This window comes from Aplidium turbinatum, chromosome 18 (genome assembly GCF_918807975.1).
Source record: "Aplidium turbinatum chromosome 18, kaAplTurb1.1, whole genome shotgun sequence".
NCBI classification, from domain to species: Eukaryota; Metazoa; Chordata; class Ascidiacea; order Aplousobranchia; family Polyclinidae; genus Aplidium; species Aplidium turbinatum.
In genome coordinates this window covers 4,353,473-4,497,651 of record NC_137489.1, presented here as the reverse complement: position 1 = coordinate 4,497,651, position 144,179 = coordinate 4,353,473, and the positions used below count along the sequence as shown (strand labels likewise).

At 37.6% G+C, this 144,179-nt stretch overlaps 8 protein-coding genes across 9 annotated transcripts in view; 6 read left to right on the top strand and 2 right to left on the bottom strand.

The window, feature by feature from the left end:
• The window catches only part of LOC145787586 (pancreatic secretory granule membrane major glycoprotein GP2-like), a 12,299-nt gene extending 11,257 nt beyond the window's left edge, over positions 1–1,042 (bottom strand). Inside the window, exons 1-2 of the mRNA XM_082599356.1 lie at positions 879–1,042; positions 55–186 (exon numbers count right to left, since the gene is read on the bottom strand). Coding sequence (XP_082455482.1) covers positions 55–186; positions 879–945 — 199 coding nt within the window. The 5' untranslated portion in view covers positions 946–1,042. The remainder of the gene's footprint in view (positions 1–54; positions 187–878) is intronic.
• Positions 1,043–12,465: 11,423 nt separating this feature from the next.
• On the top strand, positions 12,466–35,760 carry LOC145787102 (ubiquitin carboxyl-terminal hydrolase 5-like). The gene is made up of 22 exons (XM_082598827.1): positions 12,466–12,505; positions 12,777–12,877; positions 22,335–22,448; positions 23,043–23,168; positions 23,805–23,868; positions 24,143–24,267; positions 25,664–25,758; positions 26,201–26,436; positions 26,722–26,816; positions 27,423–27,501; positions 28,115–28,232; positions 28,553–28,679; positions 28,857–29,015; positions 29,264–29,458; positions 30,076–30,181; positions 30,388–30,545; positions 31,329–31,437; positions 31,938–32,198; positions 33,095–33,207; positions 33,638–33,782; positions 34,586–34,670; positions 35,080–35,760. Exons 2-22 carry the CDS (start codon positions 12,812–12,814, stop codon positions 35,171–35,173), a joined length of 2,670 nt encoding a protein of 889 aa, XP_082454953.1. The 5' UTR covers positions 12,466–12,505; positions 12,777–12,811; the 3' UTR covers positions 35,174–35,760.
• LOC145787104 (small ribosomal subunit protein uS10m-like) lies at positions 19,632–22,311 on the top strand. Its single transcript, XM_082598828.1, has one exon. The coding sequence runs from the start codon at positions 19,689–19,691 to the stop codon at positions 20,427–20,429; it is 741 nt and encodes a 246-aa protein (XP_082454954.1). The 5' UTR covers positions 19,632–19,688; the 3' UTR covers positions 20,430–22,311.
• A 1,530-nt stretch (positions 35,761–37,290) lies between the features above and the next one.
• LOC145787903 (52 kDa repressor of the inhibitor of the protein kinase-like) lies at positions 37,291–38,121 on the top strand. Its single transcript, XM_082599740.1, has one exon. It carries the CDS (start codon positions 37,291–37,293, stop codon positions 38,119–38,121), a length of 831 nt encoding a protein of 276 aa, XP_082455866.1.
• Positions 38,122–55,767: 17,646 nt separating this feature from the next.
• On the bottom strand, positions 55,768–58,018 carry LOC145787902 (uncharacterized). Its single transcript, XM_082599739.1, has 2 exons — positions 57,420–58,018; positions 55,768–56,875 (listed from the first exon to the last, which is right to left on the bottom strand). The coding sequence occupies exons 1-2, from the start codon at positions 58,016–58,018 to the stop codon at positions 55,768–55,770; spliced, it is 1,707 nt and encodes a 568-aa protein (XP_082455865.1).
• Positions 58,019–71,945: 13,927 nt separating this feature from the next.
• On the top strand, positions 71,946–73,436 carry LOC145787965 (semaphorin-5A-like). Its single transcript, XM_082599803.1, has 2 exons — positions 71,946–72,085; positions 72,745–73,436. The coding sequence occupies exons 1-2, from the start codon at positions 72,006–72,008 to the stop codon at positions 73,100–73,102; spliced, it is 438 nt and encodes a 145-aa protein (XP_082455929.1). The 5' UTR covers positions 71,946–72,005; the 3' UTR covers positions 73,103–73,436.
• Positions 73,437–80,606: 7,170 nt separating this feature from the next.
• LOC145787657 (P-selectin-like) lies at positions 80,607–89,831 on the top strand. 2 transcript variants are annotated; one of them, XM_082599449.1, is made up of 8 exons: positions 80,607–80,775; positions 81,049–81,131; positions 82,326–82,412; positions 84,921–84,996; positions 86,115–86,237; positions 87,463–87,564; positions 88,271–88,459; positions 89,421–89,831. In XM_082599449.1, the coding sequence occupies exons 1-8, from the start codon at positions 80,724–80,726 to the stop codon at positions 89,549–89,551; spliced, it is 843 nt and encodes a 280-aa protein (XP_082455575.1). In that variant the 5' UTR covers positions 80,607–80,723; the 3' UTR covers positions 89,552–89,831. The 2 variants fall into 2 exon arrangements, with proteins under 2 accessions (XP_082455575.1, XP_082455576.1); XM_082599450.1 differs by lacking the exon at positions 81,049–81,131.
• Positions 89,832–113,478: 23,647 nt separating this feature from the next.
• LOC145787899 (uncharacterized) lies at positions 113,479–125,355 on the top strand. Its single transcript, XM_082599737.1, has 3 exons — positions 113,479–114,208; positions 124,497–124,675; positions 125,047–125,355. Exons 1-3 carry the CDS (start codon positions 113,479–113,481, stop codon positions 125,353–125,355), a joined length of 1,218 nt encoding a protein of 405 aa, XP_082455863.1.
• Positions 125,356–144,179: the final 18,824 nt, after the last annotated feature.

The window sequence follows — 144,179 nt, the reverse complement described above, 5'->3', positions numbered from 1 at the left end:
AGCGTCATACAAAACAATAAGCAGTATTACCGAGGAATTTCTTCACAAACTTACGCAAGTTACAATGAATTCCGGTGAACTCTTTTGGGCAGATGCAGCTGTAGGACCTCGAGTTTTGTGAAGTAAACGAAGAAGTTTCCAAGCACTCCCCGCCGTTTTCGCATGGATTAACTGCACACGGAGATTCTGAAACAAGTTTTGCTTGTGACTAAGCCAGAACTGATAACTTAATCTACAAAAGTTGACCTTTAATTTACCGTAATCTCGATACTCCGCCGTTACTCCAAATTAAGTCTACAAATTAAAACTCAGTTCTTTCAGACATAAAATGCCTTAATTTAATTCCAGCTATATACTACAACCAGGGACGTTCAAGGTTCATTCTTAAGGGTTCCGATAAGTGTAAACGCTAAGAATAATTATGCTTTCTTCCCATCTTAAACGCTGAGGCACAACAAACAATATCTATATATGATGCCGAGTAAAAAATCGTAGCGCTGTTTATTCTATAATCATTTAAAAAAGGGCCAAATTTCGATTCTATTTTGACATCTTTACATCTTTAATAAAACAGTTGTTAATACATATTTTTTAACAATTTCAGAATATACATTAATATCGATTTCTAAATAGCAATTTACAGTACTGCGATAAAGTTCGAAACTAGTTTATTTTCAACAGCTCTATTTTTAAGTCTTCCTGATCCTCTAAGCAAGTTCTCTTGATAATCGTGATAATTCGAGCGGACTGAGGTAAAAAAGAACTTTAAAGTTTCTTCGTTCAATCTATTGGAAGGTAAAATGTTTGAATTTAAAACAGGTTGAAATTATGCTGATATATCTCTTTTCATATCAAACTGTTTAAAAACACAATCTTACCTTCTTGTGCTGCAGAAAGAGCAAAGAGCGAGAGGAAAAGTCCGACGAGTGCAGTTGTCCGAAACATTGTCTTGGAGTCCTTGATTGTGACAGCACTCAAAGATTAAAAGTAGACTAGCCTGATAAATAATACTTAAGCTATGTCCTTTAAATCATTGCTGTGTTGTTTACCTGTTAACATATTTTCATAGCTTTCTTTTTTCTTTTCTTTTTTATAGCAGGCTATGTTGGATAATTTGTAATGATTTTCCCTGTTTCTTTATAGAAAGATAAATCCTAGGTTGTAGATCATGGTCATCAACTTATCATACAAACTGTGTGTTTTTATAGTTTCTAACTTACCTAGTCAAGTATGCTTTTCTCGTTGCTTGTGTACCTACCCCTGTTTTACTTTAAAGTATAAAAAGTTCTGCAAACTTAAACCCATAATCGTTGACTTTGAGCACGTTTTACCACCGTTGTTAACTCTTAAATTAAAGAGAATTATTAAAGAGTTATAATTTATATTCATAGTCGGTCTACGAAAATCTGGACAAAAACTTTCAGCAGCTGAATCATTACAAACATATAAGAAGTAGGGAATGATGTTGATTTTCCTTTAAGATTTCAAAACGTCATCAAAACATATTTATGGTATAAAAGATTAGTGAAAATGTGTTGCTCAAGTACATATCCCAAGAGTCGAACCACCGTGGCTAAATATTGCTGGTTTTTAATAGAGTATAGATAAGGGACAAATTCGACACTGGTTCAACTGGTAATCCTGGTTTGACACACAGCTATGCTCGATCACCGCACTCTTTTACGCAAAGGGATTATAGATCTGTTGAGAAACCCGCTACAACGCCCTCAAAGGTTTATATCCCATGCTCACTAACTTCGTTTTCTATTTAGATCATCATCATCATAGCAAGTCTTCCTCTCGTCGAGGGTTGGTGGCAATAAGGCGCCAAGTTTCTCTGTTGTGAGATTTTTCTATTGCAGTTTTGTAATGAAGTCCTGACCAGTATTCAATATCATTAGTCCAAACTTCCAAACTTCTTGTTTAGATAGACAGATATAAAGTTAAGCAATTCACCATCATAGGTTTAAAAGTAAAGAACTTTTGTTGCATGAGAAGCTCTGTAACTTATCAGCAATGTCACTGCTATTGTGAAACAGCTTTTGTCTTGAGATATTGTCATCGCCTTAGGCATTATTTCTCTTCGAACTGAACCAGCCCTAGCCTGTTTCTTTTTCCAGCAACTTATGGAACGCAATTACATTTAAAAAACGTAGATATACGTTTTTATAAATTGTTGAAATTCGTTAGAGAGTTGTCTTGTTGTACCATAACCACACAAAGTCGAGTAACATAGCCGAACATAATTATTGACTTTATGTTTAACACTTAGAGAATTTCATAAATGACCCGTCTATTCTCGGATATTATGGACTACGGTAGCCTGTTTAGTATTTATCACTGTTTGGATAATGCTTGGCTGTTGACTGAGCTTACTCGGAATATAATCAGTTGTTTACACAACAAAAGTGTTTATGACTCAAACATTTGACTTTAAACGTGTCTACTTGTTGAATTGATTAAACTTCAGCAGCATGCTTGAAATGCAAAAGCAGAAAGGAGATTAATAACGACAGTTAGAAGGCGTCAGATGCAATTTGTAGGTCATATTCACAGACATGGAGATTTGGAAAAATTAGCTCTATTGGGGATGATACAGGGAAAAAGAAGCAGAGGTCGACAAAGATTAACTTATTTAAACAGCTTGAATCAATGGGCCACAGACACAACAGTTAAAACGAACGATTTTATACGAATGGCAAATGACAGAGAAGTTTGGAAGACCATGATCGCCAACGTCTGTATCAGATCAGGCACATAATCATCATCATGCTTGAAATAACCGCCACATTTGTGACGCTTTGTTCAACCACGGGTTCTCTGGGTTCAACGCGGTACGTAGACTATGCATTTGAGCCTCGTACTTTCAACAAAAGCTCTTCAAACTTTCATACACAGTGGGTGGAATACTAGGCCTATATAAGAGGCAACAATTCAAGCGCTGAAATGACACATTGCCAACTTTGGTGATTGTTGGTTCTGCTTAAGTAGGCTACCTGAAAGCGTTTGAGCATGCAAAGCAGCCCGTATAAAGCATGCGAAAGATTACAATATAAACCGTATTCAAGGACTAGGCTATTGCTGTAGTATGTCATAACCTGCTCCGGCGAAATGTCACACTTTAGAAACTATTTTTTTACACAGAAGTAATTTGGTTTAAATCTATATTTCTACTTCATAACCGTCTCAACAGCTACAGTTTTTCCTAATTAGCCATTAAACTGGCACCCCGCATAACTTAACCTATAACTTAGCCAAACATTCTGACAATACCGGAGAAAGCCTCCAGCTTATAAAGTGGTGTAACCGGTTTTTTGTTTCCAACACTTTCGGCGATAGAGGTGGGCTGCAGCAAAACTGTAAAAGCTCACATGTTAATAATGGGTAGGCACTTTAACATTACCCACTGGTCGAAGAGGTACGCAATCATGCGTGATATGTTCAATCAATATTTGTGTTTTAGTCACAATTTCGACTTGTTAAAGTGGCTACCATTAAGATCCTTCTTGCACTCAGTTCAGTTGCAGAAGAAAAAATAGTATTAGCAGAGGGTGGGAATCGAACCCACGAAATCGAAATTACTATACTCCTCTGCCCTAACCATTAGGCAACGGTGGTTGTGGTGAAGCATTCAGTTAAATTTATTTTTATCAAAATTTTTCGATCAGAATATCACGTCACGAGTCATATGACTGAAATCAGCTGAATCGCGAATGAACATGTCACGCATGATTGCGTACCTCTTCGACCAGTGGGTAATGTTAAAGTGCCTACCTTAATAATGCACAAAGACTGAGAGTAACCTTTTTGTTTTTTCATATAAAATACGCTGATACAGTAGAGGCAATATATGTTTTTCGGTTGGCCGAACAAAATTTTCAGTCTAAGTTTCTTGAAAAAATTGTTTTTATTTTCCTTTTGCTCAATAACTCAAAAAATACCAAATAAAATGTTTGAATTTCATAATCGAAATACATTTTGCAAAATACTTTGGAATTTTTGGACGCTGTTGACAGCACTGATAAACAAACTCTGCCAAATAATGTTGTAGCAGAAGGTGAAATTTTATTTTAGTCAAGCCTACTGTATATAAAACCAAAAAAGCTGTAAAATTAAATGGAGTGGTAGGCTTGTAGCCTAATAGTAGGTTCAATGGTAGGTTTCAGTTTGTCAATAAAGATCTTCCGCACAAAATACAGCACATCACTTGTCTAATGTTCATATTAGATCTGAGGTGTAGCCTACGTCATACTTAAAAATAAACATTTGAAATTAGGCCTACAGTTTTGGCAATGGCTGATCCTTTCCCCCCTTACTACTTTCCTGTCGGTTACAAATAACTTAGAAGACGTAGCCTGATAAAAAAATATTTTTTTTTAAATATTGCGTGTTTTATTTTTTCTTGCCTTCAATCGCACTGCAGTAAGTTATATAACCTAGTGAAATTTTATTTTGTATGTTATCCGCTCTGAGGATGCGCATTGTCATGGTGCGCGAAACGTCAGTGAAGCAATAAGCCATCTTGTTTGTTGTTAATTTTACTTTCAATTTCATCAGATGAACGTAGCAACTAGTGCTAGAAACGATAATTGTCCTGATGAACACCCAAACTTTTCAGTAGGCTATTCATTACACATGTCCATAGAATTAACAAGGAAGGGAAGCATAGGCTAAGCTGTGAGAAAGAAAACTGTGGGTTTCGAAAACGAAAAATTAAAATTTCCCTCTTATTAATTCGATGGTCATGTGTAGCCTACGTGTAGGTTAATAATTTAGACTACCGTACCTAATAAAAAATCAATTCACTATTAGCTCTAGGCTGCATGGTTGTGTAAATCTGCATTTTTGATCACTAGTTAATGTGAAGTCTAAGCTGGATAGCCTTCATAAAGTTGGGTAAGTTAATGGCTTTTCTTTGTCTGTTATCAACAAAGCCAAGAGTTTTGAATCTTGAAGCCAATATAGACGTATAGTCACCGTTTCTGGTTGTCAATATTCAACATATTTTCTATTTCACAAACGTTTTATTGTTGCAGAAGATAGCTATAACAGCCACTGTGAGTAGGCTAACTAATAGCCTACAATTTTTTTTTTTAAAAGCGAATTATTCTGATATATTCACGAAACTGTAAAGGTAAGGTGAGTCCCATAGGCTACTTGATCCAAGCATTGGGAGATTAACCTATAGGATAGTCTGTGGCAGAATGGATGGTGTGATATAGCCTACCTACTGACGAGCCCAGCCTAAAAACTCACACTAATCATAATTGAATTAAAAAGAGGGGGGTTTGCGACACTTTTTAACCTTGAATGGGCGTAAACGTAGGCTACTTTAAAGGATAGGCTACTGTAGACGTTAATATCTTAAAATTGATTCAAATATTTTTTTCACTAATCATTATTGCCTTGTAGTTTTAGGCAAATGCGTGATTTGGGCTTTTATGTTATTTCAGAAAACGATTTCTCTTCTCTTCACTCCTGTTCTGGTCACTCAGAATTGTGGTTTGAGAGTTTGGTGACAAAAATATCAAGTACGGTATCGTTGTAATTTCGTTCCAATTCAATAAACCATAGCCTAATGTCCGCCACGTTAGCTCAGTGGTTACGCACTCGGCTCAAGATCACGCGGCGCTGGTTCCAGGCATGGAGGAACCATTTTAAAAGCAGGTGGGCCCAGAGGCGCAGCAGTCAAAGTCAATCCAACGCAAAGTCAATCCAACGCAAATTGTGCAAATAGGCCTACCGTACGGTACGTGTATAATAAGTAATGCTATCATTGTTTTAATCATAGAGAATAATTACCGTACCGTATATTAATTGATAGATTGCTTCACCAATCACATGCAACCACACCCATAGGCCTACGTGCTGCCCATCAATAGCGGGCTCAACAGAAAAGTTTGAAGATTGGATTTCATCATTGAGTTATATAAAAGATAATCAAACTAGTGTGCATCAAATGAGTGAAGACCTTTTTTGGAACTTCGTTTTTGATTTGGCATTCTCGCTACCCATTCAAAAAAAATTGGCTTTCAAAAGTAGGTGGGCCAGGCTCACCCAGAAAATAAAGTAGGTAGTCCCAGGCCCACGTGGTTTCTCCATGTCTGGCTGGTTCGATTCTCGGGGTAATACCGGTAGGCCTACACTATTTTATTTCAATTGTGTTTGTTGGACTTGGCCTTGATCCACTCCAGGAAAACTAGGATGCCAAAGAAGTGGAAAGCAGGATATGAGAGCGGTAGGAAATACAATAGTAATTGGGGAAAAAACTTTCCATGGGTCAAAAGAGCTCCAGGTGCAACAGAAGAATGTTTCTATAAATTATGCCATTGCACTATTCTTCCAAAAGTCACCAATTTGTCGATTTTCCTTATTTTTGTGTAAACAGTAGCCGAACTATTAACTCAGGTATACCTATTAGGCTACCTTAGTTATTTTTTTAAAAGTCAAATAGCCTATGCAACTATATTGCTAAGAATGTGTTGATAATTCAGTGAAATTGCTTCTTAGTAGGTAAAAATTGGAGTTGTCCGTATTTTTGGCCCCTTGTTTTAGAAGTTGGCTCTTTTTTAGCCCTTTTTGAAAGTGCAGTTGGCTCCTTGCTAAATTTACATCTGGCAACCCTGCATGTGAGCAATGAGCAAGAAGGCCTACACAGAAAAACCGATTTTACAATTTATGAATGAGGATTCAAGAAATTTGTGAAGAAAATTATCAAAAAGCTGAAGAACTCAGTGAGGAGAGTCCTAGTGTGATGCTCGAAACAGCTGGATCCTGCTCAAGAGTATATATTGATTCGGTGTTTTTTGATTTGTACCTCGCAATACGAGGAAAGGAACAAGCGACATTAAATCGTAGCCTAGCTAGATAGACATTACAGTAGGGCAGTAGTTCTCAAACTGTGCGTCGCGACGCCCTGGTGCGTCGTTTCACTTTTCCAAGGGCGTCGCAGAATAATTCCGTTTCTTGGCTAAACTCAGTTTAAGATTATAAAAATTAGGTTAACCCTTTGAGGACCGCTAGGACAGATGTGTCCCATGCATTTAGCTGATTACACCGCAGTCAACTAAATATTTGCCACTGCTGATACCCTAACGTAGTATCGGATGTCTATCCTTCAAAAAAAAAATTAAAAGCTCTGAATCATTTTTCGGTGCTCTTCCACAAGACGCCCTGTTAATCAACCGGAAAAAATAATGACGTCAGACACATTGGAATGGACTATTATGAAGGAGGAAGTGCGGGGTGGAAATGCAATGAAACACACCAGAAGGAAATTGTCTCCCATTTATTGATTTGTTGTTCAATTTAAACAAATTTGCGATCGTTGAAAAGCACAAGCATAGATCTAACCAACTAAATTAATACCAAGTCCCAAACTACTACTAGCTCCATCTGGTGGCCACTCAAACTTGATCAAATTCAAACCATTATCAAAAGTTTATTTGCAATAATAAAAACATTAAACGACAACCAATTAAAAGAACATGTTATTGTTTATTGAAGGGCTAACTTTCATTTTTATATTTTATTTAATATGCGCGCAATCGTTGTTCGAAGACAGCCCCCCAACGAAGCTTTTGCCCAATGCATTTCAATGGCGAATCGATCGTTTTCCAGTTCACGCCCTGCATGTTCACGATAATTAATTGTCTCCCATTTATTCATTTTTTGCTCAAATTCAACAGATTTGCTATCGTTGAAAAGCACAAGCATAGATCTAACCAACTAAGTTAATACCAAGTCCCAAAATACTACTAGCTCCATCTGGTGGCCACCTAAATTTGACCAAATTCAAACCATTATCAAAAGTTTATTTGCAATGATAAAAACATTAAATGACAGCCAATTAAAAGAACATGTTACTGTTAATTGAAGGGCTAACTTTCATTTTTATACCTTATTTAATATATGAGCAATCGTTGTTCGAAGACAGCCCCCCAACGAAGCTTTTGCCCAATGCATTTCAATGGCGAATCGATCGTCTTCAAGTTCACGCCCTGCGTGATCACGATAATTAATTGTCTCCCATTTATTCATTTCTTGCTCAATTTCAACAGATTTGCTATCGTTGAAAAGCACAAGCATAGATCTAACCAACTAAGTTAATACCAAGTCCAAAAATACTACTAGCTCCATCTGGTGGCCACTTAAACTTGACCGAATTCAAACCATCATCAAAAGTTTATTTGCAATGATAAAAACATCAAACGACAACCAATTAAAAGAACATGTTGCTGTTTATTGAAGGGCTAACTTTCATTTTTATACCTTATTTAATATATGAGCAATCGTTGTTCGAAGACAGCCCCCCAACGAAGCTTTTGCCCAATGCATTTCAATGGCGAATCGATCGTCTTCCAGTTCACGCCCTGCATGATCACGATAATCAATTGTCTCCCATTTAAACATTTCTTTTTCAATTTCAACAAATTTGCTATCGTTGAAAAGCACAAGCATAGATCTAACCAACTAAATTAATACCAAGTCCCAAAATACTACTAGCTCCATCTGGTGGCTACCTAAACTTGATCAAATTCGAACCATTGTCAAAAGTTTATTTGCAATGATAAAAACATTAAACGACAGCCAATTAAAAGAACATGTTGCTGTTTATTGAAGGGCTAACTTTCATTTTTATACCTTATTTAATATATGAGCAATCGTTGTTCGAAGACAGCCCCCCAACGAAGCTTTTGCCCAATGCATTTCAGTGGCGAATCGATTGTCTTCCAGTTCACGCCCTGCCTGATCAATGGCGAATCGATCGTTTTCCAGTTCACGCCCTGCATGTTCACGATAATTAACTGTCTCCCATTTATTCATTTCTTGCTCAATTTCAACATATTTGCTATCGTTGAAAAGGACAAGCATAGATCTAACCAACTAAATTAATACCAAGTCCCAAAATACTACTAGCTCCATCTGGTGGCCACCTAAACTTGACCGAATTCCAACCATTATCAAAAGTTTATTTGCAATGATAAAAACATTAAACGACAGCCAATTAAAAGAACATGTTGCTGTTTATTGAAGTGCTAACTTTCATTTTTATACTTTATTTAATATATGAGCAATCGTTGTTCGAAGACAGCCCTCCAACGAAGCTTTTGCCCAATGCATTTCAATGGCGAATCGATCGTCTTCCAGTTCACGCCCTGCATGTTCACGATAATTAATTGTCTCCCATTTATTCATTTCTTGCTCAATTTCAACAGATTTGCTATCGTTGAAAAGCACAAGCATAGATCTAACCAACTAAGTTAATACCAAGTCCAAAAATACTACTAGCTCCATCTGGTGGCCACTTAAACTTGATCAAATTCAAACCATTATCAAAAGTTTATTTGCAATGATGATAACATTAAACGACAGCCAATTAAAAGAACATGTTATTGTTTATAGAAGTGCTAACTTTCTATTTTATATCTTATTCAATATGCGCGCAATCGTTGTTCGAAGACAGCCCCCCAACGAAGCTTTTGCCCAATGCATTTCAATGGCGAATCGATCGTTTTCCAGTTCACGCCCTGCGTGATCACGATAATTAATTGTCTCCCATTTATTCATTTCTTGCTCAATTTCAACACATTTGCTATCGTTGAAAAGCACAAGCATAGATCTAACCAACTAAGTTAACTTGTAACTAAGCAAATCTGTTGAAATTGAGCAAGAAATGAATAAATGGGAGACAATTGATTATCGTGATCATGCAGGGCGTGAACTGGAAGACGATCGATTCGCCACTGAAATGCATTGGGCAAAAGCTTCGTTGGGGGGCTGTCTTCGAACAACGATTGCTCATATATTAAATAAGGTATAAAAATGAAAGTTAGCCCTTCAATAAACAGTAACATGTTCTTTTAATTGGTTGTCGTTTAATGTTTTTATCATTGCAAATAAATATTTGATGATGGTTTGAATTTGGTCAAGTTTAGGTGGCCACCAGATGGAGCTAGTAGTATTTTGGGACTTGGTATTAACTTAGTTGGTTAGATCTATGCTTGTGCTTTTCAACGATAGCAAATCTGTTGAAATTGAGCAAGAAATGAATAAATGGGAGACAATTAATTATCGTGAACACGCAGGGCGTGAACTGGAAGACGATCGATTCGCCATTGAAATGCATTGGGCAAAAGCTTCGTTGGGGGGCTGTCTTCGAACAACGATTGCTCATATATTAAATAAGGTATAAAAATGAAAGTTAGCCCTTCAATTAACAGTATTATGTTCTTATAATTGGTTGTCGTTTAATGTTTTTATCATTGCAAATAAACTTTTGATAATGGTTTAAATTTGATCAAGTTTAGGTGGCCACCAGATGGAGCTAGTAGTATTTTGGGACTTGGTATTAACTTAGTTGGTTAGATCTATGCTTGTGCTTTTCAACGATAGCAAATCTGTTGAAATTGAGCAAGAAATCAATAAATGGGAGACAATTAATTATCGTGATCACGCAGGGCGTGAACTGGAAGACGATCGATTCGCCATTGAAATGCATTGGGCAAAAGCTTCGTTGGGGGGCTGTCTTCGAACAACGATTGCTCATATATTAAATAAGGTATAAAAATGAAAGTTAGCACTTCAATTAACAGTAACATGTTCTTTTAATTGGTTGTCGTTTAATGTTATTATCATTGCAAATAAACTTTTGATAATGGTTTGAATTTGATCAAGTTTAAGTGGCCACCAGATAGAGCTGGTAGTATTTTGGGACTTGGTAGTAACTTAGTTGGTTAGATCTATGCTTGTGCTTTTCAACGATAGCAAATCTGTTGAAATTGAGCAAAAAATGAAAAAATGGAAGACAATTAATTATCGTGAACATGCAGGGCGTGAACTGGAAAACGATCGATTCGCCATTGATCACGCAGGGCGTGAACTGGAAGACAATCGATTCGCCATTGAAATGCATTGGGCAAAAGCTTCGTTGGGGGGCTGTCTTCGAACAACGATTGCTCAAATATTAAATAAAGTATAAAAATGAAAGTTAGCCCTTCAATAAACAGCAACATGTTCTTTTAATTGGCTGTCGTTTAATGTTTTTATCATTGCAAATAAACTTTTGATAATGGTTTGAATTCGGTCAAGTTTAGGTGGCCACCAGACAGAGCTAGTAGTATTTTGGGACTTGGTCTTAATTTAGTTGGTTAGATCTATGCTTGTCCTTTTCAACAATAGCAAATCTGTTGAAATTGAGCAAGAAATGAATAAATGGGAGACAATTAATTATCGTGAACATGCAGGGCGTGAACTGGAAGACGATCGATTCGCCATTGATCACGCAGGGCGTGAACTGGAAGACAATCGATTCGCCACTAAAATGCATTGGGCAAAAGCTTCGTTGGGGGGCTGTCTTCGAACAACGATTGCTCATATATTAAATAAGGTATAAAAATGAAAGTTAGCTCTTCAATAAACAGTAACATGTTCTTTTAATTAGTTGTCGTTTAATGTTTTTATCATTGCAAATAAACTTTTGATGATGGTTTGAATTTGGTCAAGTTTAGGTGGCCACCAGATGGAGCTAGTAGTATTTTGGGACTTGGTATTAACTTAGTTGGTTAGATCTATGCTTGTGCTTTTTAACGATAGCAAATCTGTTGAAATTGAGCAAGAAATCAATAAATGGGAGACAATTAATTATCGTGAACACGCAGGGCGTGAACTGGAAGACGATCGATTCGCCATTGAAATGCATTGGGCAAACGCTTCGTTGGGGGGCTGTCTTCGAACAACGATTGCTCATATATTAAATAAGGTATAAAAATGAAAGTTAGCCCTTCAATTAACAGTAACATGTTCTTATAATTGGTTGTCGTTTAATGTTTTTATCATTGCAAATAAACTTTTGATAATGGTTTGAATTTGATCAAGTTTAGGTGGCCACCAGATGGAGCTAATAGTATTTTGGGACTTGGTATTAACTTAGTTGGTTAGATCTATGCTTGTGCTTTTCAACGATAGCAAATCTATTGAAATTGAGCAAGAAATGAATAAATGGGAGACAATTGATTATCGTGATCATGCAGGGCGTGAACTGGAAGACGATCGATTCGCCACTGAAATGCATTGGGCAAAAGCTTCGTTGGGGGGCTGTCTTCGAACAACGATTGCTCATATATTAAACAAGGTATAAAAATGAAAGTTAGCTCTTCAATAAACAGTAACATGTTCTTTTAATTGGTTGTCGTTTAATGTTTTTATCATTGCAAATAAACTTTTGATGATGGTTTGAATTTGGTCAAGTTTAGGTGGCCACCAGATGGAGCTAGTAGTATTTTGGGACTTGGTATTAACTTAGTTGGTTAGATCTATGCTTGTGCTTTTTAACGATAGTAAATCTGTTGAAATTGAGCAAGAAATCAATAAATGGGAGACAATTAATTATCGTGAACACGCAGGGCGTGAACTGGAAGACGATCGATTCGCCATTGAAATGCATTGGGCAAAAGCTTCGTTGGGGGGCTGTCTTCGAACAACGATTGCTCATATATTAAATAAGGTATAAAAATGAAAGTTAGCCCTTCAATAAACAGCAACATGTTCTTTTAATTGGCTGTCGTTTAATGTTTTTATCATTGCAATTAAACTTTTGATAATGGTTCGAATTTGGTCAAGTTTAGGTGGCCACCAGATGGAGCTAGTAGTATTTTGGGACTTGGTATTAATTTAGTTGGTTTGATCTATGCTTGTGCTTTTCAACGATAACAAATCTGTTGAAATTGAGCAAGAAATCAATAAATGGGAGACAATTGATTATCGTGATCATGCAGGGCGTGAACTGGAAGACGATCGATTCGCCATTGAAATGCATTGGGCAAAAGCTTCGTTGGGGAACTGTCTTCGAACAACGATTGCTCATATATTAAACAAGGTATAAAAATGAAAGTTAGCCCTTCAATAAACAGTAACATGTTCTTATAATTGGTTGTCGTTTAATGTTTTTATCATTGCAAATAAACTTTTGATAATGGTTTGAATTTGGTCAAGTTTAGGTGGCCACCAGATGGAGCTAGTAGTATTTTAGGACTTGGTATTAATTTAGTTGGTTAGATCTATGCTTGTGCTTTTCAACGATAGCAAATGTGTTGAAATTGAGCAAGAAATGAAAAAATGGGAGACACTTAATTATCGTGATCACGCAGGGCGTGAACTGGAAAACGATCGATTCGCCATTGAAATGCATTGGGCAAAAGCTTCGTTGGGGGGCTGTCTTCGAACAACGATTGCGCGCATATTGAATAAGATATAAAAATGAAAGTTAACACTTCAATAAACAATAACATGTTCTTTTAATTGGCTGTCGTTTATTGTTATTATCATTGCAAATAAACTTTTGATAATGGTTTGAATTTGATCAAGTTTAAGTGGCCACCAGATAAAGCTAGTAGTATTTTTGGACTTGGTATTAACTTAGTTGGTTAGATCTATGCTTGTGCTTTTTAACGATAGCAAATCTGTTGAAATTGAGCAAGAAATGAATAAATGGGAGACAATTAATTATCGTGAACATGTAGGGCGTGAACTGGAAAACGATCGATTCGCCATTGAAATGCATTGGGCAAAAGCTTCGTTGGGGGGCTGTCTTCGAACAACGATTGCGCGCATATTGAATAAGATATAAAAATGAAAGTTAGCACTTCAATAAACAATAACCTGTTCTTTTAATTGGCTGTCGTTTAATGTTTTTATTATTGCAAATAAACTTTTGATAATGGTTTAAATTTGATCAAGTTTATGTGGCCACCAGATGGAGCTAGTAGTATTTTGGGACTTGGTATTAACTTAGTTGGTTAGATCTATGCTTGTGCTTTTCAACGATCGCAAATTTGTTGAAATTGAGCAAGAAATCAATAAATGGGAGACAATTTCCTTCTGTTGTGTTTCATTGCATTTCCACCCCGCAGTTCCTCCTTCATAATAGTCCATTCCATTGTGTCTGACGTCATTATTTTTTCCTGTTGACCAACAGGGCGTCTTGTGGAAGAGCACCCATTTTTCTTGGTGTAATTTCATTTTGAAAACAGTGAAGAGTTGAGGTTGCAAGTGCATTTTTTCCCTTCAAATTTGCGAAGCAGAGGCTTATTTATTTATTTACATTTGTCCAAGCTCGAGTCGAAATTTGCAAAATACTTCCAGGAAAATTTTTCAAACTACGAATGGACTCGCAATCCTTTCGTAGTAGGAAATCCGGCAAATTTTTGGATTCAATGAATGACGATTATGCAGGTTTGGTGAAACAAAGCACTACGAATTATTATCCCATTCGCTACGTTGTATTTATGTGAAGCAAAATTTTCTGCCTTGGTGGTGATAAAAACCAAATATCGATCACGAATAAACACCGAAAGAGTAATGCGAATGGCAATTTCAAAAATTCTCCCAAGATTCAATGAACTTTGTGAAAACAAACAAGCCCACATGTCACATTAAATAACATGCATTGCCTTTTGTTGTCGTATCAATAAACAAAACTTTAATCATAAGTTTATTCATTTACTTTTATTTGCTGGTGCGTCGCAAGTCCAGAAAACTTTTCCAGAGGCGTCGCAACAAAAAAAAGTTTGAGAACCACTGCAGTAGGGTAAGGGTACCATACCTCTAATTATCCATTATCAGGAACTGTTATTAGTTATAAAAGTATAAGTGTTAAGTTAACCCAATTTGACAGATGAAAAGCATCTCGGTGCATACAAGTCTGATAGTACCGGTATAGCCTACTGGTATCCTAGCCTATATTATTACTGTCGAATTTTGTTTATTGTTGTCAAAGTTGCCAGTTCCAAGGTTCAGATTACAAGTGTGAGTTAGGTTCAGTGGCGGCTGGTGAGCTGTGAAAGTGGTGGTGCTGCGGACGGGCGCAGCCCGGCCCCGTTTTTGCCGAAGGCGAGTGAAATGGCGGGGAGTCTGGGAGTCCTCCCCCAGAAAATTTTGAAAAATGACACTTAATTTGGTGCATTCTGTGCGCATCTTCAGCTCTAAATTGTAATGAAAAGTTAAGATAAAACTTTCGCGGTTTGAACTTTATCATGCAGATGCAAATGTAAAAAATTAAATTTTTGCACTTTGCATATCTATAATTGGCTAAATTTATCGCTGAGCACTAGGCTATTAAAAATTACACACATACAGCTCTGAAAAAGTTAATGACTGAGATATTTATGGGCAACACTAAAAGGCGGAATTGCGGAAGGCGGAAATAAGCCGGGCGTGAAATGGCGTATTGTCCGCAGAAGTAGCGATTTAATGCCGATGTAGCAAATGCGGAAATACGATCTTGGCGTCCATATTGATTAACATAGCGATAACTTCATCATGAAAGAATGAAATGTTGCAACATGGAAAAAGGCGGAAATGCGATTTTTAACAACAACTCACCACCGAACCTACTTTTATGTTGAAATATCATTGAAAGATATTGTTTACAAGCAATTGTGAGGTCATTAAATACTTTGACTGTTTTACTTCCACAGTTATTGGAGTAAATTTCAAAAATTGAAAGGAATTTATTTAAACAGAAAAAGGCGGAAATGCGATTTTTAACAACCACTCACCACCGAACCTACTTTTATGTTGAAATATCATTGAAAGATATTGTTTAGAAGCAGTTGTGAGGTCATTAAATACTTTGACTGTTTTAATTCCACAGTTATTGGAGTAAATTTCAAAATTTAATGGAGTTTATTGAAATAGAAAAAAGGCGGAAATGTGATTTTTAGCCACAACTCAATACCGAACATTTTCTTATGTTGAAATATCATTGAAAGATATTATTTAGAAGCAATTGTGAGATCATTAAATACTATGACTGTTTTAAATTCTAAAGTTATTTCCGTGTTTCCGCATTTCCGTCTTTTAGTGTTGCCTGATATTTATTAACATATTTCCTGGCTAACTTCCGTTTCTCTTCCATTAAACCTTGAGGTATGTTGCGTATACTGTAGCACTATATTAAACAGAACGCCAAAAAAGAAAAAGCAGAACATATGAAGAAAAACATAAAATTATTGTTGCAGATCTTCTAATTGTGACAGCACTCATTTTCACAGTAAAATACAGTGTTGTTTATGTCTTAAAAACGTCTTGTAATTAACTCTGGAGACGTAATGAACAGGACGTAGCAACTCTGTGCGGTGTGCCGAGAGTCAATTTCGTATACAGCATAACGGATGAGTATCGCTGCTTCGCTGGGCCTGACTTGTCCATTACTTATATATTTGCTTCAGATATATATACAATTATACATGTTACACATCCATGTGGAGATATAAGAAAAAAAGAAAAGAAAAATACACGTTCAGGGGAGAAAACTACAAACATAACCAATTAACCATAGGTGAAGCAAGAGAATATCGCTGGACAACGACACTTTACCACTACTATGAGTAGGCTGCATGTCAGTCTTCCTTGTACAACAAATTACAAGCAACATCACAAAACTTCGATTTTTATATGAACATCAGCATTTAGCACGGTACAAATCAGGTTATTTTCAGAGTCTGGGCAGCGTTACAAAAAATTATATTCATTTTTTCTCAATAGAGCGTCAATCGTTAGAACATTACAGCATACTTGGTGAGTGCTCACACTTTCAAATCCACATAAACCAAATACACCTCTATACAACTTGTTGTAAGCACCTTTAAACTTTCTTTTCCATTTAACAGAGACATTGGTCCATAGGTGTGAGTTATGAAGAAGCATGCAATAAGCTTGAAATATAACTTGTTTTACGTCCAAACTGCAATGTTTGACAAACGAAAGCACATTATTAGCGGCACAATACAAAGCTCTGATTTGTCTTTTTACATCACTATGGTCACACAACATGTAATCAATAAGCACACCCAGACATTTGGTTGACTGCACAAACTCAATGTGTTGACCTTGAAGGGTCACAACAGAATCACATTGTAAGTACATGCGTTTGTTACTAAAGCAAATGCAATGTGTCTTTGATGCATTAAATATAATATCATGAGATTTGGCATATTCAGAGCAAAGTGACAAAATAGCTTGGAGACCTTTCAAACTCTGGGCAAAACAACACATATCGTTAGCAAACATAAGATGGTTTAAACATGCATGACCATGTAGCAGCCCATCGATAATGAATTTAGTCGCTTTGTTAAGTCTACATAAACAGCAAAAAGATAAGGGCTTAGGATTCCACCCTGTCTGACGCCGTGAGTAACTGTACATGAATCAGGGAAGGTAGATCCCCATTGTTGTATTTGCATGTGCAGGTTGCGGAACCAGTAACTTACATGTGAGTTCTACTGTACAGTACAAGGTATGGTTTGTGAAGGTGAGTGCATTACATAGGTACAGATACATTCACACACTACGTCCTCAACATCAAGTCGATATCTTTTCTTGAGCTTTCAGTTTGTAATAGAGAAGGAAATCCTGATACGCACAGTCGCACACTCACTCAAATGCGAAAAGAAATACGAATGCGAAGAGCTTTTCTGTTGTTGCTGAAAAGAATCTTTCTTTCTAGTCCAGAATTGTGGAAATATAAATTCCTCCCATAAACTTTTTAAATTCCTCCTTGGTTACGTTTAAGTATCACAGTGGTATTTGGATACTGTATTCATGATTCCGATATTCATCCAACTTCCAAAGTTCTTGAATTCACTCCAAATCCAGAAAATTTAGTATGATGGCATGCGTGTCAAGTTATTACCATGTAGGCCTACAAACTACATATATGAAAAAAATAGAGAAAATGTTAATGCATATTGAAATTGTACAGCAGAACAAAAAGGAACCAAAGTTTTATCAAAATTCACTGCACAAAACTATTGTTTCTTTTGTAATTCCTGTACGTTTTGTTTATTGGAGCAGCCCCTATTGCCTAGCTTACAATTATGAACAAGTGAACAGCTTTGTGACCTGCATACATTAATTTGACAAACAATAAGAATTAAGAAATTTACTTGCCACATAGCCTATAGCCTACTGTACAAAAAACTGTATAATAATAGCTTCATCTGCTATTCAGCTTTTGTATCAACTCTAGCTAATTAGGCTGATCAACCTTAAAATTTACAGGTAATCAACAATGTTTTAGCAGCCTAATGTTTTATATTAAGCTAAATTGTTAGTGCTGAATGCAAATACTGGTAAATATTAAACTGCTACAATACTTGCTTGTTTTTATTTATACAGAGTCCTAGCAATCACATGGCACCAACCCTTCAGCTCATCGAGTCAGGGTTTCACCTACTCTGCAGCAAAAATTACAAGCCCTTAGCCCCTTAAGTCTAAACAGTCAGAGCTTCACCAATTTTATCGAAATACAAGTTTGTCTATCTTTGTAAATAAACAAAATAGCAAGTTCTGTGAGATTTCTCCAAGTGAACTGGTTAGATTATCAAAGCAATCCAATGCAAATCCACGAGCCTATTAAGTTTGGAATATGCGCCTATGCCCATTGCCGGACTATCCACAGTAAGCCATACATTATGATACATACTTTTAATTTTATACATTTTTTCCAAAAAGCTGCAGGCAACTGTAGCCAACCGGTATTCTACCTCGAAGTGTTGGTTTGGTGCTGAACCAAGGTTGCCAGATGTTTTAAAAATTCCCAGTCTAATTGCTACTGAAAAGTAGACCTCACAGGAGATGAAACAAGCCCAAAAGTAGCCCCACATATGACAAATTTGCGCAAAATGTAGCCAAATGAAGAAAAAATTGGTGAAAATGAAATGAAACCAAAAAAAAACGCAACTGCTAAAATCTTCCCGTGACTCCAAAACAAATCTAATCCAATTTCGCGGGAAAACCGTGGAACTGGCAACCCCAGGAGCTGTGCCAGCACAGCTCCAGGATCATCCCATCTTATCATTATAAGACAGCCAAGCTACTTCATTGTCACATGACTTTCATTTTGTTTGTTTGCTTTTATGACGTCCGGGCCTTGGAGCTTTTTCCTATCTTAGAAAGAGTTTCCAGTTAACAGAGCAAAAAATTTGGAAATGTCAACAAATAAAAATAATAAAAAATCACAACGTTTCTTATCACGGGAAGAACGAGGGAAAAATTTGGTGGTGCTGTAGCGCCACAGCACCATTACACGAGCTGCCACTGGTTAGGTTTAAAATTAGGGTTCGACAACTTTTCAAAATGTCTGCCAAGTCATGACATGCCTGATTATTTTCAAGGGTTGCCAAATCCACGAGTTTTGATTGCCAAACTGGACTAGTTTTGCTTCCCAGTTGTATGAAATTTTTTTGCAGCTCCAGTTTGATTTCCTATTATTTCAAATTGACTTCAATATATAGAATATGTTACTCGAAAACATTCTGCATCTCTGACAATGCCTGATAAAGCTTGACAGTTGGGTATATAGAGGTACTGTACGGTATACGGTACCTATTACAGCATGTATATAGATTTACGATAAGAGTGAAACAAACCAAAAAATTCAAGTTAGAAACTACACAATCATCAATCCATCATCTGGGTGTGTTTAGGACAAAACTTTTTAAAGTGACTTTAGTCCATTTTTGCTAGCCTAATCAAGTGGCCATGTAGCCTGAATACTACAGCTCCTTGTCATGTGTTGTTAAATATCAAAAATCATAACAATTATGTTTTATCATTTGGTTTGCAGACTTTGCAGTAAAGAAAGTAACTAGGTTTTTATGTAACTTTTATTATAGTTTGTTAAAATTATGCTTAGTGGACTTCGATGTACTAGACTGGGTTTTATTAATCAATACATTATTCACAATTTCCAAAAGCAGTTGAAAAATGAATCAAGACTCTTAAAATCTATCACCAAGCGTGGTGTGAATTCCGCCTGTATATCCCTGTTCAATCAAAAATGTTACTCTAGTTCAATCTTCAATCAAAATAAAAATATACTTTTTGGAAAAACTAATCTTCCAGAAGAAACAAAAGAAAACGAAGTGTTATATCGAGCTATTGATATTTTAATCAAAGGTCATGAGTCATCAGTCCTGTCTAGCTACATGGCATTTATGAGTTCTGCTGCTGAACATTTAGACATTACCGTTGCTGGTCGACTTGTTCCGAAGTTTATTGCTGATCGATCAACATTTTTGAAGTCCATTCATATTTTTAAAAAACACAGAGTACAATATGAAACCAGAACACATCGTCAAGTTCTGCAACTGAAATATTTAACAGGATCTACTGCAAAAGTGTATTTAGAATATGTGCAACGAAATATTCCAGCTGGTGTTGCAATGCATGTGCATAAGTGGCAACTGCAAAGAATTCCTGAACACATCAATAAAGAAATGAAGAAGAATATGGCAGAAATGACTGAAGAAGATTGGAAACTTTGCGCAGAGTTTATTCCTAAAATGAAGAGTGAAAGAAAAACGGTTGAAGCTGATTATGAAGAGTACCACACAACCAAACGATTTCTTCTGGGCACCGTCATGTAGTGTAGTCATGTAGTGCCGGTTTCTAAAACATTTTTTGGCAACCCCATTTCAAACAATAAATTTGTATGCTACCCCATGATGGTAGCCTGCATGCAATATTAAAACAATGAATGTTCAATTACAAATCTCAAGTGGTGTTTTTGTGTATGTCAACATCGTACATATGCTTACAATCCATAAAAGGATCAACAAAATAGTAACTGAACCGTCTAATGGAAATATAACAAAAAACACTGCAATTCAAATATGAAAACAGTGATGTCCTGTCATCATATCTAGGATAAATGTAGCAATATTGCAAGTGCAACAATAAGCAAACATAGCAAACCAAACAAAATTTGAAATTGCAAATATCCACTGGGGTCGCAACTCACAGTTTGAAAAGCCTTGATGTGGAGTTACTTAACTGCATTGATTTATATGTATATCCGACTTAAACATTTTTGACTGGGTATTCTGAAAACAAAATAGTGAAAACTTTGAAATTGTGTTATATTGTCATCCTACTGTTGGTCATTCTATTTTGTTGTAAACAAGTCAAGCAATTTTTTTTATTGAAATGGTCGTTCAATATGTGTTGCATGTATATGCATTACACCTCAGTATATTAGTTGAGATAAAATTTTCGAACTGTCTCAAGTTTCCTAGCTATCTTGTGATGTTACTGTCAAAGCGAAGTACAACATAAGGTTTGGTTTATATATATATCAGAATTGCTTGTTTTTTATGTGAAGAATCAAGGCAGGCCTCGAAATTCACGGCAGACATGTCCGCCGTCACAGCATGTGATGTCCGCGGGAAGTACCCTCTAGATCGGTCATATTTGTCAGCCAAGAAATAACACAGAAACTAGCGATACAAATCGTCATTGCATAGCATGAACAATTGTTGTGAGAATATAATTTCCCGCGCGTTCTAGCGCGCATCTAGAAAATGTGAATACTGTATCCCTTAGCTTTCATTCAAGCTGAAAATCTTTCAATTTTTACGTTGCTTCAACAATTGATGACATTGAATCAGCGTAACAAAGGTGAATTCTTCGCTAAGAATCGATGGGAGCACGCGCAAGTTCAAGTCTTACGTCACAATATCTGCCTTTGATCTCCGAGTAATATTGATAAGGCAAGGTTGGTTACAAAATTAGATTATACGAGTAGGCTATTACAGCAAGTAGAAAAAAAATTTGTCGAGTTTTGGTATTACAGTAACAAAAAAAAGGTCCATAGAAAATTCACTTTCGCTCACATACCACGCAAAAATAAACCTAAAGAAAAATGCCTAGTGAAACTTTGCACAGCAGAAAATAGTGGCGTTAGCGTAGAAGTTTTCCGACTCGTGCCCAGAGCATTGTGACGCAAAAATCCACACGACCTCGTTCGGTGGAAGTTAATCAGTTATGCGGCGTATTAAGCAGCTACACCGCGCTTTGACTCTTCAAGCGCACCTCGTTGGTCTGATGAAAGCCTTTGCTGAAATTTTAAAAAGCCTTCTAAACCGTAGCTATGGCTCTCAAATAATGAAGAATTATCAAGTGATCAAGCATGACGATCGACGCTAAAACTGGTGTGACCGCCGTGAGACTTAAATTGTCCGCCGAGATAGCTGCTCAAACCGGACACGTTTGTCCGCCGTCAACAAAAAGGAATTTCGAGGCCTGCAAGGATATCAATAATGTGTCATGTGATGGTGGCAATATTTTTGTCCAAAAACATGCAACTTTGTTAGGTTTGCATGGTTCCTCATCAATAAATATTTCATTCTTGACTTCATTTTTTTTTTCATCTATATAATATGTACTTTCAATGTATTTCTGCAAAGTATGAATCTCTTTTTTTTAAATAATAGTTTCATCATGTCAATGGATATTTGTTGTTTTCTTTAGTTGTTATTTTAGTTTGTTTGTAGACGATACAAATGAATGCAGTTGAAGTTCTATCAGCTTGCCTACCCAAGATTAGAATACCTAGCCTTGGTGACAATGTTTACAAAGAAGAATGCTGCTTTTCTTTTGACACTCCGGTAAGCATTGGAGAAATGTGTTTAAAACTCCTGAGTCAAGTCACAGTTCATTCAGTGAGGTCATTTGTCCAGCCTATTGTTTTTTCAAATTGGAAACATTCACTTTTTTAAATTGCAAAACCATTTCATTTTTAAAGATATTAGTTAACAGTTTACGATTTTTAAAGTCAAAACATATCTGTTTCTCGACAGCCGATTGTGACAAGAATCAACAGCAGTAGACACCGTGTTTCGTCTATGAGGCTGGGCTCGTCAGTATCGCAACTGCTCGCTGTACTAGTGAGTGCTCAGCTTTGTGCTGATAGCCGGGAAGAAGGCCCCTTCTCAAAATGTATCTGTTAATTTTATGTTTTTTGTAACTGCATGAATATGAAATGACCAGTCGATTACAATGAGAAACCACATCATTGTACTGGTATAACTCACTTTAGTCATGAGTTCTCAGCCCAGTGCTGGTGGTCACAAACAACCCCCTCTTTCTGCTATTTCTTGGTATTTCTTCAACTCATGACAATAATTGTGATGTAGCTTTGCATTTTTGTTACGCTATGTCAGATATACTGGTAGGCCTACTCATGCACTTGTACTCTGCAGGAGTCAGAAACTGGATTATACATCTGCATGACAACATTTCTGGCTTTCAGTCATAAATATGTGCAATTGTACCACGCAATCACCAGCAATCGAGTATTTCTTCACATCAAGAAAACTAAGAAACAGGTAACTACTATGCTTGGGGGTTAATGTCACCTTTTCGCAACCTTCAACTGTACTACATTATTGCAATAATCACTCTTTTTGCAAAGCTACTTTTGAAAATAGGCTATATTGTACTTTTTGTTAGAATATTTTAAAGGAAAACAGCCTATTCTGTCAAAATATAAAGTTTTTCCCAACTCTTTTCATGATCGAATAGTATGAGCATCTGTACAATGCTTGAAGAAGTTTGGTTTGACATCTATGAAAAACACATGGCTGTGCTGCGCCAGGGTCTGCTACTATTCGGTGAGTCCGATTTGGTGAGTTCCTAACCCCTAACCCTAAAACGGCAATGATAATTAGGCTACAGTACCCAATAATTTAAAAAAAAAATTTCAAAAAATCACGGAATGGGGAATCGGACTCAGCGAATTGGACTCACCGAATCGGACTCACCGAAACGGGCCATTCCGGCTGCGCCAAGACCTTTCTGAAAATGCTTGAACATGACACACGAATTTATGTCCTTGCCGTTTTCCCCACTTTACTGTATTCAAAGTGAGCACATGGTCTATTTTAACATTGTTTTTGTAATTTTTTTTCATTGATTGACTTGAACTGGATATATCAGTTTGCTTGAATCTTATTCCTGTGCAGGTTCCCGATTCAAAGAAGAGCTCTGAATCTCCAAGCGAAAAGAAACCAAAGCGATTGGCAATAGGTGTGCAGCAAAATAAGAGCTTATTTTTATTTATAATTAAATTCACTTAAGCTGCCACCAACGATTGTATTTACTTGAAAAGTCTTATTATTGTACATATCAAGTAAATTTCTTTTACGTTTTGCAATTGGAATTGTCTTAAAAATTGTCTTTTTAACTTCTAAAAGTTGTGTACTGGTTCCTGATGATGCAGTTTGTAAAATTGAGCTACTACTGTATTTTCAGCAAGTGTTAAGTTAGTTTTGTATTTTTATTGAGATCTTCTTCAACACAGGCATTGAAGGCGGGTACGACCCCGACGAAGATGACAAAGTAGAATATGATGAAATTCAGAAGATTGTTATCCTCCCAGAGTTTATTGAGTTACCACTGGACGATGTGGAACTTATGCCATCGATGGTTAGATTTGACGGAATGGCCCGTTTCGGCTAGTCCGATTCGGCTAGTCCGATTCGGCTGGTCCGATTCGGCTAGTTCCCTATTCGGGTACAGTCTTTCTCGGTTAGTTCCCTATTCGCCAAATTTTTGAAAATCCAACCATAATCCTTCTGTAATCCAACAAAATCCTTCCGTAAATCTAACGAACCAGCCGAAAAAGACTGCAGCCGAATCGGACTAGCTGAATCGGACTAGCCGAATCGGACTAGCCGAATCGGACCAGCCGAATCGGACTAGCCGAATAGTAGCAGACCCTAGATTTGAAATGATGTCTTTGCTTTCTTGAAGATAAAAAGCTTTTACTTATTTCGTAGAAAATTCAGTAGCTTGCTCTAGTCTAGAATATTGATTGATTGATTGGTTTATTTTGTTGTGCAATATTATAACAGCAAAATCATTAAATGATGCAGCACGCTTAACAAACACAATTGAAACAAAGAAAAATAACAAATGTACACTGCATCTTTGAAATAATCACAACGGGAAGCTGCGAAGTGACCATGACGGTCTTCGAGTCAAGCAGCCACCCTCAGCCAAGTCGATGATAAACATTACACTAAAATATCTACACTTGCAACAAAGAGTCAAGACAGAAACAAACTTGCATCAATCATATGTTAAAATTTCAAGTTCCAATATTAGGTGTTGATAGTCAACGATTAAAAGCTTAAACAGTATCGGTCCGCATTAGTAAATTACACTGCATTCAACTTTAATATTCTGCAATTAGATAGTTTTTGTAAAGTTTTTTAAATGAGTCAAAAGATTTGTTTTTAATATCTAGTGGGATTGAGTTCCATATTTTTACTCCACTATAATTGATGCTTCGTTGAAGTTTTGTAGTAGCATACAGAGGAACAAAGTAATTATCATTTTTGATTGAACATCTAGTTGAGCGATTATGAACGTTTGGTGTTTTTTTGAAGTAATTCGAAAAAGTACAGGGTAAAGAATTATGGCTATATTTAAACATTAATAAATTGCGGCACAATATGACATCTTTGAAGTAGCAATGATGTTCATTGTTCAGTTTGAGCTCTTCCGAGGTGTCGCACACGGTAAAAAAAATTTCAACTTTTAACTGTCATAACTTGTTTTTCAAGTGTGCTGGTAGTTCAATTATTACTATTTCTGATGATGAAATGATACCAAATACCTTTGATTTATTTGTTTATCCACTGTTTGCATACTTAAATTATACTGTAGGCCTATATCAAGTTAAATTACGTTGTGTGGTTTGATGTGTTTGTGATTACGACAAAGTGCACTTTTCACTAATCAAGTTATACTATTTTGCTTTATCAAAATTCTAGCAGTTAATAACTTTATTCAACCGTTTTCTTATAATTTCTGTCAGGTTCTCACAAGCGCAAGTGGAATACTGTCTTCAACCTCTGCATCTAAGAAGGAGGAGATCTTGGCATGGGATGGGGAATTCCGACCAGTGACAAAGTAAGTTCATTGAAATCATCCATAGACCACGTCTCCCTGGAATAGAGATTTTGTTATATTACTTGTTTTGCAGGATACTATTTTTTTAATTTCATTTTTTCTACACAGTGTGAATTTGATAAAGGCAATGATTAAACTCCGACTGTGAACTAATACTGTAGCCGATTTCACGATGAGCATCATTACAAACCTAGAATCCAGAGTGAACTCCTTTTGCGAGAAATGAATCCTCTTTAAAGTTGGCTGAAATTTTTGAAAAAAAGGCAACCACTTTTCGTCATGCTCTTCATTGCCTGTGCTCGTACTTCGTGCGCAAAATTGTCGTTTTGACGTTTGAAACCAAAGATACTTTTAAGTTAAAAGCGAAATTCATTTTTGTATTGAAATTGAAGCTGTCGCACCAGCACTGTTTGTGACGTCAACGATTTCTTCCCATTTTCAGACATGGACACTCCCTTGAACAGTTAGACAATGGCGTTAAGATCCCTCCAAGCGGCTGGAAGTGCACCAAGTGCGATTTAGCGAACAACTTGTGGATGAATTTAACGGACGGAACAATTTTGTGCGGCCGGAAGTACTTTGACGGTTCCGGGGGGAATAACCACGCGGTGGAGTACTTCAAAGAAACCGGATACCCCTTAGCGGTTAAGCTTGGGACCATCACTGCCTCTGGCGCAGGTAATTATGTTTTATTAGAGGTATCAAACTCAGAAATGCATCAAAAGGGGGTTTGACTCCAGGGATAGTCGTTCACTCAAAACCTTTTTTATTGGAAGTCTTTGAGGGATAGCGTGGAAATGACACCGATATAGCTCGCAAAACGCTAATCTTTGCTGTATTTGTGAGTCTTTGTACTGGTAACAAGTTGTAACTTTGGTAAATTAGTAACATAACCGTATTTATTAATTTTTTTCGTTAAGTACTGGATAGTGTATGTTTGTAATTATTGCTTTAAATTTTTAGATGTTCATTCATATGATGAAGATACCATGGTAGAAGATCCTTACCTAGCCAAGCATCTCACTCATTTCGGGATTAACATGATGAATATGGAAAAGGTTGAAGATTCTTTCTTAAACTCTGCATATTAGTGAATTCTTTTATGTTGACGTCATTTGTGCATGGGTGGATTACATTATTGAGGAAAGATTGGAAAAGACTAATTTCTGCAATATTTCTATGCACCACCACTTACACTTACAATACATCAGACAACACCTATTTGATTCTTGCCACTGGATAGTTCGAACAGTCTGGACAGGCTTTCCCATTACTGTGGAGATCCTTCGTGTTTTGAGAGGTCAAGGGCCTGTGCTAGATGATGCCACTATCTCCGATAACCAATCCTAAGCAGGGCCGTCAACCGATGCAGACAATAACAATTCAACCAAAAGTAGTTTAACAGCTACCACGTAGTGTAGACTATTTACTTGAAAAGCAAGCATACAAACGATATTTTACTAACTGTGAATCAACTTTCGGGTTACCTTGTATATTGGGATATATTGCAATGAAAAATTGTCTATATCGGATATATCACTTAATTACAAAAGCACTCTTATGATTGAAGCATTCGTGTTTGAAATGTGCGGCCGTAAAGATTGCCACGTTTTCAATACTGCAAGAATTTAAAGAATTTGTGTTTTATTGAATCGCTGTTGCAGACGGAGCAGACCATGACTGAGCTGGAGATTGAATTAAACGAAAAGATTGGAAGCGAATGGAATATTATTCAGGAAGCTGGTAAAGTTTCTTTATGATAACTTTTTTGTCTTTAAAGATTTAGATTAAGTAGACGGGAAGACAAAGAATCTCTGTGTTTAACTCTATGCATGTCATTAAATGTCTTACCAAAGATGCAGCCAAACGCTCTGGATAGGTGTTTGACGGACAACCTTTGGAGCGTGCGTCAGGCGCTAGGAACGATACATTACGCCTACGGGATGTGCAACTCCGTTGTTCCGCCAACATTCAATCGCCAATTTGACATTTTTTTATGCTTTGCTGCTGGCTTGCTTTCAACAAAAACCTTAAATTACTTCAAAACCAACTTCACTCTTCAAATATAACCTATAAAAGGTGCATTATTTTGTAAATCAGAAAAAATGTAACCCTTCTACAGTGTTGCGAATAAGCCGAAAGCGGATGTAGTTTCGCATCCCTATGATCTAACTTACAATCCCTAGTCATGCGCTCACACCGCTCGTCCACCTCACCAACACATAGAACTTGAGCGTAGATGATATTAAGGAACGTTCTAGAGTTTACGTTGTATATTCCATAGAGCGCTAGTTCTTTTTAACGTAGAATGTCGTCTTCACGGTGTATTACTTTATTTAGCTGCTTTTCTAACCAGGAAAGAATTTAAAAGAACTGTATGGACCCGGTTTGACTGGGATGAAGAACATGGGCAACACGTGCTATCTTAATTCATTAATCCAAGTGTTCCTATCTATACCAGAGTTCCAACACCAGTACGTGAGAGTGTTTCGTGCGTTGAAAAGTTAACTGCACAGTGTACACATTTCTCTTGATTTCCCTGGGCCTGGTGCAGTGTATGTTAACTTGTTAAACAAAAAACTTTCGACCATTTTTAGAGTAAGAGTTCTCTTTCGAATGTTAATTGGAGGACTCCAATTTTTTTCGACCAAACATTTTCTATTCAAAATTTTGTCAGTAATGTTGTAACAATTTACCTTCTTGGACCTTCCTATGGATGACTTCCTCCTTCCGCTATTTGAAGTACTTGTTCAAGTATTTTTGTATTCAAACCTAACAATTGTGCTTGCTCTAGTTACACGGACGCCGACAGGTGCCACGAAGTCTTTAAAAGACACTTGGCAACACTAAAATGGGATCCCGCCAACCCTTCAAGTGGCCTGGGTCAATTCGCGAACCAACCAAGTGTTACAAGTAACATGGTAATGTTGACAAGTTTATTTTTATTCCTAATTGTGTAACCTCATACAAAAAGTGACATTTTGTAAGTTTTAGTAACTTTCTATCGCTTCACTGAAGCTGTTCTTTTTATTTGTTAATTGTACGTTGAATCCATGTAAGAAACCGTCGGAATTCTGCATAATGTGTTTCATTCTCAGTTGAGCGATGAAATACAAAAGCGAGTGGCAATTGTGGCAAACGACTTCACCTTGCAAATGTGTAAGGTTGGGCTTGCTCTCAACTGTCTCCAGCCCCCTGATACGCCACCTAGTGAAGAAAAAGACCCCGTGGATGAAGCTGCAGCCGCTTCAAAGGAGGTCAGATCTTGTTTTTTCAATATTTTTTAATATTTTTCCACCTTTACCAAAATTTGCTTTTAATAAATTTAAAGCTATTAAACCCAGTTGGCATCGGCATTAAATTTTTACATCGCCATTCCGTAAAATACGTCGTCAACAGTCATTTGTTCGTCAAAGATGTTGCGCCATTTCTAACAAATGTGTTTGAAAACTTTCCCATGATTTTTAACTTTTAATATGCTTGATTGTTAGTGTCTACATTGCAGCTCTTGTTAAAGACATCACTCTACCATCCCATTGCTCCCGGCGCACTCAAGCGTACAATCGGGAAGGACCACCCAGAATTTTCCACCAATAGGCAGCAGGATGCGCATGAGTTTTTTCTGCACGTTCTGTCGATCATGGAGAGAACCGAGAAGAAATCAGGCAGCAACAGCATCGGAGATTGTTTTAAATTTACTGTGAGTTGTAACAACCTACATTTTTCATCTTATAATAATTTGGTTTATATATAGCCTACGTATGTTTTGATACTTCTGTATTCAGAGTTATTATTGGCCGATATTTGTTTGGGAAATTCAATTTACGCTTGCTGTTGCTCATAAAGGAATGCTTGTCTTTAAACATTGGTTTTGGAATAATGCAGTTTATTTTTGTGTGTCACGGTGTGGGGGTATGATTGAATGATTTATATAATACTAACTGACTACATTTTTTATTGCGTTAGCTTCGGACAGGCGCTTGTTGATGTACACTTAAAACCTCAAAAGATTTCCCTAGCCTTTCTTGTCCATTGGCATGCCGATATACAGTGTTGCCATGTTCAGCTTGTTGAGTACATGCGTTTATGTTTGCGGTAATGACACGGAACGTTTCACTCATAGCACACTAGTTCATGAACAACCAATCGTCTATACTGGTGTGTGGCTTGCTCTTTCGATCTTCAGCTCACGGAATCATGACATTCTGGCGACAGGCCGGCCGCGACAGAATGTCGTGTACCTGCAGTTCACAGACATCTCATGGTCTGTTCAATTTAGTTATTGCGCAGAGTTCATCTTGTTATTTGTTATTGCAGATCGAAGAAAGAATAGAGTGTCAACAAAGCAAGCAGGTCCGGTACAAGAAGCGAACAGAATACGCGGTATCTCTTCCTGTTCCCATCGAACAAGCAACAAATAAAGGTGATTTCACTACAATTGAAACTTTAAAGACTAGAATTTGAGAATTAATTTGAAAAGGAAACACTGAAAAAGCAAACTTTTAAAAATAAGGAATAGCGAACTTGCTGCTTATTTGTGAAGCATAAAATGGAAAAAAGTCGCTTACTGCCACATACAAAATTTCAAACTATTGTTGTGTCTTATAAAAAGTGACTTTACCTCTGCAGCTGAGGTTGAAGCCTACACAGCATTGAAGGAAGCCAACGCAAAAAATAATTCAGTGCCTCTTGGTGACGTTGTTCGGGCAACGGTTCCGTTCAAAGCCTGCATCGACTGTTTCGCGCAGGACGAGAACTTGCTCGATTTCTGGAGCTCTGCAGTCAAGGTTGCTGCTTTACCTATTACATTGTAATCGAATTCAATGTGAAAACTTTATAGCAATAACCATGGCCATCTGGAGATGTGGCCTGATTTGTCACATTTTGCAGATTTTGATTACAGCTACTGCTAGTGCTTGACTGACATTTTTTGAGATGTTCTTACTTTTTGCGGTTTCCTAATGACATAAAACTTTTTTTTTTGCCTTGGGGAAGCAGTAGCAAATGAGAAAAAGTAAGTTGAAAAACGCAAAATCAGACTGTTATTGAAAATTAACAGTCTGACTAAAATCTTCGAAATCAAATTTTCTTTGTTTTTCAACATGTGAGGATGTTAAAACCTATTGTGTCATCTGAGGAAAACAGTAAAGAAAGCGTAAAAATCTAATTTTTAGAAAAATTTATTTAAACCTTGGCCCAAAGTTAGAAAAACCTGGAAATTTCTGCAAAATGTGACAAATCAGGCCGTATCTTTAGGTGGCCATGCAATAACTAAGCTTCAGTTTTTCCTCAGAAAATTGCGATGGTAGGACAGCTTAGCAATTTTATACCGGTGCAGTCTTTGTATATCTTCGACACCACACCAACTATTAAATGGTTCACTGAACGGAAAATATCACCTGTTTGAAATACATTTTCTTACCACAAATAAAATTTGTTTTAGTTTATAAATATACACGTTATTTTTTGATACTCGACTTCAAGCAGTCTGAAATTAATCGTGACAAAGAAAAAGTGACAATTTGTGGTTGTTAATTTCAACATTTATAAAAATACTTTTTTGCTCGTAGGAGAAGTCGGAGGCCCGTAAGAGGACCCGGTTCGCTACCTTCCCTAACTACCTCGTTGTACAACTTAAGAAATTTACTGTTGGTGCCGACTGGGTGCCTAAGAAGCTCGGTAAGCTATTTTGTAACAACGACAATGCTGTTGATGCCTGACTTTGTATTGAACGAGGTTGTATGTTGATTCCAGCGCATAAATATCCGTTTTAGCAAGTGGAATAAGTTTTTTGTTTTATAACTTTTAAGCTTGAATGCACCAACTGCATATCATCCACTGATTAATCAAGCCGGCCGCTTAATCCACAGATTAGTATTTTTTGTTGTGCAGTAAATAAATAATCCGATTATTAGAATCTCCTATTGCTGATCCACAGATAATCTTGCGCAAACTAATCGTTGATTAACCAATTAGAATTAGCTTAATTAACCACTTAAAAGAGCCTTGTCGATGTATCCGACCCCTAATATTTGTTCTCACTGGCGATTTCTCCAGTTACCGCAGTGATGATGATGCTTCCTCACATGCAATTCAATGCTATCACTGTAGTAGCCATCATGTATCTAGGCGTTGTACGGTATATATTGAAATAATGTATATACTATTGCTTGATGTAGATGTTGCAGTCAGCATGCCGGACTTTCTTGAACTCAACCAATACAGAAGCACCGGTCTCCAAGCAAATGAGGTCCTCCTTCCAGACATCGATCCTCCTTCCGCCAACCCTGAGCCAGAGGTCGTCCAAGTTGATGAAGAAGTAGTCAATGCGATTTCACAGATGGGATTTCCCCTGGACCGGTGCCGGGCTGCCGTTGTTGCCACAGGCAACCAGGGTGCGGAACCAGCCGTGATGTGGCTGATGGAGAACCCCTCGGCAGGTAGGCAGGGACCCCCTGGCTTTACCTCATTTGTTGCTTTTATTTTTACACACAAAAGTACAGTCATCAATTTCCTTACCAACAATCTACAATAAAATTTTGTAGAATATAATGTACAGTACATTTACCCCTTTTTTTTCGCAATACTTTCCTTTCTTTTGGCATGTATGATATCATCTGTTATATTTGTCAGCTTATTTTTGTTTGATATAATTAAGTGATAGCTTCTTGTGTCTGTATTATGAACATTATCACATGGTCTTAGGATGCTTAAAATGGCAACAAGACTTCAACAATCGGAAACTTCATTCTGTCAATCTCGGTGACCGGGCCTGCGTCAATGAATCAAAGCCTCTACATCTACAGTCTACACACAGTCTACAAGCATGCGAAACTGCCAGGATTAAGCTCTGCAAGAAGCTTTCCCAGTCGGAGGATAAAGATTCAATCAATCAAAATATTGGTTGCCGCATAGAGATTGCAACCGCATTGTTCATATCTTAATGTTGCCATTTTTACACCGTTTCAACGCCAAGCAACATTTGCTAGTTGAGAAATGAGTCCATGTGGTCGCTTTCCAAGGTTGGTTTCCCGCCAGCAATTTTGCTGGGTTGGAAGTGATTCCGCTAGAATCTTCTCGAATATCACAGTGTTACATTGCAGACCCGGTTCGACTCCAGGCTTCAGCTGGTTGTTAAAAACACGGCCCACCTCTACCTAGGGTGTAATAAATTGGGTGGCCATAATTGCTGGAGGAAAGTTGGCCGAGAGAAAAGAACTGGCCAGTGGCCACCCTACTCTCCTTAGTGCCGAAGAGGCTTAGTGCAATGAGAACCTTATCTTCTCATACCGGACACTTGAATCAAGTATGGGACCACCTTTACCTTACATTGCAGAAGCAGCTCCGGCTCCTGTACAATCCTCTCCTGCTCCTCCTGATGCAAGCATCTCAATGATCATTGGGATGGGCTTCACTCACGATCAAGCTGTCAAAGCTCTTCGCGCAACAGTACGTAACAAACTCTGTACTGGTAAACGTTATTTTTACATTGATTCAACGTATTGCAAGTCATTGCAACGTCATAAATGCAACTTGTGCTTAGTTTAATATTGGCTACTCGTCGTTTATGCCAGTGACACAATCTTTAAAATTTTGTGAACATATTTTTCTTGTGTAAATACCAAAATTGTGAAAATGTTCTTGATGCGTATTGCAAGTATTTTTCCACATTCGTACTCACAAAAACATGTAGTTGCACAGTGCACACTGTACCCCTTTCAAAGCATGGCTCCTTACCAGACAGCAAATCAGTCGTTTTTTACATTGTTTTAGCGTCTGTAAACGTTGGATCAATGTAAAAATCGATTGAATGGCTGTCTTGGTTGTGCTTTCCTTTTCCACTTGCTCAACTGATGTTTCTTTTCATGATATTCCACAGAACAACAATCTGGAAAGAGCTGCCGACTGGATCTTCTCGCATCTGGACGAGTTGGATTCAGTTGATCCTGATCCTCCTGCATCCAGCGCTGGAGATGTCGCCATGGATGTCTCAGTCTCTACAGGAGTGACTGACGGCCCTGGAAGTAATTGAGTGTTAGAGTTGGTTGAAAATTAAACGTTACTGATAAGCCACAGTAGCATAGAATACAATTTGGTAGAGAAGTGATTTTTTCACCATAATGCAAATAAAACCTAACAACCAGACGGCTTCTGGTAGATCAGTTCTGTTATTTCAATTTATGAATAACATCAGTCAGTTGGTTACTTGAAAAGAGCTAACATGAGTATGGCCGAAAACGTTTGTAATTTTTAGTTTATTTTCATGTTATTATATTATGTTAAATGCCGTCTGGTTGTTAAGTTTTATTTATCAATAGCATAGAAAGCGTTCACCGCAAAGCCTTAGTTTGTTAATACTGTTAGAAATAGCTCTATCGTCTATTATGGATTTCATTTTAAATTAGACAAAAACCCAGCACAGCGAATGGGATCATGTTCCGCCTGAAACATTAAGCAGAATCGTGTCCACTACAACTCTTATAACAAACGTCAGATTCTGAGATTTTCATCTCCCATACGCCATACAAGTTATATTCTCAACACCCCTCGGCAAATAGTAAACTATCTAGTATTGTGCATCAAACATATATGGTTTTCCGTTGAATATGAGATCTTTCATAAGCGAGTTCCAATGTAACTGACACCTTGATCAGTTTTTATTTGAGCTTATCGTGCTTTGTATCAATGACTCTTTACAACTTAAAGGCGTGTAGTATTTGCATCACGTGCTGACGTTATTTTCATTCAAAACAGCAATATATCTTCTCGTTGTATATGGACTTTATTTGTACTTATATGTTTGTAATACGTTGTCTTTTGTTTTCAGACTACGAGTTATTCGCCTTCATCAGTCACATGGGGACGTCCACAATGTGTGGGCATTATGTTTGTCACATTAAAAAAGACGGACGGTTAGTTGTTTGGCTGAGTGGCTTAATATTATTTTATTGTTGTGCAAGCATGTAGTTATCTTATCATATGGTTATAATAGCGTTAATGTTTTCTCTCGATGGCTTTAAATTACCGGGATACAAAACATTAAATGTGGCCTGCTGAGCTCAGTTACTTTTGGTAACATTTCCTGGTCTTGCAAAGCTGGTGATCATGAATTAGTGTTATCCTATCTCTAATCATCACTTGGGAAGTCGTATTAGATTCTTATCCCGGCGTGGTAACCTTATCAGCTAAAACTTATTTACCTCAAAGGATTTGAGACATTTCAATCGCTTACATTGTTAAACATGTTTGCTGTCTAGGTTAAGTTTTTGGATAACCTGGTCGCTATCTATTTTAAAAGTATCATCTTTGTTTCTGCTTTAGATGGGTGATTTTCAACGATGAGAAAGTCGCCGAGTCTGAGACGCCGCCCAAAGAGCTTGGCTACATGTATTTTTATAGAAGAGTATCAGAATAGTTGATGCACGTATTGCTGGAATGTCGATTTCAGCTTTGTCATGTCTGTGTTCCTACGCAGGCTCCCAAGCCTAATAGGCCATATCGTTAGTTGATATTGATGAAGTCATGGGTTAGTATTAATGCACCTTTTATAATATTTAACCCGATCAGTGAAGTTCAGATGAATTCTTTATGCAGTTGTGGATTTAAAAATTGACTCTTGCGAGACTTAACGGTTCATTTAAATCACTAATTCCTAAGAACGTTGTTTAAATGCTGCAGCTGACACGTATTGTGCATGAGCAATGCAAAGGCATCTTCAATCTGCTTTGAAAATTTGGAAAATTACTTAGAAAGATTTTTTTGCCAGAATCCAACTTCTAGTGGGGATATTAAAAATTTAATCACTTAGTGACTCACTACGTGGACCTTTGTTGCATGTTTTTTCCATCTTATGATGTAAAATTCTTTCACCTTATCGCTTGCGCAAAAGGAATTACAGTGGTGCATCTACTATGTTTGTCTAGTCTTGTTTGTAATGGACGCGACCGTAAATTCTTTCCTTAAAACCAGCCTCTGCTTTAAAAATATACGTCTAATATTTGCCATTTATGTGTTACTTCCTGCTGCTCTCCTTCTGTGAGTTTACTTTACACAATAATATCCCAGACAGCAACTCAGCCGTTTTTTACATTGATTCAACGTCTGTAGACGTCTGGGTTGCCACCAGTCAAAATAAGCTTGAAGTCATATGTTAAGCTCCAGTTTCCACCTTGTGTTGCTCAAGAGATCAGTCAGTTGTGGAAAGGATCCCAGTGGTATACAGCTGTCATAGACTTTAAAACCGATTGATGGGTTTTGCGCCCGGCAAGCCATTACTGATAAACATATATTTTTCTGGACCGCACAACAATGAAATCAGTGTTGTTCGGTTTGTAGAATTGCACTGTAGGCTATTGGATAGGCTGCCAAATGAATCATTTCATGAATTGATTGTTGGAATCTTTAACTCCGGACTAGCAAGCATCTTCAAGGTTGGCAGTTTTGCACACTTTTAGAAACTCTGAACCACAGACCCGGTCACCGATTTTAACAGAGTGAAGTTTGTCTCTGAATGAAGAGCAATTGCTAAATGCTTTGCCCAAACGCACGCAACCAACTGAGCTTTGGCCTGGGCTTTCATTCAGTATCTCGCAGTGATTTATTTGGAAGTGATTTTTGGCATTGCTTTGCTGATGGACGATTTTGTCTCTTGTTGTTTAAAGGTTGCCGCTACACTTTTTACTCTGAAAAATCGCAAGGCAAAGCCCAGTTTCGAATTGTTGTTTTGATGCCTTTGCCGTGTAATAAACAACTACGTTGCTGTTATCAGAGAAATCAAACATAATCTTCAGGCCGAGCAGTCGAGCACCGGTTTATGATCACGCATGTCTCGAATTGTGTCTGGTGCCTCAGCAAAACAAAGACTCTTCTACTCAGACGATTTTAATGCCAGTCAAGGCAGTTGATAAGATACTTCTATGAGGTTTATGCATGTAAAATATCATTATGCGGCCCTACTCTCGAAAAGGATCGGTTTCTACTGACAGGGTTAAATGAACTTCTCTATAAATTTCATAAAGTGTTTTTTTCCCTTTTGTCATTAAAATTTTTCCATGGCTGGAGCTTTGTGACGTTGGTGTGAATTATGTCGCTATGACTTTTCACTTATAACGTTTGCAAGCTGGGAGCTAATTCGTCGCTGATCGATCTATTCCCGGGTGGTTACGATAATGTATCTATGGCCAAGCCCGCAACCAGGGGGGGGCATTGGCCCCCCCCATTCCGAAATTTTTTGAAAAATTTTTAAGCGTTCTATGCAGTATGAAAAATGTACTACACGTACAGCCATAGCCTACTGTAGAGTGTAGACTATCGAAGCCGAAAGTAGGCTACGCTGGTTGGAAGCCATGCTAATGATTTTGTTCGATAAATTAAGCTGGCATCCTCATTATCTGTTTCGTTAGCGTATACATAATGTCAGCATCCATTATTACCATAAAAAGCGTGTAAAAACAACTAAATAATTCGAGATCAAAAGCAGCTGCGATGAACAAATGAGCATTGTTTTGCGTTTTGTAAAAAACAAAGCTATTCATGAGGTTTTTGTGGGATTTGAGGAACTCCATGCAACTACTGGTGAAGAAATTGCTAGAGGTTTTGTCTTCCTATGGACTAAATCTCGAAAAGATGCGAGGTCAAGGCTACGATGGATGCGCATCAATGAAAGGGTACGTTAATGGTGTGCAGGCACATGTAAAAAAACAGTACCCTACTGCTGTGTATATGCACTGTGCTTCACACGTATTGAATCTGGTTGTTTGTAAGGCTTCCAATGTAGCTGCCATAGCTAATTGCGTGAGCACAATTAAGGACATCACCACATTTGTTAGAGGTTCAGCAAAGCGCATGAAAGCATTGCAACAGAGCAGTGAATCCATTTCGGGTGCATGTAGGAGTAAGTCACTCACACGCCTGTGTGAAACCAGGTGGGTGGATCGTCACAAGAATGTCACAAAATTTGTGGAAATGTTTCTTGTCGTGCTTGACACACTTGAAGGAATGACAGAGTGGTCAGATACAACTGCTGCTGCCAAGCCATCGCAATATTTATGTGCTATGCTCTCTCCAAAATTTGTTGTATCTCTTTGTGTGTGCGCCAGATTTTCAAGATTACTTTTGCCGATTTCTAAAATTCTTCAATCTCCAAATATGGACCTCACACAGTGTGCAAAGGAAATTAGCGGAGTTCAAGCAGTTGTATTTGATTGCAGAGAAAATGCAGTTGCTGATTTCAAAACAATATATTCTAAGGCCCAAGAGCTGGCTCTAGATGCAATAACAATACCTAGGAAAGCTGGTCGCCAATCAATGAGAGCAAACTACGAGACAAATGATCCGGAAGATTTCTATCGTCAATCTGTATAGGCTACACACCGTATGTAGATGGCCTTCTACAAGAATTGCAGGGAAGATTTCATAAGCATTTTAAAACAGCTGCCCAAATTCAACTCATTGTGCCTAGAAATGTCGCTTCAACGAGGTATAGTGACATTGACAATACAGTAGCCTACAATTTTACAAAGGAGACATTGACTGCGAAGCCATGATAGATGAACTTGCCAGGTGGAAAATTAAGTGGGAACGAATTCTTGAAAGTGAAAGGCCAGCAAGTGCGATTGATGCGGTGTCAGCAACAGAATCCCAAAAAGAGTTTTATCGAGTCCGATTCGGTGAGTCCGATCCCTTAACGAGGGATTTTTTCAATTTTTTTTTTTAAATTATCGGGTACCGTAGCCTAATTATCATTGCCGTTTTAGGGTTAGGGGTTAGAGTTTAGGAACTCACCGAATCGGACTCACCGAATTGGACTCACCACTATGGGACAGGACAGGCTTTCTGGACTAGCTCTCATGCAAATCCATCGTACTCAAATTCCAAGCGCGGAATTGGTGTTAAACGAACTTGCCAAATCAAGTAGAAAGTTAGACATTATGCTCTAAATTAAAATGTCATTTTGCATTTGCAAAGTCAACTTCTTCGGGCCTACAAACATAAAAACTTGTTGAGCCAACAAAATGTTTCAGGATTGTAATTTGTAATTACCGTGTTGAGTTTATTCATATGTATCTGTTTGTTTATGTTGTTGTCAGTGGCGCCGGCAGGGGGGGGCAGGCGGGGCAGCTGCCCCCCCAATGTTTTGGGCATCATCTTTATAATTTTTTTATTAATACATATTAATATTATTTTTTTAATATTTGGATCCCAACCTCAAGTAAGTCAACTCAAGTTGCAAGGGGGGGGGGAGGTAAAAGCTCTCTCTTTAAAAAAAAAGTATGGAAAACCTTGATGACTAAATTGTAGAGTAGATAAAAAGATTTTCTACGGAAGCAAAGATATAGACTTTTTAAAGTTTTAACTAACGTCACATTGATGTAGAAAAATAACAACCTGTTAAATTTTTGATACCTCACACTCCCATGACTTCTTCCGCGCGCATTTTGGCATTGGTTGCTTAAAGTGATTCTTTCACTTAAACAAAACGTTTTGTTTCAGCGGTTTTGAGTTGTTCTATTCTTAAATTGTAAAGGAGACTCAATTTCTCCAATATTTATCATTTATGTTTCTTCTTTAATCTCAGCAGAGTATAAAACTTGTCAAAGTTTTTCATCCATACGACGTCATGAATGAAATTATATCTCAAATCGGCGTAATGATGTGACATCATCTAAACATTTTACCGAATAATAAATTAACAAATTCGATCGTCAAAAGTGGTTTGGTGATGGTAAATATTACGTAATGAAAAAAAATGTGATAAGGTTGGAAGACATTACGTCATGTATTTTCAATACAAATATGAAGTTTAAAATTTATTCTTTTGTTCATAGTCGTAATCCACCTTCAAAGCGGTACTACAAAGAACAATTTTCGATAAGGGGGGCATCAAGAATAAGTCGACATGACTTTTAACCCTTAGAAGGTTGGGCTCCTGGAGTCTTGCTCAGTTTGGGGGGGGCTGTCAATTCTTCTTATGCTTTAGGAGTGATATCTCTGTTATTTTGGCACGGTTTCAAAATTTGGGATTCACTTTGTAAAATTATTCACGCTGAGTATATCCGAAAATTAAAACTATGTGAATTTTAGAACTGTTCATATACGTTGAAATGTTGAGGCCACTTATGAGTGTAATTTGTAGCGTGAGTTTACACATTATTTTTTGGTAAAGTAATGAAGAACGTGCATAGTAATGTTGTGATTAATTTTTTACATTATTTTACATACAGCCAATGCCCTTCACGCTGTGAAACAGTTAGGATTAACGAGACATGGGCCAAATTAATTACTTTCATCCAGCTGATGGGAAAATGTTTCACAATAGAATATGAAATATTTCAGAGGATGTGCTGAGAAATGCCTTATATCTTTCAATTTATAACCTTTATTCGCTCAAAATTTCAGCTCAATAGAGGTGAATAAAAGTTAGGAAAAGTCAATAAATCTCGTAGTCGCAGCCTCAGTGGTTTTAGAGATACAACTGTTGATACAAAAAAGTTGAATTGACAGCCCCCCCCCCCAACCTTCAAAGGGTTTGCATTGAGTCAACAGATCTATGCCTTAAGGTTTACGTCAGCTCCGGAGATCAGTAAAATATAAGGTTGTCATCTTCAGTGCAACAAGACCATTGATTGATTGGTTTAGTGAGGATTCGTGGTCCCATTGCTTTCATTTTGAGTGATCATACTGATTTTCAATTTATTCCTACAAGACGTTACGTAATGAAAAAATATATAACTAAGGTTGGAAGACATTACGTCATGTCTTTTCAATTCAAAATGAAGTTTAAAGTTTATTCTTTTGTTCATAGTCGTAATCCTCCTTCAAAGCGGTAATACAAAGAACAATTTTCGATAAGGGGGGCATCAAGAATATGTCGACATGACTTTTAAGGTTTACGTCAGCTCCGGACATCAGTAAAATATAAGGTTCTCATTATCGTGATTGTAAGCCGCGGGAAGTTCTTTCTCTAAAAAACAGATTCCCGGGAAGCTAAACATTTTTTCCAGCCCTGGTAGAAAACAAGAGAAATTAAATAATATACCACTGTCTTGCATGTCTTGCACCACTGGCGTAGCCAATGGAGGGGGTTCGGGGGTTTCAACCTTTCAAATTGAATTTACGGATGTTAATACATTGTTTACAAGAAAAGTTTTAGCCTATGATGTAATTTCTCGTCAAACTGTGCAAGGATGCAAGCCATCTGCAACTGCTGAGATCGCTTGTTCGATCTAGATTAACATCTAAACAGCTATTCGTTATACAAAACTTGAATATATCAGAAATAGCCTAAAGTAACTTCATTGTCTCAAAGCTTTTTGTTTGACACTCATCAAGATGTATGACCTCTATGACGTTACATTTTCTGAACTTTGGGTTGACTTCAGAGCATAAAAGTTAGTGACTTACCGGAATAAGATCGTTTTTTGAATCAATCAAGGAGAAAATTGATAAATAATAAAACTGTAATAATCTCGCAAAAACAGCAATCAACCTATGTCTCTAAAACAAAGTTTGCCTAATTTTAAACGAAACTGCATTAAAAGAGCGAGTTTTGCCAATACCAAACATTTAAATATCTCTGTCAGGAATTAGCAACAAGAAAACATAGAGACTTTAGCTTTATTTCCGAAAAATGCCGAAGAAAATATGATCTTATCCTTTTGCTATGCCACCGGACAGCACCATTTTACAGAAATATTCATACCCACAATTTTGTTGAAAATGCTCTCAGAATGCACCAAACTGAAAGTAATTTTTCAAAATTTTCTGGGGGAGGCCCCCCAGACCCCCCGCCGCAAAGTGTCGCCTTCGGCGAACACGCCATCGGGCTTCGCCCGCCGGCTGTCAACACCCCCCCTTTCAAAATTTTTGACTATGCTACTGTCTTACACTGTTAATATTTTGCCCCCCCAATGCTGAAGGTCTGGCGGCGCCACTGGTTGTTGTAAATATATGTTAGGCTATTGATTAATTTATGACTCCAGTCGTGCCAATGTAGTTCGTAGACTACAGATGTTGTATTTTATTTGTAATCGACTGAACACATTACTGTTTTATCGTAATTTTCTTCCTTGGGTAGTCATAGCTAAATGAGAAAAGGTTACAAAGGCTAGTTTCCTTTAATGCTGTACTAAACAAAAACGTGATTGACATAAGTTATGAGTTATGACCACTGAACCGTAACACACTCTATCAATGGGCGTGGACATTAACATAAAAATGTCACAATGCATCATTTTAATGTTTGTTCTTTGATAAAAATTAAATGCCCCCCCCGAAAATATTTGCTGGTTGCGGGCCTGTCTATGGCGTATATAGCACACCCACAATTGATTCTGTCAAAGAATTTTTCTAACTGAATTCATAAGCCACTATCAATAGAAACTTTTTAAGCATTGGAATTTCATAAATTATTAAATCGTGTGATGGTATTTGTGGCACCAAATGTCCTTTACTTGTCCTATTTACTGTTGTAACGAGCCAATCTTGCGGACTCCGTGCTTTCAGACGTCTTGGACAATTCTTTTTTTAAAGATCAAAAAAAAAACTTGAATAGATTTGATGGTAGTTTTGGATAATAGCAAACAATTAGTTGGCACAAGAACGTTTACTAACCCATTTAGCGTTGTGAAACTGGTGAAACAGCCTTTCTTGCATTTAAAAGCACTCTATTTGACAAAGCAATTAAGATACAGCGTCACTCACAGGGCGGTACAAACAACAGCTTAATTTGTAAAAATTATCACTACGGTAGGCCTACAATACGTTGACTACAATACGGTATGGTACATAGCATAAACATCAGCTTGCTGACGAAGAATAGGCTACTGTGGTTACATTTTGCAAAGGACATCTCCACATCGCAGTCAAAATAAGAGACACTCAGGCACAGTCTGAATTTGTGCCACAAAACCTTTGACTGCGAGAGAGCTAAAAATGAGTCAAGATTACGAATGGGCTGCAAAAGTCGTTTCAGCGGAATATAGCCTATGCTAAGTAAACTTTGACCCGCCGTAAAAAAATAGCTTAACAAACACCTAGCCGCTTGTGGACGATTGACGTATGTATGCGTGCGATAAAACTGTTGTAAATCAGACGCATGGTACCGGGTTAGTGCGTCTGCCTCTAAATCGGTAGGCATGCAAACCCGGATTTAGGGGGGCAGAGGGTGCAGTTTCCTCAGGCCCCCCTTTTGAACGGCCCCCGACGTGGAAAAATGTGATTTTGTGTTATTATTATTATTTTCTCTCAGCCTTAGAAGTTTCTGCAAAATGCCTTCTTCTTTTAAAAAGAGCATAGTAGCCTATAGTTAAGTTTTTTTAGATGATCTCTGTAAAGCAACTAAGTGTGTAGATTTGTCGTTATTAAAATTGGAAAATATTTAAACATCATCAACACTAAACAGAACTTGTTGCATCGTTCTCTTGTTGCAAAAAATTGTTTTTACGAAGCAGGCAATAAAGCAACACGTTGCAAATTTTCGAATTGTCTACAGTTGGTGAAATCCAAAATAAATAAATGTCGAGAGCAAAAATATATGTTCAGCTTAGAATAGGCTACTGTTGTGTTTTAATGGAGAGAGTTAACAAGAAAAGCTGCAGACCGTCTTTTGTTTAAAGGCATTTCATCATTAGCTGAAGAAACACCAGGGAAATTACATTTTTTCATTAAGTAAGTTTTTTCATCATAATCGTTGAATAAATCATCGTCGATCACGCAATCATTGTCACTTATCTTCTCGCATCGCGGTCGCAGTTGTTCTACGCGCCGTCGTCACAACGGACCCCTAGGTTGGACTCGCACGTTCACAGATGGACAATACTTTCACTGCCATGGCAGGAAGTCATCTGATATTCGAATGTCGCCTTCCATAACTCAACGTCAGGGTATGCCCACTGGATATTGTTCTTCGACGACGACGTACTTCGCGTTTATCCCATTTTCCGTCATTGTTCATTTGCTTGCCTTGTGCAACATGAGTTGGTGAAGTTAATAAGGCATCGATTTTCGTGCAAATGATTCTTCCAGTTAGAAATTCAGACTGGGAATACAATACCCACCGGTTAACGGGGTTCTTCTAAATGTGAAACTCTTGTAGAATTTACTGATGTGGCAGACATGCAACAATTAAGCAGCTTACTTTCTTACGCACTTTCAACTTAGTCATTAGTCTACAGGCAAATTAGTTTTCTTTAAAAGATGCACTTCCAAGTTAGTTTTGTATTAAGCTCCAAGATTACATGAAATCCGTAGCCCACCTTTCACGGGTTGCTGCTTCCTCTTTCTGGTATTGCCGTAGTTGTTTGTTAGGTTTCTGCAAATTATAGCCTACTGTATTTTACATCCTACAAGCAACGATAATAATCAGCCTAAGCAACGGAAATTCAATCATTTGCATGCTCTTGATGAACAAACAAACTTTTGATTGTTGAACATCCGTTGTTACGTTTTGCCCATAACGTAACCTAAAGTTGATTGGAAGGTCTTAATGTCTGGCACAGAGGTTATACTGTTGTGGTTTGGGATTTGCAATTGCTCGCTGTTCTAGTGAGTGAGCTACTCAGCTTTGTCCTGACTACGGTACCAGGAAGAACGCTCCTTTCTACACAAATAGTTATTACGTTACCGTAGGACCAGAAAACCACGTGTTGAGACTTATTACGATGAGCGAAAATGTGGTTCCAAGCTTCATGCGTGACATTGTAATGGTGGAAGTAATGTAATGTAATGCAACGGAAGTGCGCACATTGTTTTAGATTTGGGGTCTGATATGGTCATGGTCAAACTGGGGTCTTTCGGGAACAGTAAGACAAACTATCTCAACATCTGGGTGGCGCTGCCTTTCATGTTCAAGGTCACTGTTGTTTGATGGAGAAGGAACGGAAAATTTCTTTTTTTTGCGCGAAGCTTTACTTGAGTGTTTAGAATTCATTCTACGAATTGACCTGTTCAAGGTATTTGGAATTGTATCTAACATCTTCCAAGGCCAGAGTCTATCCTTCCAATCTTTGTATCCTAACTGAGTGAGCACGAAAATTGAGTATATTGTCGTGTAAAACCATATGATCTGGATCACGGCGTCATTTGGAAGGAACCCACTGACGTTGTAGAATACATCAGTCAGGACACTAAGTCCACTGATCACAAAGTATCTTTTCAAAACCTTTATAAAATTGCCTGAACGCGCAGGGTTGCCAGTTCGAGAATTTGGTTCTACGTTGACTGACATGAGACTTTTTCGCAGGGGATGCGAAAACAGGAATGTTGTCGAACCGTGAAAAAGCAGCATTGAAATACCAACTATTAAGCTGAGAGTCCTAACATACTCTATTCCAGTTATAGGAATGCAAGCAGAGTCTAGTTTGATGTATGTTGCGCTTAGCCATATAGCAACAGGAAATCCAATTCCAACAAACGGAATTGTCCAAAATGACAAAATGCTAAACAAATTCAAATATTTTGATGAAAATTGTCTCACTGAAACTTTGTTATACAGAGATCTTTGTCTTACCCACAGAATTGAATGCATGATTTCGTAGCACCACGCAATCAATACGAAACCGATTTTAGTCGATAGATCACAATAATCAATTTGCGCAAATTTTAGGCCTTCATAAACAATCAAGTTATACAAGGTGACTAAAAACAGGTTCAAAGCTGCAGTAATTCCTAATATCCTTGGTAGTTTTTTACTCTTTTTGGGCTTGGGGCCAGCACTTGCCTTTTCTTGTAAGTTCTTTTTCCGTTCATAATAACTCAGTGCCATCACAAAATACAAACCAATGACGCTCCAGATGAGATTGAGATAAAAACTTGCTTGCTTTGGTAGTTCTGAAAGTTGAGAACGTTGTGCAGTCAAAGATAAATCCTTTCTTAAATTTACGATTTCCGTAGTGTCTTTCATTCCGTACGTCACTAACCTCAAACCAGCATCAGTTGAACCGGACATGTTTAAAGCAGATCTAAACTTGTTTCTGTTGAGGCATAAAACGTCCATGCAACAAAGTGTCTGTACTGTAAGCCAAGTTTTGCAAAGAAATTGACGATAAGCGCTCTCCAAAATAAAACTCTGTCTTTGAGGGTGCATTTTTACCAACAAGACTATTTATTGAAGTGATGAACAATTAGTGGGTATTGATGACCAATTTTGTGACTATAATTGAGTAAAATAAATAATTTAGAAGTTTAGGATTTGAATAATTGCCAAATAATAGGCTAATTCAGCTATTTAAAGTAGCGCAATTACTCAATGCATTATAGCCTAGCTACATAATTTTTACGACTGCATTTAACAGAGTGAAAACATATAAAATGCGGGGTAAAGCAAGAAAATCACAAATAGGCTATGTATTTTTATGCGAGTTTACGGTGAAATAAAGCTTAATCGTCGCGGCAGGATTGGCTGATTGGTTTAAATGCTCATCCTCGGACTGAGAAAGTTAGGTTATTTTTGGCAGTTTTTGCATACTTGACTTTAAACCACTGACGCAGGGTCGGTTCCCGGGGTCGGTTATCGAAATTGGCACAATGAAGTCTGCGATTGTTATAGATTTGTTGTCTGTGAATTATTTCATCCAATGGGTGCTGCTGAAAGGAAAGCAATTCTAAATAGCGTTGCTCAAGCGCACACCTTAAGGGTAGGCACTTTAATTAACGTAGCCTATTCTTCTGTGCCAAAGCAGTAGCACAATCATGTGACATCACAGAATCACATGACTTTTTAACGCCAGATTGCGATTATGCATGGACTTCTAAATAGTAGTATCTGGACTGGAAACGCAGTGACCAACATGTGGCCAAACAGTTGGTACAACAGTTGGCCAACAGGGTTAGTTACTTGGCTGTTGGCCCACTGTTGGCCAACTGTTGTACCAACTGTTTGGCCACATGTTGGTCACTGCGTTTCCAGTCCAGATACTACTATTTAGAAGTCCATGGATTATGGTTAAGAAAGATGGGACAATTTCCTTTATGAATTCTACTAATTGCAGGCATTAAGATCCTTCTTGCACTCAGTTCAGTTAGGCCTACAGAAGAAAAAAATAATAATTTATGGCAGGGGATGGGAATCTAACCCACACCATCGAAATGACTATTCCTTTGTCCTAACCTGTTGGCCACGCTGTTGGTGGTGACACATTCGCTTAATTTACTTTGTATTAAAATTCTTTCGAGAAGAATGCTCAGAATATCGGCAGCCACTTTAACAAGAAAAAATCCAGCCATAGTCACTGAAACCTCGAACCAATCAACTAATCATAAGCTACGTTTTCCGTGACGTGAAAAAGGGCAAAAAGAAGATTATACAAAGCAAATCAAGTGATGGGTTCTCTGTCAGCTGGTTGGCTGAGGAGTTAGGGCTGGAAAGTATTCATTTCCATGACATGGGTTCGATTACCACCCCTACCATTCTCTCTGTCGGTATCATGGCTGTTACAGTCCTCGATGTACAATGATGTTCCAGTTTGATCGATCTCGTGCATCTTGCCAATCTCGTGCCCCTACCATTAGGCTACTCTATTTTCTTCTGTAACCACCAAATAAAGCTCAAAACAAGAATTAACTTTCTGGCTGAGTGCTAGAAAGGTCACTGGACGGTAGCCTCTTATTACATGTTCTGATTGACTTCTTCATGTTAAAGTGGCTTCCCAGAATATTTGGCACGTGATACTGCTTTGGCACAGAAAAATAGGCCTACGTTAAAGTGCCTACCCTCCTTAAGAATCCAACTAGCGCTGCTTGATCTTGAGATTTTTTATATGAAGTTGGGCGCTTAACCAACTGAGCGAACTGGCCGGTTCAGGATGTTTCAAGAAACTCTTTCCCGGCAGTGCAAAACATAAATGTAGGGTCTTTAAATATAATTGGGTGGGACATAAAAGATAAATTGAACACCTTGTACGATAGCCTACGTCTCGTACAGTCGGCATGATTGATCACTCTTTCTCTGCATTCTCGTCCGCCCCATTAGTTCAGTGGTTACGCACGCGGCGCTGGTTTGGCTCTCGGGGTGTGCGCTTGAGCAACGCATTTCAGGACTGCTCTCCATTCAGCGGCATCTAGTGAATGGAATAATTCCCCGGCAACAAAACTTCAACAATCGGAAACTTTACTCTCCCAATCTCGGTAACCGGCACTGTGTCAAAAGCCTCCACAAGTATGCAAAACTACCAGGAATAACCTCAAGGCTTTGTCAGTCCGAGGATAAAAATTCAAAAACCAAACCAGACCAATTCTCTCAATAATGCCAAACATTCTTGTCACATGGCAGATAACTATGACCGCGTATGTGTAGACGGTGAGTAGTGGCGTCGAATCTGCTATTCAATATACCGAAGAATTCAGACATTGCACCATTATTCAGACATAGGCTACATTCAGATATACAGATACCTAAGAATTCAGACATTTACCAGAAGAACGCAAGTTACTTTAATTATTGCACCATTATGTTATTTAGTGGCGTACGGTAAACATTGCTTGGATATTCGTTGTTTTTAGAAAGTTTCAAACACATGCTTGATTTGCACAGCGAATCTTAATCTTTACATCATATTACATCAGTTTATTTTGTTATGATCTGAACAGCCATTGAGCAAATTGCAAACTTATTATGTGTTCAAAGTCTGCTGAAAAGGTTACCCAAAAATGGTCACCGTTCGCCACTGTGTGGTTTTGGCCACGACACTCATCGGGAAATACAGATACTTGTAAATTTTGTTCATTAGCATGCATGTGGTTCGAAATTGCCTTTCTCTAGCATGCATAATGGTTCGAAATTACTTTTTTCTAGCATGCATGTGGTTGGAAATTACTTTTCTCTAGCATGCAGCCTATATGGTTCTAAATTACTTTTCTCTAACATGCCTGTGGTTCTCAAATACTGTTCTCTAGCATGCATGTGGTTCAAATTACTGTTCTCTAGCATGCAATGCATAGGCTATGGTTCGAAATTGCTTTTCTCTAGCATGCATGTGGTTCGAAATTACTTTTCTCTAGCATGCATGTGGTTCGAAATTACTTTTCTCTAGCATGCATGTGGTTCCAAATTACTGTTCTCTAGCATGTATGTGGTTCCAAATTGCTTTTCTCTAGCATGCATGTGGTTCGAAATTGCTTTTCTTTAGCATGCATGGGGTTCGAAGTTGCTTTTCACATGCATGTGGTTCGAAATTGCTTTTCTCTAGCATGTATGTGGTTTGAAATTACTTTTCTCTAGCATGCATGTAGTTCGAAATTACTTTTTTCTAGCATGCATGTGGTTCAAAATTACTTTTCTCTTTTTGTTAAAGGTTTGAATCAGATTTCAATGAAATGGACCAGAATACAAGTAAGTGAAACGTACGCTGCATGAACTCGCGTGTAAACAAGTTTATACTTTTTTATGTTTTTTGTATTCTTTAATGAAATAAAATTGAAGCAAAACCAAATTTATAGTACAGTAGGCCTATGTTAAATTGGTGCTTTCAAAGCTATAACTTGGAAATTGAAAATCCCACTTTAAAATTAGCAACAACCTACATTGAAGGCATAGCAACAACCTGTACAAAGTGATTATTTTACATTTGAACGTTTGTCAAACCAGCACATGCAGCTAAATAAGTTAATGTGTAACTTGTTTGGTCAATTTTTAACATATTTATGTTTCCCAAAGTAACCCATGTTGGATTAATATCAACAACTCATATGTAGTCCATAAGCCTACCTTCCTATTATGATCTTATGTCAATTCCGCATATGCTTGCTAGTTGGGTTGCTGCTTGTACTGTATTAGAATCAAGAACGCAATATAACACAGAGTTGCCGCAAATGACAACGAAATACACAAAGTTACAGCAGTAGTCTACCTTTCAATAAAACTAAATGTAATCCGAGCAACATTTCATATACTGTAACTGTGCTAATGACTGTTTTTTTTATCCAGAATGACCAAAGGTTATAGCAGAAAGTCGGTTTAGATTAAATGTCACCACAATAAGAATAAATAACTAAAAAAGCATTCTTGCATCGTCCTTCAAACAATAACAGTCTTGTGAAGATATAGTCACCACTTAGGCTTCAATATTGAGCAGTAAAATTCTGAGTAGCATACAGTACTGGACAATTTATTATGGATTTTATTTTTTTTGGACAATTTTACAGCAAATTTCAGATTTTTTTTGATAACTGAGAGCACTACAATAAATGTAATGGTGGTTCAAAGCAAATAAGCGGCAATTCTCCAACATCGGTATTCAACACACGTAATAACGCCGGATTGTGACGTGATAATGGCGCAAGTCTCTACTACAATGCCAGAAGTTCAGTTGAGTCTTTATGACGTCCATTATGTCGTCACATTATGGCGCTGTTGAATACCGATTGTGTAGAATGGCAGCTTCTTTACTTTGGGCCACCATTACAATTATTTTTGAGCTCTCAGTTATTGGAAAAAAAAAATTTAAATGTAAAACTGTCCAAAAAAAAATCCATAATAAATTGTCCAGTACTGCATACTTTCGTTTGAAGGCGGTGATTCAGTTTCCTGTTGCATTTTCTCGGTAGCGATCACGCTTCAATGGTGACTTTGTGTTGACAAGATGGCCTATATTTTGTATCTACTATTCATTGCAAATCGTAGGCTACTCGCAGGACAATGCAATTGACGTAAAATTGCTAAAACTCTATTTAAAAGCACAGGGCCGTTGAGTCAGGCCTCGGTACCAATAAGATCCTTGTCCCGGCATATCTTTGTTCCAGAAACCCTAATCTTCAAACACAATCTAACATCGCAAACAATTGTTTTAGATTTGTGCCCTGATTTGATCTGCATGGAATTGGACGTTTTGGGGAGCAGTGGCACAAATTGCACAAACAACTGTGTTGCGACGTCTTTCATAGTCACGGTTGATTGATCGAGAAGGAACAGAAAATTTCTTTGTTTTGCTCGAAAATCTATTGGGATTCGTTTTTCGAATCGACCTGTTCAAGGTATTTGGAATTGTATCTAACATCTTCCAAGGCCAAAATCGATCATACCAGTCTTTGTATCCTAACTGGGTGAGCACAAAAATTGAGTATATTGTCGTATAAAACCATATAATTTGGATCACGGCGTCATTTGGCAGGAACCCACTGACGTTGTAGAATACATCAGTCAAGACACTAAGTCCACTGATCACAAAGTATCTTTTCAAAACCTTTATAAAATTGCCTGAACGCGCAGGGTTGCCAGTTCGAGAATTTGGTTCTACGTTGACTGACATGAGATTCTTTCGCAAGGGATATGCAAACAGGAACGTTGTTGAACAATGAAAAATTAACATAGAAATACCAACCAGTGTGTTAAAAATGTTTACACGTGTTTTTCCATGGATGGGGATGCAAGTGAAATGAACCTTAATGTAAGTCACGCCAGAATATATGGCGATCGGGAATCCAATTCCAATAAAAGGGATTGTCCAAAATGACATGATGCTAAAAAAATGCAAAAATTTCGGCGAAAACTGTTTAATTGAATGTTTGTTGTACAGAGACCTTTGTCTTACCCACAGAATAGAATGCATGATCTGATAACACCAATGTATCATCATGAGACCGATTTTAGCTAAAAGGTCACAATGATCGACTTCTGCAAACTTTAGGCCTTCATAAACAATCAGATGATAAAACGTGACCAAAAACAAAGCCGTAGCGGCAGTGATTCCTAATATCCTTGGTAGTTTTTTACTCTTTTTGGGTTTGGGGCCTGCACTTGCCTTTTCTTGTAAGTTCTTTTTCCGTTCATAATAACTCAGTGCCATCACAAAATACAAACCAATGACGCTCCAGATGAGATTGAGATAAAAACTTGCTTGCTTGGGTAGTTCAGAAAGTTTTACAACCAGAAACAAATCACTTTTTCCATCTAAATTTTTTGCAGTTTCTTTATTTCCGTACGTTGATGATAGCCTTAAATCAGCATAAGTTGAACCAGACATCTTCAGAAGCAGATTTAAATTTGCTTTTGGTGAATTCAAAAACGTACACGTAACAAAATGTCAATCCGTATAAATCAAGTCTTGCAGAGAAATCGACATCTACTCTTGGCAGTAAAACTCGATCTTTGAGGTTAAATTTCTACCCACAAGACTACTTATGTGAAACGCTGAACAATGCTCAATTAGTAGGCTATTCATTACGGCTCTTTGTTTCTATGATTAAGGAAAATAAATAATTTAGCACATTCAGTTTTTAATAATTCACTGAAATAACTCATTCGTTGGCATGAGAATAATAGAACATGATAATTTCCATCTGATATAAGGTTTTTTTAATTAACCAGTAGGCCTACATACACATTTTCCAATTGCTGTCAACAGCATAAAAACATTGTACAAAATATAGAAGGCTAATGAAAACATATCATACGATGTGCGTTTAATTCATGGCAACCTTTATACACAGGCCATGCCAACGTGCAAGATTCAAATTTGACTGGAGGCCAAAATATGTTAGCAGCCAAAATCTCTAGTAGGCTGTAAGTTCATAGCTAAATTAGTAGTCAATAAACAATGTCGTTCTTGATAGTTTGTGTGATTTTGAGCTACTTTGGTGTTGTTGTTACAATATCAATAATGCACTAGATTTTGACACTTGTGTGGGAAATCTAAAAAGCGTTTGGCAACACTGGCAATATGGAAATATTTGTTTTTTTAACGTAAATAAGAAGTTGTGCAGTGATTTTAGATTCAGTGATCACACTTTAGAGATTTTCAAAACTATCATTTCAAAGCAATACACGACCGTCTGAAGTCGCTGCCTGATTTGTCATATTTTCTAGATATTGATTATCACTACCGTTAGTGTCTAACCGAAATTTTCTAATTTTTTTTTTACTTTTTGCTGAATGATATAAATGCTTCTTGTTACCTTGAGAAAGCAGTGAAAAGTAAGCAGAAGCAAGTTGAAAAACGTTCAATCAGTTAAAAGGCGATTAGCAGTCTGACCGAAACTTTTGACATCAAATTGTCTTTGGTTTTCAACGTCTGATGACCCAATGTGTCACCTGGGGAAGACACTAAAGATGACGTTAAAATATGATTTTTAGAAAAGTTTATTCAGACATAAGAACAAACGTCGGCAATATCTGGAAAACTCTGCTGAATGTGACAAATCAGTCCGTATCACAAGGGATCCAGCATACGAGATATGAAGTAAATTTAGCCTGGAGTTCAAAATCGAAATTACATCGTACTCCAGTCAGACCTCCAGTTCGCATTTTGACAAGGCATGAAGATCGTTATGGCTTATTCGCAATAATTGCAGCAAAGCTTCGTGACCTTACAATTATCAGACAAATAAAACCTAACAACCAGACGGCGTTTAACATAATAACATGAAAATAAACTAAAAATTACAAATGTTTTCGGCCAAACTTATGTTAGTCCTTTTTAAGTAACCTACTGACTGATGTTCTTCATAAATTTAAATAACAAATCTGATCTACATACACAAAAATCGAAAAAAAACGCATAGGAATGCAACGGCGAGGCAATGCTGTCTGGTTGTTAAGTTTTATTTGTCTATGGTTACAAAAAATAACCTCTCCACCAAAATTGTATTACAACTATCAGGTCGGGGAATTCGGTTACGTGGCCAAAAGGTAAAGGCGCTGAGTGAAGATACAAGTTGCTGATTTGAACCCCACCAAGAGCACGAGGTTGTTACGGAAGTGAATTACTGACATGTCAAAGTTTAAAACAGGAAACTCTTACTTGACTGCTGTGTGGTTTATTGCTACTTTCACATAGGTCCAAATCGGTCCTTTTCATATAGGTTTGTCAAGTGTATTCTTCCCAATAATGTTCGCGATCGAAAAAGAACTTCGCGTTTTTGGCTCCTTTTTAGTGTCACCAAGATGTGTCGATTGTTGTAGTTTGTTAAATCTGAGTTGACCCAAGTTAAACAATATTATTTTGATCCCTTCTATGACGTAGGTTGCGTATTTCCGCTGAACAACAGCACACCCAAGAAGGCAAAATCATTCTTTTAAACGTTGAATCAATGTAAAAATAACTGATTTTGCTGGCTGACATATGCTCATTGCTCACAGACGTTTAGGGGCGAAGATCACACGATCTCAGATAGGAAATCAACCATTTTTACATTGATTCAACGTCTGCATACGTTGAATCAATGTACTGCTGCTTGGGATATTTCTACCCAACGCCCCAACAATTACACCAAAGTAATGAAACACAGAGTAGCCTTCATGCAAGGTACCGATGAGAAATCTAGCTTGTTTAGATTGAAAATAGTGTTTGGACCACCAATTAGATGACGTGATACTTCTGCTCAGTAATTTAGGTAATTGCAAGCCACAAAAGTGGTGCTTGAGACACCGTGCCATTGCGTAAGTTGCGTATTCACGTATTTAGTACGTAAACTTAGTGCGTGTCGAGGTCAATAAAATTAACATGTGAAATATAATAGGCCTAACCTAACAATTATACAAACTGTTTGATTAGAATCATCTTGGTTTTAAAGCAACATTTTTTCACTTGTTTAGACACTTTGCGCCGAATCTTTGATCACTATGCATCATCGGAGCACTATGCTGGCACCTCAGTGCCTAGTTTGTTCGATCCTTTTTAAAATGGCACTAATCTGGAGCAAGGCCCCTTTTTTTGCTTACAATTTCTCGTTGGGCTTGTGTCTTTGGAGTTTATGGCTAATCACTTACTTTACAATCGAAAGGGCGCCGGTTCGACACTGCTCAAGAGCATGCGGCTGTGTCTTTGGCAGGACGCTTAAAGGCATGCCTGAAGGTGGACACGAAGATTGGCTTCCTTGCCTTCCCGTCCACTTAATCTAAATCTTCAACCACCAGGTGTAAGCCTGGATACGACAAACAAACTTACTTTACCTCACTTTTATTGTTTGTGTGGTTAGACCTAAAAAAAATCACTTTAAAAAGTACGGTACCGGTAGTAATGTAACACAGAAGGCGTGAAAAAGTAAGATAAGTACGAATTTCAACCTTTTTGGACCAAGTAGAAGATAAATTACATAGTTCAAGTAATTAACCTTTTGAAGATGAAATGTAAACACCATCATCGATCAATCAATTAATTATTTATGAACGTGTATTTCTTTACTTGTCCAAGGACTATTTTGCATTAATTTGCAATCAGTTTTGAGAGTGTTGCCAGATGGAAAATTTTGTTCTCAGTTTTGTGAAGTTTCAAAAGCGTTGGGAACGAAAATGTGAAATTGGGAAATGTTTTGTGTCTAATCACACAAAAAAAAATTGTTTAAAATACCACTTGTTGTTGCTTGTAGATCACTATCCAGTTGAGTTGTGTGGTATCAAATGAGAACTGTTTTTCACGAATGTAGCTTAAGTGCACACCCGCAGAGTTGAACCACGGTTGGTACCTTGTCACTTCGTGATTGAAGAGCAAATGAACTAAAGGACTAGAGATATCTTCGACATAGTACAGGGACTATCAGTAACAGAACTAACACCATCAAAAGAACGTTTAATGCAAAATACAATGCTACCCTGAGTGATTTGAAGTACATAGTATCATAAACAAATTATCAACACCAACAATCAACACCATCATCATCAATACTATCACAACAATAACAATTATAATCATAACAATCTTAACTGAATTGTTTCACTTTCAAATGCGACTAAGCAGCACGTTCTTATTGAATAAAAAAAGTAAAATACAAACGGGTAAGACATAAATAACATGACATACGTTGTTCTGGTGCAAACTAAGCTGAACTATCACAAGATGTATACGGTGATTGACGAAACGTATGAATAAAAGCAAATTATACATCTTGTGATAGTTCAGCTTAGTTTGCACCAGAAAAACGTATATTAACTAAGTGCCTGGTGAACAGCCACATTTAATTTTGAGATAAGACATAAATGTAGTTCGATCGGTCGGGGGCTTATGATTTTACAATTCCCCAAATCTTCTTAACGTGTGGAAGAATATACCTGAGATTTTAAATTTAAATGAAATTTCAATATTAAATATCAGACGAAAGCAAGACGCTTCTAGGTACAAAAGTGAATAAACTTTTGGTTGCTTTTTTAAAGCTGTCGTTTCTGGCATTATAAATTGCGAAATTCCATGAGCTATTGCAGACGAGAACAACAACAGCCATGAACTCAAAACTGATGTAGTTAACTCCGGCTGTTGTGTTCAGAGTTTTGGGATAATCTACAAAGATATCAGTCAAAAATAAGGAACTAACTATCGCACCAACCGCCGGCAGTAAGCTGAGGGTAAACACGACCACCATGATAATGAGAGTTCGCGTTAAGCGAAATTCGATAGTGAAGTCTTGAGCAGATCTTTGTCGAGCATTTTTGTATGAGTAGCAACATGTAGCCACCGTTGAAGTCCACATTAATAATATTGGAATGAGAAAAACCACTACGTACACATAGAGAGCAATGCGGCCAGATAAACAAATCAAGACAGAAGCTACCAGTTCGTATCTTAGTTCATTGACAAAGAAAGGCAAGCCAGCAAAAACCGCGGATACAATCCAAAGACATACTGCCGCCCAAATAGCTTCTTTCTTTGCTTTACTAGAATTGTACTTCAACGGGTAGCGGACAACTGAGAGTCTGTCAAAGCTAGCAATCATCAAACTGTAAACAGATGCCACTAACGCGAGAGTTGTGAAAAACCCGATCGGTTGAGAAAACTCATCGGACAGAATGTCATCAAGGATACTTTTCGTCTTCCAGCCCTTTAGCGGGTGGTTGTCCGTCTGGTTATGGGAGCTGATGACGTTTTGCGTCATCATTTTACTAGAATACATTGGATTGGATGTGATGTCATAATTGCTTTCGAAGTCCAGTTTGAATTCAGGATCAGCTTGAGGGTGAGGGTCCCCTAAGGTCTCGCGGCCAAATACGCTCCGGGTAATGTTTATCACAAACGAGGGCAACACGACCCCTCCAATTATGAAATCAGCAATAGACAAAGAGATTTTGTATATGCCTTGGCTGTTTCTTAGATGTCCGTTGCGACAGAACACAACAATTACAGTTCCACTTGAGAAAAGGATGAGTAAGGACAGAAATGACGTTAAAGTGATGGAAAATATCACTCCAGCTTTGCACCTAAGAGTAAAAGAACAAGGTTGTACTGGCATCAGTAATTGCGACTCAAACTGCATATTACACTGTAGTATTAGTAATAAATTCGCGTTCATCTTAGGGCTAAAGCTTGAACTCATTTAAAAAAATATCAAGACCATTGTTTGCTTTTAAAATATACGAATGCACAATGTACAAAATGATAAAGTAAAATAAAATAATGAACGTAGTGGCCTATAACTGATTGCTACAAATGATTTGCTTTCAAAATCACTAAATAATTGATAAAATGTTAGCAACTGGGTTAAAAACTAATTTAGGTTATTAGAAACGTGTTTTAGAGTGTTTAAAATCTGTTAGCTACAAACGCTTCTGAAAGTTTTAAAAATAGAAAGCAATTTATTTTCTCTTCGCCTAAATGAAATTATCTCTCAAGACTACTTTAAAAAACAACCTAAGATCTTTGGACCTTTACATAAAAAAAAATTGCAAAAGTTAAAATGTTAATGTACCAGTGTTGTTTTAATTTAGAGTTGCTGACCTAAAAGTTTACAAAAGCTTTGGTTACCTTGTCTCCATACAGGCCCACATCGAGATGTAATTTTCTTCAACACTTTTGGCGTCTACACCACACCAGGTTATATGACAAAACGGAAGCAATGCTCTGACCATTTCTTTGTAGTGCCCGAAGCGTTCACCTTTATCATGCAAGGCAACTTGTACGCATGGTGAGACTGGAAAAGTAATCGTTCCATGCTTCAGTTTGTCTATGACTTCTTTCCAGTGTATCAATTTATTGGGTTCAAAATCTGATGTGTTTTGAACATTTTTGGTGGATTTGTTTTCCAGGACATTGGAGTTTTCACGGTTTTGCTTAAAGGCAAAGTCTTTCACAGAATCATAACATTGTTCTATAAATGCTTCACGGTCACACGCTCGAACATAGACAAGCTTGGAGAAATCGGTAAAGTTGAATATAGGGTTCGCACATTCTTGTTGAAACTGGGGACATTCCCAAACTTTTAAAGTTTCCAACAATTCCGTGAGCTGATGTCTACTGTTGTACCAGTGTTTAGAAAATTCCATGTACGTCATGTTGCAACATTTTAACTCCATTGCTCTCGGAGTGATTCTTTTTCCGCTCCACGAGCAAAAATGCTTCTCCATCTTGCTATCTAAATTATCATGATACAAGAATGATGAATAAAATGGCGGTTACAAAGTTAAAAGCCGATTGCTAAAAATTTGACTTTAAAATTTAACAGCTTCTGAAGTTTTCTGGTTGCTATCATTGCATGTCGAATAAAAACATTATCTACTCGACAAATAGATAAATTGTCTACTCGCCGCTCAAATGGACGTGAGTTCGATACCTCTCGAAAGCATGCAGCCGTATCTTAGAAGAGACTTAACAGCACAGAGTCAGATAGTGATAAACACAAATATCAGCTTCTTTTCTTTTCGTTTAGATCAAAGTAAATTTTGCCAACCAGGCATCAGTTACATCAAAGTTTATCTCGTCAAATACTGAAAGGCGAAAAAATCTTAAATACCAAAACAATGTAAAGAAGAAATTGCACACTAAGAAACTGCAAGATCAAACAAAGCTGGTTCGACTGTCGGGGTATGTGTTTAAGCAATGCATTTTAAGGACTGCTCCCCGTTCAGCGGCATCTGGTGGATAGAATATTTGACAGATTGCAACACTTCAACAATCAGAATCTTCACTCTGTCACGGTGATCGGAGTTCAAAGTTTCAGTAGTTCAAAGCCTCTACTAGTATGTGAAACTGCCAGAATTAAGCTCTCGAAGAAGCTTTCTCAGTCCGAGGATAAAAATTCCCAGAATCAATTGAAAAAGCGATATTTTAATTTTCCAAATTCAATTTGCAATAATTTTATCACAAAAGCTAATTAGATCATGGAGTATTTCTAATATTTTCCTCATTTCTATAAAAAATTTACCTTCAGTATTCTCCATTCCTGTTTGACCAAGAGATTCCAAACTCAGCAGGTAGCCATCCAGGTGGCGAATAATTGAGACCGAATTGACAATGTAGGCATCCAATAAGAATATCAAAAAGAAACTAATTTTTATCATACTACAGATGTTGATCAATACGTTATTGTTTCCAATTTCTACAATAAACAAGGCGTAACGATACGAGACGTAGCACACCACAATCCCGATAACCGGGCTTGCCTCAATACTGTAGTTAAAAACCAGGGGCGTATCCTCAATGGAAGCAAGGGAAGCATTGCTTCCCCTGTCAAAATTGAAAAAAGAGAAGATAATATTTTCCAGCAAAACAATTTCGTAATTTCTTTACCTGAATACGAATTAGAACGGTTTCTAACTCATGTCCCCGTATGATTTCAGCTAGATTTTCATTTTAAAAAAGTTGGAAGCTTACGAAAGCAGAGATTCGTATCGCTTCCCTTGCTCTCGTTTTGGTAGGCACTTTAACATCACCCACTCGTCGAAGAGTGCCTGCTTTTCAATGTAAAATTGCTTTGTGTTTTAGTCACAATTTTCCTTATAAACTCCATTGATTGCAGTCATTAAGATCCTTCTTGCACTCAGTTCAGTTGCAGAAGAAAAAATAGTATTAGCAGAGGGTGGGAATCGAACCCACGAAATCGAAATTAATACTCCTCTGCCCTAACCATTAGGCAACGGTGGTTGTGGCAAAGCATTCAGTTAAATTTCTTTGTATCAAAATCTTTCGATCAGAATATCACGTGTCGAGTCACATGACTGAAATCAGCTGAATCGCGAGTACGCTTTTTCGACGAGTGGGTAATGTTAAAGTGCCTACCTCTCGTTTTTGCTATACGAAGAAACAAGGTGAGAAACAAAGGAAAAAAGCAGAGCAAAGTTACGCGATTTACGTTTCTTTTAATTAATCTATGGATGCAATCACAAATTTGCTTCCTGTTGGGTATTACCTAACGTAGTATTATTTCGAATGCGTAATGAGAAAATCTAAGACTTTAGGGTTATATCTGCCTTGGAAGGGAAAGTTTGAGCTCAATGTTAAATTTACACTGTTATCCAGTGCTGTGTACCACCTGTAAACCTCATCTATAAACATGAAATTGCAAAAATTATGTTTAAGTACAAAAGTGAACATCTTTCAACAATCTTTGCTGGATACTTCCAAACTCAAAGAGAAATACACTACCATAACACAAGATCTTTTCAACAGAATAACTATTTTTTGCAAAGAGTTGAAATGAAGAAGTCAAGCTCTATAGCCTCAAAGTGCAAGGTCCAAAAGTATGGAATGAAATCCTACACGAAATACGCACAATTTCCAAGGTCAAAGCCTTTAGTCATAAACTAAAATTACATTATTTAAAAAAGACGACAAACCAGTTCCCTACATGAAAAGCAACTTAGCCTACCTCTACAAACAATTACGCTGTTTAAATTGATTATATCAAACACTGACTTATTGCCGTTTATTGTTTAATGCCATTAGCCAATTCGAGTGCTTTCTTCAAATCTTCAATCCATTTGTGTCTTCATTAATGACCAGTTGGGAGCAGCTGACTAGATGACCAATTGGTCTTTCGCTGCTCCTGGTAAATCAGATTGAATTTGTTAACACTGAGTGTACTTATGCGTTCCTCTATGTTCATGAACTGTTTGTTATTGTGATGTAAGCTTATTGTGAATCGTACTATTATAAAATCTGATTGGCAAATAAAGTTATTTCTCTCTCTCCTGGCTACTACAGTAGTAGGTAGGCTATAGCTATAACTGAGCAGTTAAGCTGAATTTTTGGTGTTCTGTAATTTGAGCCGCAGTTTTTGCCCGTTCTTGTAAGAGCTACCTTTAATCACTTAATAGCTGTTTATCTGCTAATAAATTTCATACAAATATTATCCTAAAAGTGTTTCCAGAAAGCATTATAATCCATTATTTGAGTGTAATTTTGCAAAAATTTTCCGGAGGGGCATGCCCCCGGACCCCCCTAGAATACGCGTGCCTTCGGCACGCTCTTACCCCCCCCCCCCCCGAGTTTTATTGCTTCCCTTGCTTAACCCGCCAGGATACGCCACTGTTAAAAACCTTTTCCAAGACGAAATACCATTTTTTTTTTGCATCAATTTAATGTTTTCCAAAGTTGGGACAATGTAAAAACGCAACTGTTGTCATTTTCCAAATATGCAAACCTAGCCTCAAAAGAGGTTTTCTTTCTTTGAAGAGAAATATTGCAACAAACGGTGTATTGAAAAAGTTGAAGAATAAAAGTCCACTTGAAGAATAAAAGTCTGATTACTGTCACAAATATTAGTTCAAACTTTGAAGTTTTAAAACTTCAGCCAAATCTTATCTACCGTATTCCTGAAGTTGTTAACTTAAAGATTTCGAAATGCTGACACACCCATGAAAAAGTAGAGAGTCTAAAGTGGAGAAACTAAAGTAGCATGTTAAATAAATATTTTAAAAACTAAACTTTTCCTCTTGTTCTATTGAATAAAAACTGAAATCTGCTCAATAGTTTTCAAATATCACCAGAAATTTCCGACTCAAAAACAAGAGTATCTCAGCTACAGCTTCCACGTGCTAAAAACATCCAAGCCTAAAGTCAATTTTAATGTTTCAAAAACATGGCAAATAACTTCTATTTTCTTGAGCCTTACTTTGCCTTTCAATACCATCTGAAACTTGTAATTGAAACAGATGAATTTAAACAAGTTTAAACGAAGCGTGCTCTCGGCGTAAAGGAAGAGTGGTACCTTTGATACTTGGGTAACAATTAAAACAAAATAAGGTTTTTAACGTCCCTTAACTCTAATTGTGATGTTAAACAATATTGTTTTTCAACAAACAGGAAGCAATTTGATTTGTTGTATTTTCTTTGCAAAGATATCGAAAGATTTGAAGTAGAAGAAAGAAACCTCTGATGTTTGTTTATAAAATTTTATAGTTTAGCACATTATCAAAAACTAAATACATATAACCGTGGATAACTAAGTCGTAGATTATGGAAACTCTCACAACTTGGTTGTGCTCAAAACCTTTTGCTAAGTTCGCAAAGTTGCCATTTTAAATCGCGTTAACGTCTGGAAATGCTGGAATCATGTAAAAAGGGCATTTTTTTCTGGCTAGGCGATATTCTGTGGTCAGCATAGGTGCCTACGTGCGAATCAAGCATCCACGTAACTCTAATTACCTTTGAAAATTAACTGTTTGACGTAAAGTAACAATTATCCCAAGATCATTTTCAACCATCAACTTTTCCACATACAATGGCACATCTGACCCAAACCTGAGTGATACAAATTAGACATACCACCTTGTCAAGAAAGATCTGTTCAGGGGTCGAGTGGTTATTGCGTTCGGCTCCAATGTTCTTCTTCATTGTGGGTCACACGGCCGTAGCTCAGAGCACCACGCAAGCTCTTGCTCAAACTTTGAACTCGGCTAATTTATAAGTCTGCAGTTATAAAATTTAAATAGCATTAAAGAACCCACAATGATGTTAAATCAAGAACGACTTTGTTAACTTTAATTTCAGGTTAAATAGTTGCTTTGTACTGTAAGTTACTAAAAATATGTTGGTTAGGTTTTAAAGTCTTTTCAATGTCATATCTTGAAGTTATTGCAACCACCTTATCTCTAACAAAAGCAATGATGCATTTGTATTGCATAAACCACAGCTTCGGCGTCATCTCTCGTAGTTAATGCGTCCATAAATTGCTTGTTTGTATTATAAATAAAGTCAAATCTTTGAAGTCATTACGGACTATATGTCACAACTAAAACATGTGTAAAAAGCTGTTTCTTTTTGAAATGATTGCGATGTACACAACTGATGGTCACTAGCTGTTTGGAGAGAAAATGAACTACCTCTTGGCATGTCAGATTACCACAGCAATGGAGTTGGGGTTACATCACAACATCCTACCTTGCGCTCACATGTGTGCATGCAGAAATTGTGCTAAAAGCTTGGTTTCTTGTCCTTGTTGCAGAAAATCAATTACCGTACAAAAATAGTGAATGTATACCGTGCTTAACAAAACATTAAATTGTAAATAGACATGGACTTGAATCTACTCCTTCAAAAGATGTAATATAAAATCATAGAAATTTACTTCTTGAAGGACCACAAATAGAAAGCTTTTATGTAAATATATATACAGGGTCATCAATAATTATCGTCAATTGAAAAATTTGTTGTATCCTTTATTTGAAAGTGAGTTCCTCGAACTCCCCGTTATCACACCTAAGCTGGTGGACTTCCCTTCCGGGTGCATCGCCGCCCCATAATCACGCCGCTCCCCTCCTCCACGGGGCGTGGCAGGCCGGTTCTTTAAAGTCTCTGACCTGGCTATGTTTATTGTGTTCTTCTCGCCGTGTCAATTATTTTGTACTCGTGCGTCGTTGACCAAAATAAAACAGTTCATCATCTTCGACCTGGCTATGTTTGTTTGTACTCTCTCACCGTGTCAATCTTTTGTACCGTGAGCCACTGATGCGAATAAAACAGTTCAACACTTGAACGACTTCGTGCCTTGGCGGCATTGAGACAGTGCTACCAAAGTGAGCGTTCTCTTCGCTAGAGCGAGTGAGAACGCTATACAGTAGAGTGGATCGATTTAGGTAGGTAAAACACTTTTTTCCTCATTTTTGTTAGCTTGGGGTTAGAAAACTTGCCAATTACTACTAAAAACAGTTGTGCAAAATTAGAATGTAATCTGACGACATCTTGATCTGCCACCAGCCACTTGAGAATTTACTATTTCCTTCTACATTAGGGTGGATCAATTTAGGGGGGTGTAAAACTTTTTTTCTCATTTTGCTTAGCTTGGGCAGCCAAAACTTACCATAGGGTTTATAAAACACTGTGCTAAAAGTATATTTCGATCGAACAAATTTTTGATCTGCAACCAGGCCATTACTTATCGACTAAAAACGCAAAAATACATGCAAATGTATTTGAATTTGACGTTGGCATAGAGATTTATTGCAATGCAATGGAAATGATAATATGCATCAAACTTCCTCACTTTCGATAAAATAGTCACGTTTCGATTCGAACTTGGGCATTTCTTGTCGTGATTCAATGCGTGAGCGTATAAATCCATCTCGCGAATTAACCCCGCACACCGCCGCTGAAGCTTTCGTCACCAACTTGACGCACCTTTCCACCACCTGTGTGTGACAAGGAAATCGAGGGAATAAAAGTTTTGGAGTGTCCTTAGCTGCAATCTTGTCTTGTAATTTTTGGTTTCTCGTATTTCTTGTCACAGGAGGCTCGGTGAGATTGAGAAGCTGCCAGTTAACCATATCGTAGTATTCGTTGACGTCAAACTTTAAGGGCGGTGTGCAGAATCGTCGCATTGTTCTCTGTTCGCGATGTCTTGATCGGGTTTTCTGAAATCACTTGCCCAAGCTCACGGATTATTTGCCTCTCATCTGTGATCATGGCCAACGTAATGTTTTTTGAGTGCGCGAAGTATCCATTTCTCTGGACGACACGTTTCTCATGAGACATGTATTAGCACATCTGGATGGACTAACAACCGGACCGCGTGAATTTTCCGGTTCTCTTGGAAAATCTCTTGCTTCGTGTATGGAGCATCTTCCCAAAAAGTTCGAGAAGATTCTTCTCCTTGCGTTTGAGACCGCCGCAGATCACATTGTTACATCCAGGCACAGCAGCCAATGGATTGTGTTTTCATGGGGCGTTGTGAGGTCCACATTCCATATAATATATTATCTGTCCTGGGGTCGATATACAGGACATTGTTAGATAATGCGTTTTGCAGTCTGAGATTCTGAGGCACATGCACAAGATGGTGAGTCGGTGAGGCCCCATTGAAACATGTTGCTGTTGAAACGGCCCACCCCAGTCAGCAAGCGATTGAGCTTTACCCATTCTTTCCGAGGTAGTTCTGCTCCAGGTAGTGTGTTAGTATTGGGAAGGCCTGTGAATTGGGTTGGTCTCGCAACTTCTCTCCATTCACTGTTCCAAACTTCGGTAAAGTGGAAGTTAGACTTGCAGATATCTGCAGCATGTCGGGAAAAGGGGCGTCGAGATTTCAAGCGCTGGGGCTTTTGGGAGTCTGAGTTTATGACAATGTGGTTGAGGAGGTGGTCATCCCTTGACATAGCTTGTAAAACTAGACTGTGTACGTGATTTTCCCCACTCAGTCTACCTGGGACGATGCCGGATAGCACAGGCAAAAAGTCGGTGGGAGTTGGAAGCAGGCAACCAGTGATTATTCTCATGGTGGTGTTGAGGGCAGTGTCAATTTTGCTAATGTGTGCGCTGCGGCACTAAGTGGGGGAAGCATATTCGGAGGTGCTGTAAGCAAGTGCAAAAGCACTTGTACCGAGTGCAGATGTACTAGAACACCAAAATGTTCCAGCTAAGCATCTCAGCAAGTTGTTGAATGCTGATAGCTTAGCGTGGAGGGCTTCAGCGTCGTGTTTGTAGATTAATTGTCGGTCGAGGTTCACTCCTTGGTCGGTGTGCCATGGGTTGTGAGGAAGCGTGGGTTTCCGTTGAGAGAGACTGACAATTGGCGAGTAGATTCCATGTTGCAAAGGTAAAAAGGTGTGACAGTGATCTTTGCCAGGCTCAGTTTTAGCATCCAAAGCTTCAGGTAGTCTGCGATTTGGGCCATGTCATCTGTTAGTGCTTCCTTTACCACATGCCAGTATGCTTGTCAGAATGGAGTAGTGCCAGATCATCAGCATAGCCGTACTGGCGTGACGTAATCTCTGGCATGTCACTGATGTAGATGTTAAATAGTAGAAGTGATAAGCATGATCCTTGCGGAACACCATTTCTTAAGCGGCTGGGCCGGCTGCACTTCCCATCACTCGTCTTCAGCAAAAAGGTCCGATTTGCCAGAACGTTGGCAAGAAATCGCACTACCTTTTGTCTGGTATCATGCGGAGAAGCGTTAGGGTTAGCCCTTGATGCCACACAGTATCATAGGCAGCAGTGAGGTCTACCAAGATAACTCCTGCTTCGTTGCCCTTCTCGAAACTTTCCTCAATATCCTCGGTCAGCTTGACTGCTTGATGAGTCGTACAGTGTCCGTGCCGAAATCCAGCTTGTTCTTTTGGTAGCTGGGAATCAACAACTGGCTCGAGTCTAGTTAGCAGGAGCCGTACCAGGATTTTATATGGAACGCAGAGTAGTGATATTGGACGATAGCTCTTAGGATCATCAGCTGGCTTGTTTGGTTTAAGTAGGCTAGTGCTACTACAGTTGCTTTTCGCCAGATTTTAGGTATGGCCTGGAGGGTCAGGCAAGCAGAATAGAAGCTTTTCAACCATGCCGAATATTTGAGATCACAATGCCTTAAGAATTCTGGAGGGGTATCGGGCCCTTGTGCTTTCCACTTTTAACTTGTTTAATGACAAATGCAAGTTCTCTGTCGCTGAAGGGGGCTAACAAATGACTAGCTACGCTTGGGGCGTTCCAGAGCCACCTGCATTCCTGCTTCACCGCATGGGCATACTTCTTATTTACCACTTTAAATTTGCCATTGGTAGTGATATCCGTAAGCTTGGACTTAAGCGAATTCAAAAAGCTCGATCAAGACATCACGAATAGAGAACAATGCGACGATTCTGTATTCCGCCCTTAAAGTTTGACGCTAACGAATACTACGATATGGTTAACTGGCAGGCTCTCAATCTCACCGAGCCTCCTGTGACAAGAAACATGGGGAACAAAGAATTGCGAGACATGATTGCAGCTAAGGACACTCCAAAACTTTTATTCCCTCGATTTCCTTGTCACACACAGGTGGTAGAAAGGTGCGTCAAGTTGGTGACGGAAGCTTCAGCGGCGGTGTGCGGGGTTAATTCGCGAGATGGATTTATACGCTCACGCATTGAATCACGACAAGAAATGCCCAAGTTCGAATAGAAACGTGACTATTTCATCGAAAGTGAGGAAGTTTGATACATATTACCAATTCCATTGCATTGTAATAAATCTCTATGCCAACGTCAAATTCAAATACATTTGCATGTATTTTTGTATTTTTGCGTTTTTAGTCGATAAGTAATGGCCTGGTTGCAAATCAAAAATTTGCTCGATCGAAATATACTTTTAGCACAGTGTTCTATATGCCCAATGGCAAGTTTTGGCTACCCAAGCTAAGCAAAATGAGAAAAAAAGTTTTGCACCCCACTAAATTGATCCACCCTAATGTAGAAGGAAATAGTAAATTTTCAAGTGGCTGGTGGCAGATCAAGATGTCGTCAAATTACATTCTAATTTTGCACAACTGTTTTTAGTAGTAATTGGCAAGTTTTCCAAACCCAAGCTAAGAAAAATGAGGAAAAAAGTGTTTTCACTCCACCCTACTATACAGGCCCGTAGCCAGGGGGGGTTCCCGGGAACCCCCCCCCCCCCCCCCCCTTGAGCCGAAAAGGTCCACATTTTGGAGAAGGTGTAGTGTAGGCCTACATACGATCACAGGATCAGCTAGCTTATATGATCAGCTGAAACCTTCCAGATACTTCTGAATAAACATGTTAATATATTGTTGCTTGTTTAGAACAGGGGTCCGCAAATGGTACCCGGACATTTTGCCGAAAGGACATTTTGCCGAAAGATATTTTGCCGAAAGACATTTTGCCGAAAGGACATTTTGCCGAAAGACATTTTGCTAAATGGACATTTTGCAGAAACTCATTTTTGTGTTATATGTATCGATATTCTCCACAATGTGTTTTAGTCTATCGTTCACAACCTTAGTCCTTTCGGCAATTTGTCCATCGGCAAAATGTCTTTCGGCAAAAATGTCCTTTCGGCAAAATGTCTTTCGGCAAAATGTCCGTGCACGCCGCAAATACTTGTTGGCGCGGACCAAATTTAGCTGAATAAGCGAGTGGACCAGAAAAAGGGACAAAGAAAAAACTTAAAGAAAAAAAGAACAATGGACAAAAAGAAAAATGGACCAAATTTGGCTTAATAAGCGAGTGGACCTACTAACTGTGGTCGTCGTCGTGTGAACGTCTGGGGCCAAGAATCTTTTCTTTTACCACCCCAGATTCACGATGTTCCAGGACTACACTGGAAGGCTACTAGAGAGCAGCCAGTCTTTGGTTTCATCATCCAAGACGCGCAGACCTTCCACTCCGTTCTACAGTCATTGATGACGTGGTCTACGGTCTGTTCCTCGGCACCACATTCACAGGAGGAGGAAGAGGCCATTCACCATTGGTGCATGGTTGAGCGGAAAAGCCCGACGCCCGTACGAAGACTGTAAAGGCGCACCCATGCCTGTCTTTGTAGTGTCAGGCCTATGGAGCATGTGTCGGCGTAGGAAATGAACGAATGGAGTCTGGTAAATATAGGCTACTTGACTTCCGTTCAGAATTTAATAGATGGTTTGCCTAAGTAGCCGCAGAGATGTTTTGTTCATAAGCTTCGTTGATCAGAAGTTGAGTGGCTGGCACGAATGGGTGTCTTGATTGCAGTCGACGGGGGTGCTCATTTGGAAAGCACAGATCTTGTGGTGGAGAAGATGGTTAGGCTCCAGTGCCCGTCGACTGAGAGACAGAGTGGCTTCTTCACGACGAAGATCAGCGGGTTGGATGCCAGCGAGAATGGGGAGATTGTCCAATGGTGTGGGACGCAGGCATCCGATCACTGTGCGCAAGGCGCTGTTTATAGCTGTGTCGATGTTGTGGCAGTGAGCACTGCAGCACCAAACAGGTGCACAGTACTCTAAGGGTGCTATAGGCAAAGTTTCAGCTCTCGCCACCCAGCTGGAGCCTGCCAGGCGCTTGAGTAGCCCAGCGCGGAATGTCAGTTTCTTGCGCAGTGACGCCAAAAGGTGGTGGTATGTGAGCGATCTGTCTAGTGTCACCCTAACATATTTTGGTTCGGGGCAGAAGGACAGAGGTTTTCCATTGTTCTGAACATGTAGCTCACGATCAGCTTCCCGATGTTTTAGGTGGAAAGACGAAACTCAGTGCGTCAAAGAGTATATGATTATATTTATTTTTGACATACAAGTTATATTTATAGTAAGTTTAAACCCTTTTGCGACCCACTGTGGATGGTCTCGCAATCCAAATTTGGGTCGCAACCCACAATTTGCGGATCCCTGGTTTAGAACCTCGCATATCGTAGACAATTTAGGCTAAAAGCGAATAGCTGAAATTGTTATATTGCAAAATGTGCAGTAGCTTACATGACCTTAAAAGGGCATCCGCACCCTCTGCCCCCCGCTTCTGGCGCCCCTGTAGATGTGCTATTGTTAATGTGAAAATTGTTTGTAGCCTATTTATTTATTTCGTTTCTGTAATTTTGACAATTTGAAGTTTGTTTTGTTTGTTGGCCTATATATTATTTACTGCTACTTCCTATGTTTTGATTGCTTGCTTGGGGACACGCAAAAAAGAAAGTGTTATCAAAAGGTCTATATTTTTGGATTTGGGAACCCCCCCTTGAAAATGTCTGGCTACGGGCCTGCTATCTATCCTACTTTCATGAGAACTACATTAATCCCTCTTGAGAACTGTGAACATCGTTACATAGGCCACGTTAGCCTCCTTTGCCAGTTTTTGAATTGGATCTCTTGTAACGTTAATTATTATTGATGACCCTGTACATACATCAAATTACTAAAACCGTTTGCTAAAAAGAGGGTCCTACTATGCATGATATATACTACTCCTACAGCAGCATTTCACTCATGCATCCATTTGCTTGAAAAATTAACACTGCAACTCACATATACTGTACAGTATATGTTACATTGCATCTATCTTTTTGTTTTTGTCATTTAGGTACTCTTGATATGAGCAATAATTGTAAGTCTTGTGAACGGCTACTGAGAAAGCAACGTCGATGTGGTAAAGTGGTGGGTATTCAGTAATTCATCGTATCATCAGAAGCATGGATGGCACAAGGTTCTTATCCAAGTAGATCCAAACAATACTTGTGTTGTGTGCGAAGAATAACCTTCTGACGATTCCATGATAAAGTGAAACTGGCTGTAATATTTTCTTGGACGGTGGTGATTTTATTTGCTTCTACGTAAAGTCGTTAAACTTTAAGAGTTTACAAAAGACTCTTAAACTCAAATAATGTTATCTTTATGATCGTGCAACAAAATCTGTTGGAATTTGAAAATACAAAGACCTAAGGTAAATTTTTATAATAAGCAGAGGTATATCACATTAGCCAGCAACCAAAGAAGTCAGTTGTAATGTCCAATAATGTTATGATTGCAATAGATTGAGTTTCGCATTCAGCAGCACGATCGTTGTTTACTTCACAATGTACAGTAGATACTAACGAGGGAATTGACAAGGGAATTATGTTCCGAAAGCTAGTGTGAACCGCTATTACCACAGCGAACTTGCAGCAGCAGGCTAAACGCAGGTCGTTAGTATCTACATTGTGAAATGTTACGGTTCAATTGTTCAAAGGTTCAAAGTAGAAGGTTCAAAGATTGTTCAAAGTAGCCCTACCTACTGTTTTGTTTGGCTGCATCAATGTGTTTGTAGTGCTTTTGAAAGTGGACAATGAGTTTTTTGTCCGGTTACACCCAATGATGACCAAATTTGAGATTTTTAGCATAAATAATTTAAAAAATACACGCAAATAACTGTGAAAAGTGTTCAAAGTAGTCCCACCTTATGGTACGCCTACGCTTAGTCTCTTAGATTTCGGCTGTGGATTATATTGGTAAACGACGAGGGACCATTTTATTTTGCTCCTGCAACCTTTCCACTCGGGCTTTGAAGGTAAAACACAAGGGCCTTATCCAAACAGGTTATTTGTGCAGATTAAATTGCCATGAATTTGACTTGCTACACTTGTTTATTGCAGTATAGCCTAACTACAAAGAGCTTGATCAAAGATGTTAGACAAAGCTGCGCACAAAAAATATAGTACCGGTACCTCAAAAATGTAAAACAAAGGAGCGATTCACATGGCATTCCTTATGACTTTATTACAGACATAACAGACATCTGAAATTTGTATCAACTTCAGGGCTCTCACTTTCAAGGAAATTTTCTTATTTGAGGGAAATTTACTTCTATTTTGAACTTTTAACACTCACTAATGCCATTGGCTATCATTTTTGTATATTTTGCATGTAAATGATCGTGTATTTATCATAGGCTACTAGTGTTTTTTTTGTGAATCTAGTGGGTTTTTCTTTTCCAGTCAAATCTAGTACTTTTCCATAACAAGAGAGTGGCAACATTGCTCATTAGTATTGCACTACTAGTTCATGAAACAGAGCTCTCAACGGCTGTGCTGGCACCGGAAAGCAACTTTGTAAAAGGTACCATAAAAAAATTCCCTATATCGAGATTCAACTATAGTTTGACCAATCGGAGCGGTGCTGATTAGTGGAGCGTGATATGTTGTTCTCAACAGTCAGTGGAGCGTGAGATTGCGTTTTTCACTAATCAAGGCTAGTGTTTCCAAATTTGGTACCGTACTCTGTACTTAGGGATTGTAGATCATAGGGATGCGAAACTTCATCCGCTTTTGGCTTATCCGCAACACTAGAAGGGTTACGTTTTTTTGTAGTTTACAAAATATTTTACTTTTTATGGGTTATATAAGAAGAGTGAAGTTGGTTTTAAAGTAATTTAAGGTTTTTAATTGAAAGCAAGCCAGCAGTAAAGCGTAAAAAAAATGTCAAATTGGCAATTGACCCTTCTAATGTTGAAGGAACAACGGAGTTGCGCGTCCCGTAATGTACCGTCCCTATCTGTACTCTGATCATGAAACAGAGGTCTCGACGGCTGTGCTGGCACCCGGAAGATCGCTCCGTCTAAATCTAAACGTTGTTATGTCGTCATTAAAAACAGCAAGATAAATGTATCTATGAGTATAGAAATATAGTAAGCTGAAAAAATTGAAGCATTAGGCTAAAGATTTTTTGCGTATACAACTATACCATATCAAGGCCGTGCATGAGGCTACTGCTTTCTTTTTGTGATGCATCGCTTTTAATAGTGAGGTTAGCACAACGATGTAGCCTTTCTGGCATTTCTTATTGGGCAAAAATCGATTTCACTCAGATAATATAGCATTTTTACCCACAATTGGTTAATAATTATACTTTTCAGAATTTAAAATTTGAATAAGTGAAAAAATTACTCTGCAAATTAAATTAAAGCTTTCTTCTTGATAATGACCCCATCTTCGTCCCGTTCTGTGTTGCTGCTCTCGTTTCTGCTAATCTTTCTGATTCTACCTACATACGGAGTTTTGTAAGTTGAATTTTGTATCTTGCAGATAGTTTCAGAAAAGAATGATCCGATGATAGTTTTCAAAACTTGTCAGTGTTTGTTTGATGTAATGGGCTAACTGAAGTGAAAGTGAGGAGCAGGGTTTTTAAAGTAGGCCTGCTCACGATTTGATTTACGAATATGATGTCATTGTCCCAAAATGCAAAATAAGCATTACTTTCTTTTTGCAGCGCCAACGCCTAGTTCAGATTTCTGTCATGTTAAAAGTTATTACAGGACAAACCCAGTAAACTAACCAGTCGTTCAATAATGCTCTTTTTAACTTTTTTAACGTGCATGTATAAGTTGGCAATCTTTTGTGACATTATGGTAAAATCTTAGCTGTGTTTTGGTTAAATATGTTGTTTTATGAATTTGTTAAAAAATCTTGGACATTGATGTCCTACATTGAAAATCATTAAAAATAGTGAGACTTTTTCCAATAGCTTGTACCTTGGGCAACACGTAGGTTATGCAACTGCTGATTCAGTTAAATGTACCGTACCAATTTAACGTCATAAAAAGGTTGTGTTTACTTTGAACAAAGAAGTTATTAAACAACTGACTAAAATCTGTTTTATAAAACAAAGAAGTTTGACGCATAGTTATGGTATTTCAACATTATTTTATTGAATTTTCAGCTGGAGGAAACAAAAACCAAATCAGCCTTGCGCCCATGAAAGACATAAATGCAAATGGAAGTGGACTCCTTGTTCAAAACCTTGCGGAGGAGGACATAAGGTCCCTGTGGTGACAAAGCGAGAAGGAAAATGTGGAAAATGTATTTTACCAGGAACAAGAGCTTGCAATATGCGATGCTGTCCAGAAGAATGTCGTTGGCATCCTTGGAAGAAACATGGATCTTGCTCAGCTGAGTGCGGAGGAGGACTTCAAGAGATCCGTCGGAAGATGGTGTTTAAAGGAAAATGTGGGAAAGATCCATGTACAGGAAAAACAGTGTCAAAACGAAGCTGTAACACTAAACCTTGCCAAGATTAAAAACAGCCAAGAAGTAGGCTACAGATACTGAAACGACAAGCATTGCTGGTCGAAAAAATAAAGCAAACGTGTATTATAAGTAGTTTATAATTTTTGGCAGAGAAAAAGTAAAATAGGCTTTTTTATTAGAGTTAGGTTCGCTGATAAATTAGCAATTTGAGAACTTTCTATAGTTTGTTTCTTTTGTTTTTGATGATTTGCAGCAAAACGAAAAAGGTTTTAAGGGAAATAGTTCACGTATATTACCTTTCAAAGTATTGTTGTTCGACAAAATCAATCGAAATGAGTAATAAGGCTTTCGTCGCTTTTTGTACTGAAATAATGTAAATAAAAGTTCACCATACAAGTTTTATTTTTCACAGTGATGGTGTAATGCAGTGATTTTCAACTTTTACAAGGATGCCAAACTCTTGCGCTACGGTATTTCACAAGTTTTGTTGAACCAATAGCTTTCAAAATTATGATACAAAGCGGATTGCGATACAGAAGCAGTAATAGAAACACATTAAATCAACAATCGAAAAATCAACCCGCACCAATTAATACGACTTCTGATTTTTTTTGCAACAATCTGAGAAACTGTTTTTTTAGAAAGAACAACCGCAAAATAAATTTGCTGTCACTTCATTTTTTTCCAACCAAAATATCATTGCTCGTCTTGTCAGATCGCGCCTCATCACTGGGAAACAAATCTGTCATTTTTTCACATTGACGTCACGGGGTAAACAAAGTAGCTACGAGTCAAGCGAGCCTAAATCAAGCAGACAGAAACCTACTCCTAGCTCAGCCCAGGGTATTGAATTACGGCCTCTTACAAAGCATCGATCTCTCCATGCGCAGCACTTTTTATTTGTGTATTGAAATTTAATTTAAACCATCCAAGGCTTCAATGAGATTGTTCTTTGTTGGACCACGGTATTTAAGACTTTTAATAGAACGCATGGTACGATCATAAAGGGAAAAAATGCCACAAAACTTGTTTATCTCGTCACCAGTGCAAATTATAGTCCTCCACATCACTCGGTTAGCAGCATCCTCTTCTTTCATTCCTACTGTTTCAATGTCTTCTGTCACACGGTCTCTCTATCTTCTTTTTAACATTTCTGGTTTTTATTTCTTAACTTCCAATTGTCTCATTCTTCCTTCCAACATAATCTTTATTTCTCTGTACCACGTATTCTAACCATTTTAAGACGTGTCTCCCTTAGGTCTTTCAGCTCACCGATTTTCAGTTGTTTTCTTATAATTTCATTTCTAATTCAGCCCTGCTTTGTCTATCCCAGACCGCGAGTTTTATTTCAGCCTCTTGTACTTTCTCTTCCTGTATCTTCGTCAAGGCTATCGTCCATCCACATCCCATACACATTACGGTACTTATCTTTTTATTGCTTTATAAAGCTTTTCCTTCAGCTTTTCTGGCACCTGTTTGTCACATTTCATGCTTCTATCCCGCCTGGCATCTCCTTGTCATTTCTCTGTCTCTTGTTCAGCAAAAGTTAAGTTTTTTTCTCGATCACCTCACTTTGTAGACTTTTCTTAAAACTATAATTTTGAGGATAGAAAATGTTAAGATATTTTTGTATCTAGAATATTTAGGCAATCTGAGCAAGTAAAGTTGTTATTGAGATTGCCCCAGCGGCGTAGCTAGGGGGGGCGGGGGTGGGCGGACCGCCCCGGGCAGCACGTCTGGGGGCGGCACTTTCAGACTACGATTTTAATTTTGATTATAATCTGACAAAAAAACGCGTTTCATTTTCACATGCTTTTTCTTGAAGGGGCGGTAAAATCTGAATCTGCCCCGGGCGGCACATTCCCTAGCAATCTCTAGCTACGCCACTGGATTGCCCTGCTCAATATTGTGATGGCGGAGAACATAATTCGCTCGGTTTCCAATCATGCGATCTTCGTTTGTCACCCTACTGGACCTTAATTATGAAAAACCCTATTTCTCCCCATTCAGGATGTATAGTGAATTTGGTGGGAGTTGCTTTGAGGTAAAACCGGCTAATTTTTTCTTATTCCCTGACTCTCAGCAGCTGAGAATGAAAATGATTTTCTAACATACTGTGAAATAGGCTACTTAGAAAAGTAAAACAAACTCTTATAATGGTAATTAACAAAAAGTAACCAGTAACGACAAAATTCAAAAGTGTGTTGAGAAATAGTACAAACTAGAAAAAGTTGGCATTAAAAGTGCCCGGGACATTTTGAATTGCATGTAGCCTGCTTGTGTGTTGGTTTTAGAAATAGGCTGCAGTTTCTAAGCTTACCGAAACCGAATCTAATACTATTAACTTTTCTTTTGTTAGAACTGGCCTGCAAATTGTCGTTTATGTAAAACTATCCTTATCAAAAGGAAGTTAGACCACACTTGATTGATATTACTATTTGTTTGATCTCCGTGAGTTATTATCATGTCACAATAAATTGCTATCTTACTCAACCACACAAAGTCACGGCATCATAGCCACGAGGTTATCTCCTGTTGCTCATTGTAATTGTATGTTGAGTAATTTTAGAAAGTTTGCTGTTTAGTAATTTCCATACAACCTGTGTTCAACTACTGTAAGCAAATGCACCTACAATTATATCTTTTCAAAAACAATTTACAAACAATAGCATACAGCCATATGGCTACCTCAGACGGGATGTTAGATATCGTTCCTCCAAAAAGGGATAAATCTTCTGTTTTTGATATTATTTCGTTACCATTGCAAATGTGATAACGCAAGATGAACGCTGCAATTATTCTGTTACACTGCAACCACTAAACACGTTTATATGTTTATTGTTGCTGCAGAAACTTTGCGCAGAAAACATATATTTATTGCTTTTGTTTGCACGGGAAAAGTTTGCTTGCAAAAATATGCAAACAAATAATGTTTTTAGGTACCGGTAAATAAAGATATGGCCAGATGCAGGAACGTATTTCCTTTGGATAAAAACTTTTTCTGCCTTCTCAACAGCCTTATTCAAATAGAATCAGAATTAACGCCACACAATAATTAACAATAAAAAGGCGTATGCTCATTAGGGTGGGCCGTTTTTGACTTTTTTTCGAAATTCAAAAACGGCTAGTCATAAAAAGTGGCACATGCATGAAAAAATTACGTGTGCAAAATTTCATCAGTTTAGGGGTGCATCTTCTGCCCCCTTAAGGGGAGTCAAACTTTCAATTTTTTGAAAAAAAAGGAGAAATTTCACGTTCCATTTTAACATAATTTTTTTTAAGTTATAATTTTTCTACTGGCTAGTTATAAATTGTAATTGGGATGTACCCAGAACTTTCCTATGTAAAAGCATGTTCGAAGCTTAAGGTTTACTGCCCCCGCTTCGACGACCAAAATGTTGAATTTTTACCAATTTGAAATGCTATTTTGTCATTGCTCAATAAACAAACTTGTCGCAAAAGGGCGAGATGGTGTTAACGCTGTAGCTTACGCTCATTTATGTTCTATCCACTAACTTTGTAGGATGATACGAACTGACAAACTATAAGACGTAGTCTTGCTTAAATTAAAAGCAATAGTAGCCTACGTTTGATCAGTTGCAGCTATAAAACGCAACCTATAATTTACTTCAGAATAAAAGCAATATGATCTGCAGGTTCCGTAAATGGAATGTAGGCTACTGTACAGTTCCACGTGAATTGTTATCATGATCTTGTTTACACAAATTTGTCATTTACAAACCATTAAACGTTCACTTGATAGGCTACTACAGAACCACATACAAGAGTAAACTCTGTTTGACAGCAATGTAACGATAAAAAAGAACTTGTGTTAACAAAAAAAAAAAAAAACGAAATTGTGTCAAAAATACAACAAACAACAAGGTCTTTTAGCCAGTTCCCCAGATTATTGCTCAAATTTAGTTCTGGCTGAAGTCTAATGAATCATAAAATCTTGTTTCGACTGGAACCTAAGAATTTTTTTCCTTGATAGTAATATTGCTTTAATGTAGGCTACCCATCTCTTCCAATGCTGTCCACCACACGTGATGAGCATTTGTTGTGTGTGGCAGAGAAAACAACTGTTGTGAAGGCATCTTTGTTTTGATGTGCTCTTTTATCACACTGCTGTCAACACCACGCATCACTGGGGGCTCGTAAACGGAATATTTTGCCAGTCTATCATCTCAAAGTAACGTTCGGAACTGAACTGCAATATTGACAAGGTGAATTTTTGCTGACGAGTGCTGTGAGATGATAGTATTCTTGAATTGAAAATTCTTCTCCCTCCTAGTTCACTTACATATACTCTTTGGTATAACATATGATTGCAATCAAAATGTTTTCAGGATGGGCATAAAACGCATTCCTCTATATTAGGCCTACTTTGTTGAGGATATTGCGAGCTTTATTCGATAGCTTCTGAGCAGAGTGTAGAATTTTAAAGAAATGTTTTTGGCCATTAGTGAAATTGCTTTCCTTTATAATGGTAAACCATACTGGAATATAAACATTCATAATATAGTCCACACGTTCCACCAATACAGCTGACGCGTTAGATGCAACATATAAACGTAGAATTCTATTGGCTGTGTTCAACCATTTTGAGTGGTTCATCATACCTGGACTCCTATATGCGAAATGAATTGATATATCTCCACTTTTCACTGTTCTGTGCATGTGTAGAAGATATTTTTGGTCAGTGCTGAGGTCATCTTCATCAATTTCAATCTCTGGTGCCGGAACTGCTTTATATTTTCCAACATCTAGTTGTGTGACAGTGGCTAGCTGTTTTATAATGGGCCCAGTGAAGCTATCAGGTCTGCTAGTATTGCCATATCTTTTATAAGATGCCTAAAAGGCAATTCATTACTATGGAGTAGGCATATTAACCATTGAAGTGGCTTTTGGAAATGATCTTCCAGGAGCTTTATCACGACGCCTTTTTGACCTGTGTTTATTGCGGTTCCATGGCATTCAATTGCCATTACATTATCGTAGCTAATTTTATTGGATCCAAGATATTTAAGAATCCCGGTAGCTGTTGACTTGCAGTAAAATGCCGTTGGCTGCAGTAAAATGACCAATGAAATGAGAACTTGGCTCCTCAAGTAAAGTAATGTGCTCTTCAACTGCGAAACGTTTTCGAAGTTGCCCAGCAATTTCATCTTGTTTGATGGTTTAATCTTTTCGGCCATCAAACTATATGCTTTGCAAATTTATGCACATGATAGGCCTACTTTCCATTTGAGTTGTAAACCTCATTTCTTTTCTCGCTCTTCTCACTTTGCTTTTATCTATGACTGATTGACAACTCCCGCATCTTGTAGAAATGATGAAGTAGTAAGTGCTGCTTTATCTGGGGTTTTCCGAGGCAAAACTGGGTGGATAATCAAAATCTTCGCAGCGTTCTTCATTGGATGACAAAGTTTCTGAGCTTGAATAAGAAGTTAAAGGTGTTTTAACCAAAGCGCTACTTGTGCCTGCTCCTGGGCCTTCACGTAAAGAACGGAATTGTTCTGATCTTGCGACTCTCCTCCGAAAACGTTTAAAATTAGATTTTGTGGTCGATTTATCATGTTTATCAATCACCATTATGCGAGTTGTTCTTTGATCGAGAAGGAGCTGTTGTTCTGTAACAGGGACACGATTTTCCTGCCGGCAAGTACATTGCAGAAAATTGGAACACTTAGGCTACAACAACGGATTTCAAATATTTTTGCTTTGCAGATTCTTTCATTTGGTCCAAATTTTGCTGAAATTTAGGCCCACCTCTAGAATTTGACTTCAAAAGGTTATTCATTTTTTTTTGTAACTCTTTATCATAAATATTTACTGATGTTCGTACCTCATTCGTATCATCCTGCAAAGTTAATGGACAGAACATAAATGAGCGTACAACGTTAACACCATCTCGCCCTTTTGCGACAAGTTCGTTTATAGAGCAATGACAAAATTGCATCTCAAATTGGTGAAAATTCAGCATTTTGGTCGTCGATGCGGGGCAGTAAACCTTAAGCTTCGAACATGTCTTTAAATAGGAAAGTTCTGGGTACATCCCAATTACAATTTATAACTAGCCAGTAGAAAAATTATAAAAAAAAAATTATGTTAAAACGGAAAGTGAAATTTCTCCTTTTTTTTCAAAAAATTGAAAGTTTGACCCCCCTGCGGAGGCAGAAGATGCACCCCTAAACTGATGAAATTTTGCACACTTAATTTTTTCATGCATGTGCCACTTTTTATGACTAGCCGTTTTTGAATTTCGAAAAAAAGTCAAAAACGGCCCACCCTAATGCTCATATAAAGCTATGACAAAGCACACTTAATTTTTTCATGCATGTGCCACTTTTTATGACTAGCCGTTTTTGAATTTCGAAAAAAAGTCAAAAACGGCCCACCCTAATGCTCATATAAAGCTATGACAAACGTGTCGTCATAATTATCGACATGCATTCTTCACATTGTAAACGGCGCGAATCACACCAACATTGAATAAGAGTTTAATATTAATTACTAATTTTGTCTGAAAAAATCATACGAAATTTTAAGTTTGTATTTAAGTCTGAAAAAATTACATGTTTCATATTTATTTATACAAGTAAGCCTAATCGCTTTTGACGTATTTTCCGAAAATTTATTTCAGTTTAGTCTAGCTTTATTTTGACGCATGCTACTTCCAACAAAATTTGCATCTGATATCCTGATATCTGATATCCTGATACAAGCGACTGCAAATCTCTTTCCGTCTCTTCCACGTGACTGTCGGGTGGTGTGGAATGTTTTTCAGGAGATTAAAATTATTTTAGGTCGACATTTTGCGGAGGCTTAGTGGTTGATACTTGGTCAGCTAACCTAAAAGTCTCAGAAAAATGTAAATATATCTGCTTCCCGAAATTTTAATCTATTTGATATTTGCTGTTAAAACATCCATTAGATCCTTTTTCAAAAGAAGAAATATATATTTTCAGCCCTTCTTTCGTTAAACGTTTTGGCAAGGACGGCAACTATTTGTTAGTTTATGTTTTGTTTACCACGGACATAGACTTGGTCTGTGCAGTGGTGCTGCCTTCAGATCACTGTGGGACATATTTAATTATTCAACTAATGTCGCTTTCGACAGCCCCTTGAAAATTTTAGAGTTTCTTTTCTGAGCTACAATATAATATACAGGTGAAACGATCAAACTATAGTGTGCTTGCTATAACAGATTTAATATAGTCCTTTTAAAGCAAAAAATGATGCAATTTTTAACTAAATCTAAAAAAATTTCAGAAGCAGTGCATTTGATCAACATCCTGCTAAAGTTTAGCAGCTAAGTCAATGAATAAACACACTCAATATCGAAACGTCTCGTATATTTATTGTCTTTTAGCGCGTGAAGGTTTTAATCAATAACATTCAACATGACGCATTGTGTCAGCTTAGTCACGGTGAACGTCATAGCGTTAGTTCGCTTAGAAGCGTAAATTGGTGATTTTTAGAAAAACACCGCACTTTGTTGCCGCATATTTGACTACACCGCATGCTGGCGAGAGCAAATATAATCTTGGTTCTTCAAAATTGTTCGTCACTTCTTAATAAAGCGAGTAAAGAAACCGTGGAAATTAACTGTTTTGCAATATTTTACTATATTTAAAATCAGAACAGTTGCACCAGTAGACAGAAGGCATGAAGATTGTTGTGTGCATTCTAATGGCTTCAGTTGTCGTTCAATCAGAAGGTAGGCTACAGTAATTTGCTATTGATTTGCAAGTAGTGTAAGCCCTATACTAAAGGCAAAATTGATGTATGAAATTTATTTGAACATATACCAGTATATGAGCTCAAAGGTAAAATTGTCTGGATGACTCAAAGACACAAAAACTATTAATTGCATTCAGTGTTAAACTGCAATCTGTTCAACAAATCCTGGCCTGTCTTATAACTTCACCTTTAGATGAAAGTTTCTTTATGTTTAGTATTAAAAGTTTGTTTCACATTTGTACTATTTCAGCTATTCGCTGCTCTGTTTGTGCCCACAGTTATAGTTCAAAGGAATGCATGTCTCAAGGCGTGAAGCATTGCGGCTATAACGAGGTACATTTAGGTTCCCAGACAACAAAATCCGTCATTTTTACATTGATTCAAGGTCTGCAGACGTTGAATCAATGTAAAAATGACGGATTTTGTTGTCTAGGTTGTGACCCGTCCACTATTGATTGATAAATGCATTTAATTATTATCCTTTCACCATGAAAACTTTTGGTTATAATATTGCTTGATTTGCCTCTTAGTAACAAGCTATTTGGGTTACATCTTATCATGCATGTATTATGTGTTTCTTCTTGTGTAATATAAAACGAATTCAGAATAATGTTAAAGGGAATCAAACGTTGTACTGACTTACAGTCAGCTGCTCATCAGTAATAAACTCTACGGGGACACAATATATAGGAAACAAAGTCGGAAAAATGCAAATTAGACAATAGTACAAAAATTAAATTTCATTAAAAAGTATGATCACGGACATAATCAAATCGGACGTCTGTATCAGAATGCTAAAGGTCTCCATGTGCATCAGTTTATTCTAAGTAATTGAACACATTGAAATAACGTTAGAAAATTACAACAGTATGTCTACTACAGTAAAACGTATATTACAATATGGTAGACCAAGATATATTGTTTCAGTGAATTTATTTGCAATAGACCATGGTATATATTCTTATAAAAATCTTTGAGTAAATTTACAGCATGTGATCAATCCAAATAATACTAGCCTATACAAAAAATATGACTCTAATCAATAAAGTATTAAATTTGATATCAATATCTGTAGAAGTTGTTTTATTACCTTAAAACCAAGATAACGACAAAATTAAAATTTTAATACTCATCATCGTATACTAAATATTAGAATACTTGCTGTGACTCTGTAATTACATTTTTAATTGTTGAGAAGGAGCGATTTTCCTGGCGTCAGCACTACCCGACTATACTCACTATAGAACAGCGAGCATTGTGATTTGCTAACCATACCGGTGTAGCCTCCACACTAGCAATCAAGACTTTTCCTAAAAACATGTGTTTCTCGGCAGTCGAGTGTAGCAAGGTCTATCGCTGTCAATTCTTGCTACATTCGACTGCCGAGAAATGCATTTTGTAAAACAAAAAATAATAAAAATAAATGAATAATTACAATGAGCGCGCGAAACTTTAAGTGGTGTTGGTCTTGATTTAGCTGAAAACTTTATCTAACGCTGTCAAACTTGCAATGCGTGTGTTATCCAGGACATGTGCGCAAGCATACAAAGACCTGAGAATGGGAGAATGGTGTATATCAGGCAATGCAAGAGTTCCGTAGCATGCAAAAATAACGTAAGTGTGGTTTCTATCAATGGCGTTTAAACTACTACTACAGTATCATAGCCATACATACTACAGTATCAAAAAAAAAAAAAAAAGCCGATGCGGCCTTCGATGAACTAGATACTCAGTTCGTAAATTCTTCCAATGTTCCCTTTGTCTTGCTGTGTCCCAAACTTTAACTTAAACTAGGCGTTTAAACTAGTAATTTTAAAAGTTTCTTTTAAGATTTGAACGTAATTGAACTTGCTTTCTTAGTTTTATTTCCTTAATGTATCTTGCAACCTGCATGGTAAAACAACTCAGCTTGAAAGTATTCACCATTCTTGTAATATTTTGCTGTACCATGCCATACAATTAGATTGTAAACGTTGGATGCAACCCACAATAACTTAGGCAGTTGTAATGTAAATTAAAAGAATATATTTCAGAAATGTTTTAAAAAGAATTTTCAGTTTCCATTAGCGCAGTTTGTTGTGATTTTGTTTCGAATGGAATTTGTTCATTGCATAATTTTGTATCGTTTCGTTTTGACAAAATAAGCCTCGTTTTGAACGCTCCAATTGCATAAACGCATTTCGAACAAACTAAAATTTAGTTTTTGCGAGAAATCAATAGCTTCACTTACCACCATTTTATAGTGTGTTCGAGCTTTGGTGGAGAGCTCGCTTTCTTGTATTAACTCACTGCAGACATATGAGATACATTAAACTGAGGAAAGGCAATGGCCTTTAAAAATATTTTTTTGTTTTATGCTTTATCGTACGAAAAAAATATATGTAACATAAATAAACATACGTAAAAAGCTTTTAGAACGTTTTCAACATATTGTTGAACCCTCATCAGGAATAGCTTGACAGTGATTGCATCTGCAATATACGAGATAAGAACAATCAAAATGTTAATTTGATTGTGCAGTCATTGAGACAAATAGCAATAGCAAGAAACAACTTTGTCAAAATGAAAAAGACATTAATAACACGCAAAATTAACACCAACACTCGAAAACGAATTATGAAATGCTACGTCTGGACTACGTTAATTTACTATGCAGAAACATGAACATTGTCATCACAAATGGTAAAAAACTAGAGGCATTAGAAATGTATGGCAAAATGCTTAAAATTTCATGAAAGGATAAAATCACAAACAAAGATGTATAATTTCAAATTCTAACCAACATGGAAATTCTACATACAATTAAAACAATTGAAGACCGGTCAGGACTTGATTACAAAACTGCAAATTAAAAATATCACAACAGAGAAACGCGGCGCTTTATTGCCTCCAGCCCTCGACGAGAGAAAGGAATTTAACGATGATGATGATGGTGCAATCATTACGTTTTCGACAAAATATTTGACCTATAGATTATTTAGCAAAAGCTTAATCCGGTTGCTGTAAAGTTCAATAGTTTTGAAGCATAATCTCTCCAGATTTTCTTTATAGTCCAAGTAAACGCTTAATGGCAAAGCTTTAAACGAACCATGTATCAGTAACCCCAGTCTTCAAAGCCACCTGCTGAGCTGCTAAGTGTTTTCACTCAGCACAAAACAACATTTTCTCCATAATTTACCAGCTAATAACTTCTCTTTACTGGTTTAATTTGTGCAAATCTGATTAAACTGCTATTATAAAGGATTAAGAATGTTCTTTAGCTTAACTTGTTTCAGGGAAGGATTAAAAAAAATAGAAACATTTTTAAAGCCTTGCAAACCCGACAACATTTCTTTGAATGTGACATCAAGATTGTTTAAAGCTTTCCTGATAGATTTTCAAAATTTTGTATCATTTTAACTTGAAGTTAAAAAAAATGAAAAATCACTCTACGTATACTTGAAGCTATGAAAACGTGGCAGACCAAGATCTCAACATGAAATTGCAAATACAGATATTGTTAACTCGAACTCAAAGCAAAATCGATTAAGTTGAAAATCCTGGTGTTTTAGCAAATATTTCTGAGCAAAAAACAGCAATTGAGATAGACCTACAACTGAAGAACAGAAGTGTATCTTGTAATATGTGACGTAACAATGTGATAGACATAAAGACCAAAATAACTACGGAGTGGACTTCAAGAGGTTTAAAGAGCTAGAGGGAGACCGAAAAAAGATGGTGTCAGATAAAATATTGGTATCACTTGGATAAGAACAACGAAATATAGTATGTTAATAAAAAAAAAATATGTGGAGGCCATCTGGCAACAGCGCCATGACCGGCTGTTGATGATGGGGATGACGTTATCATGATAAATTGTTACTCGATATGAAGGCACCACATTTTTTTGTTCAACTCTCATAGCTCAATATCTGGTTATAAGGTCTTGAAGTTTTGATGTATTTTTGTTTTATAAAAAATGAAATTTATTATCTGGCTATCAGCGTGTCCGCTTCGGAAGCCGCCCACACACTCAAACATCACAGTAGCTTTTTTTAGTATTTTCTAGAATACTAAACAAAACTTTGCACGTTTTTGTGTTGTAATTTTGTATGTTTAAAATTGCGGTTGCTCTATTTTCAGCCCAACGACCACAAAAAGGAATCTTGCTGCTGCAAAGGCGACATGTGCAACTTTAGCCATGACGAATGCAACGGAGGTGAGCTTTGTCACGTCACAATGGTAAAGATTGCATCATTTCATGAAAGTAACATTGGAGAAAGTAGTTTTGTAAAAGTGCCTAAAGCACATTATGATCAATTAGGAGTTAATCATGAGAGGAATATTTTCATAGTAAACTAAATGCACTAAAAAATGTTCAGTTTAAGGAAAAGCGTGAAGTTCACTTCTTACTGGCTCACGCTTATCAAGAAATCCATTTTTTTCTGACTTGTCGAAATCTAATTGTGTTTTTCTGTAATATTTAACTTATGCATTTTTAAAACTATAATTCTTTTGATGTGAGATGCTCAGCAGTTGATTGCAACAACTACAATCACCGTGTTTGAAATACAAAGCTTTCCAATTTTTAGTTGTTTTGTATCATCATCATCATCCGTTCAGTCGTTTACGACTCTCGGTCACTCTACGTTATCTTTCTCCACATCTCTCGATCCCACGCAGCCTCCTTCAATTCATGCACTCCCATGCCACTGTCATTTACAATCGTGTCAAGCCATCTTGTTTTCGGGCGCCCCCTTCCTCTTCCTCCGCTCACCAAACCAAGCATGATGTCTTTTTCCATTGATTTGCTTCTCATTATGTTGCCAAAATATGAAAGTTTCTGCCTGACGATTCTAGCTTCTAGGGATATGTCCGGTTTAATTTGTTCAAGAATTTTGTAGTACATTTTGTATACGCTGAGGTAAAACCAATTTTGTGTGCAAATGGCTCTTAAAATTTTATATTACTCAGCAAAAATGCTTACAGTAGGCTATATAAAATATAAACGTTGAACACTTTCTGCATAGGCCTATGTTGTAATGTATAGCCTAACACATCTTTCGTTTTATTAACTTCTAAACTAAACTTTACTAAACATCATAGCAAGTAAAACTTTTCATTTTTATGTCACTTCAACGTTTCCAAAAGTTGTAATGATGTAAAAAGCAGCTTTGGATAATTAATTGGAATGAGAATGAAGATCGGCACTGTTTCTATTTCTGAAAGATGTGTTTTTTAGGAACTAAATAGGCCTAAGTACCGTAACTAACTCCATCGAGATATACGAGTATTGTTGATATGAAGTTCCATCTAAATCCTTATATTGTCATGAAGCTCCCCCTCCCACCTGCAACGCAACCATGGCCACCCCTGAAAATGGAAAGCTTCACTGCGAGACGACAAACCAAGATGGCGGGGTTAAGATCGGGTCTTTGTGTCAGATTGCCTGTGATGAAGGTAAGTTATGCTTCTCTGTTTACCACATAGAAGCAACGTTTAATATGTCTTCGGTTACGTCTTGGTTGCTGACACTTACAGCAGTTTTTGTTTACAGTGGTAAACATGACTGATTCTTCTTGGAAAATATTTATCAGATACGAGGGTTGAAGTGAAAATATTACGCACAACAAAACAAGTTATGAAGTCACACACAAGTTGTTGACGAGACGTGCTGCGTGCGTAAGGTTGCGTCTGCAACTTATCCATAACGTGAACGCACCGCACGCTGCACGTAGCCTATGTGTGCAGTGATGCACTAGCACTACAGATCATTTTACTGATTTTCTTTTTTATGAGTACATTTATTACTAAGATTCGTTGTTAAAATTAACAGAAGTTTTACTAATATTCGTTAATTAAATAGCTCATAAATTTAGCTCATTAATTTACATTATATTACGTCGTTTTAGCTTCTATTCCACCTTTAGACATCACAAATCATTACAATGGCTTCATTGTATTTGCAGCAATCTATATTTTATTTATTTTGACTTTTATAGTTTGCTGTAACTATTTTGTTTGTACTGCACTACCATGAAGAGGAGCTTTTGAGTTAATCTCATATCTAGGCGTGGTTCCACTTGATTATCTTAATAATATGCTTCGCATATGCGTCAAACGTTTTGCAAAACAGATCTAATGTTTTGACAATATCTGAATTTGTTTTTTAAGCGGAGTGTGCTTTCCCACTGCGGTTTGCCCACTCATACTCTATGGAATTTTCACATTGGCCAAGCGAGTTAAGCCTCTGAATCAACTGACTTGTTGATGATCAGTTATCTATTCCTCTTCTACTGATAGGATAAGATTTGATTTATAGTCGATTCTGGCTCCAGTTGTGATATCTCGCAGTGCTGATGATAATCTGTGATTCAGTTAAGCGCATATCCAAACCAGCATATTATCTGGACTTATGCTAATCCAATCTGAAGGTAGAGGAATCAGACCGAATCATGAACGAAGCAATATAACCGTGAAAGCAATCATCAAAAATCTAAACTTACAGGCAAACGCCATAAATGATATTGCACACATGGATGCAATAAACTATTTACTATCAAAAAGAAGTTGCTACATTTTCTTAGCTGTTTCACAGTGTCTACACTACCTTGCTAAGTTTAGCTTAATTAATCTCAGCAAGGTTTTTTTGTAATATGAAAAATAAACAAGTGTTTATTTACAGGTTTCATTAGAAAAGGCCCTCTTTATACCAAATGCATTCGCGAAGATTCTGGAGAGGTGAAATTTAATCTTAGATCAGATAAACTCCCAACATGCACACCAGGTGAGGCCTTTGTATCTTTGAAAAACTAAAAGCAACAAAGTCTTGATTTTACTATTTTTTTGTCTGACAGAATTGAACGAAATATAAGTTACAATCAATTTTCATTGCGAAATGCTTGATAAGGGATATATCATGGATAGCCAAAAACGTTAGAATTTTGATCTTTATTTGCATCATGATCAATATTGTGGTATTGATAGTTTCGTGTGCTTGTGTAACTTGTGGTTCAACAAAACAATGGAAAGTTGATAATACAAACAGATATCTATTTTCATTTTAACCATCATATAGCCTACATAGTATAGACTATCGGTCTAACACTACCAAGACAGGCATGGGTGCGCCTCAACCGTCTCCGTACAGGCGTCGGGCTTTTCCGCTCAACCATGCACCAATGGGGAATGGCCTCTTCCTCCTCCTGTGAATGTGGTGCCGAGGAACAGACCGCAGACCACATCATCAATGACTGCTCCATCTTCAAGCCACCTAACGGAGTGGAAGGTCTGCGTGTCATGGATGATGAAACCAAAGACTGGCTGCTCTCTAGTGGCCTTCAGTGTAGTCCGGAAACATCGTGAATCTGGGGTGGTAAAAGGATATACCCTCGGCCCCAGATGCTCACACGACGACGACGACGACGACGACGACGAAGACGACGACGATCAGCGTTAAATCACCAAGGTCACAACGATATTTGTTATTTTAGATAAATCTCTTGGTGACTTCCAAGAAGATCCAGTCGTAACCAAAGCACCTGTTTTGAATCTTCCAAAGTTGTGCAAGCCGGAGTACATTGCTTATGGTGTCACTCTATGCATGACTCCGAAAGCTAGAATACTGAAAGAAAGAAGAAAAATTCCTATCAAAGCAAAGTGTGTCTACAGATGTTGCAGAGGTAGGCTGTGTGAAATGTGTAAACGTTCAAGTTTTACTTAGTTAAATTTGCAATATTCTGTGCATACTGCATAGCCTACTACTTATTCATTCTTTTGGCAAAATTAATAGTCGCTACGAAACAATATTGAACTTCTTTTTAACAACTGTACTTTTTTTTAATTTTATATCACATACGAAAATAACATCAATTGATCCGGGTTCTTTGCACTACATGACACAGAAAAATACAATCACCACCATCATTAAGTCTGATGAAGTAGTTGAAATAAAACAAAGTTTGCTGGAAGTTGCTTGAACGTGGACCTTGATATGTGTACAGCTTGAAGGCCTCTTAGTTGTAAAATGAGAACGTATTCAAAAGGATGAAACTCAAAAAGACATAACAGAGTCTTGATTAGTTTAATTTTTTTTTTGTGGAATTTAAATCAAACATAAAGCCATGTTAAGTCACTGAATTAGACATGTTGGTAAGCAGAACTTCTCTCATCAATAACCTAAATCAGGGATGCTTAAAATTTGGCACCTTTGTTCCATGCTGCCAGTGGGAGGAAGTCAACTCTGTGTTTGTGTTTATTACTACTTAAAGCTTTAATCTTGAATCAAAACTATTAAAATTATTGCTCAAGTACTCATGAAAAGCGAAATGAAGTCCATGCTTCGAATAAAAGAGCAACCCTTGGTATGAACATTTGTGACTTGTTATGTTTACCAATTTTTATGTTTACCTTCAGGATATCATTCAATTGGTTTCCGAAAACACAGTCGGTGAATTTGAGCGGTTTTGAACCGGCGCTCTTTTGAGCGTCTTTCAAAGGCTCCCACTGCGCAACAGTGTTGCCCGGTTGAGTGATAACCAATACATATTCATACCAATTGTTGGTGACATAAAATACTTAGTAAGTGCACCAAAGTGAAACTTTCTTTGATGAAATGCAGCTCACATGTGTTTCTAATCACAGGATACATTCTTGTGGGAGTGGATGAAGCTACTTGCGTGTTCGACGGGAAAGAAGGCGCCATTCTCAACAATCCTGCTCCTAAATGCGTTAAACGTTGGGGTCTGAAAATAAACAGACAAATCCAACATTGACATCGCCAACTTGTTCAGTTTACTTTCTTCAACTGAGTAGACTTCTTGTAAAGGCTTACACCAGAAAAAAAAACGAGAATGTTGTTTTGCGGGCGATCAACATACCTGACTAGTTTTTCAATGTCTTTTGCCATTTGATTTTTTTAAATTGTTTTATACTGTAAATTTGTTGCAATTGCTTCTGTTTTTGTTGCAATGTTGTTGCTGCTGTTATTATTTATTTTGTACAGCTATTAACGCCAAGTTTGTATTGAAATAGATCTCTCCGTCAGACAGATAACGAGTTTTCTTCACTGGCTTTTTTTACTTTAAGCCGTTTTGGCGCGAAGCTCCACCTGGGTCACTTAGCATCGTCACTTGTCATCATTTTTAATAGATTTATCTTGATTGCACAAATGCAAAGCAGGGGCTTCCCAAGCGCATAGTTATATGTTCTACCTAAAAGCAATCACAAAGCTCTCTGATTGGTTGGCGTGGAAGAAAATGAAGTGTAGTCATACTCATATGCACTAATCAGCGCCACAGGAGAACTGATCTCAAGCACAATACGGTTTGTGTTACATTGCAACTGCGTTTTTTTAGTATAATAATATTTCCAGAAAACGATTTTTCAAGCGACATGTTGGTTTATTTTCGACAAGTTTTTTAACCGCGAGGTAGCGCTGTGAGGCTTGATAAATCTTCTGTTTCGTGCCAGTGGTATTTCTTCGCTGAGTGATTTTACCAGTCGAAAGTGCTACGCAGGTCCATTGAGAGGGTAATTGTGGCCCAGTACCAATGATTCTTGGGCCTAAATTAAGACACTTCTAAGAAAAAACGTACTATATCGAAACAACTTCTCAGGGATGGTCTAAGTCCGAGGTAAATTTCCAAAAGTTCGATGCTCTGATCTTGTCATATCCAAACTTTCGCGCGGTAGGCAAAGATTTACATGACGTAGACGGGAAGGCAAGCTATCTTTGTGTCCACCTTCAGACATGCCTTATGTGTTCTTCTGCCAGAGATAGAGTCATATGCTTTTGAGCGTCCACAAACCGGCGCCGTGTCGAGCGACGCACCAGAGCTCTCACCACTTGGCTATGCAGCCAACATACCTTGGTAAGATCAGATGACTTTGTGAAGAATTGAGCGTTCTTCCTGGCTATCAGCACAAGGCTGAGCACTCACTGGTACAGCAAGCAATTGCGATTAGCCAACTATAACAGTGTAGCTTCCACGCTAGCCATTTAGACCATCCAATCAACTATATGTTTCTCGACAGCCGATTGTAGCAAGAATTAACAGCGATAGACAGTTAGACATCGTATTTTATTTTCAGATGACTTTCTTTTAGTCTGGGGATTTGTGATGTAAAGTCATGAAACATACTATCAGAAATGTTCTGGGACTCATGTTGCCAACCTCCTCGTGGTGAGTCCTGGTAATTCATATTAATGAAGCGAATGGCAACAATCAGAGACTGCAACTCACATGGCACCTGGGGTGGTAAAAGGATAAACCCTCCACCCCGGTGTCCAATGAGAGAAATTCATCTTCCTGTCGGAGTCACAATCTTGCAGCTAAACGTTGAAGGCCTTACCAAAGCCAAATGCGACATGTTGGAACATCTCACACAAAAGCATAACGTGACTGCATTACTCCTGCAAGAAACCCATACCACCAAAGTATCGAAGTCAAAGCTCAGTGGATATACCCTGGCAGCTGCATCAATAGCAATATTTATGGAATAGCCACATATGTAAAGAACTCCGCTAAGTGGATACCGATTGCTTCATCCAATCCTGACTGTGAAGTTGAATGGACAGCCACTGAAATCGAAGGCACAGCTGTGATCAACGTGTATAAACCACCAAATACACGTCTGCAAGCTAACTCCATTCCCGCCTTTGCTCCACCATGCATATATGCCGGAGACTTCAATGCCCACAGCACAACCTGGGGCTACCGCCATTCAAATGCAGACGGCATAGCGCTTGAATCATGGGCAGCTGTCACTGGTATCCAATTAATGTTCAACCCAAAACAACCAGACAGTTTTTTGTCAAGAAGATGGAAAACAACAACCAATCCAGATCTGGCCTTTGCCAACCTAAAAGGACCTTTACCAAATCGTACCATCCTTAGCCCCTTTCCTAAGTCCCAACATAGACCATCGCTCATCACCCCTGAAAACCCATTCAACCCAGTCCCAAGCAAACCTGTGAAGAGGTGGAATTTTCGCAAGGCAAACTGGGCCAAGTTCACACTCCTGGTTGAAAAGAAAACCCGGCATCTCCCAGAACCAACTTCTGACGGACTGGAAAAGCCTTATAAAGTCTTCTGCAAAACCTTACTCGTGGCATCAAAGAACTCTATCCCCCGTGGATTCGGTCGTCAATTTATACCATCATGGGACGAAGAATGCAACAAACGCTATCATGCGTTCCTGGCCTCAAAAACCAGTGAAGAGACATCCATGACTGCCACTGATCTGTTAGAACACCTCAATGTGAAACGTAAGCAGCGTTGGGAAGATACAGTGCAAGGCATTGACTTCACCCACTCAACCAGAGCTGCATGGAAAACCTTCAATCGCCTTACAGGCCGCACCTCCAATCCTAAACAATGCCCTGTAACCGCTAACGCCATAGCACAACAGCTCCTAGCCAATGGCAAATGTAAAGTGGCAAACAAGAAGCACGCCCTTGCAGTGAAGCAGGAATGCAGCAGGCTCTGGAACGCCCCAAGCGCAGATGGCCATCTGTCAGCCCCCTTCAGCACCAGAGAACTTGCGTCTGCCATCAAACAAGTTAAAAGCGGGAAAGCACAAGGGCCCGATAACATCCCTCCAGAATTCTTGAGGCATTGTGGCTCCAAATGTCTGGCATGGTTGAAAAGGTTCTATTCTGCTTGCCTGACCCTCCAGGCCATACCTAAAATCTGGCGAAAAGCAACTGTAGTGGCAGTACCTAAACCAAACAAGCCAGCTGATGATCCCAAGAGCTATCGTCCAATATCACTACTCTGCGTCCCATACAAGATCCTGGAACGGCTCCTGCTAACTAGACTCGAGCCAGTTGTTGATCCCTAGCTACCAAAAGAACAAGCTGGATTTCGGCACGGACGCTGTACGACTCATCAAGCAGTCAAGCTGACCGAGGATATAGAGGAAAGTTTTGAGAAGGGCGACAAAGCAGGAGTAATCTTGGTGGACCTCACTGCTGCCTATGACACTGTGTGGCACCAAGGGTTAACCCTAAAGCTCCTCCGCATGATCCCAGACAAAAAGGTAGTGCGATTTCTCGCAAATATTCTTGCAAATCGGACCTTTTTGCTTAAGACGAGTGACGGGCAGTGCAGCCGGCCTCGCCGCTTAAAAAACGGTGTTCCGCAAGGATCATGCTTATCACCCCTACTATTTAACACCTACATTAGTGACATGCCAGAGACTACGTCACGCCAGTACGGCTATGCTGATGATCTGGCATTACTCAATGACAAGTCCTGGCATGTGGTAGAGGAAGCACTTACAGATGACATGGCCCAAATCGCAGACTACCTGAAGCTGTGGATGCTGAAACTGAGCCTGGCAAAGACCACCGTCACACCTTTTCACCTTTGCAACATGGAATCTACGCGCCAATTGTCAGTCTCTCTCAACGGAAACCCACTCCCACACAATCCGTGTCCCACCTACCTAGGAGTGAAGCTCGACCGACAATTAACCTACAAACACCATGCTGAAGCCCTCCATGCTAAGCTATCAGCACGCAACAACCTGCTGAGATGCCTAGCTGGAACTTCCTGGGGTACTAGTACATCCACACTCCGTACAAGTGCTCTTGCACTTGTTTACAGCACCTCCAAATATGCTTCTCCCACTTGGTGCCGCAGCGTAGCCTACACACTTCCAAAATTGACACTGCCCTCAACACCACCATGAGAATAATAACCGGATGCTTGCTTCCAATTCCCACTGACTTTCTGCCGGTACTATCAGGCATCGCCCCAGGTAGACTTCGCAGGAAAAACCACGTACGTAGTCTGGTCCTACAAGCTATGTCAAGGGATGACCACCTCCTCAACCAGATTGTTCTAACCTCGCACTCCCAAAAGCCCCAGCGCTTGAAATCTCGACGCCCGTTCTCCCGACATGCTGCAGCTATGTGCAAATCGAACTTCCACATTTCCGAAGTTTGGAACCGTGAATGGAGAGAAGTTGCGAGACCAACCCAATTCACGGTCTTTCCCAATACCAACACCCCACCTGGAGCAGAACTACCCCGGAAGGAATGGGTGAAGCTCAATCGCCTGCGGACTGGAGTGGGCCGTTTTAGCAGCAACATGTTCCAGTGGGGCCTCGCCGATTCACCATCTTGTGCGTGTGGCTCAGATTTTCAAACTGCACACCACATTATCTATCAATGTCCTGTAGCCTATACCGAGCACAAGTTAGACATGTGGACCTAACAACGCTCGATGAATACACAATCCATTGGCTGCTGCGCCTGGATGTAACAACGTGATCTGTGGCGGCCTCAAACGCAAGAAGAAGAAGAAATGTTCTTTCACAAATTAATTTTGCAGATGCTTGCTTAACAGAATGCGCGAAATTGCGCCAGCGTAATTGCTTCCACAGAATGTAATTACCAGTTGCCATAATTGAAATATTTTACCTTAAGGTGGCGCTATAGCTTTGTGTATGGTCACAAACATGTGCAATGCTTTTAGAAACGCGGATGTTCATATGGTGCAGCTGATGCGGAGTTGTCGTATGCTAAAAGGTAATTACACTTTATCAATTTGTTTAGAAATGTATTTTATATTGGAGAAAGTCAATCAGTGCTGACCTGTTTAAGAGGTTTGGGCTTTTTGCTTTCTGGTAGCTAAGCTCTCGTCAAGCACGCAGCTGATCCAACAACGGCTTACTGGCTACTGGCATCCTTTGTCTGGTAGACCAAGGTTCGATTCCAACGTATGTTCAGCTTAAGTCAATAAAATGAAGCTGATGACATTTGTTCCTACTCAAAGGGTCAAGAATAAATCTAATTTGTAGTGAGACTACTCAGAAAAATAGGCAAAAACTAAACTACCGGTACTGATGAAATGCTTCAAGCTATTTGTTGCAGAGGGCAAGCATTAAGATCGTGTTAAAATGCTATTAATGCTATTACAATATCACACAAACTGGCTGCTTACCGGCATCTTTTCGGAGCTGTCCAAAGAAATCATAGTACGGTATATGACATGCTTTCTCTCGCTGTTTCTTTTCATCATCTATGGCTGTCGGTTGCATATAGCCCGGTGGTGAGAACGTCTGCGCGACGTTCGAAAGGACGTGGGTTCGACGCCGCTCCAGAGCACGTGGCTGTGTCTCGGCGAAGACACTTAATGGCAAGCTAAAATAAGGGAAGCAGCTGACTCGATGACTATATGTCACTTCGCTGCTTTCTGTTGTCTGTTGTAACCTGTGATAGCAATGTAGGCTACGGTACTGTATGTTATCGCAAGGGGCGCAAATAACAACATGATTAGCCCATTATTATTATATGAAGAGCTCTTTTTCTTTCAAATATGTTAGCAGCAAATTGCAGGTGTAGGCCTATAGCCAAGCTATGGATAGAAAAAAAAGTTTTTTTTCGTAATTATTTTACATGCTGGAATGCCATAACCTACTTTGTTAGTAATTTTGAGTGCTTTTTGGTACCGGTAGTCTAGAAGTTGTTCCTATCAATTTGCACTTCCTGACCATGTTTAAATTTTACCCTCAAAAAATTTGAATAATGTCGTTTGCATGTAAGATTTTGCATTTGAAATATATGGATTGTAAAATGCATTAAAGGATTCGAAGCATAGCCTAACAGTAAAAAGATATTCAGACGAGACCAGTAGGCTACAGTTTGTTTTCAATATTAGAAGGCTTCTTTTCGGCAAATGAATTTTAGTTGATGTAGCAAATATCCATTAAAATTCTATGTCAGCCATTTGGTGAGTATTTTTTTTTTGTATGACCATGGCCACCAGGAGATCTTTAGGTGGCCATGGTATGACTTACCTTTAGTTTGCTGTTAGTTGTAGCATGGTCACCTAAAGATACGGCCTGATTTGTCACATTTTGAAAAAATTTCCAAGTTTTTCTAACTTTGGGTAAACGTTTAAATAAATTTTTCTAAAAATTAGATTTTTGCGCTTTCTTTTCTCTTTTCCCCAGATGACACAATAAGTTTTAACATCCCCACATGTTGAAAAACAAAGGAAACTTGATTTCAAAGATTTTAGTCAGACTGTTAATTTTTCAATAACAGTCTGATTTAGCGTTTTTCAACTTACTTTTTCTCATTTTCTACTGCTTCCCCAAGGCAACAAAAAAGTTTTATGTCATTAGGAAACCGCATAAAGTAAAGACATCTCAAAAAATGTCAGTCAAACAGTAGTAGTAGCTGTAATCAAAATCTGCAAAATGTGACAAATCAGGCCGCATCTCCAGGAGGTGGCCATGGTTGTAGTCAAGATCGCTCAAGCAAAATGCTAGGCCTTGGCTACAATGATTAGACATTTGCAAAAGAAAAAATGAAGTGGAAATGCCTAACAGTATGTGAGAAGAAAAAACGACATTAATGAAGATGAATCAAGACGACTAAAGCTACTACTTTGTCTACTCATCCAAAAGGGGGATATTCAAACATCATAGGACGAAGATGAAGTGAGGTTGCCACAAACATCACATTGCGCCTGGCGATCAGCGTCATTTGTAATGTCGCGTAAAGAGATGATGAAGTGAAAAGTATGATATCATATGATATTTGAACAGAACCAACTTGTGGAGAAGGGAGCGTTCTTCCTGGCTATCAGCACAAGGCTGAGCACTCACTAGTCCAGCGAGCAATTGCGACTCGCTAACCATAACGGTGTAGCTTGTTTGTTATGGCAAACTTGTTTGTTATGGCTAATAGTATAGAATGAAGATAGCAAACTTGCCTTTTTTTGAGTTGGAGATTTCCAATACAAAAATGAAGTAGATTTAAACTTGTTTTTAATTGCTATGAATTTGGCTATGACAAAACGTAAAAAATGGTAGATTTGAAATACCGGTTGCTTCATTCACAAGAAGAAAATACTATCCAGTTTCCTGGTTTGGACTTGGCTGTTGTTTTTTTTTATAGTTTTATTTGTTCGTTCATATATTTATACGTTTCGGACACGTTGTGCAACATTTATCTAAATTCTTATGATTTCTCACTGACCTTTGTATGACGTGGTAAAATTGCAAGCGCAAAAGTGTGACGAATTTTGAAGAGTGTTTCCGGGATCTAGACAACGACACGTCTGATTGCTTTTGTTTGGTCATGATGCCGTAAAAGCGATGAAGGACTGCGAAAGGTCATTGGCAGGTGACTCCCCAGACAGCAAATCAACCGTTTTTTACATTGATTCAACGTCTGCAGACGTTGAATCAATGTAAAAAGCAGTTGATGTTTGTCTGGGTCAGCACATGGGCAGAATTGCATTGGAGAAAATGACCACAATACACAATCTTTCAACAATTTTCACCTGAACACTGAATTTGTTACTCAGCGTGCTGCTGATACGTGATTAATGTCAACATTGATATTTATAAAGTCTTGAACAAGAAATTAAGACAGACTGTTTTTTAAACTTCTTGTTCATCCATAATATTTAAAAAAAAATTTTAGTTTTGAACTTCGCGAGCGATAGTTTTTGTTCCAAAGTTGAATTTATTTTGGCATGTTTAGTTGATTTACAGCATCATGGTCCTGTGTTTTGCCATGTTAGACAGGTAGTCATCTGATCGAGCCCTCTGAAGAAGTCATTCGTGTCTGATTGACGAAACGTCGGAATAAACGCTCGTTTATCACCTGAAGCATCTTGTGATAGTTTAGCTTAGTTTATACCAGAAGAACCAATCAGGCATTTTCAAGACGTGAACATGTCCTACTTGCTTTGACTCGCTTCATAAAGTATGGGAATGGTTTCGCCACTTTGCCTTCGCCATTTTGTCAAAATAAATTTTATAAGATTTGCGGAAAATTCACCCAATCGTATCGGTACAACCGACAATCTCTTATTCACTTTAAAACGCAGGTGAAACTTATTGGTCACTTTTCTCCACAAAAATTTTTTTCTTGCTTAACAAACACTCATTCGGGTAACACCCACCAATTGTTCCAACCAATGCATTGTCTCAGCGTTAGAGTTGTTAAGATTCGAATTTTCTGCAGGTCAGAAAACTGTTTTGATCAATCGAGACAAATTATCACAATCGCAACGTCTATTCATCAGAGTTTAAACCACTGTAGAAAATCCGCTACAATATGTTTTAGTTGTTTTTGTGGCTATAAGTATATCAGCATTGCTTTACCATGATCACTGAATGTAACAGATGTGCCACGAATTGGAGTGGGGGAGTCCAGTTACCCAAAAAAATAACCGGCGGAAATTGTTTAGTTCAACTATGGCAACAATTTTCTCAAGGAATTTATTTTGTCTCCAGATATAAACTTGTCTGGTTATTATAGGATTATTGGCATGTGCTACCTTTTGCAAACGAATAAGCATTTTATACATTTTTTTCTAGATGAATAATTGTATTTTCAATTTGCTTAAACCAACGTCCCTACAACATCACTTTGCTGATTTATGAGGTCAAATTAACGCATGTCTGTCAAATTGTAAAGCACAGTAATTGTTGGCCGTGCAAACTTATTGCTTCCTTCTTCATTTTGTCATGATGGTTTCATGCTGTGCCATTTTGTTGTGAAACATAATTCTACAAATTCAAGGCTTATGATAAATTCACTCTTGCTGACTGACAGAACATGACAAATAAAATTGATTATATAATAAATTGAGTATCCCTTTGAGCAGCATGATCGTTGTTTACTTCACAATTGTAGACACAAGCGGCCTGTTGTGGCCTGATGGGCGACTGCGGGTTCGCTGTGGTTGTAGCGGTTTGTCACTAGCTTTCGGAACACAGTTCCCTGGCCATGTGGAATGGCGAGGGTTATATTCTTCAGTATTGCGATGCATCCCAGCTTACAGCTACTAAACGAACATGCAAAATTTTAAATTTTTAAATGCATGTTGTCATTCTTTAACAGTGATTGGTACAAAACCAAAAAATTGTTTTACATGTTTTGAGCTTGTCAAGAAAAGGTCGATTTTATCTCTTGTTTCTTTCTACCGTTTGTTTCCATTGTTGAAACAGGAGAAAACGGTATGTTTGTTGAAACTAAACAGTCCATACTGCGGTAAACTATACAAACAACCCACACAAAGAATTTCTTAAGAGAGAAATGTTAGGTGAATCTGAGGCCATGTTTACTTTTCAATTTCGATGTCTTTTGTAAAATGCATATATTTCAGCTTTTTATTAAACACGTTATGATTTCTCGTCGTAATTTTCCACTGAGGTCTTTTGCTTTAAAATAATGTTTCTTTAGTATTTGCCATGTGAAGTTGCCAATTTACTTTCTTTTTAAGACTTTGAAGGCAGCTTGTCTTTCTTTGGGAGACAACCTAAGAAACATCATTTGGACGTCAAAGATGCATAATTATTATATAAAACCAAAGAGAGTAAAATAATTGCCAAAGACAGTTAGAATTACACAGCTACATTCATTATTACTTATTATATGAAAAAAAAAACATTTAGATAAGTATTCTGCAATTGTATTTCAGTGCTAAAGATAAAAACAGCACAGTTTCAATTACGTTTGCTACACTATGAGTTACTTTTTAAACAATGAAAACTAATGAATCCATCCATGGATTTATTAATATTCAATTGAACACTGAGAATATGTCCTTATAATGTTTGTAATGTATTGTATTGAGTTTAAATTTAACCGTTGTTATTGCGTTCGTAAACGTAGTTACACTGATGAAAATTTAATATTCGAAAACGCGTTCTGCAACACTGTTTTTGCACTCTGCAATGCCTGATGCAGATTTATCTGTAGATTTCCATCACGCATTGAAGCGGTGATCTGATCATGAAATTTTCTACGGTTCGAGAAAAAGTTTTCTCTGCCTATAAAACGTTGAATGGTAGTTTTATCAAATATTTCTGAAAGTTCCTTGGTTTCGTATTATCTGAATTTTCTCAACTAGTTATTAGTCTCTAGTCTAAACTCTTGACAGCCTGTTTCACCTAAAAGGAGGATCATCAGAAGGTCCTTATTCAAATAGAATCTTGACTTGACTTACATTTGTACATTTGTTTTAATTTGTAACATAATTCTCCCATATACCATATCATACCAACACTGATACTTCCACCAACTCATCTATCATTGCTGCATGTTTGTAGAACTGAGCAATCCAACTCGAACATATTTTCTTGGTACTTAACAAAGGTTTATGACAATACAAAATACAAATATTTAAACTAGCTTTGTTTAATTAATTATTTTTCGGAATTACGCTAATCTCCGCTTTTGATCAGAATTCGTTACACTTTCTATGCATATGCGTACTGAAACATTTGTAGCAACTGTGCACCAGTTGAAGACATGATTATGTGTTTTTATTAAAAGCTTTCAAAAAATTTGTCGCAGTCGTAAACAAGTTGATATCTTTGCAATAAAAATGCGCAATGTAGATTGAGAGGCAGCGGTAAAAAATCGCTTTTGTGATCACTTCATTTTAAAAGCATTTTTTATATAATTTTGCTTAAAATGACAGAGATATTATTGCTTAGAGGTGTTTAGAAATAAACAGTAGGATTCCAAAGTTTTATCCCTCGTGAGTGGAGCAAATAATTTTATGCATCCTGTTTTTTTGTCGCTTGCACACACTGTGTATTGTGTAATATACACATAATAATATGCACGGCTGCATAGCCGAGTAATGAGAGTCGTGGTGCCGAGTATTGAGAGAGCCAGTTCGACACCACTCATGAGCATGCGGCTGTGTCTTTGGCAACACATTTCAAGCATGCTTAAAGATCGGCTTCTTTAACGTGTTTCTATCACGTACTCAAAATCTTTCACCACCTGGATACGAAATTATAAAAGGCTAGGTAGCACAGACAATTTGCAATTTTGTCTTTTTGTATGTAACGTTGCTATAAATTGACCAATAAAAATATAAATTGACAAAATTGACAAATCGGTTGGACCAATAAATTCACCTTAAAAGGGTTTCCCTAAAAATAACACAAAGATAAAACTGCAACTTATTAAACAAACTAATCATTTTTGTTCTACTGTGTGTTGTCAAACTGAAAACATTTTCTTTAAATTGGCTTTTGACCCAGCCGACAAAACAGTTCTTGTTTTATCTGTTGTTTACATTGATTCAACGTCTCCAGACTTTGAATCAATGTAAACAAGGATTGATTTGCTTGTTGAGATGATTTCACCACCTTACTTCTATAAACGTTGTATCAATGTTGATTTTCGGTTGTAGCAGACAAGCCACAAGGCATTGATATTAATTAACTGTTTGAAAGTTATGAATCATAAAAACAACCAAAGTGCCAAACGGTCAGTTCTGCTGTTGATCGATGAATGTTTTGAAACTTTGTCGTTTTAAAGCTTTTCCAATTTTCATTGCCGTCGGCTGCAGCGTGGGTCAGGTGTACGTCGGAAGGCGTACACCGATGCATAGCGCTCAAGTCCGCTTTCCCGCAATGCAGGATAAAGATAAACAAACAAACAAAAAAAGCCACTTTTTTTACGGGGTTGTTGCCACTTGCTCCTTTAGCTGTATCAGCTAAGAAAAGGGTTTCCAAAGTAAAATAAAAAGGATCCCATACTTGACTCGAAGTGTCCTGGATAAAATAAGGCTCTCATTGTACTAAGCCTTCGGCATTAAGGAAAGTTATGCCCACCCAGTTTATGACACCCTAGATAAAGGCGAGCAGTACTTTCAACAATCAGCTTAATCCGGGAGTCGAACCAGGTTTGCATTATTGGAGAACCTACGCCTTATCCGCTGCGCCATTCCACCGTAGTTGAAGGATAACAATGTTTTATTTGCCTCATACAGCACACTTCAATGATTACAGAAGCATCACAACATATATCAGAACACAGCAAAGTCGCCAAGTCAGCTGCTTAGTAATTTGGCATGACATGAAATGTCTTGGTGAGACACAGCTGCATGCTCTGAAGTGGTGTCGGATCGATGTTCTTTCGAACGTCGCGCAAGAATTTTCGCCACACGTCCACTCCACTTATGCAATATAAAAAAATGTGCAACTTTGTTGGATCGTTAAAAGATTTCAATTTTCTTAATGATTTATTCTTTGCAGCAGCAGTGCTGTTTAACTTTTATGTTTAAATCATACAGCTAATTGAAAAATACAGTATAAAGTTTTATAAAAATGCATTTAAATCAATGTGAATACTGAATCTCTTCGGCTGACAAAATAGTTTTACCTTCCTGAGGGTCTAATCAATAATGTGCTCAAAAATCACTTTCAGTCATCTTCTTAACTAATCTACTTTATGCAGATAGTGTGACTCTTTTGTAAATCAAAGTTTTTACTGCCCCAGCGCTTAGTGTTATTACTTCCTGTGCTAGGACAATAGACCAGTGCGGCAACAATCAAATGCATTTATAAACAAAGCAAAATGATGCTGACTAATTATGACGTCATAAATCAAACGTGGTAGTCTGATGATTACATGAATCAACAAACTGTTAGGGGGTTGGTGATGACCACAGGCTCTTTTTCTTCTCAACTCGTTGTAGTCTGATGGTAGGTAAGCCTGCAGTCGACAACTACTGTTGTTACCAGGGCCGTTGACAGGATTTCTCGGGCCTGGTACCCATTCATTTTCGGGCCCCCTTCACCGACAAATTGCTGTTAAAATGAGGATGACACATGCCGTTCAAAGTAGAAAATTAAGAGGAATATCATTTAAATATATTCTCAAAGATTTGTCGTATCCACGAATTTCCCCAACTGTGCCATTACGCATAGCCTAATTAGGGATTTCTCCAAAAACCACAAAATCCTTGCTCTCAATCATGATCTTCGTCGGTATGTTAAAATTGTTGGAGTTTTCGGCTGAAATTAATTCTTTGTAAAGTAGAGTAGTGGTAGGAGAGTAAAACATTTTGGGGGGGCGAACATAATTTGCCCAAATTTTGTCTTTGCGTATATTAGATTTTCAAAAATGCAAAATTACTCACAATCTCTGAGAGTCACCAACTTGCCTATGTACGAAACACAAGCAAAAAAAAGGAAGTGGCTGTTTTTACACAATGAGGAGTTGCCAGAGTTAGGATTAAAGTTAGGAAGGATTAAGGAAAGGGCTAGAGTTAGGAATATGTTTAGGGTTTTGATCTTTGCCCAGAACTAAAAAAAATTCCAAATACAAGTTTTTGTTTTCAACAGCTTTAAACTTTGCTCAAATTAAGGCAGAATTCCTTATCTGGCAACAATACTGAGGCTATTCTTACACTATATAGTGTAAATATAGCCATAGCCAAAAAAACACGTACAACAGCAAAACAAGGCTGAACTTACTTTAATCTACGTTCATAGTCTGTGTCCCAATTAAATAAACCATCAAATTAAAACATCCTTGTGTATCTCAAAAAAATATACGGTATATTAAGCCTAACTGGATTCAAAAAAACGTGAACTGAGACTTCACCAATAACTGGATAACAATAATTGCCGAATATTCATGTCACCAGATTATAATTTATGAAAATCTCCAGCCCAACTTCAATAAAAGGCCTGACCAAAAGTAGCTCAATCTTTTCAATTTAAGGATACTCCAAAGACTCAATATTTGTAAATTTGCATTGAAAAAACCTAAAATGACAATCTGTTTACTGATCAAACCATGCTGCTTCAAATCCTACAGCCTGAAAAGAATTTGACAGTTTATCATGCAGCATGCTATGTGCATCAAACTTCCACCTTTGAACAAAACTACTTTTGATACCAAAAATATTGATATTATATTACAATGAAATCATAGTCAATGTTTTTTCAGAAGATCTTTACAAAGATAATCTTACTTCACAATGAAGCAGCTAGGCCTACTCAAACCACAAGCACTGAAGAAAAATGACTCCCAGATAATAACTTCAAACTCAATCGTTGCCACACAACACATACCACATTACCAAAACATGACACAAAAATAGCACTGTTTGCATTGCCTGATATATTAACTGCATGAATTGGATGACAAAACAACATAACATGTGTCTTTATATTTGATTGTTGTTGCTCTAGTCTATAATACTGTGTCATAGATAGTAAATAGCTGAGCATATCAACCCTGGGACTGGCAAAGACAAACAGCAGTTTATGCAAAAAAATTCAATATAGATAGCAGTTGAACCATAGCTCACAAAAACATGAAACTAAATACAGGAAAATTTACAAGTTGTTTTCATTTAAATTTAATATACTTTTTCACTTTGTACATAACTATAGTTAGTGGCCGGGATCAAGTGCTCACAAAAGTGGTGTGTATGTGGCCTCACAACTATTGATTATTAATATTATTAAAGTTTATAACAAATGCTTATTTTGTTTGACCATATCTAAAAATGATAAGCTATAAAGTCAAGTTTTGCGAGCATAGCATAATTCGTGGTAAAATTGACTTATCCAATAATTGGATAGTTTTGCCCAAACATTTTTACAAACAACTACGGTACATTAGTGGGATATAGAGAAAAAACAAAAAGCCTCATAAAGTTTCCAGTACCCAGTAGGCTTTTAAATCTTATCCATGAAGAAATGCAGCCTACATGTTAGTGAATATCATTAATAAGCTTACCTCTGTTTTCCAACTGTGCTTTTTTACAGTTCTATTTTGCAGTTGTCGAATCGAAACTTATCATTCTGCCCAGATTACAATAGGCTACCACATGCAACAGTTTTCAAAGTCGGTGATAATACATTTACATTTATTGGAAAATATTAATGTATCTCATAAATTACAACAACTATCATATGTAAAGTTTCTAAACTGGTGAGGCGTCGAAACATTGTGGTAAGATTGATTTGCCCAAATAACTGGACATTTTTGCCCAAATTAGCGACATTTTTTTTCAGTGGGGCAGCGACCGCCTCCCTCTGCCCCTCATCTCCTACGGCTATGATGTAGATGCAAGTAGCTAGAAGTGATTACCACCAAAAATATTTATATATTCAGAATTAAAGAGTGGGTGAAGAAAAATATTTCGTACGTATTTTTGAAAAAAAAAAAATCGTGGTTAGGGAAATCGCAATACCCAGAAGGGGGCCCGGTACTTTATCACCTGACGGTTGAAGTGGCTGTTTTAACCTCTGATGGCAATTCCTTTAGATCTGATTATTTTAAGATCTTGATAATGTTTGAAGTCGCGGGGAATATTTTAAATCCGGGCCCCCTAAATATTCCGGGCCCGGGTCCAAAAGTACCACCTAAACCCCCCTGTCAACGCCCCCTGGTTGTTACTTGATAGAAATGTAACAATTAATGAAATTTTGTTTTGAAGAAGAGTAGGCTACGTTGTGGAAAGCGCGAAATAAAATTATGAAAGTAAATTTAGTTTAATTTTAAATTAAATAAACTTCGAATATTGTAAACAACCAAACAACCAAGATGACCGGACCTTCCACACCACAGTGATATGACTCTTTCACATGCATCCGAAACTGCCAGCACCAGGAATAAGCTTTCAAAACACTCTCAGTCCGAGGATGAAGATCCTACCGATCACATCAACCGAGTAACAAACAAATGGGACATCGATTGTCCTTGGTGATCTTGTGGTGAGATCTGTGGTGCTTTTGTTCTCTCGTTGTTATTGCTTCTTCATTTTTTTTATGCGCATGAGGATGGCACTGACTTCGTTGACCTTATGGTCTTTCGCTGTCGTCGTAACACCAGTACCATATCTAAAGTAGGACTACTAATTCATATATATGTGTGGCTTAACTGATTTATAAGCTACGTGTTTGAGTACTAAAATAAAATAAAAATAATCTGATACCTGAGGGATACATGGTTGTAACGCAGTAGGTTCAACATGCACTGAAAGCCGATCATTTGGCCTAACCAGACACATGATAGGATGCTTCAGAGACGACTCCACTCTAAATCTTCGACTACCAGCGCAAACCTGGAAACCACAACTTCAAATTAAAAAAAAACTAGATTGCATAAATTCAAAACAGACGTAAATGCAGAGCAAACTGCCATAAACATGTTGGTCAAAAAGACAAGACAGCTTATTGAAGTAATATTTTGTTTCTATTGTTGTAATGCCGGCTAATATTACACACAAATATTGCAGAAGAAAACAAAAACTGTGTGAGATGCAATATTGAGTACACAAAGTTCGTATTTTTGCGTTATTTCTATGTTGTGGTTAAAATGGAAGCCTAGAAGCAACTTTTTTGTGCGTACGCAAACATTCTGTTTTTTAACCCTCTATTTCACTCGTCTCTTGCTGTGTGTGGGACAATCGAATTGTACTCAATGAGATTTCAAAAAGATGAAGAACAAATAACGAATCTACGGTTTTGTAGATGAACTTTTCAACCCGACTGAAGGGTGGACAAGGGCTTCGGCCATCTCTCGCTACTGGTACAGTGGTGGTTATTACAAAACAATCCACGTGAAAGCAAGATAAAGAAAGAAAATAAAAAGATAGAGCAAGAAGAGAAAAAGGAATCAGTGTGAAAAACAGTTTATTTCTGTTTCTCCAGTTTGGGAAACGAAATTTACAGCCTGTGAAAAAGATGGGCCAGCAAAATGAACGAATAGTTTTAATCAAGTGAAAGAGATTATCACACGACATTAACGCTAAGCGATAAACAAACTATCAGTAGAATGAAAAGATTTTTTTATTTTCCAGGCAGATCAAACAATAAAAAACATCTCCTCAGAGAATCAAGCTTTAGTTTGACACAACAGATTAAGGCTAATATCCAAATAGAATAATCTTTTTAATTAGATAACTTGCAATTATAATTACGTGCCTATGAATTTTTGCTAGCCAGGTTGTTTTGTTACATTCGAAAAAATTATCAATCATACCGTAGGATACTTCAGTTGTCGAAACATTTTTTTTTATAATATTAAAAACGGAAGTGACTATTTTTCCCCACTTAATGCCATGGTTACAATCAGGTGTTGCCAGAGTTAGGATTAAAGTTAGGAAGGGTTAAGGTAAGGGGTAGAGTTAGGAATAAGATTAGGGTTTTGATCTTTGCCCAGGGCTAAACAAATTTCCAAAATACAAGATTTTGTTTTCAGCCATTAAAAACAGATGTTTTATTTTCGGTCTGTATTGACAACATTTGGCACAACTGCATACATACAGTAGATCAATGTAATAACCGGGTAGTAGATGCAATAATTTTAATCACTTTAAATTCTAGATCATTATTGCAAATCGTTCTAATAAGTTTTTTCTCTCGAAAACACACCCGTGCAGCCTACTATTGTAAAATAGCTTGTCGCAAATATTATATTTGTAATTTATCGGTTGCATTGGTGCAAACAGGTTGCTTTGTTTACTTGACTGTCTGCCAGTAAGGGTACAGTAAAGCTAGCTTGATGACTGTGGAGTTTTCGCTGCTTCATGCTGTCTATTGTATTGCAGCAGTGTTGTATTTGTGAAACTATGTTTTAACATATTATTGAATCTTTATAAACAACTACTCAGCCAGATATGCACTCAGGCGCGTTTTAGGTATTACTTTAAAAAAATTATCCCGGGAAAAAACTTATAACAAGATTTTTAACCTTAGCCTTTGAAGTAGTTGAATTGAATTGTTCGTACGTCCAAAAACAGTGTTGTCAGGCACTTAACTTTTGTACTTACTTCAGCTACTGGATTGCACCTCGAGTAAACATTGCGGGTAACTGCTGGAGGAAAATGCAGCTTGAGAAAGGGCATCCAAACAGGACAGACAATGCAGCAAACATAATTTATTCATCTAAAATGAGATATTTCTACATTTTGTTATTCGCTATAAAGTATCTACTGTTATACATTTTTAGCCACAGGCTAAAAATGATGAATGATTTGCAATACAGCATGTGCGAAACCATGTTTGTAGCCAGTGCTGTATTCGTAAAAAAAACACAGGGTATACTGTCAGATTTGCCAAAATAAAAAATAATACACAACTTGCAAAATGCTAATTTTTATTCCACCATAACATGAATTATCAACATCAAAATTTGACGAGAGGTACAAAATTGTTTATTTTTGGAAAACCAGAGGGCATACTGTAGTTGCTCGAAAAAGCAGAGAGCATACTGCGTATACCGCCGTATACCCTCGAATACAGCACTGTTTGTAGCATATACAAAGCATTAACATAGTATTTGTTAAAAATAAATTTTTGTAGATGTAACTAGGTACATCGTGCGGGCATACGCAATAGCAATTTTTATATAACCTTTTTTGGTAGGCCTAGCAGTTAATTTTGTTGCGCAAAAAAAATATTTGTGATTGCTGCTGTGCTTTCTGAATTCTGAGTTCCGTTACCCAAACCCGCAAGACATCTCTCACAGAAGTACTGTAGCTTGACTGGTATGTATTGATATGTTACTTAGTTGTTTGTAAGGCTTTAAAAGGCTTAGCCAATGGTCAATTTGAAAACATAGGCAGACTCAAGCTGTTGTTACAAAGGTTAACCTTTAACATACCAAGCGGGGTCTCGTAGGGACCCCAGAGGTGAATTTTTTTATCTCCCTCCTTACCTATAGCAACAATTTTTCTCATCATCTTTGTATGTGTCATAAATTTAAGCAAGTTCGGTATAGTGCAACAAAAATTAAAAAAATATTTGAAACATATGCAAACAACAGCATAACGTTACCTGGGGTCCTGATGGGACCCCCCTTGGTATATTACGTTACAAATGCTGAATGTTAACCAGTTAACTTCACGCGAAAAATGTCCTTACATTTTGCCAGAGTTTGAGAATTTGATGACAAATCAACACGTAGTCAAAAAAAAGTAAATGCTAAACTTGCAGCTTTTCGCGAAATTTGAATGGATTTATAGAAAACTGCAAAAAACTCTATAAGCCATTTGAAGAAGTAACGGTAGATGAACAATTAGTCTCTTTCCGAGGGAAATGTCCAATGAGAGAGTATATGAAGTCAAAACCAGCAAGATATGAAATTAAAGTGTGGGCAGCTGAAGACATGAAAACCACTCGCCTGTAGAATCTCCAAGTCTATACTGGAAAACTTCCTGGGAGTGCACCTGAGAAAAATCAAGGACGTCTGGTTGTGTGTACTGTGTGACATGATGAAATCACTGTTTGCAACTAGAAGAAGTGTTACCACAGATATTTTTTTTATATCAGTGCCAACTGCAGAATTTTTGCTCGCGAAAAATATCACCAAGACAGGAACACTGAGCAAAAAAGTCAGATATTCCTGCAGTTATGGAAGTTGCGAAGGGACGATATGTTTTATCGTCAAACTTTATCTTTTCAGATAAACTGTCAGTTGTAATCTATGTGCCTAAAAAAACAAGACGGTTCGTTTACTATCTTCTCAGCATCTTGATAATTCACTGTCTAATGACGATCACAAGAAACCCAACATCATAGGCTACTTGACTATAACCGCACAAAAGGCGGAGTGGATGATGCAGACAAGTTGGTGAGTGAATATTCTTGTGCCAGACGAATGTCAAGATGGCCTTTCTGACTTTTTATGAACGTGCTTGACATTGGAGACCTGAATTCCTGTATCACTTGGGTGTTCATAAACAGAGACTGGAACAGTAGAAAATCTAATCGAGGATTATATTTCTTGATGGAGTTAGGCAAAGAATTAACGAAACCTAATGTCTTGCGCAGAGCATGTAATCCATCTGGTTTTCAGCTTTACATCGTTAGAGCTATTGCAGTTATGGGAGTTTCTGTAGGTCGAAACACTGAAGCTTCAAATATATCCTCAACGTCAAGGCAGCCAGTGACGGAAGAGAGGAAGATGTTTTCAATGTCCTTGAAACAATGATAGAAAAGTTAACATTACATGCTCCAAATGCAAACGTTTCGTTTGCGAACAGCACCGAGTCACCAACCCAACTGTGACAAGTGCAAAAGAATGTGAAGATGACAGTGGATGAACTGTGCGTTTATGAATAAAATCCTTTGTCTAAGTAATTTGTAGAAACACATGTGTTATACTATATGTGATGCTAAGACTAAAATTTTAGTTTTTATAACACTTGGGGTAACAACAGGGGTTTGTTACAATGTCATAAAAATGGCATCTGCTTTACTTACAATTTCAGCAATCTTCCTTTGTTACATTAGCTGTATAAACTGTAATCTAAGTTAGGATGAAGAAAGTAGACTACAAATGGGCTTGTGCTTTGGTGTGCCGGTATACTGATTGTATGTATTGTGAGACAACGCAAAACTGGCTCAGCCAATTTGCCGTTTTTCATTTCCAAGGAAGAATGGCCTCCTTCATCCACAAACCTGAACCCCCTGGACTTTGGCATCTGGTCTTACCTGGAGAGCAGGGTTTCGACTAAATACCATCAAAGTTTGGAAGCAGTGAAGGATAATCTGAAAAAATAATTAGCCAAAATACCCAAAAAGTTATTCATGACTCCTGCAGGTCCTTTTCGAAGCGTCTCCGACTTGTCATCGACGCAAATGGCTGACACATTGAGTAAAACTTGTTTTTCCTAAATATTTAATTATTTGACAATAATATTATATGTTTATTACTCAATTATTATCTACCATTCGTTAAATACATTTGTTTGAAGTTATAACGTTAATTATTGATGACCCTGTATATACTGTATACTTTAATCAATAGAAACGATGGGGTCCTTGGAGGACCCCACCTTGGTAAACGACGTTGGTGAGCTAGGCTTGGTATGTTAAGGGTTAACCATGCTATAAAAGCATTGCATCTTTTGCAGCAAAATAAGGCAGTCTGGTCAAAACAGATGCTGTGTTCATGGCGAGTTAAATTGTTTTATAAAGGGCAGCGTAGAATATAAAGTTTATACCAACAATTTGTAGGCTATATGTGAAACCACGAAGACGTTTCAACCCATACTAATTAGATAAGATCGGGCATAACAAGCACAAACAGAATATGAAAATGCCGCAAACTTGCTTTAGTTTTACATGCAAAATTATAAGCAGACTACTTCCAAGAACTCTTGATTTAAACCTGGTTCGTTGATTGAGAATGTTGGAATTTAAAACATCCTTTTAGTGGACTTAATTCAAATAATTATTTTTCCCAACCATGCAACACTCAACACTATACTTTCTGTATTTTGTTTTAGTCATATATTTATAGTTTAATAGCTTTAATAGTCTAGGGAGGTTTCTGAGGATTGAAATTGTTTCAGAAAACCCTGGACCTGTCTGAACTTATTTCCTGGTGTTCGTGTCCCATTGACAAATAAAACTTTTGCATTCATTTAAAGAAACAAGTGCTTCAGATACATTCGTGGATATAGATTGTCGCAAGCCATAAACCTTATTTTCAAGAAAGAACGTTCCATTGCAATACAAATTACCTTCCCTAAAGTCCTGGGTTTACCACACGCCAAAGTTACATATAAAAAAAATAACATCGATTACATATAGGCTGTTATCATCATCATTAAGTTCCTTCCACTCATCGAGGGTTGGAGGCAGTGAAGCGCAAATTTCTCTATTGTAAAATTTTTCTGTTACAGTTTCATAATCAAGTAGCTGGATTATTAGTAGCAATATTATTAGCTGAGTTTATCTCTGCAAGCGACATGAGTTTACATAGCCCTAAGAAGAGTCGTAGGCATTTCTCTCTATAACAGCATACTGTTCTTTATAATGTGAGAAATCAAAGATAATAGTTGAAGGAGCACCACCCGCAATCCATGGCACGCCTTTAAGTGTCTTGCCAAAGACACAACCACATGCTCTGGAGCGGTGTCGAACCGGCTACCTTTCGAACGTCGAACCAGGGTTCTCACCACTCGACTATGCAGACGGGTGGGGTACATACGAAGTTCCAAAAGAAATTTTCAAATTTCATTGTTAAACAAAAACAATTCCGGTGATGAACACTTTTAATCGCACAAATGTTATGATTACTTATATCGGTCAAGATTTACTAATTGTGGCGAACCAGCGACTGAGCGAAACACTGATCTCTGATAAAATTAAAACATTTTTTTTTACTGCGCTTCACGAAGCGAAGTTATTACTTTTAAAACAGTCAAAATCGAATAGTAATCGTAAGTACGTTAGCATAACAACTAGATCAACAGCCATTTATTTTTTGTTTTGCAGACCGGTTTTTGTCGATATAAACTTACTTCATACGGCAGTGTGAAAGGAAAGCTGATTCATGTACAGTAGATCAGACAATTTCTGCAGAATTTAGTTTATGTCTAAGTTTTTGCCGAGACTTTATAAGAACTTTCTGCAGTTTTGAAAAGCCTCTTGACCCAATTTTGTAAGTGGAACGTTTGACCAAAATATGCTGATCAGCCTCATAAGTTGCTTTGAAGACTTTATTTTATATATTGTTCCAGTTATAAAATTAAGTTGTCTTTCAAACTTAGAGAAAAATAGTTAGAGCGCCTGGTCAATCTAATCAAAACATAAAGAGCGCAATAATAAATTCCTCTTCATCAAACCTTTCGAAAACTAGACTGTTTTTATTTTACTGTACAGTTCTATTAAAGCGTGTTAAACAGCATAGATTAGGTGAGTGTAGTTATCAGTCTACCTAAAAATTCATAGCTTACCATGAATTTGTCTCAGAAATAATCTACAACCGCCTCTACAACCGCATACAGCCAGATAGCCCTGGTTCAACATCACAGAACCAGACAACGGACAATAATCAATTATACACAGAAGTTCAATGACGTTGGCAATAGGGTCAAGGATTACTTTTGGACCCGTTTCGGATGATTCAAAACTTGTCCCCTTGACAGCCAGAGAACTTCTGTATGATAGAAGAGAACTTCATGTTCCGCCCCCATTTCTTGACATACCCTTTTGAATATTCGATGATTCAAAGCACAAGCTCTGATAAAATTAACTATTTTCACACTGCCAGACAAAATTTCTTTCAAATTTGTTGGGAGAGTTTTCGATGCTAATGCATGGCGATGTAAAAAGCAATGAGTAACGATGACCTGAGGCAAATCATCAGAACTTAATCTCTTTTGTTTTGAAAAATTTATTGCATTTTTGAAATTATACACTAAAATTTCCATTGGGCCTTCATAGACCCCCTAAAAGTAGTCCGCGGACCCCTTGGGGGTCCACGGACCCCGGTTTAAGAACCCCTGCAGTCTAGATGATTGTACTTGTATTTCTTCCCCTTAAGTATTTTTTGGAAAGTGTTTTGTTATTTTAGCTGTGGTTTGTTGTAACGGCCGAAAATGTGACTGGTAGCCGGCTCAAATTATCCTTTTAAGGGCCCTGTTAAAGCTTATTCTAAACAATTACCTAGTTTCAGTGGTTCCCATCGTCAATAAACAGCGAGTGAATGTACATTTTTTAACTTCTAATTTCATTGTCCAATGATGAAAACTTGACTTTGTTGCTTGTAAAGAAACGTGGCGAAAATGAACTTGGTTGTTCCGAGCTTGGGGCTAAAACTTCAAGGGAGATAGAACTTCGTTTAGCTAATGATAGCGGAGGGATAAATCTGGCTAATTAACAGCAACATTTCAATTACATGCAAGAACTGTCAAAGTGCCATAATCGGAATCTGCTTGGGTGGTAGTTGTTCAATACTGCCACAAAAATGGGAAACAGCCTGGATATAGCTTTCTAGAAAAAGTTTTGCAGTCCGAGTAATATTTCAAATGACAAATTACATTTACATTAAATTGTACTAATTGCTAAAGTTATAATTTTAATGCTATTCTATAAATCAATATAACAGCATCGGAAAGACCATGCTTGACTAAGATTGCATTTCTTTGCTTTTCCAGGAGGAGACATGCACTCCTACATGGAATATCCAATCCATTCCAACGCTGCCAATCCATATTCTAATCGAGGAGTGCCTCTCCAGCGAAATCTGCTTCAGTCTCCTGTTCATGACGTCACTCTTGAGTCAACTGGTCCGCATAACGTTTTTAATTCGTGCGCCCATGAGGATGTTCAGGTAGCTCCTTCGCATCCACAAAGATTAATCCCAGAACGTTCCAACAGAGTCCCGGATTCAAGGACACAGCAAGATGATAGTCCCCACAGGTGTTCTCCTGATAATTCACCATTAGCTTCCGCCAGGCTTGGTTTTGTTTCAAATGACCCTACATCAATTACGCATCAATCTGGCTACCGAGCTTTGCCCTACAGTGCAGCCTCGCCATATTGTACGCAGATCAATAGTGGACCTGACAATACGGCTTTGTCCATGTATTCGTTAACACAATACGCATGTGGGCAAGAACAGTACCAAACTAACTCTACAAACAATGACAATTCTTCTTCCAACATCAACCAATTGTATCCTCAATACAATGTTGGCTTTGTTTCTTCATCTGCTGTTGGCTCTAATTCCTCTTCGAGGATCGGTACAAATTTGAATTCTTGCGGTGTTACCGACCGACGATCCCCGTCGAACAACACATTTATTTCCCAAACTTCAAGCGGCAGTGTCGCAGATTCAAGCGCGGCCAATACATATGACTGGATGAAAATCAAACGTAACCCACCAAAGAATTGTAAGTGATTGTGATTTTGTAAACTTTTAAACAAAGCGTGATTTAAGAATAAGACTTGTCAAATTGGTTCTCAAACGCTATTATACGCCATTTTGTAATAAATGTTTATTTCAACTCAAAAATATTAAACGACATCTCCATTTAATTTTAATAACTTAAAAAAGCAAAAAATGTGTATAGTATGTTTTCGTCGAAAATGCAATCCTTTAAAATCCATTGTTATAAAATTAGTCAAAACATTTAAGAGGTAGACTATCATTTTAGGAAAGTTTACCTTATCCATGGAACCCATGCGTGAGTGCAGTGCAAACATTATAAAGCGTAAGTTTGCCTTATCTGGAAGAACTGTTTTCTAACCTAACATAACATTTTTCATGTTTTGGAAAATAAATTCATAATGAGACATTTAAGAATAAATAAAATTTAAGTTTGAATCATTTTTTTACATTTTTTTATGATCATATTATGGGCTTGCATTTTCTTTAATACAAACTTACACGCCTAGTGACTGCATCTTCTCGTGCATTTACATGTTTTAAGTGGGTGCCGAACCTATAAACATTTGATCGTCGATAAGGCAAACTGTGCACTGGCTAATCACTAACCGGTCAATTGCTCAGCTAAGGTGGCCAGAAAGTTTCTCGTTTGCATTTTTCTATCAAGCTTGATGCATCCGAGACAGACTTTTTCATGTTAAACTTTTACAGTAAAGACAATTTACTTGTATACAGTAGATTTTTTAAGATACAGTTTCCTTGACAGCTTTCAAATTTCAAGAGATCACTCCTACCAAATTATTGTTCTTGCAAAAGCATAAAAATTTACCAGACCAATTAAAAAATGCAACAGTGGCAGGCTACTATTACGAACGATTCCAACTTTACAAGTTTGTGCTTTGCTTTTGTTTAGCATCTTGCTTTGCGTAGACTGTAGACTCAGAACGTGAAAACATGAGCTTTTTCGAACGGATTGTTACGTTGTTATAACGTAACAAAACCAGAGAAATCTAAAATGCTATATCCCAGTGCAAAGCTATTCACAACAAGCTACAGTAGTTGGTCATGGATAATCACAAAAAGAATTCTCGTTATTCTTAATTAAACTCTCAGTCTGACTGAATGTTCTGCTTACACTGCTGGTGTCGAATCCATCTTTTACTCATAGAATTGTTTTTATAGTTCATTCAACGTTTCTTTATGTTAGTTACTAAAAACCCCATTGATACGAATGACTAGGCATTAAAAATTGCAAACGCAGACATCACAAACTGTCATTTTTACATTGATTCACCTTCTGCGAACGACGGTTTTTGACATTTTGTCAAGGTTTTTGTCAAAAATAATTTAACATTTGCAATTATTGTTTTTATTTTTGGTACTTGTCCTCCTCAGGTGACAGAGGCAATAGGTCCCTTAGATAATTTACCACGATCGTAATTATTGTCATGATTGATGCTGCTGTAGACTTGCATTTGAAATAATCAGCAGACACAGTTAAGCTTTCCAATTCCGTTGTTAATCAAGAAGTATTAACAAACGTTACCAAAAGGATGGATGGTTATTTTATTTTTGTTTGGATGCAAAACGTACATATAACAAAGACGTAGCGTCGTAGCCTACCACCACTTCTCTGGTCAAGTGGTTAATATCTTTGTCACTAGTTCTGAATGAAAAATGTTCTGTTCGATTCCAGGAAGAGACAAAAAAAATGAGTTTGACAGTTTTTCCATTCTGTTCCCATAGTAGCATTGAAAATAAATGTTTATTTTTAAAACTATTAAAACAGCTGCTCTGGAAGTAAAGTTACTACAGATTTCATGTTTTTCACACGTAAAAGATACAAATCCAATTGAAACAGTTTTTGCTAGAGTATAAATTAAATGATTGTTTTGTTTCAAAATTTTGAAATATATTTTAGATAAATAAACAGCTTTTAAATTATTTTTGGTTATCATAGTGTTTGTCCACGCGTATAAAAGCAACAAAATTACAGACCTCACGCATTGGGCTTTGATTTCACAAAGTAACTCACACAAAGATGCCTTAAACCTGATAGAAATTGAGAAGAAAATCACAAAATTGCGTTATCACTACCCAAAAAACGTTTTGCTTTCTTCGCTGCTTCAGTAATGTTACCCAATTTACCACGCCACCCAAGCAATAAACTTTAAACAGGTTTTCTTGTTGGGTCGTTAAACTAACCTACTGTTTGACGCAATTTACTTCTCACAAGCCGCCACCCACCCTGCAAGTATGCTTCAGAAGCCTTCTGGGTATGTAAAAGCAATGCATCACTGTCGCAGTGAAATAAGATTTTGCTTTATAGACAAATGATTGGGTTGCTCAGTTTCAGCGGCGATTTTGCCCGACTGATGAACCTAGTCTGTTAGCTTCGCTCCCACGTCGCTATAAGCAACTGTCTGTCATGATGACACATGCATGTCGTTTAAACATACATACAACAATTGCGATGCATTTTTTTAATTTGGGATTTGCAATGGTGGGATCTTGAAAACTGTGATTTGAAATTTAAATCGGTTTCTGTGACGTCATACACGAATAAAAAAGCACCAGCTACAAGCAATATGCCAGCAACCCAATAAACTGACAAAGAAAAAAAAAACTTAATGGGTTTACAACATGCCTTACTAATAACAATTAGTTGGGTAATAAGGCAGCCTACATATCTAGAGATAGTGTGGCTAAATTGAATCATCTGCAGTTTTATTATTATTTACAATAGGAGTAAGTTTTCTCAAAACGATGCCAATAGGCATTGTTTCAAATTAGCCTGCCATCTTTCCACCGACATTTTCGTCTGCAGTTGATGTTGGAAATAACTACAGAGCCTTTCTTTCAACTCTTTTTATGACGTTACAAAGTCCCCAACCCAGGAACGCAGAGCAATTTAATTTGATTTATTAAATCAGCAATCTTGTTACTTTTTCGTTTAATTTTCTAAAAATAATGATTTGAAGGGAAAGAAACACATACAAAATTTTTCTGTCTTACGCTGGTAGGACGGCCTTTTCTGTTCAAATTCAAACAACGATTTAATTTTTTCCATATTATGTTTGATGTCGTTCGTTGACAACATCGTTGCTAGTAACCAGCAAGTCAAAGATCTAAATTGTATTTTTTTTTCTGAAATCTGTCAAGAATGGCTGGCAGCGCATGAGAAATATCAGGTTGCCCAGCCCAACAATTAAGCCCCTTAGTTTAGATTCGTTCTCAATCATATCTTATGTTTGTTAGTAGGTTTTGGATAAGTGAGCTTGCACCAACTCGATCATTTCCGAATAATTCATCTACAAAACAAATGGGAATTTATGAAAAACTGTTGAACAAGACAAAAACACGTCTTGTTTGGACAAAGGTTACAAAGGTCACATGTCACGCTTCATTAGTTTCGAGATAAATAACTCACAGATAAGGGAATTCCTCAGACATAAGCAGATGTTAATAAAAACAAAGAAATCCATGCTTTTTCAATCGCTTCCAGTTATTTTTGTTATTGAAATACTGCCTATATTTACTTGTGCTATATTTAGGGGATTCGTCAGACCTGACTCAGTACTTATAGACCCAAAACACCTGACTGTAAAAACAATTATGTCACTTTTTCTAGAGTGCTTGACTTCTTGTACTTCCAAGAAAAAGCTCAGCAAAACATATCTTTGGTCATCGAAGCTAGAATTACAAAAGTGAAATGTTTGAATATCGACATATTCATTTTGGCAAACAAATGGTTATTTTTGAATATTAATTACCTTCTTTTTTGTCATAATATTACTTCTCGATATACAATTGAACTAAACCTGAATTTTGAGAAAAAAATGTCAAGTTTATTAAAATATAAAAATTGAAACATTTTGTATAATTTGGTTGTTAGTCCCTAGTTTGTTTAAACGCAGTATCTGAGGACCATTCACTTGGGTCAATGACATGAAATTTTGCTTTGTTTACCAAACCTGCACAAACAAATATCTGAAATAAGCGAGAAGCATTATCATAGGTTTTATGAAAAAGATTGAACGCTTCAAACCGGTTTGAATTTTTCAAACCATTTAATAATAGTAACAGTGACAAGAATGACACCTTTAAGACGTTTAGTCAGTTTGAATCAACTACAATAGTGGTACAGTAACTGCTAAATGTCACGAAATTGCTTTATCTTTGGTAACTACGTCGTTTAACTAAATTTTTTTGGATTACATAAAATAGTTTTAGTTTCAACAAGTTATAACAAATTTATGTCGTTCAATTAACAAGGTAACTAACGTATAATTTGTGCCATAGAATAGTCAATAAAATGACACAGTGGTGTTTATTGTATAATTGCAGTGTAGCTGATTTATCGCCAAGTTCACAGGTTGACTGGTTCTACTTTTTATCACTCTGTAGCAGTGGCAGTGGTTCGGGCTATATGTTTGGGTAAATGTCGAGCAGCCATTGCCTTGATTGGTCATTCTTTTTGCGTAGACCATACCCACTATTTGGTGCATGATAGATGGTATAGTTGCTGATGACGTCCTCTGCAGTTTGGCGCTTTTGCAGATAAAGGCTCTTTTATGAAATCTTGGCTGGGTAAATTCCTCTCTTCTTGGTTATGCCAACTCAAAATATCTAGAAACGAGAGACGAGCCAAGGTTATTGCGATCCCTAAGCCTCATAAGCCACACGGACCCGAAGAGCTATCGACTGATCTCTTCACTGTATCCCTTGCAATATTTGGTTGCGGTATGCAAAATTCAAACCCCAGAATTTGTAACCCAACTACGTCATTGAAAAAAAGAAAGAACAATTATTATATCTATGCCAGCATGATTAGGGTCCAAAATTAAAAAAAAAAATACTAACAGACGATTTAAAACAACTGCAAGATATTTTCAGGTTTTAAGAAATCAAAGGTAACATTTCAAGGGTATACTTCAAAACACATGGCCTACACAATTGCACATGCTGTCTTTTAAAAAAAATTCAGTTATTTGATTAAGCTATATGACCCTGCAACGCAAATACCATGTTTTTATTGTTTTTCTTATAGCAAAACAAATACTTGTCAGTTGTCACCTATGCGTATTCTTTTTCATCAAATAAATCATCGTGAAAATGTTTTGCATCTTTGTATAGTATTCTGGTGGGCGGTGTCTGTTTTATAGGATGTATCTAATTTCCGCTCATATTACTCGGTCGCAAGCACTCTTTTTATTACATCAATAATTTACTCTGTTCGGTAATAAAACAGAGTAATAATGTTTAATAAAACGACAAAAAGATTTTACTTTTTGCTGACATAATATTTTTGTGACCGCATTTATCAAGTCAACCAATTCCCCGACAAGTAATGGAACCCACACTAAAATTTCTTCCAATAGACCGAGGATGAAGAATTAGAAAATGTCTACTTGTTTGTTTATTTCCGAATTCGTTTTGCAAACGCTCGGGCGATTCTGCAAAGGTCATAAAGTAATTTAGAAAGCCCCCCTGCCGGTGCCTGAACTTTTGCCCCTTCCTCGCTTCCGCGCTATGATTAGAAACTGCACGCTGCCTTTATGTCGTCACGATCGGGAGGCGATGACGTCACGGACCGGGCGACTTTTTGAAAGCGACGAATGCATTGCACGCTTGCTTGTTTATTTAGAACTCGTACCAACGAGCCGATCTCAAGAGCGGATTGCAACAAACAAGAGATTTGGAGCCAACTCGACACAGAAATCGAAAGTGCTCTCGAGTCACGTCACGGGCCATTGAATACAGAGACAGTGACGTATCATGATTTTAATGACGCCACAATGCGACCAGAGTGATACATCTACCAAAAACATTGTCCCATCTATCTAATGTAGTCGGTGCTTCTTTATGCGTATCAATAAAGCATGTTAAGATTAAAGGGATGTTCACAGAAAATAGTTTTAATCTATTTTAGTAATAAATTAAGTTAACAAAGCATGCAGCCTACTTTCTGTCAACCCCGTCCGCCCCATTACCGCGGTTGGTTGGGCTGGCGACATTGTGCATAAAGAAATCGCCAAGATCAAGCGGAGGTTGTTTTGAATTGTTTGTAGAATTTTCATGTTGGTGTTAATTCTCAGTGGTACGATTTTGTTGGTGATTTTTTTTCCACGAAATTTTAAACATTCTTTTTTAAATCCACATTTCAAATGCCTCAATTTATATTACCATTCATTATGATAATAAAAATGCTGGTTCAAAGTACTGCCGATATATTCAGTTTCTTTAGCCATTTCTATTCCTTTCAGGACGATGAAGTTATTTTAAGGTTATGTTTTAACGACATCCAATCAAAATTTGATTGTACTTGTCTTATGGTTATCATTTTTTGAGTTGCAAAGTATTCGCTGTGGGGTTATTGATGAATTCGAAAAAATAAAAAATTAAAACCGGCCAATACTTCATCCAAACAGTTTGTTAAAGCAACATTTTGTCCTGAGATAATTTTTCAGACACTATTTATTTCCCATTTAAAAAACAATAAATTCATCCTTTTGCAGAATTGCTATTTTTGTGAAAGTGTTATTGATTAATACTATTGTTATTCAAGCCTTTAAAGGGTGTATTTTCATTCTTGTCATCCAGTGTTACGCCTGGTGGCTTAAGATTGAAATTAAGTGGATTTGGGGGCAAGGAAGCCAATCTTCATGTGCAGTGTTCTACCAGACACGGCCGCATGCTCTTGGGCGGTGTCAAACTTGCTCCAATCCGAGCGTCGAAACAGGGCTTTCACCGCTCAGCTCTGCAACCAACAGGGTGTTTGAGAACTTTTTGATAGAATTTAGCCTACTTATTGCTTTGGCTGCACTGGCATACCAAACAAATTTGCAAATAAAATAGATAATGCGATTTATTTTTTGTCTCGGCTTCTCTTATACTGGTTCAGTATATTTTTTAAAAATAGGTATTGAATTTCAAACTATAATTTTTTTTGTACCTCAACCCATAGGCGTAGCCAGGGGGGGCGAAGGGGGCCATGGGCTCCCCCAAATTTTCCAAGTTTGGATTCCGAAGTTGAGCCCTATGTTGAACATGTAATAAAATTTGTAGAAATTGATAACGTTTTCCAAGACATCTGGCTATTAACACCCCCCAGGACTTGTTTTCGACACACAGAAAGACACCAATAAATTTTGCAAATCGTAAATCGCGCAAATTTTACGCGATTTACGTTTCTTTGAACTAATTTGTGGAAGCAATTTCAGAATGGCTTACTCTGTTGGGTTTTTGTGTAGTTATTGAGTTTTTGGTGTTCTCTAATTTTAGCCCCACATTTTGCCCGTTCGTGTGTAAGAGCTATACCTTTAATAAGTTAATAGCTGTTTATCTGCTAATAAACTTCTTACAAATATTACCCTAAAAGTGTTTCCAGAAAGCGCTATAATCCATTATTTGAGTGTAACTTTTCAAATATTTTCCGGGGGAGCATGCCCCCGGACCCCCCTAGAATACGCGTGCCTTCGGCACGCTCTAGCCCCCCACCACTTTCATTGCTTCCCTTGCTCAACCCACTAGGATACGCCACTGCACATCAGGTGGCGATGGCTAAAATCAAACACTTTGTTGTTCTCTTCAATTCATCAAATATTTGGCCCCCCCCCAAAAATTTTTTTCTGGCTACGCCACTGGCTCAACCCCCTCCTCTCCTTTTTATATAAAGAAGCGCTTTTTATTTGTATTGGTGTGAGATTCTGCTTCATACATTTAATTTTAAACAACTGTTGTCAGGATGAGTTCATTCAAAGGTCACATTTAGACCTTTTCGGATCTACAGCAATAGCAGAAACCAAAACAAAAGCCTGAATTTGGGCGTTGCGAGTTCGCATGAACAGCAGCAGCCTTCTTTCCATTGTCTTCTGTAGTTCAAATATGTGCACACGCGCGGGTCTTTGTTCTTGCTACGTTGTGTGTGACGCGAAAAAATTCGTTGTGAAATTCAACATTTGTCTCAAACGATTTGTTCTAAACCTGTCACATCTTTTAACATCTAAAAGTGCATGAGATTGCTTTCACTGATGCAGCGTAAACCTCGCAACAATTTTGCAGCATTGTGCTAAGGCCCGAAGAGAGGCTATACTGGCTAGTAATGACATTCCCAGGCCTTCAAAACAAAACACTTCTAAATAAATGCACTTCAAAACAAATTTCCGCAATGTGTTCTTTAACATTTCTTGCCCTTGGACAAGTTCCTAAGTTTCATCCAGGATCTGGCGCAAAAGTAGCCTATTTTTTGGACCACCTGTCAACACTATTGCTTGTGTTTCTAGGAAGGAACAATCTGGATATTTTAAGTCTGGGTGTACATAGAATAAAAAGAACCAGTATTTGTCTATCTTTACACCTCAACTAGCTTTTTTTGTATTACAATTACCTCTTAAATTAGGATAAAAACTGTCAAGTGGAAACATCAATTGTTCGCCATTACAGAGCTAGGGTCAAGCAAGGTTAGTCCTTTTTGCATTGATTTAACGTCTGTGGACGTTGAATCTATGCAAACCAGCAATTAATTATGTCAGCTAGGCTGAAAAGTTACTAGGTGACATGAGCAAATCTATATCTTATTGATTTAATCCAATCTAATCTCTAAATGTCGTAAACACTTTTGAAGACAATGGACAATGGACATCCAATTGTGATCGTTTCACGTGCGAAAACGAAGTTTATTCCACAAAGTGTTTTATGAAATTAACAAATGTTTTGAGAAAGCAAATAATAGGTTTTAATTTACAGTAGAATTTTACCACTCGTCCCGATACTAACTTTACGATTTGCAAAGCATTTAGAACAAAACAAAAACGAACGGTTAAGGAAACTATTCTGTTCCTTGTGAAAATGTCAATTTTGAAAGCAACGCATTTTAACCTTGAAAACATTTCGCCCAAACTTCATCCAGTTTGTTTGACAGATTTTGTGTCAAACCTCTTGTCTTTTAAGATAATTGTTTTTTGAGACAATTAGCGCAAGACAAGATTTATAGAAAGATTACATACCAATTTTGAACAGGTTAATACTTGTAGCAGATAAATCATAATTTACTTGCAAAATAGCGTGAAAAATTATCAAAACATAAACAAACTTAATTAATATATACAAAAGAGTAAAAAAGCACAGGTGTTGCTATTTGCTACATTTTAGCTACAATTGAGTTCATTTAAAGTTCAAATTTTCGCCAATTATATGGTTTGCTAAAATTATATGAAACCAACTTTAGTAAACTAATCAACTTAAAAACCAGTTCTTTAAAAAATGCTATACCTCGGTAGAACATGCTTATTAACCTAGCATGCTTTGTACCAAACAAAAACAAGCCCGTGGTTTGTAGGTTGCTTTGAGAGAGACGGCAAAAGATGATTTTAATTGTCTCATTATCTGACAACAAATTATATTGTTGAAAACGGAAGGTCCCCATTGGGTGATTATAGTCATGTGATTAGACACGTGAGTTGCTTGTAAAATTTACGATAACAGATTGTAAAATTGAAACGACTTTTGATCTGTAGGGAATATGAAATTTAGTATCCTAATTTGAAAGTATGTGATTGATTACGACTGACCTGTGATTTTTCAAAATCTTCATTAAATTATTAATTAGCTGCGTAAATAAGCTTCTCTAACTCGTGAAATATATCTTCACTTTTGCGGTTAGATTATTATTTCAGTACGTAAAAACAATTAAGTGTCACTGAACTGCAACTTAGGAAGGACGCTATCAGCGCAGTAGCAAAACCTTTATTAAACCTAACTTTGTCTTTATAATATTAAGGTGATGGCCAGTTTATAGTTTATATTTTACCAAAAAAATTTTTTTTGTGTTTTTGAGGTAACAATTAATCTGTCAAGCTGTTGTGTTGAATTACTTTTGTAGAAAACAAAAATTAGTAACAATATGTGTTTCTAAGCACTAAAGTGGCATTAGTATGAGTAATAGAGTACCAAGAGTACTTATTGTGTTATAGCCTAATTGACGTAATTGTGTGTTGTAAAATTATTTTATAGTTGTATCCACATGTTGCTTCAAGGATTCCCCATAACGTCTAGCAGTTTTTGTCATCACGTTAAAGTTTGTTTTCTCAGTTTTACGCTGTTAACAAAAAATGCAATTTTACGGTAAATGCTTAAGTTTTGGTATAACTTCACTGATTTATCGAACTATTGTTCTACAGACGCCAAAGCACATTTCACGTTTCACATTTTCAAGTCACTAGATCGATCAAAAAAATACTTTCAGTGTTGTGTGTTCAGTCATCGTTCAATGATATCACTTTCTATTTTAGCTTACTACTCCAATAACAAAATGGCCGAATACGGTTTTGTCGCGGGAGCCGGCACCGGACGTACTAACTTTACCACAAAGCAGTTAACCGAACTGGAAAAGGAGTTTCATTTCAACAAATATCTTACACGTGCAAGAAGGGTGGAGATAGCTGCAGCTTTGCTTCTTAATGAAACGCAGGTAATAATATTTGTCGAAGCGAAATTGACAGTATCTTAAAAAGTAAATTATCCTCTGCCTAGACGCTGGCTGTAAATTTTGCCAGCGTTACCTATGTCGTGCAATGTCCCAAAGTGTTCTTGGTTAGCTAATCTATATTTGTTGTTGAAAATTAAGTGAACGTTATTCGTTGTTTGCCACGGGTAAGGTTCTAACGAAAGCGACCACATAGGGTCATAGACACAGGTCTTTGTATTTTTCTTTCCTGATGATGTGTTGGAAATTTGAGTTTTCTTGAAATAATGATGCTGTTTATCAATTTTCCATCTTGCTGAACAAATTCAGAAAAACGTCGTCAAATTAAAAAACCTGACACATTTTTATTATTGTAGGTAAAAATCTGGTTTCAAAATCGACGTATGAAGCAGAAAAAACGAGATAAAGAAGCGGAAAAGCATCTCCGATCGGCAGTCGGATCACCGGATAAGCAGTTGGAGGATAACTTTGTGGGCGGAACAAACGCTTCAAACAAACGATTTTCTGATTGTTCTATTAACCCCATTAAGAAAACGTTTCCTGAGTCATCCATACCTGAAGCATCAAACATCAACTCCCTTAGTAGAGCACACAATCATTACGTCAGCAACGCGTCACCGATGACGTCAGTGATTGTGAAGTCAGAAAGCAGTAGAACAACATAATACAGCAGATTGTTTTTTAATATCGTTTTTGTGCATCTACGTAGGCCTACATAAAACTGAAGGTGACTTTTTTTGTTCCAACACTGAGCGTTGATTGAAGGAAACTTTCACAGAGAGGCCACTTTTCCATCAACCAATGAAAGTCAACAAAGATGAAAAATTTTACTGCACTGTAGCCTAAATGGTATATCGAAGGCCTTGTCTAGATTTAATCGCGTGATATGTCCTATGAGCTTGGTAGGTGAATTTTTCAACCTCATTAAGTGTGGAATGAAATGATCGGCCCACCAACCATCATGGGCAATATCCAAGTACCGTCATTGATTTGTGTGTGGAATTGTTAAAAAGCACAACAAAATATTTTACTCGTGACATTCAACTTTTAGCACGTTATTTTAGGGAGTTAAGTTTCTGTGTTCATCATTTTAATATGAGACATTTCGGTTCTTAACTTAAAACTGTTTTTAGCGAAATGCTTTGGCATGCAAGCTCAGCAGACTTCAAAAATTTTATCCGAACAACCTAATTCTGCATACAACTCTGTATTCGTAAATTTCACTTCTTTCTTTTTTATAAATTATGGATATTTGTACATGTGAGACATTCTATATCTGTAAAAACCACTTGCATGTTATTGTTTAAAGAAAAACATTTCGCTTGGGATTGGTATTGGTAAAGCTTTGGTAGAGAGTTTGCTTTGTTGACCACTGAGAAATAAAACAGAGTAACCTTAGCGGGTATAACATACTTTTTTACACACAAAAAATATAACATAATTAAAATAAACTCAAACGTTTTCGACACGTACGTGTGTCCTCATCAGGAATTAAATCTGCAATATACATAATTATTACATAAATGAAAAATCGTAAGATAAATTTGCCTTTGCACTGCTACTGTAACGACACTCTGGACTGAAAGCACAAACTGAACAAATGATACGAGAATGATTGCGAGTAAATTATGCGGTGGGAAACATATCACGTGAGGTGTAGACTACAGGCATTGGACAAACAATTAGAACACACACAAAAGGAACGATGAGCCACAGGCGAATAACTGCCGGTTGAGTGTTGAGAGATGAATTGTTACGTTTGATTCTTAAAGCTTCCATGATCTTAGTCTGGAAATCAGATCTGCCTCGAGAGATGATTTTAAATTGGTCGATCAAGACATTGTCAGTGCACGTTTTACAAGAGGCGATGTGCTCTTTAATTGCACTTTTGGGTGTTAAGTGCTCCCCGGCCCTTGTCAACACATGTCTGGTTGACATACTAATGTATGTCTGGTTTGCGTCACGCAAACCTATTTTAATTATGTTTGTGCGTAAAAACGTATATTAAATCGCTAAGGTTACTCTGTTTTGTTTCTCTATGATTAGTATTGAATACGGAACGTTTGATTGCCACTGTTTGAGTTGTGTTCATGCAACAGTATAGAAAGATAAGTACAAAAATGTTAAACAAACATTATTGACAAGAGTAAAGCAAAGAAATACTTTGTATTTCTTTTCTTGTAACCTATCTTTCTCATAAACCAACGAGAAGCATGAAAAGATATTTTTGATTTAACTTGAACATAAACGAAATTGAATGCATGGAGAGTTATACAAATGTTGATGATTTGATGATTTTCTCAACCTTAATCAAGGTGTATGTAAAGTCAACATACACCTTGATTGAGCAAACGCTCCGGCGGGCATTTTTACGCTAGGCCTACGTGTTGCGTGGTAAAGGCACTCACTGTTTCAACATGGTACTGCTTTCAAAAAATACGTTTGCAATGCAACTTAATTTTTTGCATTAAGTCTGAACTATATTTCTAGGCTGAAGTCTCATTTATATTTTTACAAAAATCAAACGCGGACCGGTTTTCAAAGCTACAAATTTTATGAACTATTAAAGTATATTGCAAAAACACATTTCCTATCAAGCTTAAAAAATCTAAATAACAAGCTAAATAATTAACAGCCTCATTCTATTCTCAGCTTAAAAAAGCTCTTTGCTGACCTCATGCGATTTTATCCGCAGTTTTAAAACCTTGGACCACGCACCTTTCTGAACACAAAAACGCAATCGTCAAAATATTTTTAAACGTTTTTGTGTTTGAAATGTTGATAAATATACAAGTTGTAGCATCTGTTTAAACTCTGATGTTTGTTTGTTCTCAAAGAAATCTGGCCTACTTTTTGGTCTTCATTCGTTTCTGCCCCAGGAACTACTGAAGCGGAGAAATTATTTGTAGGCCTACCTCATTTGATTGTCGATATGTTTATGACGTAATGCATGTTGTTTATCTTTCGTTGTGTTTCCGTCACAGTAAAAGTGAATGTTTGTAGAAACTACTGTAGACGTTGATTGAATTGCAATTTGGTACTTTGAGCAGTAGCCTAACCAAAGACCGTTTCAATAAGTTCACCCCGTATGGTTCACCACATGAAAACAAAACTTGCGTTTAAGAAAGAAAAAACAAGCAAACGTTTGAAGACTGAAAAGAAATTAGAAATTAATTATTGTAATCAAGATTCTACATACAAGAAGCAACATTCGTAACCAACAGACCATCTTCTGTATACGATACATGAGCATTTGAGGCAAAGTAGGCCTACCTACCGGTACCTTGTTGCTGTTGGCAAATGTATATAAAAAAGGAAACCTTCTTTGAGAGTTTAATCCTGGCAGTTTGGTTTAGCCTACTTGTAGAGTACCGGTAAATGGTTCTTAGGCTAGGGCGAGCGCCTCCTTTGAAAGACGTAAATATGTGTGCGGTTCCTTTCCACGATTACGTAATAACTTCTAAAATTGAAATGAATTAAATTGAATTAAACAAAAAGTCAAAGCAGTGGAGACCAACAGAAAATGGAAACGAAATTAATTTCGTCTCGAACTTCTCACACATCTTTTGGCCCAGCTTTGTTTCATTTTTTTTTGCCTTCAACTGCACTGCAGTATAACTTTGAACATTTTATTTTGTATGTTATTCGTTCTGAGGATGCGCATTGTCATGGTGCGCGAAACGTCAATGAAGCGATAAATCAACCTGTTGGTCGTTGCTTTTACTTTCATGAGATACACGTTGGCCTAAATGAAAGTTTTTTGTTTTTTAGAAGTTCTCTTGCGATGGCGATGTAGCCTTTTTTAGGAATTTCCTGAAAGTAAGGTTCAAAGTAGCCAGCTAATAGCATATTTTTAAATTTAAAAACAAATTCAGAAATTTTGAATTGATGCAAATTACTGCTGAGAAGCATGTCGAGATTTTGTTGCAGTAGAGATAAGTTTTACTCTCCTGTTGTTAGGCTGAATAATTGAGCAAACGATTCGAGTTTGCATTCTTGATCAGTTTTTATGTGCTTACAGCGCAACACAATATGCCATATTGACTATTGTTAAATTGACGTGCAAGAGCATAGTAGACTACATCCTACATCTGCTGCATATGAACCTCCAATAATAGCACATCAGATAGCCTACTAGGCTTGCTGCAGTTTTTTTAGCAAAAGAAAGAGGACCTCGCAGATCCTAGCAATGCAACAATGTACAATTGCAGCAGTTTGGGGTCTTCTTCTTCGTGTGTCACACGGCCGTAGCCCAGACCATCACGCAAGCTCTTGCTCTATTGTTGAACTCGGCTAAACCCTGTGCAGAGCATCTTGCTTTTAGGATAGGGCATTCGAAAAGATGTTGCATCGTTTGCTCCTGTCCACATTTACAACTTGTGCTTCCAGTGGCGTAGCCAAGGGAGGAGTTTTGGGGATTACAACCCCTCCTTTGGCACGCGTGTGACGTCACGATATTGAGTCATATATGCTTTCAGTCTAAAAAAAAATTGCCTAATTTTAAACAAAATTGCATTAAAAGAGCAAGTTTTGCCAATATCAAACATTCAAACATCTCAGCCAGGAATTAGCAACAAGAAAACATGGAGACTTAGCTTTATTTCCGAAAAATGCCGAAGAAAACATGATCTTATCCTTTTGCTATGCCACCGGACAGCACCATTTTACAGGAATATTCGTATTCACATTTTTGTTGAAAATGATCTCAGAATGCACCAAATTCAAAGTAATTTTTCAAAATTTTCTGGGGGAGGCCCCTCAGACCCCCGCCGCTGGGTGGTCAAAACCCCCTCTTTCAAAATTCCTGGCTACGCTACTGTGTGCTTTCCAAAGAATATCTCCTGTGTCGCATCAACGTCTTACATCTTCTAATACCAGTTCTTAAGCGGTTGGGGGTCATTGACTAAATTGCTGCTTTACAAGCAAAAAGAAGAGTAAAACATAGTAGGCCCACTGGCCCAACCTATTAAGTAGGCTACCTTTCCCTGCTGGATATTTTTGTTATTTTTTATTTGATAGCCTAAGGCTACTGCGAAATCTCTTTTCTAAAAATGACAATTAACTTGCCAGAAAAAATTGGTAGGCACTTTAATGTTTTCTTCTGTGCCAAAGCAGTAACGCAATCATGTGTGACATGCGGGCAGTTTTCCATGCAAATTAGCTGATTTCAGTCATGTGACTCAGCACATGATATTCTGATTGTTCTTCTCGAAAGATTTTTGATACAAATAAATTTAAGTAAATGCATCGCCACAAGTAGCGTGGCCTAATGGGTTAGGGCCAGTAGCGCACCCAGAAAAAAAATTAGGGGGGGGGGGCTACTTCAGAAATGTCGGCCGAGTGATTTACGACAATAGGCCAATGCCCATACCTTTGATTAATGTTTAAAGGCACTCACGGCCCCCAACCCACCGGTTGCCGACAGAGGCGTAGCCAGAAATTTTGAAAGGGGGGATTGTGACAGCTGGTGGGCGAAGCCCGACAGCGCGTTTGCCTAAGACGACACCCAGCGGTGGAGGTCTTGGGAGCGTCCCCCAGAAAATTTTGAAAAATTACTTTGAATTTGGTGCATTCTGAGAGCATTTTCAACAAAAATGTGGGTATGAATATTTGGTGCTGTCCGGTGGCATAGCAAAAGGATAACATTGTGTTTTTTTGGCATTTTTCTGAAATCAAGCAAAGTCTCTATGTTTTTTTGTTACTAATTCCTGGCTGAGATATTTGAATGTTTGGTATTGGCAAAACTCGCTCTTTTAATGCAGTTTTATTTAAAATTAAGCAAACCTTGTTTTAGAGACATAAAGAAGGGCGTTATAAAGGGGGGTTGAAACCCCCAACCTCCCCCCCCCCCCTGGCTACGTCTCTGGTTGCCGATACATCAGGATTCGTACTCTCAATCCAATTAGAAGTTGGCCTAATGAACCACATGCTACTACCACCATCAGCATCCTCATTCCTAGGTCCACTCTCACAATCTTTTATAGATCTCGACTTTTTCGTCATGTATGACAAAATAGAATTAGCTTTCCGTTTGCCAACACAAATAAGTGCGAAAACAACAACTAGCACGAAAACAGTTTGAAACAAAACACTAATTTTGTAAACATTAGATTTGATGTGGACGTTTCAGCTCAAATGTCGTATGCAGTTTTACATGTCATACCATGGAGTGTTCTTTTGCACAGATCGAAAATTCTCTGCTGGATCATAATTTTATGCAAAGGCAAGTTTCAATTTGACACCAAAATTCAGGAAGCACTGTTAATCAAACGCTACAACCCAAATTTAAACAAATAATTATTTGCTGGAGGCGCGTCCATTCTCCTCAACATGTAGGCCTACTTGATGTACTGGTATCACGTTCCCTGTGGTACAATATTTTTGTAGCTATTTATGTAGTTGCCTTTTCCTAATGCAACTTTACCTTCTAGAATATAGAAGTTGAAACTTATTGCATTCTTATAAATAATTTCAAATTTCTGATGAGGGCTTAAGTTAAGCCGAAAACTTTCGACTGTTAAAACTATTTGTAAATATGTAAAATATATTGTTATAATGCTCAGCCCTGTTGTATTGTTGTGTCTTATTCATATCTAACCTGTAAGCAAAAGGTATAAATGAAGAATATACAAAAACTTCATTTTTGGAGGCGAGTTTGGGGGGGGCTTGGGCCCCCTTAGCCCCATGCTGGGTGCGCTACAGGTTAGGGCAAAGGAATAATCTTAGGGCAGGTCGATTTTATACTTTTTTTTGAATATTAAAGTGAATAATGTACCGGTAGTTAGATTTAGCTCAAAAACTCACGTCTGTGAAATATCAGCCAAACCGGATGAGAAACGGCTTGCGGAAATTCGTTTGAATTTTTTTCTATTTTTGAAAAAAAATTGCATTACCGCTAGGTGGCGCAAAACCAAACTTCGAAAATGGCTGCTTATTTTTCGTTTAAACTGCTTTGACTCAATTCTTCGGGAACTTAAAATGAAAACTTTTATGTTCAGGCGTACTCTTCGAAGTAAAAAATTAATAAAAATGAAACAAATATTCAGTATACGCGAACTACAGTAAGTGAAAGTTGGTTAGCTGAGCGCCTGAGCTACAGCTCGGACTGCAATTCGTCGTAAGAGTGACGATAATAACCTTAAGACGGAAACGGCCGGCGCATATTTCTACTGAGAGCTTTGGCAACAATTGTTTTGTGACGATTTTTGAAACCGTTGGAAACTTGCGAAGCTTCCGAAACCAGTTTTTCTCCACAGTTAGCGAATGTGATGGTTCATCAGAAATGTTCAGTTTCCGATCCTTGTCAATGAATGATTGAAGGTCCTCGTTTGAAACTTCCTGTGTCAGTGGTGGGTTTGGGCTTTCAAGATTGCTGATATCCACTAACTCTTGCCACTCGTTTGCATTCCAGTTGACTAATGGAATCTTTTTTGCTGCCCTGTGCTCTCTAGAAAAAATACAAAAATAAGTTAGCGACTGCTAAAATTTTTACTATCGACGCCAAGAAAAATAACAATTCAGATTTTGCTGCTGTCTGTAATTTTTCGCCGATAACTTTGACTTTTGCTTTGGCTCGATCCAATTTGGACTTATTCATAATAATGTGGCGGAGATCAACTTCCAGTCTCAAAAGATAGCTCAGTGGTTACGCGCCGGGCTCTAGATCACACGGCGCTGGTTCGACTCTCGGGGTGTGCGTTTGAGCAACGCATTTCAGGACTGCTCTCCATTCAGCGGCACCTAGTGAATGGAATAATTTCTCGGCAACAAGACTTCAACAATCGGAAAACTTCACTCTGCCAATCTCGGTAACCGGCCCTGCGTCAAGTGCCTCTACAAGTATGCGAACAAGTACCAGGAATAACCTATCAAGGCTTTGTCAGTCCGAGGATAAAGATTCAAAACCAAACCATGTCATGTAATAATGCATTGCCAAGCGATGATACAGTCACTCCTCACAAGCTCTAAACGGGAAAAGGGAAATTTTACGGTGCTATATTCGCAGGCCGGCACTCTTGCTTGTCCTCAAATAAAACATGATGACATTAAAAAAAAGTAATTTACGGTAATAATAAATCTGTTATACAAACCAATTGTTACTGACCTAAATTGTAAACATTCAAACATCAGGGATATATGGCAAACAAAGGTAAAATAGTTTCGGTATATAAATTTTTACGTTACCTATACTCTTTGTGCACTGCGCTTTTTAAATAACATCAATATGATGCACGTGTTGATTTTTTCATTGTAATACCAATTCATATGTATCACTTTCAATCGACTAAATAAATCGTGCTTACCTTGTCTGACGCCGAACTTGATGTGCTTGAGCTACGGTAGCCTACTTATCCATTCGGGTAATCCTGATGGTCCACATATGTCGCCTTCCTCCTCGTGGAAGTCATGGGGAAGTTTTTGTAGCCGTTTTTCATTATTTTGTGCTTTTAAAACTGCTGATTGATCAACCAATAACATTTGAAAGATACGTTTAGGACCAATTTTTAGCCTTTGATTCATCAGATAAGCTCTTTCTTCCAATGGAATTTTCGCATTTGCTGAGAATATATAGAGAATGTGCTCTTTCTTGCAATCCAAGAGCTTGCAGTTGACTCTAGTATCCCTGCATGCCACAACTTCCAGCAAACAAATACATGCCCAGATTAGCCTTTGCTCGGCCTTTTGCGTGTATGCAGTTTATATCCTTAACCAATTTCAATAAATCTTTAATTTTTCTGTTGATGGCTTTGTCAGAAATCAAACGTAGCCGGGGATTTAGCTTACTGCCTGCCAAATACTAATTAAATCCTCGCTGATGCGCAAAACAATAGCTCACCTCAAATAATTCTTTTAATTTTAGCATTGTTAAGATGGTAATAGTATTGAATTACAGTAGAACTCGGTTAATCCGGATTCGATTTGACCGGCAATTCCATCCGGATTAGGCGAAGATCCGGATTAACCGATGACGGTTCTATCAAGCCTGACGTTACCTAGATAGAAGGGAATCGGTAAAATCACCGAAATTGAACGCATTAGTGTGGTCATCTGCCAATTCCGAGACGCGCGATCACCATATTAGCGATAGAATTCTTTTGAAATGCAGTAGCCTATGCATGTAAAACGATTGTAGGTTTGTAGACTCTGCGTCTAACGCAAGAACACACTGGCAAAAGTTATATCTTCAGACATGCGTGTCGGAATAATCTGTAGTCACTCAAAACTTTTGAAAACAGTTACGGAAGACGAGTTTCTTTGGAAAACTTACAAAAAATCAAACAAAGTCTTCTATTGGAAAAACATCACCGACATACCGCCGAAAATTCCACCGACATCTTTTCAAGTTACAGTACGAGTTTGGGCATTTGCGCAGGAATTTTGCGTTAGGAGGGGTTACTGTTCATGAAAAGAAGAAATTCGCAATAATTTATTGCGTCACATTAACGGAACAATAGATAAGAAATTTCTCGCAATAAGCCACGTTACGTTTTAGCATAAAATGGCAAAACTGTCTGGAAAATCCGGATAAAGCGATAGAGAAAGCCATGGACTTCTAAATAGTAGTATCTGGACTGGAAACGCAGTGACCAACATGTGGCCAAACAGTTGGTACAACAGTTGGCCAACAGTGGGCCAACAGGGTTAGTTACTTGGCTGTTGGCCCACTGTTGGCCAACTGTTGTACCAACTGTTTGGCCACATGTTGGTCACTGCGTTTCCAGTCCAGATACTACTATTTAGAAGTCCATGAGAAAGCGCAACTTTTGTCCGGAATAAGCGAAGATCCGGATTAAATAATCCGGATAATCCGAAGCTGTTTCTTAAGAAAAAGATTACAAATCATTTGTACTTCCAGTTTCATCCGGATTAGGCGAAGATCCGGATTAACCGAATCCGGATTAACCGAGTTCTACTGTAGTTGTTTATAAGTGCTGGGTTCCGTTTTAGCAAGCTTGCAAGGACCTCCTCCATGATGCTGTTCGGTAGCGCACCCAGAAAAAAAATTAGGGGGGGGCTACTTCAGAAATGTCGGCCGAGTGATTTACGACAATAGGCCAATGCCCATACCTTTGATTAATGTTTAAAGGCACTCACGGCCCCCAACCCACCGGTTGCCGACAGAGGCGTAGCCAGAAATTTTGAAAGGGGGGATTGTGACAGCTGGTGGGCGAAGCCCGATAGCGCGTTTGCCTAAGACGACACCCAGCGGTGGAGGATTTAGAAGCGTCTCCCAGAAAATTTTGAAAAATTACTTTGAATTCGGTGCATTCTGAGAGCATTTTCAACAAAAATGTGGGTATGAATATTTGGTGCTGTCCGGTGGCATAGCAAAAGGATAGGCCTAACATTGTGTTTTTTTTGGCATTTTTCTGAAATCAAGCTAAGTCTCTATGTTTTTTTGTTACTAATTCCTGGCTGAGATATTTGAATGTTTGGTATTGGCAAAACTCGCTCTTTAATGCAGTTTTATTTAAAATTAAGCAAACCTTGTTTTAGAGACATAAAGAAGGGCGTTATAAAGGGGGGTTGAAACCCCCAACCCCCCCCCCCCCCCCTGGCTACGTCTCTGGTTGCCGATACATGAGGATTCGTACTCTCAATCCAATTAGAAGTTGGCCTAATGAACCACATGCTACTACCACCATCAGCATCCTCATCCCTAGGTCCACTCTCACATTCTTTTATCAGCCATGCCGTGGCCGAGTGGTTAGCGCGTTGGGCTCGCAGTCGAGAGCCTGCATGTTCGACTCCAGCCACCCGCACTTGCTGTTGTTTCTCTGGGCAAGAAACTTTACGATAATTGCCTCTACCTAGTGATCGATTTCGAGTAATGGGTAGCCTAGTACCAAATTTAAGTCATAAATAGAGTAGACAACCGGAAACAAACATTGCCGTCGGCTGCAGCGTGGGTCAGGCAGAGATGGGCGTGATCTTGATCTTGAAGATCACAAGTGATCTTGAAGATTAAGATCGTGATCTTGATCTTGATCTTCAAGATCACTTTTTTTTGGTGATCTTGATCTTGATCTAAGATCACTTTTTTTTGTGTGATCTTGATCTTGAAGAACAATAAGATCAAGATCACTTTAAAATTAAAGTTTACTTCCTAGATAGAAGCATTTTTTTAAAACTTCTACTGTACAAAGTAGTTACTGGCGACTACTAACATCAGGGCCGGATTAAGGCGGGGGCTGATGGGGCTGCAGCCCCAGGCCCACCGATAACAACTTACTAAGAGTAACTGACATGCTTATTGTCAGGATCTAAAGAATAAAGGACGAGAATCATAAAACGAACGCTAACTGTGTAAACCAGTGGTTCTTAGGTGCACGCCTCCCCAGGGGGCGTCAATTTCCAAGAGGGGTGCGAGACCCAACGTGCTCTACAATTTGAAACCGTTAATTTAGGCTACTTGAGTTATGGTCGTGCATAATGGAACGGTTTCATAAAACTAGTCCGGCGCTGCAGGATAGCTAAACCACTTTGAATAAGGTAACAAATTTTCTTCATGGTCTACATGACTTTGTTAAAACATTAAGATCCCAATTTCAAGAATTCGAAGAAAAAGGTAGAGTATTAAGTGTCTGTCATCATTATATTGAAGAAATTTCAAGAAAAAGAGAAGAAAAGTATGCTTGGATAGCGGAGGTGGATCTGAAGACACAACACTTGATCCATCGAGCAGATTCATTGCCCCGATAGCTCAATTGGTTAGCGCGTCACTTCTGGAACGAAGAAGCTTCAAGATCAAGCGCCGCTGGTTCGACTCTCGGGGTGTGCGCTTGAGCAACGCACGTTAAGGACTGCTCTCCATCCAGCGGCATCTAATGGATGGAATAATTCCCCGGCAACAAGACTTCAACAATCGGAAACTTCACTCTGTCAATCTCGGTGACCGGGCCTGCGTCAATGATTCAAAGCCTCTATCAGTAGGCTATGCGAAACTGCCAGGATTATGCTCTGTAAGAAGCTTTCCCAGTCCGAGGATAAAGATTCAATCAAAGTAGACTCATCATTGCCCAAATTATTTTGTGTATGAAATCCCGAATTGCAGCATATGATCGTCTTCAAATAAGATTTTCGTTTCTGGCAGATTTAAACACCATGTCTAAGTTGTCTAACTGAAGCGTTGAAGAGAGTGCAAAAACATTGCTTCACAATATTTTCCAGATGATCTAGAAGAATTACTGTCTAAAGAGATGATTTATTTTTCTGCACTGTTAAAACAACACCATTTTAACAGTGAATGCAGGAAAGAAACTCAAATGTTTAGATTTATCAGTGCATTTCCTAACGTAGGCCACCTATCTGTTGTAGCCTACTAAGAATGTATCTTTGTCTGATGATTTCTAATTGCTCAGGTGCTGAGCGCTCATTTTCAGTGCTTAAAAGAGTAAAGAATCAACTGCGTTCATCCATGGGCCAGAAAAGGCTGCATTCCAGAGCTGGTAATAACATCATCGGTGTCTATTTTTTTTCAAAACTTTGTTTTCAATGCAAAGTAGAGCTAAGAAATGTAAAGCTCTTTGCTTTGTCTAAATCCAGAAAACATGTCATTTGAATGTGTTTAATAAGTAAATACGGTAGTTTGGGTATAATTTTTGTTATTTCATTTTAATTGTGATAGGTGCAATGAGGAGAATGAAATATAGGCCTCAGATTACCAATTTACCATATAGCCCCAGGTCCATCAAAACCTTAATCCGTCCCTGACTAACATTAAGCCACTGCTAATCTGGTATGTGTCGTACAAAAGACGATTTAAAATCTCCATCTAATCTGGTCAGTGTTGCCATTTCAAAATTGAAAAAGTTTTCGGTGTTGATCATAATAAATAAGTCAACTTCCGTGTACTTTATGTTGACGTATAATAAAAAATGATTTAACTTTGCTCACAATTTCCATGTGTGAATTTTAAAGAAATGTTTGCTTTCTTTGACCCAATTTTAGATGTTTCAAAAGTGTAGATTGGCGGTGTTAAAAAATCTGGACTCTAGCCGACTTTGGTCATGTAAAGTGGTTTATTGCAGCAAATCAACCAGACCAAGACTTGTTTACGGTCTGAGTATGGAGCGGTTTGTTTGACCGCAAACCTCTGGAACTTTTTTGATAGCAGACAACAGTATCAAGGTTGCCAGATGGGTAAATGGTGCAATAAACATTGACATAACACAGTGAAAGTTAAAACAACTTAGTAACACGAATAAAAACTCCAACATAAACCAGACAAAAATTTGGTAAAAAATGATGCAGTTAAACTTTGTTATTATTTATTTATTATAAATAAAAAGCATAAAACTAATTGCTTTTTCAGTAGGCTACTATTGTAATTAACCTCGGCCTTGGGGTGACGTTGCGATTCTACGCAAACTACGTCAACAATTGATAGGCCTAATAGCAACAGTCACTAACTCATTACAATTCTTAGGCCAGCGATCGAGTAGTTAAAAGTAAAAGTTAGCAATACCAACTATATACCTTTACCCGGGTTGCTTAGGCCTATATACAGTATAGTAACTATTTTTTGCAACATCATTGACCAAAAACTTCATTTTTTTTCAAGTACACAAAAAGTGATCTTGAAAGTGATCTTGATCTTCAAGATCACGATCTTGATCTTGATCTTCAAGATCACTTAGTTTGGTGATCTTGATCTTGATCTTCAAGATCACCTATTCTTGGTGATCTTGATCTTGATCTTCAAGATCACCAATACTGGTGATCTTGAAGGCGGAAGGCGGAATAGTTGATCACCTATTCTTGGTGATCTTGATCTTGATCTTCAAGATCACCAATACTGGTGATCTTGCCCATCTCTGGGGTCAGGTGTACGTCGGAAGGCGTACACCGATGCATAGCGCTCAAGTCCGCTTTCCCGCAATGCAGAATAAAGATAAAACAAACAAACAAACAATCTCGACTTTTTCGTCATGTAGGCTGTGACAAAATGGAATTAGCTTTCCGTTTGCCAACACAAATAAGTGCGAAAACAACAACTAGCACGAAAACAGTTTGAAACAAAACACTAATTTTGTAAACATTAGATTTGATGTGGACGTTTCAGCTCAAATGTCGTATGCAGTTTTACATGTCATGCCATGGAGTGTTCTTTTGCACAGATCGAAAATTCTCTGCTGGATCATAATTTTATGCAAAGGCAAGTCTCAATTTGACACCAAAATTCAGGAAGCACTGTTAATCAAACGCTACAACCCAAATTTAAACAAATAATTATTTGCTGGAGGCGCGTCCATTCTCCTCAACATGTAGGCCTACTTGATGTACTGGTATCACGTTCCCTGTGGTACAATATTTTTGTAGCTATTTATGTAGTTGCCTTTTCCTAATGCAACTTTACCTTCTAGAATCTAGAAGTTGAAACTGATTGCATTTTTATAAATAATTTCAAATTTCTGATGAGGGCTTAAGTTAAGCCAAAAACTTTCGACTGTTAAAACTATTTGTAAATATCAATCAATGTTTTATTTGTCAGTAACAGGAACATAGGTACATGTTTGAAATATGCAATATACACAATACAAAAGTTACACAAGTTCCCATACCGACAGGGAGACAACGAGACGACCATACGGTCTACTAGTCAATTGCCACCCTACGGAAATTACGATTTTGCCATTTAAAATAAGCTTACAAGAGAAAAATAATAATTGAAACGTTCCCGCGCTTCAACAACAGCATACGCACAAAAAAAAACATATTGATGATAACGTAGGCCAAAACACAAAATTCCATGAAGCAAGCAGAGAATAATAAAGTTTCCGAAGCAACTGACAAGTTGGTTTCCATAACATATCACTTACGATGCACTGTAGCTTTGTAAAATTAACGTTTTGATCTCTTTTTTGAAACAATGAAATGATAAGTTTTTTAGGTTGCTTGGAACCTCTGACCAGGGCATTGGTCCCAATGCCTGCATGGACTTCTTGCCAAATTCTGTGTTTGATCTGTTTATAAAATAATTGTTGCCTGTTTGATATCTTGTGTTATGCTGATGAATAGATGAAGCATTTGTAAATAAATCACAATACGTAGACGGATACTCATTCATATGAACTTTGTACATATGTTTTTTTATTTCAATGTTATGTATGTCTTTTAGTTTCAAGATGTTCATTTTGAAAAATAAAAAATTAGTGTGAGCATAGTAATTTTGTTTCGTAATTATTCTTTTATAACCTTTTTTTGTAATTTTATTAATGGATCCAGTTCACTGTCACAGGCCTTTCCCCAGCTTGAAATACAATATTGCAAATGACAGTAAATCAAAGCGTGATACACATCTTTTAAAGTGTCTGTGTTGACATAATTTCTGAGTTTAAGCAACGCCCATGAACCTTTTGCTACTTTTCCGCAAATTTTATCTATGTGATATTTCCATGTTTATTTGTTATCTATGTAAACGCCAAGGTATTTTATTTGATCTTTTTGTTGAATGCTTGTGTTACCAATGTTAATGTTAAAATTTTTTATGTGTTTTTTATTTGTTATTAGCATGTAATATTCAGTTTTTGAGAAATTTAATGATAATCTATTAAGCTTCAACCAGTTGTAAACTTTTTGCATTTCGGCATTCACATTGTTCTGCAAATTTATTTCACATTTGTCGCTCATCGTAAGATTGGTGTCGTCAGCAAATAGTTTAACATTCATGTTTGTTGAATTTGGTAAGTCATTTATATACAGTAAGAAAAGAAGGGGTCCCAATGTCGATCCTTGGGGCACACCGCAGGTAACCTGTCTTGAGTTTGAAGAGATTCCATTGACGACCGTGTGCTGTAGACGATTGCTGATATAGCTTTTTAACAATTGTAATGGAAGGCCCCGAAAACCGTATGCTTGCAGTTTCTGTATGAGAATAGTGTCATCAACTGTGTCGAAGGCTTTAGCTAAATCAAGAAATACAGAGCAAGTTGTATCTTTATTATCTAGGTTAGTTAAGATGTTATCACAAACGTTTGACACAGCTAACGAAGTGGAATATTGTGGTCTAAATCCATACTGATGTGGTGTGATCAGGTCTTTTTTTGTTAGATAATTGTACATTTGTTCATACAGGCATTTTTCGAATATTTTGGTGAAGGGGGACAATAGTGATATGGGCCTATAGTTGGAACAATTTTTCCTGGAGCCACTTTTGAAGATTGGGGTAACTTGAGCGACCTTTAGTACATCAGGATATACACCTTTATCGATACACTCATTGAATAAGTTGGTGAGGAAAGGGGCGATTATTGGTGAGGATAGTTTGACAAATCTTATAGGTATTCCATCATGTCCTGTACTTTTAGAGACAGAAAGATTATTAAGATGTTTTAATACTTCTTCTTGATTGACAGGTTTTAGGAAAAAGGAGAATGGGACACTTTGCAATTTCAATAATGAGCCAAATAGGAGACCTGAACAGTGAAAAAGTTTAATGTTTAACAATGTTTAATATGTAAAATATATTGTTATAATGCTCAGCCCTGTTGTATTGTTGTGTCTTATTCATATCTAACCTGTAAGCAAAAGGTATAAATGAAGAATATACAAAAACTTCATTTTTGGAGGCGAGTTTGGGGGGGGCTTGAGCCCCCTTAGCCCCATGCTGGGTGCGCTACAGAATTGCTGTTCACTTTGTCGTGTTAAACGCGGATTTTCTTTTGGCATGTTTAAATAAGAGTTTGTAAACAAGAAAGTTTATTGCATACTAGCTGAAATTAAATAAGATTTAAAAAAGCTTTATTTAGATTAACTGATTCACTGACTTGTCAAATCATTGCTCAAAACGATTCATTATATTCATAAGAAGCACATTTTCAATGCTGTAATGATAAGCTGATTACTCAATCTAATGGATAGCCTAAGTAGGCCTACATAGAGACGCGTCAGGCTTATAACAAGCACTAGGCCTACAGTCTATCACTAAATTAAGTGCTTAATTTCAATTCGAGCTAAACAACAACTTTTTCACTGTTCAGGTCTCCTATTAATTATAAAATTCCGCTAACTTACTGTGATTAGGTAGGCCTACATCATCTAAAAAGTATGGAGAAAGTCATCGCGCGTTTGCAGCTGCTATGACGACTTCCGCTAACGGCGCTACATATTCGCGCTTTTCAAACAAAACGCGGGGAGCAACTTTTAAGAATTTAATCGTATTTCCGCAAGCGATCGTTGCACTTTACTTATTTTTTTTTACTTGCGAAAAACGTTTTTCACTTATTGGCAACTACCGGTACTTTATTCCACATCAAATTTTAAAATCGACCTGCCCTAATAATCATTTCGATTGCGTTGGTTCGATTCCCATATTCTCATAATATTATTTTTTCTTTTGCAACTGAACTCAGTGCAAGAAGGATCTTAATGACTGCAATCAATTGAGATTAGCCTACCAGGAAAAATTGTGACCAAAACACCAGTAATGAATTGAATATATGTCACGCATAGTGGTGGATTTAGGGCAAAATTTTAGGGGCGCCAAAGAAGTATGGAAAAACCTCGCCCCAAATGGCTTGGGAAATTTTTTTGCGTTTTTATGAATAAAATTGCCTATCTAAGTCAGGTAGTAGTGTTGTGCGGATATTGAAATTTGATAATCCAATCCGAAATTTTTTAGAAATATCCGAATCCAATCCTGATCCAAAAATAATAGGAAAAGCAATATCCAATCCAGATCCGAATATCCGAAAACTAGCATTATACTTATAGCAGACATACCGGTATGTTACACTAACATTTTTTTCTTACCCTGTCCCTACCATCCTTGTCTCAATTGCAGCATAATGAATTTATACTGATATTAAAGTAGCACTCAGCTTACCCTAATCAATCTGAAACACAACAATAAACGACAATAACAAAACAAAGAAAATAGCAGTGTAAGTATGCACACTTGCACACACTTATCAAAAGCATACCGTACTGTTTTTGAATAAAATGATACAAATTATGTCATTTAGTACCGAGGTAGGCTACTTTCATCAACCTCTTAGCGTGGCGTGCCTGCCTTTGCTTAGTTGCCGGTTTGCCTCTGCTGCTTTGACTGCGACAGACTGCGAGAGTGCGAGTCCCGTACATCGGTATCAGACTAGTGCTGCCAGATCTAAGGAGGCTAGCTTGCCTGAAACGTAGAACAGCAACTACATGGAATTTATTTCATTCAATTTATTAAAACGTAACTAAACAAAGTTAAACAAATACGGATTCGGATAATCCGGCTCCGGATCCTTCTTGAAAAAAATTGAATCCAATCCAATCCGGATCCGAAAAATTTCTTCAAATCCGGCAGGATCAGACTCCAAAAATCCGGATCCTGAACAACACTGTCAGGTAGGCTACGGCAGGGCTTCCCAAACTTTTTTGCTCGCGACCCCTTTTAATCTCCTAAAACTTTTCGCGACCGCTTACGATTAAAAACGACCAACTATACATTTGTGATATTTATTGAAAAGTATAGCTTTGGTAGAGAGGTACTTTTTAAAAACCATAGACAGACAATCGATAACAACTTAATAACATTGAATTGCATAATTCAAAATTAATATAAATTATTGAAAAGCTTAAAATTTTAGATCAAATGAAAACCCAAACAATTTACCGACACTCATCAATTCACTTTGTTTTTATTGATTTCTGACCAATACAACGAAGCTTATGGGCATTGGGCAGCCTACTGGAAACAAAGCAAAAAAGCAAACACATTTATTCAGTGTGATGACCACCGTCATTATGGCAGAATAATTTTTCCGCTTTCCGCCTAAAAAAGTTATCTGTGAATAAGTGCGAGGCACAAAATGCGACATGACATACCTTCGAAAGATTTTCGAACAAATCTATAATCCGCAATACGTGCCACTTAAATTTTACATGCATCAGATTTAGTAGGCCTATTAAATTACCTTTCCAGGGATGTGCACCAATGGGTCGGCATTTGGAAGGAACTCCCAGCAGAATGCTTCAAAGAGGGAGCATATATTTACGATAAACATTAAAATAATACGATTTTTGCATAATAGACACCACTCCAAACAACTTCAAAAAAAAATATAATCCGCAATACGTGCCACTTAAATTTTACATGCCTCGGATTTAGTATTAAATTACCTTTCCATAGATGTGCGCCAATAGGTCGGCATTTGAAAGGAACTCCCAGCAGAACGCTTCAAAGATGCAGGAGGATACATTTACGATATTCAAGAAACAATACGATTCTTGCATAATAGACACCACTCCAAACATCTTCGAATAAAACTAAAATATGCAACACGTGCCACTTAAATTTTACATGCATCAGCTTCAGTATTAAATTACCTTTCCAGGGATGTGCACCAATAGGTCGGCATTTGGAAGGAACTCCCAGCAGAACGATTCAAAGATGCAGGAGGATACATTTACGATATTCAAGAAAATAATACGATTTTTGCAATTAAACACCACTCCAAACATCTTCGAATAAAACTATAATCCGCAATACGTGCCACTT

Excerpts from the sequence above, each read along its gene's own strand:
- LOC145787657 (XM_082599449.1), top strand. The coding sequence starts at position 80,724 with ATGAAGATTGTTGTGTGCATTCTAATGGCTTCAGTTGTCGTTCAATCA. Across the intron at positions 80,776-81,048 it reads AGTTGTCGTTCAATCAGAAG|CTATTCGCTGCTCTGTTTGT; the intron begins GTAGGCTACAGT and ends GTACTATTTCAG. Across the intron at positions 87,565-88,270 it reads ACTCCCAACATGCACACCAG|ATAAATCTCTTGGTGACTTC; the intron begins GTGAGGCCTTTG and ends TTGTTATTTTAG.
- LOC145787903 (XM_082599740.1), top strand. The coding sequence starts at position 37,291 with ATGAGGTTTTTGTGGGATTTGAGGAACTCCATGCAACTACTGGTGAAG.
- LOC145787899 (XM_082599737.1), top strand. The coding sequence starts at position 113,479 with ATGCACTCCTACATGGAATATCCAATCCATTCCAACGCTGCCAATCCA. Across the intron at positions 114,209-124,496 it reads ACGTAACCCACCAAAGAATT|CTTACTACTCCAATAACAAA; the intron begins GTAAGTGATTGT and ends TTTCTATTTTAG. Across the intron at positions 124,676-125,046 it reads TGCTTCTTAATGAAACGCAG|GTAAAAATCTGGTTTCAAAA; the intron begins GTAATAATATTT and ends TTATTATTGTAG.
- LOC145787902 (XM_082599739.1), bottom strand. The coding sequence starts at position 58,018 with ATGGAGAAGCATTTTTGCTCGTGGAGCGGAAAAAGAATCACTCCGAGA. Across the intron at positions 56,876-57,419 it reads TGGGCCTGTATGGAGACAAG|GTGCAAAGCTGGAGTGATAT; the intron begins GTAACCAAAGCT and ends TTTTACTCTTAG.
- LOC145787965 (XM_082599803.1), top strand. The coding sequence starts at position 72,006 with ATGACCCCATCTTCGTCCCGTTCTGTGTTGCTGCTCTCGTTTCTGCTA. Across the intron at positions 72,086-72,744 it reads CTACCTACATACGGAGTTTT|CTGGAGGAAACAAAAACCAA; the intron begins GTAAGTTGAATT and ends TTGAATTTTCAG.
- LOC145787104 (XM_082598828.1), top strand. The coding sequence starts at position 19,689 with ATGCTTAGTGGACTTCGATGTACTAGACTGGGTTTTATTAATCAATAC.
- LOC145787102 (XM_082598827.1), top strand. The coding sequence starts at position 12,812 with ATGCATTGGGCAAAAGCTTCGTTGGGGAACTGTCTTCGAACAACGATT. Across the intron at positions 29,459-30,075 it reads GAGATTGTTTTAAATTTACT|ATCGAAGAAAGAATAGAGTG; the intron begins GTGAGTTGTAAC and ends TTGTTATTGCAG. Across the intron at positions 31,438-31,937 it reads CTGGGTGCCTAAGAAGCTCG|ATGTTGCAGTCAGCATGCCG; the intron begins GTAAGCTATTTT and ends TGCTTGATGTAG.